Below are 144,179 nucleotides of genomic sequence, written 5' to 3'. Positions count from 1 at the left end.
TTACATAATATATTAAAATACATGTATAATACAATATAAGTTAGCTAGGATATGATTTGTATATATTTGTTAAACATTTCCCGTAGCTAAAAAGATCAAAAATATCCAATCTTGTTTTACCCATAACTTCTTCATTTTAAATCCATTTTGAGTGAATCAAATTGCTATGGTTTTATATTGAACTCTATTTTATGAATCTAAACAGAAAAAGTATAGGTTTATTGTCAGAAATATAAGTTCCAAGTCATTTTTGTAAAGGTAGTCATTTCAGTCGAAAGAACGACGTCTAGATGACCATTTTAGAAAACATACTTCCACTTTGAGTTTAACCTTGATTTTTGGATATAGCTTCATGTTCATATGAAAAATCATTTTCCCAGAAGAAAAACTTTTAAATCAAAGTTTATCATAGTTTTTAGTTATCCAAACCAAAACAGCCCCCGGTTTCACTACGACGGCGTATATCCGATTTTATGGTGTTCATCGTGTTTCCAGGTTTTAAATCATTAAGTTAGCTTATCATATAGATATAGAACATGTGTTTAGTTGATTTTAAAAGTCAAGTTAGAAGGATTAACTTTTGTTTGCGAACAAGTTTAGAATTAACTAAACTATGTTCTAGTGATTACAAGTTTAAACCTTTTTAAGATAGCTTTATATGTATGAATCGAATGATGTTATGAACATCATTACTACCTCAAGTTTTCTGGATAAAACTACTGGAAATGAGAAAAATGGATCTAGCTTCAAAGGATCCTTGGATGGCTTGAAAGTTCTTGAAATAGAATCATGACACGAAAACAGTTCAAGTAAGATTTTTACTCGAAATAAGATTGTTATAGTTGTATAAATTGAATCAAAGTTTGAATATGAATATTACCTTGAATTAGAAAGATAACCTACTATAAATAACAAAGGTTCCTTGATCTTAGATGATTACTTGGAATGGATTAGAAAGCTTGGAAGTAGACTTGCAAACTTGGAAGTATTCTTGATTTTTATGAAACTATACTTATGGAATTTATGAAGAACACTTAGAACTTGAAGATGGAACTTAAGAGAGATCAATTAGATGAATAAAATTGAAGAATGAAAGTGTTTGTAGGTGTTTTTGGTCGTTGGTATATGGATTAGATATAAAGGATATGTAATTTTATTTTCATGTAAATAAGTCATGAATGATTACTCATATTTTTGTAATTTTATGAGATATTTCATGCTAGTTGCCAAGTGATGGGTCCCACATGTGTTAGGTGACTCACATGGGCTATTAAGAGCTGATCATTGGAGTGTATATACCAATAGTACATACATCTAAAAGCTGTGTATTGTACGAGTATGAATACAGGTGCATACGAGTAGAATTGTTGATGAAACTGAACGAGGATGTAATTGTAAGCATTTTTGTTAAGTAGAAGTATTTTGATAAGTATCTTGAAGTCTTTCAAAAATGTATGAATACATATTAAAACACTACATGTATATACATTTTAACTGAGTCGTTAAGTCATCGTTAGTTGTTACGTGTAAATGTTGTTTTGAAACCTTTAGGTTAATGATCTTGTTAAATGTTGTTAACCCATTGTTTATTATATCAAATGAGATGTTAAATTGTTAAATTATCATGATATTATGATATATAATATATCTTAGTATGATATATATACAGTTAAATGTCGTTACAACGATAATCGTTACATATATGTCTCGTTTCGAAATCATTAAGTTAGTAGTCTTATTTTTACATATGTAGTTCATTGTTAATACACTTAATGATATATTTACTTATCATTTAACATAATTAACCAAGTGTATCAATATCTTAATATGATTCATATGTACCTAGTAAGACGTTGTTATAACGATAATCGTTATATATATCGTTTTTGAGTTTCTTAATTTAATAGTCTCATTTTTATGTATATAAATCATTGTTAAAATACCTAATGAGATAGTTACTTACAATAAAATCATGTTAACTATATAGATAACCATATATATGTCATCGTATAGTTTTTACAAGTTTTAACGTTCGTGAATCACCGGTCAACTTGGATGGTCAATTGTCTATATAAAACCTATTTTAATTAATCAAGTCTTAACAAGTTTGATTGCTTAACATGTTGGAAACATTTAGTCATGTAAATATCAATCTCAATTAATATAAATAAACATGGAAAAGTTCGAGTCACTACAGTACCTACCTGTTAAATAAATTTCGTCCCGAAATTTTAAGCTGTTGAAGGTGTTGACGAATCTTCTGGAAATAGATGCGGGTATTTCTTCTTCATCTGATCTTCACGCTCCCAGGTGAACTCGGGTCCCCTACAAGCATTCCATTGAACTTTAACAATCGGTATCTTGTTTTGCTTAAGTCTCTTAACCTCACGATCCATTATTTCGACGGGTTCTTCAATGAACTGAAGTTTTTCATTGATTTGGATTTCGTCTAATGGAATAGTGAGATCTTCTTTAGCAAAACATTTCTTCAAATTCGAGACGTGGAAAGTGTTATGTACAGCCGCGAGTTGTTGAGGTAGCTACAGTTGGTAAGCTACTGGTCCGACACGATCTATAATCTTGAATGGTCCAATGTACCTTGGATTTAGTTTCCCCCATTTACCAAATCGAACAACGCCTTTCCAAGTTGAAACCTTAAGCATGACCATTTCTCCAATTTCAAACTCTATATCTTTTCTTTTAATGTCCGCGTAGCTCTTTTGTCGACTCTGGGCGGTCTTCAATCGTTGTTAAATTTGGATGATTTTCTCGGTAGTTTCTTGTATTATCTCTGGACCCGTAATCTGTCTATCCCCCACTTCATTCCAACAAATCGAAGACCTGCACTTTCTACCATAAACTCAAACGGCGCCATCTCAATACTAGAATGATAACTGTTGTTGTAGGAAAATTTTGCTAACGGTAGGTGTCGATCCCAACTGTTCCCGAAATCAATAACACATGCTCGTAGCATGTCTTCAAGCGTTTGTATTGTCCTTTCGCTCTACCCATCAGTTTGTGGATGATAGACAGTACTCATGTCTAGACGAGTCCCCAATGCTTGTTGCAATGTCTGCCAGAACCTTGAAACAAATCTACCATCCCTATCAGAGATAATAGAGACGGGTATTCCATGTCTGGAGCCAACCTCCTTCAAATACAATCGCGCCAACTTCTCTATTTTGTCATCTTCTCTCATTGACAGGAAGTGTGCTGACTTGGTGAAACGATCAACTATTACCCAAATAGTATCATAACCACTTGCAGTCCTTGGCAATTTAGTAATGAAATCCATGGTAATGTTTTCCCATTTCCATTCCGGGATTTCAGGTTGTTGTAGTAGACCTGATGGTTTCTGATGTTCAGCTTTGACCTTAGAACACGTCACACATTCTCCTACATATTTAGCAATATCAGCTTTCATACCCGGCCACCAAAAGTGTTTCTTGAGATCTTTATACATCTTCCCCGCTCCGGGATGTATTGAATATCTGGTTTTATGTGCTTCTTTAAGTACCATTTCTCTCACATCTCCAAATCTTGGTACCCAAATTCTATCAGCCCTATATCGGGTTCCATCTACCTGAATATTAATATGTTTCCCTGATCCTTTGGGTATCTCATTCTTCAACTTTCCTTCTTTTACAACCCCCTGTTGCGCCTCCTTTATTTGAGTAGTAAGGTTAGTACAAATAATTATATTCATAGCTTTTACCCGTATAGGTTCTCTGTCCTTTCTACTCAAAGCGTCGGCTACCACATTCACCTTCCCCGGGTGGTATCGAATCTCAAAATCATAATCATTCAACAGTTCAATCCACCTGCGTTGTCTCATATTCAGTTGCTTCTGATTAAATATATGTTGGAGACTTTTGTGGTCGGTATATATAATACTTTTGACCCCATATAAATAATGCCTCCAAGTCTTTAATGCAAAAACAACAGCACCCAATTCCAAATCGTGAGTTGTATAATTTTGCTCGTGAATCTTCAATTGTCTAGACGCATAAGCAATCACCTTCGTTCGTTGCATTAATACACAACCGAGACCTTGCTTTGATGCGCACAATAAATCACAAAATCATCATTCCCTTCAGGCAATGACAATATAGGTGCCGTAGTTAGCTTTTTCTTCAATAACTGAAATGCCTTCTCTTGTTCATCCTTCCATTCAAATTTCTTCCCTTTATGCGTTAATGCAGTCAAGGGTTTTACTATTATAGAGAAATCTTGGATGAATCTTCTGTAGTAACCAGCCAATCCTAAAAATTGACGTATATGCTTCGGAGTTTTTGGAGTTTCCCACTTTTCAACGGTTTCGATCTTTGCCGGGTCTACCTGGATACCTTCTTTGTTCACTATGTGACCGAGGAATTGAACTTCTTCCAACCAAAATGCACACTTTGAAAACTTAGCATACATTTTTTCTTTCCTCAATACTTCTAGCACTTTTCTCAAATGTTCTACGTGCTCTTGATCATTCTTTAAGTAAATAAGTATGTCATCGATGAAAACAATGACAAACTTATCAAGATATGGCCCACACACTCGGTTCATAAGGTCCATGAACATAGCTGGTGCGTTAGTCAATCCAAACGGCATAACCATAAACTCGTAATGACCATAACGCGTCCTAAAAGCAGTTTTTGGAATATCATCCTCCTTTACTCGCATTTGATGATATCCAGAATGTAAATCGATTTTCGAATAAACCGACGAGCCTTGTAGTTAATCAAATAAGTCATCAATTCTCGGCAGTGGATAACGGTTTTTGATGGTAAGTTTATTCAACTCTCTGTAGTCAATACATAACCTAAATGTACCATCCTTCTTCTTGACAAATAAAACAGGAGCTCCCCATGGTGATGTGCTTGGTCGAATGAAACCACGTTCTAATAATTCTTGCAGTTGGCTTTGCAGTTCTTTCATCTCGCTGGGTGCGAGTCTGTAAGGAGCACGAGCTATTGGTGCAGCTCCTGGTACAAGATCTATTTGAAATTCAACAGATCGATGTGGAGGTAGTCCCGGTAATTCTTTCAGAAATACATCGGGAAATTCTTTTGCGACGGGAACATCATTGATGCTCTTTTCTTCAGTTTGTACTTTCTCGACGTGTGCTAGAACAGCATAGAAACCTTTTCTTATTAGATTTTGTGCCTTCAAATTACTAATAAGATGTAGCTTCATGTTGCCCTTTTCTCCATACACCATTAAGGGTTCTCCTTCTTCTCGTACAATGCGAATTGCATTTTTATAACATACGATCTCTGCTTTCACCTTCTTCAGCCAGTCCATGCCAACTATTACATCAAAACTCCCTAACTCTAATGGTATCAAATCAATCTTAAATATTTCGCTACCCAGTTTAATTTCTCGATTCCGGCATATATTATCTGCTGAAATTAATTTACCGTTTGCTAATTCGAGTAAAAATTTACTATCCAACGGCGTCAATGGACAACTTAATTTAGCACAAAAATCTCTACTCATATAGCTTCTATCCGCACCTGAATCAAATAAAACGTAAGCAGATTTATTGTCAATAAGAAACATACCCGTAACAAGCTCCGGGTCTTCCTGTGCCTCTGCCGCATTAATATTGAAAACTCTTCCGTGGCCTTGTCCATTCGTGTTCTCCTGGTTCGGGCAATTTCTAATAATGTGGCCCGGTTTTCCACATTTATAACAAACTACATTGGCATAACTTGCTCCGACACTACTTGCTCCGCCATTACTCGTTCCGACACCATTTGTTCCTTTCGTTCTGTTAACCCCTGGTCCATAGACCTCACACTTCGCCGCGCTATGACCATTTCTTTTACACTTGTTGCAAAATTTGGTGCAAAACCCCGAGTGATACTTTTCACAACTTTGGCATAGCTGCTTCTGATTGTTGTTGTTGTTGTTGTTGTTGCGGTTGTTATTGTTGTTGGGATGATTGTTGTAGTTGTTATTGTTGTTATGCCATTTGTTGTAGTTGCGATTGATGTTGCGATTGTTGGGATAGTTGTTGTTATTTTGGTGACTCTTATCACCGTTTTCCTCCCACTTTCTTTTAACTAACTTCACGTTGGCCTCTTCATCCGCCTGTTCTTTAATTCTTCCTTCAATCTGGTTCACTAGTTTGTGAGCCATTCTACATGCCTTTTGTATGGAGGCAGGCTCGTGTGAACTTATATCTTCTTGGATTCTCTCCGGTAACCCTTTCACAAATGCGTCGATCTTCTCTTCCTCATCTTCGAATGCTCTCGGACACAATAGGCACAATTCTGTGAATCGTCTTTCATACGAAGTAATATCGAATCCCCGTGTTCATAACCCTCTAAGTTCTGACCTGAGCTTATTGACCTCGGTTCTGGGACGGTACTTCTCATTCATCAAGTGCTTGAATGCTGACCACGGTAGTGCGTAAGCAGCATCTTGTCCCACTTGCTCTAGATAGGTATTCCACCATGTTAACGCAATACCTGTGAAGGTATGCGTAGCGTACTTTATTTTGTCTCCTTCAGCACACTTACTTATGGCAAACACCGATTCAACTTTCTCGGTCCACCGTTTCAATCCGATTGGTCCTTCGGTCCCATTAAATTCTGAAGGTTTGCAGGTAGTGAATTCCTTGTAGGAGCATCCTAAACGATTTCTTGCGCCGTTAGTTGTATTGCTAGATTCAGAGTTATTGTTGGTATGTAGCGCAGCCTGTACTGCAGCTATGTTTGAAGCAAGAAAGGCACGAAATTCCTCTTCGCTCATATTCAAGGTATGTCGAGTAGTCGGTGCCATTTCCTTCAAAATAGTCAAATGAAACAAGTTAATCATACAGAATATTAAGAGTAGTCAATAGTATCTCGTAGCATAATATGAACTCATTTATAAAAGCTTTTTCTTCATATTAACGTTTTATAAGTTTAAATTCGAGTACTACCTACCCGTTAAGTTTACTACCTACCCGTTAAGTTCATACTTAGTAGCTAATATACAATTCAACTACTACAATTCCATATGAAAAACTGATTATAATAATATATCACATACAAATATTCTTCAAACTTACAACTTCGCTATATTACATATAACATGAAATATAGTACACTATGATACAGGACAATTTTGAAGATAAATCTAGTTAATACGCAAGTTGTTCAGCAAAGGAAATAAAGACACGTAATTCATAAGTCCAGAAACAAGTCATGCATTCTGGTTTTACTAAGACGACTTCCCATCCTTGGTCTTGTGGAAAATAACCGTTATGACCATTAGGTAGGCAGCATGTTGTAATGTCGTCAAAAGGACGAGGGTTTCGTAATGTCCAACAGCCCCGTAATAATCTAAAAACCTTGTTTCTCACCCCAATTACTGAATCCGTCACTTGTGGGAAAGTTTTATTTAAAAGCTGCAATCCGATGTTCTTTTTCTCACTTTGGTAAAAAGCGAACATCACTAACCCGTAAGCATAACATGCTTCTTTATGTTGCATGTTAGAAGCTCTTTCTAATTCACGAAATCCTATGTTGGGATATGTTGAGTCAAAATAGGTTCTTAACCCGTAGCATAAAATTGCATTTGGGTTCCCCGCATTTAACGCTTTAAAGAAAACACGGTGTAACTTAAAGTCTCCCCAATGTGATATACCCCACCTATCAAAGGAAAGCCTTTTATAAACTAAGGCATTTTTGGAAAGTATTTCAAATGTTTTACAAGTTAATTTCGCCATAACTAAATGTGCTGATGAATTCTGATCGACTCTAGACAAGATTTCCTCAATCATATCCTCTGGTAGGTCTTCTAAAATATTCAGTTGTCTACCTTTAACGTCTATTTTGTTTTTATACTGTAAAATAGACAAGGATTAGATTCGTAAAAACAAACAATACAAGTAATTTTTACATAGAACATAAAAGTACAAGCACACTACAATACATTTATTACACAACATGCTCACACCCCTCTAATCTGAATCACTGGTTTCTTCTTCTTCGGACTTGGTTCTTTTTCCTAATCTTCTAGGGATATATGATGTTCCTCTAATACGAGTCGTCATTTTCCACATTGGTTTAGAAAAACCTAGTGGTTTAGAGGTTCCCGAGTTATTGTCACGATATTGAAAATACGGGTGTTGACAGTACATATAAAGTTCATCGGGGTCGGAATCAGATTTCTTTATTTTGATGCCTTTTCCCTTATTATTTTCTTTTGCCTCATTAAATTGGGTCGGGGTAATTTCTATAACATCATCGGAATCCTCATCAGGATCCGATTCATCGGAAAATTGGTAATTTTTCCAATATTTTTATTCCTTAGCGGAAATACCATTGACCATTATTAACATTGGTCCATTGGTTGAGGATTTTCTTTTATTTGACCGGTTTTCTGTGGTTCCTACTATTCCTCCCTCCGGAACCTCTTCTTCTTCCGGTTCCTCTTCTTCCGGTTCCTTTTCTTCCGGTTCCGTTTCCTCTTCTTCCGGTTCTTCGGGAACTTGTGAATCTTGCTAATATATATACGACTCTTCGTTTTTATTAGGTGAGTCAATTTGATTTGTGCTAGAGGTAGACATCTATCACACAAAATCAAATATGTTAAGAGATTAATATATCACATAATATTTACATGTTAATAATATATAGTTTCCAACAAAAATGTTAAGCAATCATTTTTAAAGAAAACACGGTCGAAGTCCAGACTCACTAATGCATCCTAACAAATTCGATAAGACACACTAATGCAAATTTTCTGGTTCTCTAAGACCAACGCTCGGATACCAACTGAAATATCTCGTTCATATTGATTATAAACCTTCCATATTAATTGATTTCGTTGCGAGGTTTTGACCTCTATATGAGACGTTTTTCAAAGACTGCATTCATTTTTAAAAACAACCATAACCTTTATATTATCAATAAAGGTTTTAAAAACATTACGTAGATTATCAAATAATGATAATCTAAAATATACTGTTTACACACGACCATTACATAATGGTTTACAATAGAAATATATTACATCGACATATGTTTCTTGAATGCAGTTTTTACACAATATCATACAAACATGAACTCCAAATCTTGTCCTTATTTTAGTATACAACAGCGAAAGCTCTTAGTATTCACCTGAGAATAAACATGCTTTAAACGTCAACAAAAATGTTGGTGAGTTATAGGTTTAACCTATATATATCAAATCGTAACAATAGACTACAAGATTTCATATTTCAATACACATCCCATACATAGAGATAAAAATCATTCATATGGTGAACACCTGGTAACCGACATTAACAAGATGCATATATAAGAATATCCCCATCATTCCGGGATACCCTTCGGATATGATTTAAATTTCGAGGTACTAAAGCATCCGGTACTTTGGATGGGGTTTGTTAGGCCCAATAGATCTATCTTTAGGATTCACATCAATTAGGGTGTTTGTTCCCTAATTCTTAGATTACCAGACTTAATAAAAAGGGGTATATTCGATTTCGATAATTCAACCATAGAATGTAGTTTCACGTTCTTGTGTCTATTTTGTAAATTATTTATAAAACCTGCATGTATTCTCATTCCAAAAATATTAGATTTTAAAAGTGGAACTATAACTCACTTTCACAGATATTTCCTTCCTCGGAAATAAGACTTGGCCACGGATCAATTCACGAACCTATACAAATATGTACATATATATCAAAGTATGATCAAAATATAATTACAACCATTTTTATTATGTTTTAAAGATTTGAGTGTATTAAGTCAGTTGTCCTCGTTAGTAACCTCCAACTAGTTGTCCGCAGTTAGACGTACAGAAATAAATCGATATATATATTATCTTGAATCAATCCACGACCCAGTGTATACACATCTCAGGCTAGATCACAACTCAAAGTATATATATTTTTGAAATCAACCTCAACCCTGTATAGCTAACTCCAATATTACTGCATATAGAGTGTCTATGGTTGTTCCAAATAATATATATACATGGGTCGATATGATATGTCAAAACATTTGCATACGTGTCTATGGTGTAGTGACCCAAACTTTTCCATGTTTATATATATTAATTGAGATTGATATTTACATGATTAAATGTTTCCAACATGTAAAGCAATCAAACTTGTTAAGACTTGATTAATTGAAATATGTTTCATATAGACAATTGACCACCCAAGTTGACCGGTGATTCACGAACGTTAAAACTTGTAAAAACTATATGATGACATATATATGGATATATATATAGTTAACATGATACTATGATAAGTAAACATATCATTAAGTATATTAACAATGAACTACATATGTAAAAACAAGACTACTAACTTAATGATTTTTAAACGAAACATATATGTAACGATTATCGTTGTAAAGACATTTAATGTATATATATCATATTAAGAGATATTCATACATGATAATATCATGATAATATAATAATTTAAAATCTCATTTGATATTATAAACATTGGGTTAACAACATTTAACAAGATCGTTAACCTAAAGGTTTCAAAACAACACTTACATGTAACGACTAACGATGACTTAAAGACTCAGTTAAAATGTATATACATGTAGTGTTTTAATATGTATTTATACACTTTTGAAAGACTTCAATACACTTATCAAAATACTTCTACTTAACAAAAATTCTTACAATTACATCCTCGTTCAGTTTCATCAACAATTCTACTCGTATGCACCCGTATTCGTACTCGTACAATACACAGCTTTTAGATGTATGTACTATTGGTATATACACTCCAATGATTAGCTCTTAGCAGCCCATGTGAGTCACCTAACACATGTGGGAACCATCATTTGGCAACTAGCATGAAGTATCTCATAAAATTACAAAAATATGAGTAATCATTCATGACTTATTTACATGAAAACAAAATTACATATCCTTTATATCTAATCCATACACCAACGACCAAAAACACCTACAAACACTTTCATTCTTTAATTTTCTTCATCTAATTGATCTCTCTCAAGTTCTATCTTCAAGTTCTAAGTGTTCTTCATAAATTCTACAAGTTCTAGTTACATAAAATCAAGAATACTTTCAAGTTTGCTAGCTCACTTCCAATCTTGTAAGGTGATCATCCAATCTTAAGAAATCTTTGTTTCTTACATTAGGTTATCATTCTAATACAAGGTAATAATCATATTCAAACTTTGGTTCAATTTCTATAACTATAACAATCTTATTTCAAGTGATGATCTTACTTGAACTTGTTTTCGTGTCATGATTCTGCTTCAAGAACTTCGAGCCATCCAAGGATCCGTTGAAGCTAGATCCATTTTTCTCTTTTCCAGTAGGTTTATCCAAGGAACTTAAGGTAGTAATGATGTTCATAACATCATTCGATTCATACATATAAAGCTATCTTATTCGAAGGTTTAAACTTGTAATCACTAGAACATAGTTTAGTTAATTCTAAACTTGTTCGCAAACAAAAGTTAATCCTTCTAACTTGACTTTTAAAATCAACTAAACACATGTTCTATATCTATATGATATGCTAACTTAATGATTTAAAACCTGGAAACACGAAAAACACCGTAAAATCGGATTTACGCCGTCGTAGTAACACCGCGGGCTGTTTTGGGTTAGTTAATTAAAAACTATGATAAACTTTGATTTAAAAGTTGTTATTCTGAGAAAATAATTTTTATTATGAACATGAAACTATATCCAAAAATTATGGTTAAACTCAAAGTGGAAGTATGTTTTCTAAAATGGTCATCTAGACGTCGTTCTTTCGACTGAAATGACTACCTTTACAAAAATGACTTGTAACTTATTTTTCCGACTATAAACCTATACTTTTTCTGTTTATATTCATAAAATAGAGTTCAATATGAAACCATAGCAATTTGATTCACTCAAACGGATTTAAAATGAAGAAGTTATGGGTAAAACAAGATTGGATAATTTTTCTCATTTTAGCTACGTGAAAATTGGTAATAAATCTATTCCAACCATAACTTAATCAACTTGTATTGTATATTATGTAATCTTGAGATACCATAGACACGTATACAATGTTTCGACCTATCATGTCGACACATCTATATATATTTCGGAACAACCATAGACACTCTATATGTGAATGTTGGAGTTAGCTATACAGGGTTGAGGTTGATTCCAAAATATATATAGTTTGAGTTGTGATCAATACTGAGATACGTATACACTGGGTCGTGGATTGATTCAAGATAATATTTATCGATTTATTTCTGTACATCTACCTGTGGACAACTAGTTGTAGGTTACTAACGAGGACAGCTGACTTAATAAACTTAAAACATCAAAATATATTAAAAGTGTTGTAAATATATTTTGAACATACTTTGATATATATGTATATATTGTTATAGGTTGAGTGGCCAAGTCTTACTTCCCGACGAAGTAAAAATCTGTGAAAGTGAGTTATAGTCCCACTTTTAAAATCTAATATTTTTGGGATGAGAATACATGCAGGTTTTATAAATGATTTACAAAATAGACACAAGTACGTGAAACTACATTCTATGGTTGAATTATCGAAATCGAATATGCCCCTTTTTATTAAGTCTGGTAATCTAAGAATTAGGGAACAGACACCCTAATTGACGCGAATCCTAAAGATAGATCTATTGGGCCTAACAAACCCCATCCAAAGTACCGGATGCTTTAGTACTTCGAAATTTATATCATATCCGAAGGGTGTCCCGGAATGATGGGGATATTCTTATATATGCATCTTGTTAATGTCGGTTACCAGGTGTTCACCATATGAATGATTTTTATCTCTATGTATGGGATGTGTATTGAAATATGAAATCTTGTGGTCTATTATTATGATTTGATATATATATATAGGTTAAACCTATAACTCACCAACATTTTTGTTGACGTTTTAAGCATGTTTATTCTCAGGTGATTATTAAGAGCTTCCGCTGTCGCATACTTAAATAAGGACGAGATTTGGAGTCCATGCTTGTATGATATTGTGTAAAAACTGCATTCAAGAAACTTATTTTGTTGTAACATATTTGTATTGTAAACCATTATGTAATGGTCGTGTGTAAACAGGATATTTTAGATTATCATTATTTGATAATCTACTTAAAGCTTTTTAAACCTTTATTTATGAAATAAAGGTTATGGTTTGTTTTAAAAATGAATGCAGTCTTTGAAAAACGTCTCATATAGAGGTCAAAACCTCGCAACGAAATCAATTAATATGGAACGTTTTTAATCAATAAGAACGGGACATTTCAGTTGGTATCCGAGCGTTGGTCTTAGAGAACCAGAAAATTTGCATTAGTGTGTCTTATCGAGTTTGTTAGGATGCATTAGTGAGTCTGGACTTCGACCGTGTTTTCTTTAAAAATGATTGCTTAACATTTTTGTTGGAAACTATATATTATTAACATGTATATATTATGTGATATATTAATCTCTTAACATGTTTGATATTGTGTGATAGATGTCTACCTCTAGCACAAATCCCATTGACTCACCTAATAATAACGAAGAGTCGAATATATATTGGACTGATTCACAAGTTCCCAAGAAGAACCGGAAGAAGAATCAGAACCGGAAGAAGAATCAGAACCGGAAGAAGAATCAGAACCGGAAGAGGAGGAACCGGAGGAGGAAATAGAACCGGTAGGGGAAATAATAAAACGGTTAAGTAAAAGAAAATCCTCAACCAACCGACCAAGGTTAATTATGGTCAATGGTGTTTCCGCCAAGGAAGCAAAATATTGGGAGGATTACCAATTCTCCGATGAATCGGATTCCGACGAGAATTCCGATGATGTTATAGAAATTACCCCAACTGAATTTAAAAAGGCAAAAGAAAATAATAAGGGAAAGGGCATAAAAATAGAGAAATCTAATTCCAACCCCGATGAACTTTATATGTATCGTCAACCCCCGAAGTCCTTAAGTTGTAACAATGACCCGGGAACCTCTAAACCACCAGGTTTTTCTAAACCAATGTGAAAAACGACGGCTCGTATTAGGGGAACATCATATATCCCTAGAAACTTGGCAAAACGAACCAAAATCGAAGAAGAAGAAGAAGCAAGCGAGTCAGAATAAGATAGTTGTATTCGTGTGGTGTAATATATGTAATATAGTATGCTTATGCTTTATGATATATGTAAAAATTGCTTGTATTAATAAGTATTTTTTTTTATGAATCTAACTCTTGTCTATTTTTCAGTATAAAAACACAAAATGGATAGACAACCCAATATTTTAAGAGACCTACCCGGAGACATGATTGATGAAATCTTGTCTAGAGTCGGTCAGAATTATTTGGCACAACTATTTAAGGCGAGATCAGTTTGTAAGACATTCGAAGAACGTTCCAAGAATGCCTTGGTTTATAAAAGGCTTTCGTTCGAAAGATGGGGGATATCACATTGGGAAATCCATAAGTTACGATGTGTTTACTTTGACGCATATATTGCGAGGAACCCAAATGCTATTTTACGCAATGGGTTAAGAAATTATTTTGACTCAATATATCCGAATATTGGACTTCGTGATTTAGAAAAAGCGGCTAACATGCAACATAAAGAAGCATGTTATGCTTACGGATTAGTAATGTTCGCTTCTCACCAAATTGAGAACAAGAACATCGGGCTACAACTATTAAACAAAACGTTCCCACAAGTGACGGAGTCGGTAATTGGGGTAAGAAATGAGGTTTTTAGATTGTTACGGGACTGTTGGACATTACGTAACCCTCGTCCCTTTGACGACGTTACAAAACGATGTCTTATCAACGGCCATAACGGTTATGTTCCACAAGACCAAGGATGGGAAGTAATCCTAGTAAAACCAGAATGCATGACTTGTTTCTGGACGTATGAATTACGTGTCTTTATTGCCTTTGCTGAACGACTTGTGTACTAGCTAGAATTATCTTCACAACCATCTTGTATCAAATTTATTGTGTGCTATATTTCATGCTATATGTAAAATAAGCGGTATTGTAAGTTTGTAAAATATTGTGTAAAAGTTTGAACGCGAAATATTATTATAATCAGTTTTTCATATAGAATTGTAGTAGTTGAATTGTATATTAGCTACTAAGTATGAACTTAACGGGTAGGTACTACCCGAATTTAAACTTATAAAACGCTAATATGAAGAAAAAGCTTTTATAAATGAGTTCATATTATGCTACGAAATACTATTAACTACTCTTAATATTCTGTATGATTAACTTGTTCCATTTGACTATTTTGAAGGAAATGGCACCGACTACTCGACACACTGTGAATATGAATGAAGAGGAATTCCGTACTTTTCTAGCTTCAAACATAGCCGCAGTACAGGCTGCGCTACATACCAACAATAACCTTGGATCTAGCAGTACAGGAAATCGTGTAGGATGCACCTACAAAGAATTCACTGCCTGCAAACCTTTGGAATTTGATGGAACCGAAGGACCGATCGGATTGAAACGGTGGACGTAGAAGGTCGAATCGGTGTTTGCCATAAGTAAGTGTACTGAAGAGGACAAAGTAAAGTACGCTACGCATACCTTCATAGGTTCTGCGTTAACATGGTGGAATACCTATCTAGAGCAAGTGGGACAAGACGATGCGTACGCACTACCGTGGTCAGCATTCAAGCACTTGATGAACGAGAAATACCGTCCCAGAACCGAGGTCAATAAGCTCAAGACAGAACTTAGAGGGTTACGAACCCAAGGATTTGATATTACCACATACGAAAGACGATTCACAGAATTGTGCCTATTGTGTCCGGGAGCATTCGAAGATGAGGAAGAGAAGATCGACGCGTTTGTGAAAGGATTACCAGAAAGAATCCAAGAATTTATAAGTTCACACGAGCCCGCCTCTATACAACAGGCATGTAGAATGGCTCACAAACTAGTGAACCAGATTGAAGAAAGAATTAAAGAACAGACGGCTGAAGAGGCCAATGTGAAGCAAGTCAAAAGAAAGTGGGAGGAAAACGGTGATAAGAATCACCAATACAACAACAACAGCAATTACAACAATAATCGCAACAATTATCCCAACAATCGCAACATCAATCGCAACTACAACAAACGGCCCAACAACAACAACAACAACAACAACAACAGCAACTACAACAATCATCCCAACAACAATAATAACCGCAACAACAACAACAATCAGAAGCAGCTATGCCAAAGGTGTGAAAAGTATCACTCGGGGTTCTGCACCAAATTTTGCAACAAGTGTAAAATAAATGGTTATAGCGCGGTGAAGTGTGTGGTCTACGGACCAGGGGTTAATAGAACGAAAGGAACAAATGGTGTCGGAACGAGTAATGGCGGAGCAAGTAGTGTCGGAGCAAGTTATGCCAATGTAGTTTGTTATAAATGTGGAAAACCGGGCCACATTATTAGAAGTTGCCCGAACCAGGAGAACACGAATGGACAAGGCCGCAGAAGAGTTTTCAATATTAATGCGGCAGAGACACAGGAAGACCCGGAGCTTGTTAAGGGTACGTTTCTTATTGACAATAAATCTGCTTACGTTTTATTTGATTCGGGTGCGGATAGAAGCTATATGAGTAGAGATTTTTGTGCTAAATTAAGTTGTCCATTGACGCCTTTGGATAGTAAATTTTTACTCGAATTAGCAAATGGTAAATTAATTTCAGCAGATAATATATGTCGGAATCGAGAAATTAAACTGGTTAACGAAACATTTAAGATTGATTTGATACCAGTAGAGTTAAGGAGTTTTGATGTGATAATCGGTATGGACTGGTTGAAAGAAGTGAAAGCAGAGATCATTTGTTACAAAAATGCAATTCGCATTATACGAGAAAAAGGAAAACCCTTAATGGTGTACGGAGAAAAGGGCAACACGAAGCTACATCTTATTAGTAATTTGAAGGCACAAAAACTAATAAGAAAAGGTTGCTATGCTGTTCTAGCACACGTCGAGAAAGTACAAACTGAAGAAAAGAGCATCAATGATGTTCCCATTGCAAAAGAATTTCCTGATGTATTTCCAAAAGAATTACCGGGATTACCCCCACATCGATCCGTTGAATTTCAAATAGATCTTGTACCAGGAGCTGCACCAATAGCTCGTGCTCCTTACAGACTTGCACCCAGCGAGATGAAAGAACTGCAAAGCCAATTACAAGAACTTTTAGAGCGTGGTTTCATTCGACCAAGCACATCACCGTGGGGAGCTCCTGTTTTGTTTGTCAAGAAGAAAGATGGTACATTCAGGTTGTGTATCGACTACCGAGAGTTGAACAAACTTACCATCAAGAACCGCTACCCACTACCGAGAATCGACGACTTATTTGATCAACTACAAGGCTCGTCTGTTTATTCAAAGATTGACTTACGTTCCGGGTATCATCAAATGCGGGTGAAAGAAGATGATATTCCAAAGACTGCTTTCAGAACACGTTACGGTCATTACGAGTTTATGGTCATGCCGTTTGGTTTAACTAATGCACCAGCTGTGTTCATGGACCTTATGAACCGAGTGTGTGGACCATACCTTGACAAGTTTGTCATTGTTTTCATTGATGACATACTTATTTACTCAAAGAATGACCAAGAACACTGTGAACATTTGAGAAAGGTGTTAGAAGTATTGAGGAAGGAAGAATTGTACGCTAAGTTTTCAAAGTGTGCATTTTGGTTGGAAGAAGTTCAATTCCTCGGTCACATAGTGAACAAAGAAGGTATTAAGGTGGATCCGGCAAAGATAGAAACTGTTGAAAAGTGGGAAACCCCAAAAACTCCGAAACACATACGCCAGTTTTTAGGACTAGCTGGTTACTACAGAAGGTTCATCCAAGACTTTTCCAGAATAGCAAAACCCTTGACTGCATTAACGCATAAAGGGAAGAAATTTGAATGGAAGGATGAACAAGAGATAGCGTTTCAGTTATTGAAGAAAAGGCTAACTACGGCACCTATATTGTCATTGCCTGAAGGGAATGATGATTTTGTGATTTATTGTGACGCATCAAAGCAAGGTCTCGGTTGTGTATTAATGCAACGAACAAAGGTGATTGCTTATGCGTCTAGACAATTGAAGATTCACGAACAAAATTATACGACGCATGATTTGGAATTAGGCGCGGTTGTTTTTGCATTAAAGACTTGGAGGCACTACTTATATGGGGTCAAAAGTATTATATATACCGACCACAAAAGTCTTCAACACATATTTAATCAGAAACAACTGAATATGAGGCAGCGTAGGTGGATTGAATTGTTGAATGATTATGACTTTGAGATTCGTTACCACCCGGGGAAAGCAAATGTGGTAGCCGATGCCTTGAGCAGGAAGGACAGAGAACCCATTCGAGTAAAATCTATGAATATAATGATTCATAATAACCTTACTACTCAAATAAAGGAGGCGCAACACGGAGTTTTTAAAAAAGGAAATTTAAAGGATGAAATACCCAAAGGATCGGAGAAGCATCTTAATATTCGGGAAGACGGAACCCGGTATAGGGCTGAAAGGATTTGGGTACCAAAATTTGGAGATATGAGAGAAATGGTACTTAGAGAAGCTCATAAAACCAGATACTCAATACATCCTGGAACGGGGAAGATGTACAAGGATCTCAAGAAACATTTTTGGTGGCCGGGTATGAAAGCCGATGTTGCTAAATACGTAGGAGAATGTTTGACGTGTTCTAAGGTCAAAGCTGAGCATCAGAAACCATCAGGTCTACTTCAACAACCCAAAATCCCGGAATGGAAATGGGAAAACATTACCATGGATTTCATCACTAAATTGCCAAGGACTGCAAGTGGTTTTGATACTATTTGGGTAATAGTTGATCGTCTCACCAAATCAGCACACTTCCTGCCAATAAGAGAAGATGACAAGATGGAGAAGTTAGCACGACTGTATTTGAAGGAAGTCGTCTCCAGACATGGAATACCAATCTCTATTATCTCTGATAGGGATGGCAGATTTATTTCAAGATTCTGGCAGACATTACAGCAAGCATTAGGAACTCGTCTAGATATGAGTACTGCCTATCATCCACAAACTGATGGGCAGAGCGAAAGGACGATACAAACGCTTGAAGACATGCTACGAGCATGTGTTATTGATTTCGGAAACAGTTGGGATCGACATCTACCGTTAGCAGAATTTTCCTACAACAACAGCTACCATTCAAGCATTGAGATGGTGCCGTTTGAAGTACTTTATGGTAGAAAGTGCAGGTCTCCGATTTGTTGGAGTGAAGTGGGGGATAGACAGATTACGGGTCCGGAGATTATACAAGAAACTAACGAGAAGATCATCCAAATTCAACAACGGTTGAAAACCGCCCAAAGTCGACAAAAGAGCTACGCTGACATTAAAAGAAAAGATATAGAATTTGAAATTGGAGAGATGGTCATGCTTAAAGTTGCACCTTGGAAAGGCGTTTTTCGATTTGGTAAACGAGGGAAATTAAATCCAAGGTATATTGGACCATTCAAGATTATTGATCGTGTCGGACCAGTAGCTTACCGACTTGAGTTACCTCAACAACTCGCGGCTGTACATAACACTTTCCACGTCTCGAATTTGAAGAAATGTTTTGCTAAAGAAGATCTCACTATTCCGTTAGATGAAATCCAAATCAACGAAAAACTTCAATTCATCGAAGAACCCGTCGAAATAATGGATCGTGAGGTTAAAAGACTTAAGCAAAACAAGATACCAATTGTTAAGGTTCGATAGAATGCTCGTAGAGGACCCGAGTTCACCTGGGAGCGTGAAGATCAGATGAAGAAGAAATACCCGCATCTATTTCCAGAAGATTCGTCAACACCTTCAACAGCTTAAAATTTCGGGACGAAATTTATTTAACGGGTAGGTACTGTAGTGACCCGAACTTTTCCATGTTTATATATATTAATTGAGATTGATATTTACATGATTAAATGTTTCCAACATGTTAAGCAATCAAACTTGTTAAGACTTGATTAATTGAAATATGTTTCATATAGACAATTGACCACCCAAGTTGACCGGTGATTCACGAACGTTAAAACTTGTAAAAACTATATGATGACATATATATGGATATATATATAGTTAACATGATACTATGATAAGTAAACATATCATTAAGTATATTAACAATGAACTACATATGTAAAAACAAGACTACTAACTTAATGATTTTTAAACGAGACATATATGTAACGATTATCGTTGTAAAGACATTTAATGTATATATATCATATTAAGAGATATTCATACATGATAATATAATAATTTAAAATCTCATTTGATATTATAAACATTGGGTTAACAACATTTAACAAGATCGTTAACCTAAAGGTTTCAAAACAACACTTACATGTAACGACTAACGATGACTTAACGACTCAGTTAAAATGTATATACATGTAGTGTTTTAATATGTATTTATACACTTTTGAAAGACTTCAATACACTTATCAAAATACTTCTACTTAACAAAAATTCTTACAATTACATCCTCGTTCAGTTTCATCAACAATTCTACTCGTATGCACCCGTATTCGTACTCGTACAATACACAGCTTTTAGATGTATGTACTATTGGTATATACACTCCAATGATCAGCTCTTAGTAGCCCATGTGAGTCACCTAACACATGTGGGAACCATCATTTGGCAACTAGCATGAAATATCTCATAAAATTACAAAAATATGAGTAATCATTCATGACTTATTTACATGAAAACAAAATTACATATCCTTTATATCTAATCCATACACCAACGACCAAAAACACCTACAAAAACTTTCATTCTTCAATTTTCTTCATCTAATTGATCTCTCTCAAGTTCTATCTTCAAGTTCTATCTTCAAGTTCTAAGTGTTCTTCATAAATTCTACAAGTTCTAGTTACATAAAATCAAGAATACTTTCAAGTTTGCTAGCTCACTTCCAATCTTGTAAGGTGATCATCCAATCTCAAGAAATCTTTGTTTCTTATAGTAGGTTATCATTCTAATACAAGGTAATAATCATATTCAAGTGATGATCTTACTTGAACTTGTTTTCGTGTCATGATTCTGCTTCAAGAACTTCGAGCCATCCAAGGATCCATTGAAGCTAGATCCATTTTTCTCTTTTCCAGTAGGTTTATCCAAGGAACTTAAGGTAGTAATGATGTTCATAACATCATTTGATTTATACATATAAAGCTATCTTATTCGAAGGTTTAAACTTGTAATCACTAGAACATAGTTTAGTTAATTCTAAACTTGTTCGCAAACAAAAGTTAATCCTTCTAACTTGACTTTTAAAATCAACTAAACACATTTTCTATATCTATATGATATGCTAACTTAATGATTTAAAGCCTGGAAACACGAAAAACACCGTAAAATCGGATTTATGCCGTCGTAGTAACACCGCGGGCTGTTTTGGGTTAGTTAATTAAAAACTATGATAAACTTTGATTTAAAAGTTGTTATTCTGAGAAAATAATTTTTATTATGAACATGAAACTATATCCAAAAATTATGGTTAAACTCAAAGTGGAAGTATGTTTTCTAAAATGGTCATCTAGACGTCGTTCTTTCGACTGAAATGACTACCTTTACAAAAATGACTTGTAACTTATTTTTCCGACTATAAACCTATACTTTTTCTGTTTAGATTCATAAAATAGAGTTCAATATGAAACCATAGCAATTTGATTCACTCAAAACGGATTTAAAATGAAGAAGTTATGGGTAAAACAAGATTGGATAATTTTTCTCATTTTAGCTACGTGAAAATTGGTAATAAATCTATTCCAACCATAACTTAATCAACTTGTATTGTATATTATGTAATCTTGAGATACCATAGACACGTATACAATGTTTCGACCTATCATGTCGACACATCTATATATATTTCGGAACAACCATAGACACTCTATATGTGAATGTTGGAGTTAGCTATACAGGGTTGAGGTTGATTCCAAAATATATATAGTTTGAGTTGTGATCAATACTGAGATACGTATACACTGGGTCGTGGATTGATTCAAGATAATATTTATCGATTTATTTCTGTACATCTAACTGTGGACAACTAGTTGTAGGTTACTAACGAGGACAGCTGACTTAATAAACTTAAAACATCAAAATATATTAAAAGTGTTGTAAATATATTTTGAACATACTTTGATATATATGTATATATTGTTATAGGTTCGTGAATCAACCAGTGGCCAAGTCTTACTTCCCGACGAAGTAAAAATCTGTGAAAGTGAGTTATAGTCCCACTTTTAAAATCTAATATTTTTGGGATGAGAATACATGCAGGTTTTATAAATGATTTACAAAATAGACACAAGTACGTGAAACTACATTCTATGGTTGAATTATCGAAATCGAATATGCCCCTTGTTATTAAGTCTGGTAATCTAAGAATTAGGGAACAGACACCCTAATTGACGCGAATCCTAAAGATAGATCTATTGGGCTTAACAAACCCCATCCAAAGTACCGGATGCTTTAGTACTTCGAAATTTATATCATATCCGAAGGGTCTCCCGGAATGATGGGGATATTCTTATATATGCATCTTGTTAATGTCGGTTACCAGGTGTTCACCATATGAATGATTTTTATCTCTATGTATGGGATGTGTATTGAAATATGAAATCTTGTGGTCTATTATTATGATTTGATATATATAGGTTAAACCTATAACTCACCAACATTTTTGTTGACGTTTTAAGCATGTTTATTCTCAGGTGATTATTAAGAGCTTCCGCTGTCGCATACTTAAATAAGGACGAGATTTGGAGTCCATGCTTGTATGATATTGTGTAAAAACTGCATTCAAGAAACTTATTTTGTTGTAACATATTTGTATTGTAAACCATTATGTAATGGTCGTGTGTAAACAGGATATTTTAGATTATCATTATTTGATAATCTACTTAAATCTTTTTAAACCTTTATTTATGAAATAAAGGTTATGGTTTGTTTTAAAAATGAATGCAGTCTTTGAAAAACGTCTCATATAGAGGTCAAAACCTCGCAACGAAATCAATTAATATGGAACGTTTTTAATCAATAAGAACGGGACATTTCATATGGTATCCCAAGATTACATAATATATTAAAATACATGTATAATACAATATAAGTTAGCTAGGATATGATTTGTATAGATTTGTTAAACATTTCCCGTAGCTAAAAAGATCAAAAATATCCAATCTTGTTTTACCCATAACTTCATCATTTTAAATCCGTTTTGAGTGAATCAAATTGCTATGGTTTCATATTGAACTCTATTTTATGAATCTAAACAGAAAAAGTATAGGTTTATAGTTGGAAATATAAGTTACAATTCGTTTTTGTAAAGGTAGTTATTTCAGTCGAAAGAACGACGTCTAGATGACCATTTTAGAAAACATACTTCCACTTTGAGTTTAACCTTGATTTTTGGATATAATTTCATGTTCATATGAAAAATCATTTTTCCAGAAGAATAACTTTTAAATCAAAGTTTATCATAGTTTTTAATTATCCAAACCAAAACAGCCCCCGGTTTCACTACGACGGCGTATATCCGATTTTATGGTGTTCATCGTGTTTCCAGGTTTTAAATCATTAAGTTAGCATATCATATAAATATAGAACATGTGTTTAGTTGATTTTAAAAGTCAAGTTAGAAGGATTAATATTTGTTTGCGAACAAGTTTAGAATTAACTAAACTATGTTCTAGTGATTACAAGTTTAAACCTTCGAATAAGATAGCTTTATATGTATGAATCGAATGATGTTATGAACATCATTACTACCTCAAGTTTTCTGGATAAAACTATTGGAAATGAGAAAAATGGATCTAGCTTCAAAGGATCCTTGGATGGCTTGAAAGTTCTTGAAATAGAATCATGACACGAAAACAGTTCAAGTAAGATTTTCACTCGAAATAAGATTGTTATAGTTGTATAAATTGAATCAAAGTTTGAATATGAATATTACCTTGAATTAGAAATATAACCTACTGTAAATAACAAAGGTTCCTTGATCTTAGATGATTACTTGGAATGGATTAGAAAGCTTGGAAGTAGACTTGCAAACTTGGAAGTATTCTTGATTTTTATGAAACTATACTTATGGAATTTATGAAGAACACTTAGAACTTGAAGATGGAACTTAAGAAAGATCAATTAGATGAAGAAAATTGAAGAATGAAAGTGTTTGTAGGTGTTTTTGGTCGTTGGTATATGGATTAGATATAAAGGATATGTAATTTTGTTTTCATGTAAATATGTCATGAATGATTACTCATATTTTTGTAATTTTATGAGATATTTCATGCTAGTTGCCAAGTGATGGTTCCCACATGTGTTAGGTGACTCACATGGGCTATTAAGAGCTGATCATTGGAGTGTATATACCAATAGTACATACATCTAAAAGCTATGTATTGTACGAGTATGAATACGGGTGCATACGAGTAGAATTGTTGATGAAACTGAACGAGGATGTAATTGTAAGCATTTTTGTTAAGTAGAAGTATTTTGATAAGTGTATTAAAGTCTTTCAAAAATGTATGAATACATATTAAAACACTACATGTATATACATTTTAACTGAGTCGTTAAGTCATTGTTAGTCGTTACATGTAAATGTTGTTTTGAAACCTTTAGGTTAATGATCTTGTTAAATGTTGTTAACCCATTGTTTATTATATCAAATGAGATGTTAAATTGTTACATTATCATGATATTATGATATATAATATATCTTAGTATGATATATATACAGTTAAATGTCGTTACAACGATAATCGTTACATATATGTCTCGTTTCGAAATCATTAAGTTAGTAGTCTTATTTTTACATATGTAGTTCATTGTTAATACACTTAATGATATATTTACTTATCATTTAACATAATTAACCAAGTGTATCAATATCTTAATATGATTCATATGTACCTAGTAAGACGTTGTTATAACGATAATCGTTATATATATCATTTTTGAGTTTCTTAATTTAATAGTCTCATTTTTATGTATATAACTCATTGTTAAAATACCTAATGAGATACTTACTTACAATAAAATCATGTTAACTATATATATAACCATATATATGTCATCGTATAGTTTTTACAAGTTTTAACGTTCGTGAATCACCGGTCAACTTGGGTGGTCAATTGTCTATATAAAACCTATTTTAATTAATCAAGTCTTAACAAGTTTGATTGCTTTACACGTTTGAAACATTTAGTCATGTAAATATCAATCTCAATTAATATATATAAACATGGAAAAGTTCGGGTCACTACATACAGAAGGCAAGTCGAATGGCTCATAAACTCATAAATCAGATTGAGGGAAGAATTAAAGAGCAGGCGGCCAAAGAAGCTAACAAGAAACAACTCAAGAGGAAGTGGGAGGAAAACGGTGACAAGAGTCACCAGAACAACAACAACAACAATAATTACAACCACAATTGCAACAACTATCCCAACAACCGCAACAACAATCGCAGCAATAACCGTAATCCTAATAATAACTACAACAAACATCCCAATAACAACAACAACTACAACAACAATTCCAACAACAATAACAATCTCAACAACAACCTCAATAACAACAACGACAACAAAAACCAAAAATGCCAAAGGTGTGAAGAGTACCACCAGAATAGGTTCTGCACGACATTTTGCATCAAGTGTAAAAGAACTGGCCATGGTGCGAAAAAGTGTGAGGTCTACGGACCAAAGTTTAACAGAACTAAAGGAACAAATAGTGGCGAAACAAGTAAAGCCGCCTTTGTTTGTTATGGATGTGGAAAAACGGGCCACATTAGAAGTAATTACCCGAATCAGGGGAATACTAATGGGCAGGGCCGCGGAAGAGTTTTCAATATTAATACGGCAGAAGCGCAGGAAGACCCGGAGCTTGTTACGGGTACATTTTATATTGATAATAAATCTGCTTATGTTTTATTTGATTCGAGTGCGGATAGAAGCTATATGAGTAGAGATTTTTGTGCTAAGTTAAGTTGCCCATTGACGCCTTTGGATAGTAAATTTTTACTCGAATTCGCAAACGGTAAATTAATTTCAGCAGATAATATATGTCGGGATAGAGAAATTAAACTGGGGGATGAAAAGTTTAAAATTGATTTAATACCAGTCGAGTTAGGGAGTTTTGATGTAATAATTGGCATGGACTGATTGAAAAAGGTGAGAGCAGAGGTCGTTTGTTACAAAAATGCGATTCGCATTATGCGTGAAAAAGGAAAACCTTTAATGGTGTACGGAGAAAAGAACAACGCGAAATTAAATCTTATTAGTAGTTTGAAGGCGTAAAAACTAATAAGAAAGGGTTGTTACGTCATTCTAGCACACATCGAGGAAGTTAAACCTGAAGAAAAGAACATCAGTGATGTTCCCGTCGCAAAAGAATTTTCCGATGTATTTTCGAAAGAATTACCGGGATTACCCCCACATCGATCCGTTAAATTTCAAATAGACCTTGTACCAGGAGCTGCACCAATAGCTCGTACTCCATACAGACTCACACCCAGTGAAATGAAAGAATTACAAAGTCAGTTACAGGAACTTTTAGAGCGTGGTTTCATTCGACCAAGCACATCACCATAGGGAGCTCCTGTTTTGTTTGTCAAGAAGAAAGATGGTACATTCAGGTTGTGTATCGACTACCGAGAGTTGAACAAACTTACCATCAAGAACCGCTACCCACTACCGAGAATCGACGACTTATTGATCAACTACAAGGCTCGTCTTTTTATTCGAAGATCAATTTATGTTCTGGATATCATCAAATGCGGGTGAAGGAGGATGATATTCCAAAGACTGCTTTTAGGACATGTTACGGTCATTACAAGTTTATGGTTATGCCGTTTGGATTGAATAACGCACCAGCTGTGTTCATGGACCTCATGAACCGAGTGTGTGGGCCATATCTTGACAAGTTTGTCATTATTTTCATCGATGACATACTTATTTACTAGAAGAATGATCAAGAGCACGAAGAACAATTGAGAAAAGTGCTAGAGTTGCTGAGAAAAGAAAAATTGTACGCTAAGTTTTCAAAGTGTGCATTTTGGTTGGAAGAAGTTCAAATCTTCGGTCACATAGTGCACAAAGAAGGTATTCAGGTGGATCCAGCAAAGATTGAAACCGTTAAAAATTGGAAAACCCCGAAAACTCCGAAACACATACGCCAGTTTTTAGGACTAGCTGATTACTACAGAAGGTTCATCCAAGACTTTTTCAGAATAGCAAAACCCTCGACTGCATTAACGCATAAAGGGAAGAAATTTGAATGGAAAGATGAACAAGAGAAAGCGTTTCAATTGTTAAAGAAAAAGTTAACTACGGCACCTATATTGTCATTACCTGAAGGGAATGATGATTTTGTGATATATTGTGACGCCTCAAAGCAAGGTCTCGGTTGTGTATTAATGCAACAAACAAAAGTAATTGCTTATGCGTCTAGACAATTGAAGATTCACGAACAGAATTATACGACGCATGATTTAGAATTAGGCGCGGTTTTTTTACATTAAAGACTTGGAGGCACTACTTATATGGGGTCAAAAGTATTATATATACTGACCACAAAAGTCTTCAACACATATTTAATCAGAAACAACTGAATATGAGGCAGCGTAGGTGGATTGAATTGTTGAATGATTATGACTTTGAGATTCGTTACCACCCGGGGAGGGCAAATGTGGTATCCGACGCCTTGAGCAGAAAGGACAGAGAACCTATTCGAGTAAAAGCTATGAATATAATGATTCACACTAACCTTACTACTCAAATAAAGGAGGCGCAACAAGAAGTTTTAAAATCGGGAAACTTAAGGGATGAAATACCCAAAGGATCGGAGAAGCATCTTAATATTCGGGAAGACAGAACCCGGTATAGGGTTGAAAGAATTTGGGTACCAAAATTTGGAGATATGAGAGAAATGGTACTTAGAGAAGCTCATAAAACCAGACACTCAATACATCCTGGAACGGAAAAGATGTACAAGGATCTTAAGAAACATTTTTGGTGGCCAGATATGAAATCTAATGTTGCTAAATACGTAGGGGAATGTTTGACGTGTTCTAAGGTCGAAGCTGAGCATCAGAAACCATCAGGTCTACTTAAACAACCCGCAATCCCGGAATGGAAATAGGAAAACATTACCATGGATTTCATCACTAAATTGCCAAGGACTGCAAGTGGTTTTGATACTATTTGGGTAATAGTTGATCGTCTCACCAAATCAGCACACTTCCTGCCAATAAGAGAAGATGACAAGATGGAGAAGTTAGCACGACTGTATTTGAAGGAAGTCGTCTCCAGACATGGAATACCAATCTCTATTATCTCTGATAGGGATGGCAGATTTATTTCAAGATTCTGGCAGACATTACAGCAAGCATTAGGAACTCGTCTAGACATGAGTACTGCCTATCATCCACAAACTGATAGGCAGAGCAAAAGGACGATACAAACGCTTGAAGACATGCTACGAGCATGTGTTATTGATTTCGGAAACAGTTGGGATCGACATCTACCATTAGCAGAATTTTCCTACAACAACAGCTACCATTCAAGCATTGAGATGGCGCCGTTTGAAGCACTTTATGGTAGAAAGTGCAGGTCTCCGATTTGTTGGACTGAAGTGGGGGATAGACAGGTTACGGGTCCAGAGATAATAAAATAAACTATCGAGAAGATCATCCAAATTCAACAACGGTTGAAAACCGCCCAAAGTCGACAAAAGAGCTACGCTGACATTAAAAGAAAAGATATAGAATTTGAAATTGGAGAAATGGTCATGCTTAAAGTTGCACCTTGGAAAGGCGTTGTTCGATTTGGTAAACGAGGGAAATTAAATCCAAGGTATATTGGACCATTCAAGGTTATTAATCGTGTCTGACCAGTAGCTTACCAACTTGAGTTACCTCAACAACTCGTGGCTGTACATAACACTTTCCACGTCTTGAATTTGAAGAAATGTTTTGCTAAAGAAGATCTCACTATTCCGTTAGACGAAATCCAAATCAACGAAAAACTTCAATTCATCGAAGAACCCGTCGAAATAATGGATCGTGAGGTTAAAAGACTTAAGCAAAACAAGATACCAATTGTTAAGGTTTGATGGAATGCTCGTAGAGGACCCGAGTTCACCTGGGAACGAGAAGATCAGATGAAGAAGAAATACCCACACTTATTTCGAGAAGATACGTCAACACCTCCAGCTGCTTAAAATTTCGGGACGAAATTTATTTAACGGGTTGGTACTGTAGTGACCCGAACTTTTCCATGTTTATATATATTAAATGAAATTGATATTTACATGATTAAGTGTTTCCAACATGTTAAGCAATCAAAATTTTTAAGACTTGATTAATTGAAATAGGTTTCATATAGAAAATTGACCACCCAAGTTGACCGATGATTCACAAACGTTAAAACTTGTAAAAACTATATGATGACATATATATGATTATATATATAATTAACATGATATTATGATAAGTAAGTATCTCATTAGGTACTTTAACAATGAGTTATATACATAAAATTGAGTTTATTGAATTAAGAAACTCGAAACGATATATATAACGATTATCGTTATAACAGCGTCTTACTAATTATATATGAATCATATTAAGATATTGTTACACTATGTTTAATCATGATAAATGATAAGTAAACATGTCATTATGTATATTAACAATGAACTACATATGTAAAAACAAGACTACTAACTTAAGGATTTCGAAACGAGACATATATGTAACGATTATCGTTGTAACGACATTTAAATGTATATATATCATATTAAGATATATTAATATATCATAATATCATGATAATATAATAATTTAACATCTCATTAGATATAATAAACATTGGGTTAACAACATTTAACAAGATCGTTAACTTAAAGGTTTCAAATCAACATTTCATGTAACGACTAACGATGACTTAACGACTCAGTTAAAATGTATATACATGTAGTGTTTTAATATGTATTCATACACTTTTGAAAGACTTCAATACACTTATCAAAATACCTCTACTTAACAAAAATGCTTACAATTACATTCTCGTTCAGTTTCATCAACAATTCTACTCGTATGCACCCGTATTCGTACTCGTACAATACACAGCTTTTAGATGTATGTAATATTGGTATATACACTCCAATGATTAGCTCTTAGCAGCCCATGTGAGTCAACTAACACATGTAGGAACCATCATTTGGCAACTAGCATGAAATATCTCATAAAATTACAAAAATATTAGTAATCATTCATGACTTATTTACAAGTAAACAAAATTACACATCCTTTATATCTAATCCATATACCAACGACCAAAAACACCTACAAACACTTTCATTCTTCAATTTTCTTCATCTAATTGATCTCTCTCAAGTTCTATCTTCAAGTTCTAAGTGTTCTTCACAAATTCTATAAGTTTTAGTTTCATAAAATCAAGAATACTTCCAAGTTTGCTAGCTTACTTCCAATCTTGTAAAGTGATCATCCAACCTCAAGAAATTTATCTTATTTACAGTAAGATATCTTTCTAATACAAGGTAATACTCATATTCAAACTTTGATTCAATTTCTATAACTATAACAATCTTATTTCGAGTGGAAATCTTACTTGAACTTGTTTTCGTGTCATGATTCTGCTTCAAGAACTTTCAACCCATCCAAGGATCCTTTGAAGCTAGATCTATTTTTCTCATTTCCAGTAGGTTTATCCACAAAATCTGAGGTAGTAATGATATTCATAACATCATTCGTGTAACGACCCGACTTTTTCGACTTGCTTTTGTGCTTTGTGTTTTTGCAAAATTGCGTATTTGTGCGTACTGTGCTACTTTATACTCTAGAACCTTTTTATACATGGTTTACTTTCATTTATATGTTGAAACGTGCCTTAGAGTATGTAGGATACTTAACTTGTTCACCGGATGCTTTATGACCGTTAGTGTTACTTAACGTTTCGATTAAACCGCGAACTGCGCGCACGTTTAACTTTTGTCGTAATCGGAATATTATGACTACGAAATATTAATTATTATTTCATAATAATAATTACTTGGGTTTATGGATGCTTAATTATGCGTAGTAATTTAATTATGCTTATTAGTTAGTCTTGTTGGACTTTCTACCTTGTTGGACTTAAGCCCACCCTACTCTAGCTAGTAGCCCCTTTAATTAGCCCAATTATTATTAGCTAGTGATCCAATAATAAGTAAGACAGATGCCCATTTATTAGAGGGAACATGCTAGCATTTATGTCAAGTATTATCCTTAATGTTGCATGGGATCCCAACATAAGCATCAACTTAAGACAACCATTAACCAAAAAGCAACTTTTTGTCCCCCCATGTCCCCCCTCAAATTTTCGGCCACCACCACCATTCCCTCCCTCATTTCCCTATAAATACTAGCCTTATTCATCTCATTTTACACTTGCTCTCATTTGTATTTCACACACACTTATTCTCCTATCTTCTCTCTAGTCTTTCTCACTCTAAAACTTGTAAGTTTTTGATCTTTTCCTCTTCTTTTCTTCATCATTTTCGAACCATCTTCATCATTCTTTAGAAGATCAAGCTTTTTAGCTTTTGATCTTGATTACATCTTGTAGATTCAAACATGGATTTGAATATTTCAAGAACATGGAAGATTCAAGCTTTTTAGCTTTGAATCTTCACCCACTTTGTAGATCTATATTTTCTTACTTTAATCTTGCTATTTTATTATAAAGATTCAAACTTGTGTTTGTAATCTTCATGTAACTTAAAGATCCAAGCTTTATGCTTCAAGATCTTCAAGAACAATCAAGATGCAAGCTTTCTAGCTTGGATATTCATATCTTTTATTGGATCTAAGTTTTATAACTTATGATCTCATTAATTTGTTATAAAGATCAAAACTTGTGTTTATGGTCTTCATGTAACTTAAAGATCTAAGCTTTATGCTTCAAGATCTTCAAGAACACTAAAGGTTCAAGCTTTCTAGCTTTGTGACCTTATAACTTGTGTGAAAGGGATCCAAGCTCTCTAGCTTAGGGTTCCATCACTTTATTTGACTTTGATCATGTTCATACTTGTTTGATTGATGTAAAGTTTGTAACTTTGTTTGTAAATAGGACTTATATTTGTGTTAAGACTAAGGATATGATGTAACATTGGTTCATCATCCATCTAAGACTCTTAAATGAGTTGTGTTATTACTTGGTCTTAACATATTATGTATTGATAGTAGAATCTTGGTCAAAATTGATGCTAAACCATCAACGAGTTGTACACTTGAAGCTACAAGCATCAAGGATGAGAACCGTGATGAACATCAAGCACCAAGAACACCACCGGAGCACTTGTTCACCATTTTACGGGATCTGATTAGTAACCTGGACTACTGGAAAGTTTATTTTCAGTTATTTCAGTTCGATTATATGATTTTTCGTTTAGACCTTGTCTTAATCCGAGTTACGGTTTAGGATTTATGGCCTTCCGAAATTCGTTACACCCTAATAAAGTTGTGCTGAAATTTCTGACCTACTCGCACTTAAACCGTCTCCACGGTCAAACGAAGACAAGTTTGGTTCTGGAAATTGGTCAACACCTAGGGGACTCACATATGGAGCCATAGCCACTGATTACGCGTCATTTCGATTTACGTAGAGGTCGTAACTGCTGACCGAAGTCATCCTATTGTTTCGATCTCTATTCTTGTCAAACTTACTTAGCTTTTATGATGATGAATGATGATGATGATGACACTTAAACTTATTTTATGCACTATTAGAACTTATAAAGACAACCTACTGACCTAGTAACCTTTGATTTAGGTTGATGACCTTTCGGACCGACTTACTACTTGCACATTTTCATTACTGACTTTACCGCTTTTATCACTGTGAGTTATAGCATTCCTTTTTTACTTATACTATTTTTGGGACTGAGAATACATGCGCTTTTTATGTTTTGCTACTTGACACGAGTACTTAAACTTTACATATGTGTGGGTTATACAACGGCATAAAGATTCCCCTTAGCACGGTAACGTTTAACTATTGGTTTTTGAACCGGTAGACGCGAATATTAGATATGGATCCATAGGGTTTGACATCCCCACTCGGGCTAGTCGCGCTAGCATTTAACGGGTGTAATACTTCAAGGACATACGCACTCGCCAGGTGTACTTTCAGGGGGTGATATTTATATTTACGTTAAGTCTAGTTACCATGTGCCTACGGTTATGCATATGCTTTTCATACTGTTTTGAAACATTGAAATCTCGTGGTCAATCTTATATTACTATTAAAACTTAAACTATAGCTCACCAACATTATTGTTGATGTTTTTAAGCATGTTTTCTCAGGTGCTTAGAGGTTTGTTGCTTCCGCTGTTAGACTTGCTGTCATGCTGTTTGGACTTGCTGTTAAGGACCTGCTGTGTTAGATAACCACTGCATAACTTAGAGATGTCTCAATCATGAAACTTTTAATTTGCATTCGCAACTTATGTTATTTGAATAATGGCGTTGTAATGACCTCTGTGTCACGTTATCTTTTGTAAACACTATGTTTTTAGGAATGCAAACTGGTTTTCAAACAGCATGTAGTATTCAACCGTGTAAAGATCCTGTTGTTGGCGAATCGTACACGATGGTTTTGTACGGGACGTCACATTTGGTATCAGAGCCAGGTTGTAGGGAATTAGGTTGCATTAGTGAGTCTTGACCGAGTCGAGTAGGATTCGCTAATAGGACTAATCTATAACTTGCTCATTTACTTGTTTCTGTGAAACTGCTGCATGCTACCGGTAGATATTACTTCATGTTACTGCTTACTACTGCTGCATGTTACTGCCATATGATCTGCTGCATGCTACTGCTTACTCTTACTGCTATGTGAACTCGTTGTATGCTATTGCTTATCGTCGCTACTGCATACTACTATCTGCTTTCGATTGCATGTTACTTCTGTTTAGTACTATTAATATTAACATGCTATATACCGCTGTAGACGATCTAGGTTGCTGTAGTGCCTGATTACGTGTTTGCTTCATGTCTGCTATTCGCTGTACCGACTTGGAGAACTTATCTTTCCCAGTTCAGATGTTTTTCTGAACTACTTTCCCACTCATCTAACCCTAAGGACTAGTATTGTAATCCACCTGTTACTACCATTCCACCGTTCCAGAGATCGAAACATTACTTCATGCAATATAGGAGGAGTACCCCTCGGATTACACACCCACTAAAGTTGATCCTCGGAGGAGGAGGTATTGGAGGATTTGTCGGAGTAACCGCACCCCGAGCTCACTCTAAATGGCCCCATACGATGTGTGAACATTCGAAGGTTGTTCAGTTCCCGTATGATGGCTCGTATCTCGTACGCTTTCATGACCGTCACTTATCTCTTTCGTTCTTCACCACTACTCGACGATCTAACGACACTTCTGGATTTAGGACCCTAACACTCTTAGGCATTGGGGAAGTCGGGAGGACATCTCCTTTCACAAGGTCAGAGTGCCTTCTACTGATGCTTAGCCATACCCAAAGACTTGGGAGTCGCCTCAAGACATATCGTATTACTACTTGCTACACGTACAACTCAACGCGAGACCCAGATTGAATTTCTAGAAAGGAACCTAACGACGTTACCTGAACCCAAACATTTTGAAGAAATTTCAGGACATTTAGGCATTGGTGCATGACCTACGGAACCTACGTACCCACACCGAGAAACTGTGAGATTAATTATGTAGATTTTGTTTTGAGATAGCATAGATAAAGCACCGTTGGATGAAATTGAGTAGAACCGGAAGTGATCACGTTACATTGACCATATGGAGTGATATTGGAATGAACGTACGATTTAGTACAATATAATGACGCCAGGCCAGCGTAATTATATTGAAGTGAATCATACAGAAGTCCCAATTTTACTATATAAGGAATATGAAGTGATTCAGATAAAATCTTGGTAGGAACCACTTGAATATATGCATTATGGTCTATTAGAGGTAGGGAAAGAATAACCACGTAGCCCAGATATTGTATAAGAAGGGCCTTGATTGCAGAAATGATAACCGGAAAATTTGTTATGGATATAAACACTCTGGACACTTAAGGATAAAGTTCTTAAATAGGAAAACTTTGGACTTACTTACTGTAGAGCAATCGTTATCTCAACTATGGAGACTCGCATGGATCCTGATTTTTAGTTAGGGTACGTTTCGTCACGATGTTTTATTGTCTCGGAGTTGTTTAATACTAGAGCGATAGAAACCTTATATCTAAGAACCTTAGTGTTATGACTAATAAGCCATTAACAACCATGAGAGTTAAGTATTCTATAGGACAAACTAATGGTAAGCTGACAGAGATAGAGGAATGATTTAAGATAGTACCTTAAAATTAACAGGTGGGTCATTTGGAGATGACCTGATGTGAACAAAACTTGGAAGTTTAAAGTAGTAGTGGAAAGGATTAGTTACCTACGCACAAGCGGATGTTATTTGAGGATAATGATAGAATTTTTCACGGTAGTATAATAAGATTTGGTTGGAATGAACCTTAAGATTAACCTAATACTCATCAAGTTAGGAAGCCTTGATGAAATAGTTTGAATGGACTGGCTTTCAAGGATGAAAGCGAAAGTTATTTATAGTGAGAAGGTCATTCGTGTACCTCGCGAGAATGGTGAGCCGTTAATAGTTTACGGGGAGAGAAGTAGCCCGAAGCTGAACCTTATTAGTTGCATGATAACAACCCGAAATCCCACAATGGAAATGGGAAGGAATAACAATGGATTTTATCACGAATCTACCGAAAACGGTAGGCGGTTAGGACACTATCTGGGTTATCATTGACCATCTCACCAAATCTGCTCACTTTCTAGCCATTAAAGAAACCGATAAAATGGATAAACTTACACGACGATACATAAAGGAAATTGTATCCCGTCACTTCGGCGATTTAAATTCTATCTTAAGGACTAGCCAGGAATCTTATTTGATACTCATTCTTACGCGACTCTGAATCCTAACTTATTCCGAGAGATTTCTTATTTGATGATAATCACACCATCACCCTTCTTACGTCGATATTAGTCATACCAGTTCGAGATTTTCAAAATCAATGGGTAGTTAATCCCCATTCTCATACTCTCCCTTTCGTAACTCACTTATAAGCAACAAATTTACACTTAAGCATTTTTGGTCGAAAGACTTATGCCCTACTAATAGTCATCAACCACTTTTAAGCTCAATGGTTTTTATTACCTCAAAGATCACCCGAAATTTTCAAAATCTTTTACTCAATCCTCATCAATCCTTTTCCAACTTGTAAACTCCGAAATATGAAAATTTTGTTTGCCAAAAATTTTTCACACACTATTTTACGGTACGATCCTCTCAAAGTCTTATAAAAATAAATTTATTTTATTTGCCATTCGTGCAAATTTTTGAAATCGTATATGTTATATAAAATAAAGTAAATAATTACTTATTTTTTACTAAGACATGTGAAATTTTACTTTCACTTTTACAAACCAAATCTTTCATTCAAAAGATATTTTACTTTGAATGGTACATGTTATACATAACCCTAGTTTACTAAGAACTTCGTTTCTTTTCTTACATTGTCACCTAAAATGATTTCGATAAAATTTTCGTTGCTTATTATATAAAATTTTTCGTTGCTTATTCGTATCCAAGTCCTCGTGAAGACTTTACAACCGTCGAAACCTAGAGATTCATGTGTGTGTGTGTGTGTGATGAGAGCACTTACTACCACGTCATGCAGAGCCTTCAGGCATCCACTAACACTTAAACCATTCAAAATTACTGCGTTACCCAGGAATCTCATTTGTCACACCGGTCGGAGCAATGCTCTTTCTTACGTAACCCTAAGTCCTGACTTATTCCAAGGGATTCTCATTTAGTGATATTAACACCATCAGTACTTCGACTTTAATATTTTCCATAACCCGTTTGGCATTTTTCAAAGTCAAGAAACGATTAACTTCTCATCCTCATGCTCTATCCTTCATACCTCACTTTTTAGCAACGGCTTCGCACGTGAACATTTTTGGGCCAAAGACTTAAGTCCCTGATAATCATCAAAACTACATTTAATTCATTAGTTTTCATTACCTAGTAACATGTCAACCAATGATTCAAAGATTTTCCACTCAATCTTTTTCAAATCGTAACCTCTGAAATACGAAAAACTATGTTTATCAAAAATTTTACACGTTGATTTTACACGTTGCTTATTTGTGCGGTCCTCACGAGATTTATGGACAAATGAGAGTACTAAAAACTTTTCTATCACTTATGCGATTTATAAAATCACATATGAATAAATTTACCCTTACTTATTTTGGGTTAGTACATACTAAGTTATACCTTCAAGATATTTAAAAGGCGCTCCTTTATTGAGTTTTTTTAACTTAAGTCAAATAGTTTGTGCAAAATGGTACACGTTGTACATACTTCTGAATTTACTAAGAACTTCATTCCGTTTATGTTATCACATCAAATGTTTTAAGGTTTTTCAAAACTCCCTTGGTTGATTTTATTGAAGGTTTTCGTATTAGACTACACCATGTATGGATCAAGCTTCTTCTCGAACTCTATTAGGGATAAAGCTTACTATTAAAATCTTTGTTAAAAACTCTTGAGCCACTTTGAGTGGCAGTTTTATAAAATTTGTTAAGAAGTCTTTGCGCTCATGAAATGTTCCTTTTAAGGTTAGACATGGCAAAAACGCGGGCCGATAAATCAAGTTTTCTGGGAAACACTCAGTGGTCACCCTATCGTAGGAAAGGCACTAGGCAGATTTCTACTCTCAATGTTTCACGGCTAAATCGACACACCCTCGTAAATGTCATCTCTATGAATCAGTAGGTTGAGGTACAAGGAATCATTTTTGAGATTCTTTTCACTTAGAGTAAATCGTTCTTTATGACCAAGGGTTCACATTTCCTCTCATCCGCGCATCCCCATAAGTATAAGGATAAATTCAGGAAAAACCGCTCGAAGAGTTTACTCTCGTTCAAATATCACACCTTTCGTGCGATTTTCTTTCGGAAATGTAGTATAAAATACCTTAAGAATCTATGAATCTTGTTACCCTCTTAGAAGGGACTGCTTAAAACGTCTATAACACAGATGTGGTTACTCTACACATTCCTTTCCTTCGTTGGTTGCAACTATATGTTGTTCTAGTTAATGTTAATCCTAACTTCAACATGTAACTGAAAGGATAAAGTTACATTATGGAACTGTGCTTTCATTCCATTCAAGGATAAGAACACATGCATCATGGAAAACTGGGTGATATCTTGAATTGTTCGTTCAGACCGCCCTGAAGACACTATAAATAATTATGGCTGGCATTGTATGTAAGTCTGATTTGTCACTTTTGGCAACAACAAAAAAAAATTCAATTCATTAAATCAAACAAACGTTTCTTAAATATCGGGTTCTTTATACCTATGGTCTCCTTCCGAAATTAAGGGATTAGTAAAATCCGTGGCTAACCCTATCCAGACATCAAATCACATGGTTATGATCACCATGTTTTCCATTCTACCTGTCAACTTGGTATTACGACATAAGCGCTTAATGTTTTAGATGAGTTTGGTAACGTTCATGATGCATTTCATGCATCCAGCTTACCGAAGATGCATGTAGGGCTAAAAACATCATATTTCCTTTTGTGGGTATATATATTCGGATGAAATATTCATGTTAGCAAGAAATGAAATCAACGTGTTGATCTCTTATGAAAAGAGACTTAATTAATGGCATATACCTATTCTTACTTTTATACGCCGAAGTACCTTTCAAGGTAAATAACTCACTTCTAAGCCCACGAGTCTCACAGAACTTTAATACGCTACTTCTTAATTAAGTACGGTACCACTGTTGGTCACTCCTCAAAATTTTGGGACGAAATTTCCATTAACAGGTGGGTAATGTAACGACCCGACTTTTTCGACTTGCTTTTGTGCTTTGTGTTTTCGCGAAACTGCGTATTTGTGCGTACTGTGCTACTTTATACTCTGAAATCTTTTTATACATGGTTTACTTTCATTTATATGTTAAAACGTACCTTAGAGTACGTAGGATACTTAATTTGTTCACCGGATGCTTTATGACCGTTAGTGTCACTTAACGTTTCGATTAAACCGCGAACTGCGCGCACGTTTAACTTTTGTCGTAATCAGAATATTATGACTACGAAATATTAATTATTATTTCATAATAATAATTACTTGGGTTTATGGATGCTTAATTATGCGTAGTAATTTAATTATGCTTACTAGTTAGTCTTCTTGGACTTTCTACCTTGTTGGACTTAAGCCCACCTTACTCTAGCTAGTAGCCCATTTAATTAGCCCAATTATTATTAGCTAGTGACCCAATAATAAGTAAGACAAATTCCCATTTATTAGAGGGAACATGCTAGCATTTATGTCAAGTATTATCCTTAATGTTGCATGGGATCCCAACATAAGCACTAACTTTAGACAACCATTAACCAAAAAGTAACTTTTTGTCCCCCCTTGTCCCCCCTCAAATTTTCGGCCACTACCACCATTCCCTCCCTCATTTCCCTATAAATACTAGCCTTATTCATCTCATTTTACACTTGCTCTCATTTGTATTTCACACACACTTATTCTCCTATCTTCTCTCTAGTCTTTCTCGCTTCAAACTTGTAAGTTTTTGATCTTTTCTTCTTCTTTTCATCATCATTTTCGAACCATCATCATCATTCTTTAGAAGATCAAGCTTTTTAGCTTTTGATCTTGATTACATCTTGTAGATTCAAACATGGATTTGAATCTTTCAAGAACATGGAAGATTCAAGCTTTTTAGCTTTGAATCTTCACCCACTTTGTAGATCTATATTTTCTTATTTTAATCTTGCTATTTTATTATGAAGATTCAAACTTGTGTTTGTAATCTTCATGTAACTTAAAGATCCAAGCTTTATGCTTCAAGATCTTCAAGAACAATCAAGATGCAAGCTTTCTAGCTTGAATCTTCATATATTTTGTTGGATCTAAGTTTTCTAACTTATGATCTCATTAATTTGTTATAAAGATCAAAACTTGTGTTTATGGTCTTCATGTAACTTAAAGATCTAAGCTTTATGCTTCAAGATCTTCAAGAACACTAAAGGTTCAAGCTTTCTAGATTTTTGACCTTATAACTTGTGTGAAAGGGATCCAAGCTCTCTAGCTTAGGGTTCCATCACTTCATTTGACTTAGATAATGTTCATACTTGTTTGATTGATGTAAAGTTTGTAACTTTATTTGTAAATAGGACTTGTATTTGTGTTAAGACTAAGGATATGATGTAACCTTGGTTCATCATCCATCTAAGACTCTTAAATGAGTTGTGTTATTACTTGGTCTTAACATATTGTGTATTGATGGTAGAATCTTGGTCAAAAGTGATGCTAAACCATCAACGAGTTGTACACTTGAAGCTACAAGCATCAAGGATGAGAACCGTGATGAGCACCAAGCACCAAGAACCCTACCGGAGCACTTGTTCACTATTTTTCGAGATCTGTTTAGTAACCTGGGCTACTGAAAAGCTGATTTTCAGTTAGTTCGGTTCGAGTAGATGATTTTCCGTTTAGACCTCGTCTTAATCCGAGTTACAGTTTAGGATTTATGGCCTTCCGAAAGTCGTTACACCCTATTAACGTTGTGCTGAAATTTCTGACCTACTCGCACTTAAACCATCGCCACGGTCAAACGAAGACGAGTTTGGTTCTGGAAATTGGTCAGCACCTAGGGGACTCACATATGGAGCCATATCCACTGATTACGCATCTTTTAGATTTACGTAGAGGTCGTAACTGCTGACCGAAGTCAGCCTATTGTTTCGATCTCTATTCTTGTCAAACTTACTTAGCTTTTATGATGATGAATGATGATGATGATGATGACACTTAAACTTATTTTATGCACTATTAGAACTTATAAATACAACCTACTGACATAGTAACCTTTGATTTAGATTGACGACCTTTCGGACCGACTTATTACTTGCACACTTTCATTACCGACTTTACCGCTTTTATCACTGTGATTTATAGTATTCCTTTTTACTTATACTATTTTTGGGACTGAGAATACATGCCCTTTTTATGTTTTACTACTTGAAACGAGTACTTAAACTTTACATATGTGTGGGTTATACAACGGCATAAAGATTCCCCTTAGTAAGGTAACCCTAAGCTATTAGATAATGTTCATACTTGTTTGATTGATGTAAAGTTTGTAACTTAGATAATGTGTGACTTAGATAGTAAGGTAACCCTATGAAACTTTTAATTTGCATTCGCAAATTATGTTATTTGAATAATGGCGTTGTAATGACCTCTGTGTCACGTTATATTTTGTAACAATATGTTTTTATGAATGCAAACTGGTTTTCAAACAGCATGTAGTATTCAACCGTGTAAAGATCCTGTTGTTGGCGAATCGTACACGATAGTTTTGTACGGGGCGTCACAATTCGATTCATATATATAAAACTACCTTATTCGAAGGTTTAAACTTGAAATCACTAGAACATAGTTTAGTTAATTCTAAACTTGTTCGCAAACAAAAGTTAATCCTTCTAACTTGACTTTTAAAATTAACTAAACACATATTCTATATCTATATGATATGCTAACTTAATGATTTAAAACCTGGAAACACGAAAAACACCGTAAAACCGGACATACGCCGTCGTAGTAACACCGCGGGCTGTTTTGGGTTTGATAATTAAAAACTATGATAAAATTTGATTTAAAAGTTGTTCTTCTGGGAAAATGATTTTTCTTATGAATATGAAACTATATCCAAAAATCATGGTTAAACTCAAAGTGAAAGTATGTTTTTCAAAATGTTCATCAAGACGTCGTCCTTTCGACTGAAATGACTACCTCTTACAAAAATGACTTGTAACTTATATTTCCGAATATAAACCTATACTTTTTATGTTTAGATTCATAAAATAGAGTTCAATATGAAACCATAACAATTTTATTCACTCAAACCGGATTTAAAACGAAGAAGTTATGGGAAAACAAGATTGGATATTTTTTGATTGTTGTAGCTATGGGAAATATTGTAACAATTCTATACAAATCATATCCTAGCTAACTTGTATTGTATTATACATGTATTCTAATATATTATGTAATCTTGGGATACCATAGACACGTATGCAAATGTTTTGACATATCATATCGACCCATCTATATATATTATTTGGAACAACCATAGACACTCTATATGCAGTAATGTTGGAGTTAGCTATACATGGTTGAGGTTGATTTCAAAAATATATAGATACTTTGAGTTGTGATCTAGCCTGAGACGTGTATACACTGGGTCGTGGATTGGGTCGAGATAATATATATCAATTTATTTTCTGTACATATAACTATGGATAACTTGTTGTAGGTTACTAACGAGGACAGCTGACTTAATAAACTTAAAACATTAAAACGTATTGAAAATGTTGTAAATATATTTTGAACATACTTTGATATATATGTGCATATTTGATATAGGTTCGTGAATCGACCAGTGGCCAAGTCTTACTTCCCGACGAAGTAAAAATATGTGAAAGTGAGTTATAGTCCCACTTTTAAAATCTAATATTTTGGGATGAGAATACATGCAAATTTATACATTTTTTATGAAATAGACACAAGTAAATGAAACTACTTTATATGGGTGAATGATCGAAGCCGAATATGCCCCTTTTTAGCTTGGTAGCCTAAGAATTTGGGAACAGACCCCCAAATTGACACGAATCCTAAAGATAGATCTATTGGGCCCAACAAGCCCTATCCTGGAATTTGGAATGCTTTAGTACTTCGAAATTATCATGTCCGATGGGTGTCCCGAAATTATGGGGATATTCTATATGCATCTTGTTAATTTCGGTTACCAGGTGTTCACCGTATGAATGATTTTTATCTCTATGTATGGGATGTATTGAAATATGAAATCTTGTGGTCTATTATTTTGATTGATAAATATATAGGTTAAACCTATAACTCACCAACATTTTTGTTGACGTTTAAATCATGTTTATTCTCAGGTGATTATTAAGAGCTTCCGCTGTTGCATACTAAAATAAGGACAAGATTTGGAGTCCATGCTTGTATGATATTATGTAAAAACTGCATTCAAGAAAATTATTTTTGAGGTAATATATTCTTATTGTAAACCATTATGTAATGGTCGTGTGTAAACGGTATATTTTAGATTATCCTTATTTAATAATCTACGTAATGCTTTTTAAACCTTTATCGATAAAATAAAGGTTATGGTTGTTTTAAAAATGAATGCAGTCTTTGAAAAACGTCTCATATAGAGGTCAAAACCTCGCGACAAAATCAATTAATATGGAATGTTTATAATCAATATGAACGGGACATTTCAGTGATGGCGGAAAAGTAATGATCGGAACCGCAACTGATGTTGTCGGTGATGTCGGTGGAAGTGTTTGAGTTTCTGTGAGGGCGGGTGAGGAATCACTGAGAATATTTATATACGTAGGTTTGTACATACTACTAGTCAGATTTTCCCCTTCTGATGGAGGTTGACTAACAACCAGAGTGGTAGCCGGCGAGGATGGTTTCGGGTAATTTGCCTCCATGATATATGTCTCATGGGACTCTTACAGAGTAGAAGAACTACCTATCGTTTTAGCTCTCGCAGGTAAATTTATATACTCGACTCCTGAAATCATCGATGTATTATGAGGTAACACATCTCCTTCAGTTACAAACTTAACTCCTTGATCTTGAGTTTCAAGATCAAAATGAGAAGCAGTTTAATCTAATGGATCAATTGCTTGGTCCAAAGGATCTGTCTTTCGGAAGTCTGATAAATTTCCCGAAGGAATGTCTTGTTGACTCATTTCTGTAGGATCGAGATAAATCAGACTTCCAGGACCTGTTTGACGTTGATGCTCTACAATGTCTCATGGACGAAGTATGTCTAGAGGACTTCCAGTCGATACGTAGGGTGTCTGTTCAAGATTTTTCGGCTCCTTTACTTTAGAGGAAGACTTCACTTCCTTCGAAGATGTAGAAACATCTTGCACAGTAGGATTTATTCTTAAGTCATGTTTAGAGTGGATGGGCTTACTGGCCTTTTTACCATCCTTGCGTTTAGCTCTCTTGCCTACCTAAGCTTGCGTCTCATTTAGTGTAGGGCTTATTGTTATTATTAGATTTGATACAGAGATCGGTGATGGAGTCCTAGAAGGCTCTAAGTCTTGGTCCGTATAAACAACAGTGTCAGCTTGGTGTAAAATGATAGAAGTCTAAGTCCTAGATCTAGTCATTCAAATTGTTGGTGGAGGCTGAATCAACTCATCAGGTTTGTAACTCATCTTCTTCTTTGATGGTTCGGGAGTGATTCAGTTGCTGATGTGTTGTTTCCACTACCCTCTGGTGTTGACAAGGTAGTTGTAAACCTAGTTGGACTAGGGTCACTGATCCTCACGGGTTGTGATGATCAGGTTACCCTAAGTCTTTTGGGGTTTGCCCTAGGTGTTGTTGCAGCTGATCCGGGTTGGTTACTAGGTACCTCTATAACCTCTTGGGCTGAAACCGCAGATGGTTCAACTTGAGCTTGTTGTACCCAGTTCGGTAGAGGTATACCTACAACTTTAAGGTATGGATCTATTCTAGTATCCATAGGATCAACTATCCTCAACAACCATGCACGTATTGGAGCTGTAAATCTGTTATCAGCAATGTTGGGTGTATTCATTTTCACCTCAGAGAATCTCACCATTCTCAGTCCTGGTATATTGGCATTCCTGCAAGAGGTTGGTGCATCATTTATGAATATACAATAAAACCTTTCACATGGAATGTACTCGTTTTTTGGTTTCTCCACTTGAGCTTGGACCAGATCCCATATCAGCTCTGCATAGTTAGGATTCTCATCCTTGGTAAATGAGTATAATAGCTTCAGCATCGGGATCGTCATGCTATTAGTACCCCTCGTTGTCATCAGCAATCATCTGTTGATGATCGAGAAGATCACGTGTTACCTGTAATGAAGGAACTTTTTTTGGAAGAATCTTAATGGAATATTTGTATCTCTGTTGTATCCAAAGTCAAAGATAGAATTGAGCATTATAGCATTTGATGGGAATGCTGGAGAATTGTTAACAACTGGAAGATTAAGGATGCTCCTGATGTAGCTTTGGTGATAGCTCTCCTTCCCTGAATTCCTCTCAGTAGAAAAGAGAAATGAGCGGGTTCCCCTTGAGGGTTTGCAGCTGATGGTAGAGTTTCCTCAATAAATCTAATAGATTCATGAAGAATCTCCAGATCCTGCTAAGATACACTAACTGTGTAGTTCAAAGCACCCAAGATCAGATGCTCTTCTAGTATGGCCAACCAGTAGTTTCCTAGGATGTTTGTTTCAGAGTTGATAAAGTAATTGTTCGTCATTTGCTGCTTGATAAGAATAGAAGACCACAAGATGTTATGAATAATCAAATGTCTTTATTCTTATTTTCCTTGAACTCTTTTTATTATTGTTCAATTTTACAAGTTTTTATGAATTTTCTAAGTTCTAAAAACCTTTATTCCAAAATATCAATAAGTGTTCATAAATCATGAAATCCATTTATCATTAAACCATTTACTTTTCCTCTTTAGATTCATACCAATATACACAATATTCATGCGTTTAAGATCCAAACAAGTCACATAATGATCATATAAGATTCGGATAAATCAAGATTTTCAAACACACAATCCATAATCAAACAACACTTAGTAATTTTTACATAAAAAGATCTGATTCGGATGAATGAGAATCTGACTTTTGTAAGTCTAATTCGGATACTTTATTACTTTATAACTTCAAATTCATGAACTAGATTCGCATGAAAGTGATTCTAATACACAAGATATGATAAAAGTGTTGCAATCCAACTATTTCATCATATTCGGATATATGAGAATCTCATATATTCAAGTTAAAACAAGTTAGATTCTAACACTTATGAAATAATCAAACTGATGCACTTAATCATGTTAATCTAGATATTTCATCGTCTAATTCAACTTCAGATTCACATATAATCAAGTAATGAATAGATTCGCATGTTTGGTCAAGAACAGATAAGTATACTAGATATAACAAATTCGAATACATAAGAGTCAATCAAAGTTTAATTAAACATGCAATCAAGGTCATTTTTTATATAATATTCACATATCAATCATCAATTTATTTTAGACAAACATTAACAATGTACAAGAATTTGTTCAAGTATACAAATTTGTATACTTATTTCAGATTCGTATAACTCGGAATTAAGCCATTTATGTTATCTGATCATGCAAATATGGATATATTCTGTTTTATTAACCTTTATACGACTCATATCTATTCATTTATATGAAAAACTTGTATAAAAGAAGATTTACCAAAGTTTTGATTTGACATTGGTCATAGATTCGTATGCCTGATGTCAGATTCAGATATATTTAGAATGAGGGAATTTTGAAAATGTAAGACTTTTGACTCTTCTATTTAGAGTCCGAATCTGAGGTTAAAATTGGGCCTATGCGAATCTGTTACCAAATGGGCTTTAAAACCGAATGTTCAGTCCATTAAATCATAAGTTTATCATTATTCATCAAAATTAAGATTGAGAGAATCTGAGTTTTGGAAACATCCGAATCTGAACTGTTTGGCTGTCAGATTCAGATACATGTTAAAATTTAACATTTATTCATATAAAATCAAATCTTTTTGGATTTTAAATCTCTTCCAATTTTTAGGATTTTTCAAAAAGAAATTTGTACTTATTGGTTTTGAACAATGTACAAATTTTTAGTTGATACCAATTGTTGAACGGGTTGCATACTGAGATGTATACAAGCCAAAGTGAATTTTAGCAATTAAACCATAAGTTTTTATGTATTCACTTTTTGAGAACTAATTTTCTTGTCATTTTCTTCCGTTTCTCCCCTCCTAAATGTTATATAAAGTTATGTAAATCACCATTTTGTCCCGTCCAAAGAAAATTTTAACTCCCCATTGAATCAAGATAGATTCAATTGGTTACCTCCCCATAACATAACTATTGAAATTCATATCAAGGGAGATATCATAGATTCCAAAGCTCCCCCTAGAAAGATACTATCTATAGCATTGAAAGATTAGTTGCTCCCCTAGAAAGTATATACTCCCCCTAAACACAAGATCTCAGGATAAAGCACCAAATATATCAATGAAATTAAGAACTGTACTCCACCATGCCTATTTGTTGAATCAAGAACTTTAGCCTAACTTCATCTAAGGGTTTAGTAAACATGTCGGCTAATTGGACTTTTGCAGGCACAAAGTATGACTCTACATCTTCTTTTTCTACATGGTCCTTGATAAAGTGATAACGGATGTCTATGTGTTTGGTCTTAGAATGTTGGACCGGGTTGCCAGTTATGGCAATGGCACTTTGGGAATCACAATAGATTGAGGTCTTAGAAACTTTAAAGCCATAGTCTAATAGTTGAGTTTGCATCCAAAAAACTTGTGAACAACAGTGAGTTGCAGCAATGTACTCAAACTCAGCTGTTGATAATGAAACATAGTTTTGTTTCTTGGATGACCAACCAACTAATATACTTCCCAACATTAGAAATGATTTAGATGTGCTTTTTATATCTACATGACAACCTCCATGATCCGCATTCATGTAATCAGTGAGATTGAAATCAGATCCATGAGGATACCAGATTCCAAGGTTAGGTGTACCTTTAAGGTATTGGAAAATTCTAACCACCACTTTGGAGTGTGATTTCTTAGGGTTTGATTGAAACCAAGCACAGACAGTTACAGCAAGTGTAATGTGTGATCTGCTAGCAGTCAGATACATGAGAGAACCAACCATGCTTCAATAAAGAGTAATATCAAATGGTTCCCCATTTTCATCAGCATTGAGCAAACTCCTCATTGGGGTTGACATTGTTTTCAAATCAGCCATTTTAAAGCGTTTTAGCATATCATTGATGTATTTGGTTTGACTGATAAAAATGCCATTTGGTAATTGTTTGACTTGCAACCTCAAGAAGAAATTGAGCTCATCAAGTATGCTCATTTCGAATTTTTTGGCCATTAGGTCACCAAATTCTTTGCATTGGGCTCGGGACGTGGAACCAAAAATAATATCATCAACATAAATTTGAACTAAAAGGATGTGACTGTGATATTACCGATGAAGAGCGTTGTATCAGTTGTTCCATGAGAGAAGTCATTTTTCAGCAAATATTTTGTCAAGGTCTCGTACCATGCACCCGGTGTTTACTTTAGACCGTACAAAGCTTTCTCCAAGTAGTTGAGGTGATTTAGATGAATAGGATCGACAAAGCCTTCGAGGAGCAGAATAGAAGGATCAGAGGTTCCAGACAATAAACTTCCTCTTGTAGTTAACCATTGAGAAAAGTAGTTTTGACATCCATTTAAAACACCGTAAACTTCTTGTAAGAAACATACGCAAGAATAAGACAAATAGCCTCAATCCTTGCTATCAGAGCAAATGTCTCATCGTAGTCAATACCCTCTTGTTGTTGGTATCCTTTGACCACAAGACGTGCCTTGTTTCAAACCACAACCCAATCAAAATCTTTCTTGTTCTTGAAAATCCACTTAACCCTGATTGGTTGCTAACCCCGTGGTCTTGGAACTAATCGCCATACTTGCAAACGATCAAATTGACCTATTTCTTCTTGCATTGAAATCACCCAGTTTGGATCAAGTAAAACTTGAGCATCGAAGTTGGTTTAATCTTACTTAGAAAGGCAGTATATAAACACAGATTGCGAGTAGCCCTTTGATTTGTAATCGGAGCATTAGCATCACCAATAATAAGATCAATCAGATGACTCATCGGTTGGTCAGTTGAAGAGATTCAGGATCGGTAGAATCAATTGAAACGTCAACCGTTGTTGAAGTTGAGCCATGATCCTGTTGTTCTGAAGCAACAGCTTCTATGAATTCTGATTGAATAACTGAAGAAACAGCTGTAATTGAATCAAGTGATACATCTTGATTCAGTTCAAGATTAACATCTGGAGGTGGGAGAGATGATGAAGAAGTAACATGTGTATCAACTGGTGTTGTATCTTCATCAATGAGACTAGGTTGTGTCTCAATAGAAATTGATTGAGTTGGTGTAACCTGTACGACATGAAGATCTGAGTTCCGTTGAGGAGAGTAAAGTGTATCAAATAAAATATCCAGATCCTTTGTAGTTATCATAGGAACACCCTTCTTCGAGAAAATTGGGTTACGTGCGGAAGAAGTGGAAGCCAGGTTTGGATCGAGTTTGGAACTGAGTTGTTCAAAAGTTATTCCAGATAACTCATCAAAACAAACATTGAGACTTTCCTTTATCGTTTTTGTCCTTTTGTGATAGACACGATAAGCTACTTTATTCGATGAGTAATAGCGAAATATGGCCTAATCTCCATGAGCATCAAACTTTTCGAGGCTGTCAAAGTCATTAAGAACATAACATATACAACCAAATACAAAAAAATATTTAACGTTCGGGCGTCTACCATATAATCACTCGTAATGAGTTTTATCAAATCGTTTTTTAATGATAGAGCAATTTTGGGTATAACATGTAGTGGGAATGGCCTCATCACACATTTTTGGAGGTAGTTTAGAGCAACAAGCATTATTCGTGCTGCCTCACACAACGTACGGTTACGTCGTTCGACTACTCCATTTTGTTGAGGGGTCCCTGCAGCAGAGAACTGGTGTTCAATGCCTTGATCTCTTAAGAAACTATTAAGCAGGTCATTCTTAAATTCCGTCCCATTATCAGTTCGAACTTAACACGTTTGTTAAAAGAGCGTTGAGTTTTCTTAATGAACTCAATGATAATGGTGGTTGTCTCAGATTTAGTCCCCAAAAGAAACATCCATGTATATCAGGTATAGTCATCAACTATGATAAGCACATGTTTTCGGCTGCCGAGGCTAGAAACTCTCATGGGTCCACATAAGTCCATTTGAAAAAAGTTGCAATGACGTTGAAGTACTTGGGACTTTCTTAAGCGAATGATTAGTCCGGATAAGTTTAACCATTGAACATGATGGACACACATGATGCTTATCATAATGAAAACTAGGAATACCATCAACCAAGTCTTTAGAGACTAGTCTATTAATTCCCTTGTAATTTGGGTGTGACATCCGGTAATTCCATAATCACGAATTTTCTTTTGTAGATTTTACAGCCAAACATCCATTACCGTTTGTTGGCGCATCATCTAGGTTAATAGTGTAAAGTGAAGCACTACGTTTACCAACTAAGAGATCGTGTCCTTCGGTGGATTCCACCGCAGATTGAAGACGTTCGAACACAACTTTGAGATTTCCATCACAGAATTGTCATACACTAAACAAGCTATAACCCAGACCTTCAACATATGAGACCCATTTGATCGTTATGCCATTTTTCACATAATCTCTATAACCCATTATCGCTGCAATCTCATCATTTCCAAAAGTAACCGTTCCTAGGAATTTGTCAACAAAGTTCACCAACAGGGATTTATCGCCAGTCATGTGTCGAGAACAACCAGAGTCGATATACCATACACAAACATCGAAACCCTGTAATTGTTAATGTTCCTAGAGTTTAGGTACCCAAAGCTGTTTGGGTCCTCTATGATTAGTAACAGCAGAAAAATTTGGATCACACAAACAAGTAACACGTAATGCATCACTCAATTTAGAATATAAAGCATCATTCAGAAGTACATTACATGAAGCATTAGCATAACCAATCTCAAGTTTTACAGAATTAACAAAAGTCTTAACACACAGATCATTCCAAGAGGATGTCTTGTTCACAGAAGTAAAATGAAACATATGAGATGGTTTCCTAGGTCGACTAGCAAGTTTCTTGGTAACGTTTGCTACAGGCTCTAAGCATGACTTAGGTACCCATATGGACTTGTATTTCAAGTTTGGATTAAAACTTGTGAAACGAAAAACACCTTTGTTAGTTAGACGTCCAAAATTTTCAGTTGACTTGTGAGTTGATTTGTTTTTCAAGATATCCATTTTGATTTTACGTTCTTTTTCATCATACTCACTCAAATTAGGTTTTGGATTCGTGTGTTTTGAAGACTTCACTGGGTTCTTTAAAAGAATTTGTAAGTAACTAGAGGGGGTGAATAGTTACTCAGTGGTTTCTTAACACTTTTCGAAATATTTTGACAATCAAAATATAAGTTTTAAGTATGGAAGCATTTCTGTTTGTTAATACAAGTATGTAAAGAATGTAAGTGCACAAACACAAGAATTTATAGTGGTTCGAGAGGATGTTAACTAATCCTCCTTAATCCACTCCTCGATACACCTTATCGAGAGTTTTCTTCACTAAGTTTCTCCAAACCCGGTAGAGATCCGTTTACATCAATTGATCTTCAATAAGCCACTACTTGTAAACCCTTACGTCCCTTTGAAGAATTCACAAACACCAAATGCTCTTACCACAAGATCCTAATGTTCTAACCTATTGAAATCACAACTACCTTTTAGATCCCTTTAAGAAGATAGCTCATAAGTAAACTTATAGCTAAGCTTACAATCACTCATAGTTCTTCAATAGGTCACACCAACTTTACTTAGATCAAACTTGTCTTTAACTTGGACAAGTATTAATTCCCAATGGAATTAATTAACTTCCTAGATCCCTTTAAGGAAGTTGAATCACTAAGTAAGATGGTGCTTCCTAATATAAGAACTTATTTAACTTCCTTGACCCCCTAAGGAAGTATCTTACAAAGTAAACTTAAAGATACAAATGATAAGCATGAAGTTTACAATGTAATTCTACTTAGTGTAAGTAGAATCTCTTTTTCACTCTTATAATCTCTCCATTGATATGTGCTTGAGGCTTGGGAGATCAGTTGATATGACTTTGAAAGAATGTTAGAAAGAGGTAGTCTTCTAGTTTGGCAAAGAGGTGTATTTATATTCCAAGAAAAACTTGACAGACAAAACTGCGGTCTAAGCACGGTCGACCTTGCGCCTGACCGTGCAACTTCTGTCAGCTTTTCAACATATCCGTTGGAGCTCATTTTTCTTTGAATTGTTGGCTTCTTTATAGAGCCTTCAAAATATGCTAAATACACCTTGAAGTTAGCTCCATTACCACTTTGATATTGGACATATGCATGGAGGTTGACATATGCTAGCTAAAGAGAAAAGTCCAATGTCCTTGACCATTGTCATTGATTTCCTAATAAGGTAAATGCAGATTTTTGTCCCTTGACAAACCACTAGCATCCAAAATTCATTACCCACATCTTTAAACCCTTGTCTTCATCTTTGATGGAAGTATCTTGCCCATTGGAACCTTGTTACAACTCCATTGAACTAGTTTAAGAACACTTTGACTAGTTGTACTAATCAAAAGGATACATCACTACATTCCAAACCTCATACCCATGTCTTCACCAACTTGTCTTTTCTTTGATGGAAGTATTTTGCTCTTTGGAACATTGTTACATCTCAAATGAACTAGTTTGAATCTATTTGGAACTTAATGATCCTTGTTACAACCTTGACTAGCTTGAACTAATTACATTTACATACATACAATGGTACTTAAAACTAATGAGAGATCACCTCTTTAATTGGGACTTTAATGACCATTATTATTATGTTTAAATGACATTATGTAATAGTATAAAAAGATATAACACTTGTGTGTTTAATCTTATTTCAAGTTAAATTATCATTAAGGTGTCATTAGGTGTGATTAATCAAGATTAACATCTTTTGGTTCAAAATTCTTTTGAAAACAAAGAAGGAAACTATTCTAAGTATATTTAGAAAGGTTTTGTAAATTATAGATGCATCGAACTGGTCTAACTCAAAGTGAATAGATTTGGTAACATGAGTAACTACAGTCGATCCACGGTCAGCCGTAAGGTCGACCGTGGATCATATTATCAAAAATCGTTTGAAAATGTTTGTACAGGGCATCCACGGTCAGACCTACGGCCAACCGTTGATCAGCCATGTTTTAATTTTGCCAATTTTATTATTGTGAATTGGTCTTTTGCTAGAGATTGTGTAGGCTTGTGAACTTGTGTTGTTCTATACGTTGTTTAAGCACATAAGACTTGGTGTCATCATCAAAACAAAGTGGTTAATATTTGAATATTATCATTGGATCACTAACCAACATAATTTCCCTCATTTTTTTAGACATTAAAATCGTGGGAATCTTCTTAATTGAATGAGAAGCATTTAGATGATTTATCTTCTGAACAATAAATTGTTTCGAAGATGAATAATTTGAAAATCTTTTCTCCTTTTGAGATCGTAAAGGATTTTTAAGAATAGTAATGAGTTTTGAATTAGATTTAGTTTTACCCTTAACCTTCTTTCGAATCCCACCAGGATATGTAGAAACAGGTTTAGAATCAGGTTCCACATTCTTACGATCTATCTGCTCTTTGTGTATAGTCGGAGAAGCATGTATATGTGTTAGCTTGTCTGAGTAGATCTAACTTGCTCTTTAAGCTCTTAATCTCCAGACATAAATCTTCCATACAAACTAAGACTTCACCATCTCTAAAAGCATAAGTATATTCTACCTTAGGAAGTGGAGGAAATTTATCACACATATCAAGCATTTGTTTAAGAGACTTACATCTAAGTTTCAATTTAATGTTATCTTTCTCAAGTTGATCAACTAGGTGTTGTAAGCTCTTTTCCTTAGGCTTTGTGTCTGTTTCGTCACAAGGTTCTATCTTAGGTTCAGCCTTAGGTTCTACCTTAAGTTTAACCATATGCTCTACCTTTTGATTTAAAGTCGAGTGACCTAGTGATTTTGACTTAGCAAGGTTTAACTTCTTTTCCATATTGTCTAGTTTAGTTAAACTTGTTGCTTATGTCATTTAGTTCATGTGCTAGGTCTTCACCGATGTGAACTTGTGGTTCAGGACATGCAGTAATGGTAGGTAGACTTGGTTTGGATTCAATAACAGGTTGATCAAACACTTATTCTACAGTAATGATAGAACTAGGATTGCCAAAAACTTCATTCTCAAGCATCAAAATATATTTCTCTAGCATAAATGTGGGAATGTAAACTAATCTACGCTTACGCACATAGTCAGCATCTTGCATGTTCTGTTCTAGTTCAACTAATTCTCTCAGAAAATCAGGATATTTTTTCCCATTTTAGCATTAATCTTTTCATACATCAATAAAATTGATAACATTTCTTAGATGTGGGTGTACAAGTATATCATCAATATCAGCATCAGAAGCATGTAGAAATGCTTAGGTAAACCAATTTGAATATAATCACTGTGATACAAACAAGGAAGGGATTTCATTGCACCATCCAACGTCTTTGGATCTTCATAAGCAACCCCCCACTTATCACCAAGAATTGTTTTCGGTCTATTCATAAAGATAGTTTGCTTTGAAATATTCATTTTAATTAAAGCTTTTGATTGCTCAGTTTTGTAATGTATATCTTCATATTTTCCAAGTTGAGCTTTCATTTGAAGAATATCTTTATTGAATAGTGTGATTTCCGATTTCTTTTTAAGTAAGGTGTCTTCCAATTGAATGATTTTCTTGTTTAATTACGAAATCGTGGGTTCGTGTTGTTCTTTTAAATCAGAAAAATCCTTTTCCAGGAATTGAAGTTTTTCCGCAAGACGTTCGGATTTCAATTGATAATCCGTCCTTTCAATTTTATTCGGAAGAATTGTTTTCTTCAATTCTTCCAACTCAATATCCAAAGCACAGAGTTGGGTTCGTAATCGATTAACTTCCGTTTGTGATGATGATAAAGAAGATTTAGTCTCGTTTAGTTTGATTTTCTCTTTTAAAGCTTTGTTTTCAGTTTTCAAACCTTTTACTTCTGTAGTGATTGCGACTAAATTCTTCATCAATGTGTTTTGCATGTTCACAAAATCAGTTGGGATTTCAGCGAATTATACCTCATCATCATCAGATCACTACAAGAAAACTGCGTTCTTAAGACCCTTCGTCTGGGACCCCTGCGAAAAAGTGTCCTAAGCAACTAAAAATTGGGGTGGGGGTGGGGGGTGGGGGGGGTAATTCTTGGGGTCCCATAAGATATATGCAAAAGTAGTGGTGTCCTAAGCTAATAAAGTGGGGTCTTAAGAATAGGACACATAATTTTTGAGTTATATTATTGATACGCTTATAAATCTTTGTCCTAAAAAGCTGTTTAATATGACACACAATTTGTTGGGGTCTTATTTTTTTATAGGACACTTAGAAGTTGAGTTGCATGGTGTCATAAAATCTATATGATAGGACACATAATTTTTTGGTCATATTATTATAGGTGTTCATAGGACGCTTGATATGTTCATATGACACTTTATTTGTGAAGTCTTATTATAATGCAACGTGTTGAGTCACTTTTATAATAAGGTCACAAAAATAGGACGCTTGGGTATTTGAGGTCCTAATTATCATATGACTATATAGGACTCTTAAATTTGTGGTTGCATAAAAATGTACTTAATAGGACACTATCTTGTTGGTGTCTCATAATGATCAACCAACAAGATAATAAGGTCACAAAAATAGGACGCTTGGGTATTTGAGGTCCTAACTATCATATTACTATTAGGACCCTTAAATTTGTAGTTGCATAAAAATGTACTTAATAGGACACTATCTTGTTGGTGTCTCATAATGATCAACCAACAAGATAATAAGGTCACAAAAATAGGACGCTTGGGTATTTAAGGTCCTAACTATCATATGACTATATATAGGACATATTAGGACCCTTACTAAAGTCGTATTATTTCACTTTTGTTACAAAAATGATTATAAGTATTATATAATTTAACTTCCATCAAATATTCAAAAGCATTCATAGCGTAGTGGCTTGTGTGTTATTTACTCAACTGATTGACCTGGGTTCAAATCAATTTTATGTGCTTTTTGTTTCAAAAATTAAAAATGTATAACAGATCGGACTTTCATTGGGCCAGATTTAATGGATTCATTTTTTATTATTGGACTTTCAGCTGAGAATTGTAGTTGGGCCAGATTTAATGGATTCATTTTTTATTATTGGAATTTCAGCTGGGAATTGTAGTTGGGCCAGATTTAATGGATTCATTTTTTAAAACCGTAAACTATTATATTAACTTCATGAGATACAAAACAATATAGGTAACAATTAACATCACTAGACAAACACAGCCAGTTATGTTTACAATCCATTGAGCTAACGTTACATCGATTTAATATCATCTACAAGATGGTCAAACCTTGCATGTATAATATGATCCACCTCTGCCTACACATTTTCCAGTCGCATTTTTCAACTTCTCACTACAAAAAAAGTTTCATTCTTTAATACTTCCATTATCTTTTGACGCCTTAAAATGTAAATAACTTGACATGTTTTTGACACTCATAGGTGTTACCAAGTTTTTGACACTTAACTTTGTCAAAAAAAACACTTTTTGACACTTTAAAGGTGTCCAAAAGTTAATATAACTTCAAATTTTTTGACACCATATATTTTAACACTTCAATTTTTTGATACCATATTTTTTGACACTTTCAATTTTGTGATACTTATAGTTGTCAAGAACATGTCAAAGTTATTCAGGTTTTAAGTGTCAAAAATAATGAAAATGTCAAAAAAAATTAACATTTATTTGTAGTGTCTTTACATCTCTTAACAATTCCTTGAATAAACATGGTTGTCGATCAATAGTTAAAACATAGCCCAAAAAACATGATTGTTTCTTTTGCAGGATAAATAATGAATGTGTAAATTTTTTATGTTTCTTGATGAGCTCCCAAACCAACATTAATGCATAATTGAAATAGGTTACAACAAGATGAACTAATTAAGAAATGTTTGTGATTCTTTCAATGCGTATTCATTGTATATTCAGTTTACATGATTGCAAAGTAACTCACCCAAACAATAGTTAATGATGTATTAAATGATGTTGAATTCACCCAAACATATATGATTGCAGTTAAGAAAATAAAAGAATACGAGTAGTTGAATTCAATTCGGCACTGAATTGAATTCTGCAGTACGTAGACAAAACATAAACAAATAAAACAAATGGAATCCTTCCTTTTATGGTAGTTAAACTTTGGATCAGAATAAAGTGTTCTCCATCATCTCCAAGTATAGAACAAACAAAACAAATGGACTAATGGCCGGTGACAGTTTTAAGCAGCTAGTCAACAACAAACGTTAAAAAGGAATCACCTTTTTGGGTGTTCTTTTTTTTCTGTTAACATAAAGAACATAGATTCGTGCAGATCCATTGATTGGTTCATTTTAAAATGTACTAATTAAAAACTATAATGTGATTATAAACCCCAAGCAAAATGGAAGCAATCCAGATAATACGAAGGAAAAATGGAAGCAAATAAACTGATCATATGATTAATAGAAATTACTACTAATATTTATATTAATTGAGTAAACTTTATACAAAATCTAAAAAATACTAACATAAATCTAGTTATAGGCAAATCGGTATGCAAAAACACCCAACTCATAGGCCCAAAAACACGACATACATTCTGCTATCGCGATTTCAAACCCATGAAATTGTAGAAAATAACCATCGTGGTCGGAGATAGGGCACGGCGTTGCCACGTCATCAAAAGGGTGGCGGTTAAATAACCATAATTGACGCAATAAATCAAAACCCTTTATTCTTACCGCCACCACCAACTCCGACACTGGTGGGAATGTTTCATTCAAAATTTGTAAACCGACATGCTTTGCCTCTATTTGGTGAGAGGCAAACATAATCAAACCATAAACATAAACAGCCTCTTTAAGTTGGCTATTTGAAGCTCGTTTTAAAAAATCAAGCCCTAACTCGGTGTATTTAGCGTCAAAATAACTTATTAAACCCAAGCAAAAAATCGCATTAGGGTTTCCAAAAACCGTACAAAGATTGAAAAGATAAATTAATTTAGGGTTACCTCAAGGTGAGAGTCTCCACCGATCTAAGGAAAGCCTTTTAAATACCAAAGGATCTTTGAAAAGCTTCAAAAAGCTTTTGCAAACCTACTTAAGTATGAACAACTGGTTGGATGAATTCTAACCAACTCGAGATAAAATTTCCACAAGCATATCTTGTGAAAGAGTTTCGAGAATGTTCGCTTGAGTAACTTCCATTTTTTTTAACTAAAAGATAAAAAGGATGAAATTTTTTTGTGTTTGGTGTACTTGAGAGAGAGGTTTCTGTAGATGAAGATGATGAGAAAATATAACACAGAGAAAATATTCAACTTGCTTTCTGCCATTTAAAGTTGATTTTTGGTGATACTGAATCGACGGCTTAACACGTGTGCATTTACTGGTGATTTTATTTAAGTGTAAAATTTCATTCTAATTTTATTTCAGTTAGTATCTATATCTATCTATATTTACGGGTATAAGAAAGTCAATATTTGCCAAATTATGAGATATATCATATATATATTTAAAGCTAATTTTTTGAATTTAAATTTCACGATTTAATCTCTACTAATCTATATCTATCTACACATAACTGAAAAGTGACTCCCAATGTCAATAAATGAGTATCATTAAGCCTTTTAGTAATCAAATAAAAAAAATTAAATTTTAAGACTAATAAGCCTTTTAATTGGTATTTAATTTGTAGAATTCATTCATAAATTAATAAATATCTTTCTATACATAACTTTTTGGGTGTGCATGCTTCATTTAGTTATCTGAGTAAGTCATCATTCACTTCATATTTTATCATAAATTTGAACTTAATGTTGAGTTTTTGATTAGTTTTGTATACATGTTGTGTGATCTATGAGGGTTATATGAGCAATAACTTATTGAAACTCATATCTTTTGTTTCATGAAATCGGGGAGTGTAAATTTGGCTCTAAGTTCTTATGGAAGTAAAACTTGAATTTAATTGGATATATTAATGATCTCTTGATTGATTTGATGGCTAAAAGAATTAAAAATATCCATTAGAAAGAAGAATAAAGCTGTTGTTATAGATCATAAGAAAGAAGTAAAATAGTTTGAACTTTGAAGCTAAAGAGGTTCGATTCACCGCAACATCCCATGTATCCATCCCCCATCTCACTTAGTTGTTTTGCCATTTATGGTTATACTTTCATTTATCACAATTGTTATTTATCACTTATCATTTGTATACCTATGTCACAATGCATTTTCTGTAAACAATAATCCTATATCTGAGTAATGTTAAGGTCCGTTTGCATCGGATTTTGCCAACTAAATGCTATATATCCATGGTAGAAATACATTGTTACTTTTGCAAACACACACGTCAATGCTTGAACAGTAGAGTACTATGTCAAACCACCTCAACTACAAGTACAAAACACGAACCATAACTATTTTCGTGCAACGCACGAGCAATGCACCTAGTCTTAAGTAATTTGGATTGACTTCAATATCTTTCAAACTTTAACAAAAGGTGTTCAAAAACAAGTGTTGGACCTCTCCGAATGCTCTTTGCAAAATTCAAATTACCTATTATGATTGGATCTCAAAAAGATGCAAAGGAAAGGTGATCGATTGGCACAATTGGTGACACAATCCGCAAGTGTTCCTATCGTGATCTTTATGTATGTTATAGATTGCTCGTGATTGTTTAGCTACTCTTGTTTAGGTTACTAACTTAGCATCCTCATAAGGTAATGCTTTCGTGTTCTTAGGTTGCCTAAACATTGGCATACCTCTGTGTATTAAATATTTGATATTAATAATAATAATGTTTGCCTTTAAAAAAAAACTAGATATCAATAAATAAATTGACTAATTAATTAAAAGACCTTAGCTTGATTAACTGTAAACACGTAAATAGAAATAAATTTTAATTCAAAAACGTAAATAAAAATAATACATATATTAACTGTAAACACTTTTGTTACTCCGTATATTTTTATTTTAAAGAAGGCACTTTTGTTTTAGATTTTATCTTTAAAAACATTCAAATTACTTCTATGCACCACAAACTGTGCAATAAATAATTGTACTGTACAACTCAATAATGCATATATTTGGTGGAAAGAGCATTTGTAAATTGTACAGAGTACTTGCAACGGTCTATTTTTTGTTTGACGGATACATTTGCAGTTATATATATATATATATATATATAATAAAAACACACACACTTCACACACGCATCTTCAAAAATGGTGACAATTCCCCCGATGATCGTCTCGTTCGATGTTTATTACAGTAGTGGATTCGACTACGAATCCAAATTTTACGATTACGAACGTGGTCTAAAAATTTCGTTTGAAGACATCGACATTCGAGACGTTTGTTTAGACGAATTGCTTGAATTTTTGAAGAAAAATGTACCGTTTGAACATACAGACGTGTTATATTTTGAAGACGACTGTGTTCCGGAATTGTCCGCTCTCTACCTTCGGACCGAGGAATAATGGAACGGTATAAAAGAAACTCTCCTCCTCCGTTCAAATCCAATTTCTCTGTATTTGGAATTTGATGATGATGATGATGTATCATTTGACTTTAAATAAAGTAGTAATTGTATTAGGACTTTTTAATTATTGTAATTTTTAAGTTTTTAGGACTTGCTAATTATTGTAATTTTTAATTTTTTAGAACTTTTAATAAATTGTACTCCCTAATCGTTTTTTATATTAATTTAAGTGTATTTTTATTTACCCAAAAATAACATCACAAACCATAAAATGGAAGCAATAAACTGATACTACCTATACTATGAAACCATAAAATACTAACATAAAAAAAATAATATTTACTCTTGTAAAAATAAAACATAAAAAAATAATAACATCACTAAACATTATGCATTGTTTGTTGTACAATACAACCTGTTAATGCGTAGAATGAGTGGCTTTAGCCAGAAGCTTGTTGGATACTTACATAACCATCAAAATACAAAAGATACCAAATCTAAATAAATCATTCAACCGGGTCATGAAAAACCTCAGATCGTCGCCGCCGTACCCAATCAGACACCTGTCTTCCGGATCATTGACCCTCATGGTGTTAGCAATGCATTGAGTCACAATTCCATAATCAGACCATAGAGATCATAGTTATTTCTCTCAAAAACAAGCAGATCAGTAAAAAGATTTATCGCTTTCACAGATCTGCTTATTGCCGGAGAGAAAGAACTCTGATGTCTAAGTCACCCAAACATTAGTGAGCCTCTTGAATGTTTTGATTAAAAGATAAATGAGGAAAAAAATGTAGAAAATTGAAATTGTATTTTGTTTGTAGGAGTAGATGATCAGATGATGGGAAATTGAAATGCTGTAACAACAGAGAGGACAGAAAATGCAACTTGCCTTCTGTCCATGTCCTTTTAAATTGGGAGTACGATGATCCTTCCACACTAAATTTGACCCATCCACACCAAATAAACACAAACTTCCTATTGTATCCTTAAACTACTCAAGTAAATTTACCATTTATAAGGGTAAAATAGGCAATTTAGATGATTTTTGGTGTGGCAAATTTGATTTTTGGTATACTCAATCTAATTAACCCTTAGATTAAAATTATTGGTTACAATAAGATGGAAGCAATAAACTGATACTATGAAACCAAAAAAAAAAATTTACATTAAATAAGTAATATTTATTACAAAATCTAAAATAAAACATTAATCTTATAGATATAGATGTCGTCTTGCAAGAAAAGACAACTCAAACGACCAAAAACAAGACATGCATTCCGGTACAGTCCAACACACTTTGAATGGAAGAGTCTAACAATGAACAAAAGAACAGAGAACTTACAGCCAGGATATAATTCTTTCTTTGCATCTTCCAATACTTTGTAAAACTTTTCAGCATTTAAGTTTAGTACAGTCTGCTTTTCAGTTTGTCCGATATCATCATCTTCATCTTCATCTTCAAAAATATGGAAGACGGATTGGGCCAATCCTTGCATATCATCTTCAGCATCCTACATTGGTGTATCATCTGGTTCGAAAATACAGTTGGAATTTTATAACCTTCAAAAAACCCGTCACATAGCAAATGTGTTTTAGCCTGGACCCGATCAACCCGTTTGTGATTACCGCAATGTATGCACGGACAATATATATGACCATATTTTCCCTTTTTAGAAAAAATACGTTCTATAAATTTGTCAAGTCCTTTTTCGTATGCAGGGGAAGATCTACATAAGGACATCCAAGTCGAGTCCATCATAGACCTGTATTCTACAAACACATTTAATTGGACATAAATTAACGTGGTTCAAAATCAAAGATTGTAAGAATTAAGGGGTATTGACAAAGCGTATGAAACAAAAGAAATTAACCTGGTTCAAAATCAAAGATTCAGAATTAAGGGGTATGGACAAAGCGTATGAAACAAGCTGACCTAATTTTTCGATGATTGCAACTTATATCTTCAATTACGTATTAACTGATTAATAATCGATGATTGCAATTAACTTATATCTGCAAACACATCTTCAATAACTGATGATGATTGCAATTAGATATGTACGATGTTATTATAAATTGTTAATAGTAGTAGTAGTAGTAATAATAATAATAATAATAATAATAATAATAATAATAATAATAATAATAATAATAATAATAATAATAATAATAATAATAATAATAATAATAATAATAATAATAATAATAATAATAATAATAATAATGAAATAATGAAATATGATGATTTTGATACATCTAATAAGATCTAATACGAGTATAAGTTTAAGATAAGAATTTAAATAATTAATAAAATATAAAATAACATAAATAATATAAATAATGTAGGTTAAGGTTGTCCAAATAGATCGATATTATGAATTAAAGGTGTAATACTATACGATCGAGCGACTTGGACAATCTTTCATTGACCAGCCTAAACATATAACGGAAGATCTTAAGAGTGTCGTCGTATAATCGATAATCATAAGATCAACTAATGATTCAGGGTTTAGGGTAATTATATATGGTTTATGCATGGTTAGGATTTAAGGTACAGGGTTTATGCATGCATGGTTTAGGTTTTAGGGTTTAGGGTTTAGGGTTTAGGGTTTAATGTTTAGGGTTCATGCATATGGTATAATGTTCAGGGTATATGGTTTAGGGTTTTGGGTAGAGGAGAGGGTTACGTTTATGGTATAGGGTAGGGTTTAGGGTTGGTATATGGTTTATGGTTTAGTGTGTAGGGTTTGGTTTTTGGTTGTGTTCCTACAACTTGGTGGTGTACGGATCATCACCCTTATGGTTTAGGGTATCGGGTAAGGGTATAGGGTTTAGGGTACATGGTTTAGTGTTTATGGTATAGGATTTAGGGTATAGGGCTTAGAGTTTTTGGTTTAGGATTAGGGTTTAGGGTTTATGATTTAATGTTTGGGATTCAGGGTTTAGGGTTTTGGGTTTAAGGTTTAGGGTTTAGGGTTTAAGGTTTACCGTTTAGGGTTTAGGGTTTATGTTTAAGTGTTTATGATTTAATGTTTATGGTTTAGGGTGTAGGGTTTAGGGTTTTGGGTTTTGGGTTTAGGGTATAGGGTTTAGTGTTGAGGGTTTAGTATTAAGTGTTTATGATTTAATGTTTAGGGTTTAGGGTTTAGTGTTTAGGGTTTAGGGTTTAGGGTTTACCGTTTATGGTTTAGAGTTCAGGGTTAAGTGTTTATGATTTAATGTTTATGATTAAGGGTGTAGGGTTTAGGGTATAGGGTTTAGTGTTTAGGGTATAGGATTTAGTGTTTAGGGTTTAGGGTTTATTGTTTAGGGTTTAGGGTTTAGTATTAAGTGTTTATGATTTAATTTTTAGGTTAGGGTTTAGGGTTTAGGGTTAAGTGTTTATGATTTAATGTTTTGGGTTTAGGGTTTAGGGTTTATCGTTTAGGGTTTAGGGTTTAGTATTACATGTTTATGATTTAATGTTTAGGTTAGGGTTTAGGGTTTATGGTTTAGGGTTAAGTGTTTTTGATTTAATGTTTAGGGTTTAGGGTTTATCGTTTAGGGTTTAGGGTTTATCGTTTAGGGTTTAGGGTCAAGTGTTTAGGGTTTAGGGTTTAATGTTTATGGTATAATGTTTATGGTATAATGTTCAGGGTATATGGTTATGGTTTAGGGTTTTGGGTACATGGTTTAGTGTTTATGGTATAGGATTTAGGGTATAGGGTTTAGAGTTTTTGGTTTAGGGTTAGGCTTTAGGGTTTATGATTTAATGTTTGGGGTTCAGGGTTTAGGGTTTAGGGCTTAGGGTTGTAGGGTATAGGGTTTAGGGTTAGGGTTTACCGTTTAGGGTTTAGGGTTCAGGGTTAAGTGTTTATGATTTAATGTTTAGGGTTTAGGGTTTAGGGTGTAGGGTTTAGAGTTTTGGGTTTAGGGTATAGGGTTTAGTGTTTTGGGTTTAGGGTTTATCATTTAGGGTTTAGGATAAAGTGTTTATGATTTAATATTTAGGGTTTAGGGTTAAGTGTTTATGATTTAATGTTTAGGGTTTATCGTTTAGGGTTTAAGGTTTATCGTTTAGGATTTAGGGTCAAGTGTTTAGGGTTTAGGGTTTAGTTTTAGGGTTTAATGCATAGTACGTACATTAAATAGATTAACACATATGCTAAACGATGTTAAATTACGATCCATTATGATATATTTTTTCTAAAAAATACATTTTATGACTGATTAAATTAATTTCGTTTACATTTTTCTATAAAGTTTATAAATTAATTACCAGTAATTGCTAGATAGAGAAGTTATCCTCAATTAATTTTCACCAAAACTTACCCTCTCAAAAGATACCGCCAAATATCACGGATTTCGGACCCAAATGTTGAACCTGATCCAATTTTTTTCATTTAAAAAATTTGGGTAAATTCAAATATCACCTCCTAAATTTTGAGTAAATTCAAATATCGCCTCCAAAATTTGGGAGGTGATCTTTCCACACTAGCATTTGATCCATCTACTCTATAATAATACAAACTTCCTATTTTATCCTTAAACTACTAGGGTAAAAAAGGTAATTTAGATTGTTTTGGTGTGGATGAATTAAAACTAGTGTGTGCACCAAATCAAATTGGGGTTAGTTAAAAGGTTTCTGAACAACTCACGTATCTCTTTTTTCACCAATTCAAAGAACTCCGCTGGTATATCTTTTTTCACAAGAACGCAGTTATCTCTCTTTTTCACGAAAATAGATTATTCGTATTTGATTTTCTTCTATGTTATTAAGGATTCTGTAATTTTAATTGTTCCTAACTACTCTGTATATAAAATTGTTTATAACTCTGTTGCGTTAATTGATATAATTGCTCATTATTGTTCTTTACATTCTTGTAGATTATGGCAATTGAAGGAACCAAAAAGACTTCCCTTAGATCCTCTCAACAGGTTGTGGCTACTGCTACGAGTCAAACAACCAATAATAAAAGTAATAACAAACAACAGTTCGTTGCACCCAATACCATGAGAAAACGAGTTAGTCTTAATTCTCATGTCTCCAAAGAATTATCCTCAAAATCTAAGCTGCAAAAGGGCCATGTAAGTGATACGAGGCCGAGGGTAAATAAAAGTAAAGTTCAACGAGTTAGTGTCAGCCAGGAAGAAGGTATAGGTGCGAGTCTTAAAGATGACGATACGGAGCCCGAGGATGAAGCACAACGACCAACTGAAGAGCACGATGATTACACAAGCTATTTTGAAGATCTTGAAGAGCATCGTCAACAAACTGAACTACAACAAACTGCACTACTACAAACTGAAGAAGGTTTGTGTGTGAATGATACAACGACTTTGAGAGATGAATCAGGTTATTTTTTCTTTTTTCTAATTTGGTTTGTTTATTTGATTTATATTGTTTCTTGTTTAGTATATCAGTTGTAAATCAAGTGCACGTAGTTTGTAGATAATCAAGTTGATAGACCGAGAGGACGGACTCTTATGCGGCAAATTTGGAAACAAAACTAGATCAAATATATCCTACACATGATATCAGTAGATGTATATTTATATCTTAATCACCATAAACCACTTGTGAGGTTTTTATTTCATTTGAAGTATACGTTTAGGTCGGAGATAAAAGAAAATATCTATTAACCATATCTTTAATTTAATTAGTTGTAATTGACACTTATGGTAAGCATTGCATATACTGTGATTGGGCTATAGCATTTCATATATCGAATATCAGAGTAGAATTATAAGTCAACACATTCCTAACTAACCAAATCATCTATTTATAGGATATATTTGATTGTATAGTTGTGTATTATTATGTGATAGTTATCCTTTGTATAGCTCACAAATTAATTGGCAATTTTCCATGTATATCGATGCCATATCCTGTATATATACTGGTCATATTATTGAATAAAATATCAATGATTTACAATCTCTTTTATGCAGGAAAAAACGAAAAAACTTAATGAGAAACTCGGTGATGGTGCAACTGATGCACCTGGACCAGATGTTGTTTTTTCCACGATAATGGGTACAGCTAAAAATGGTACTGCAAAAATGTATGGACTTGGTGTTCGCGCCAATCATTTGTGGGGTGCAAGACCTAGTCGATTAGCTTAACAAAGAAAATGCTCAGCAGATGTCTAAAAATGCAAAACTTGAAGATGAAAATGCAAGGTTAAAAGCCCTAGTGGAGAAGAATAATGGTCCGGGTGTTCAGAATGATGGTTCGCGTGTTCATGATAATGATTCGGGTGTTCAACGTTTACCGATATGTTTCAATTTAATAGCTTACTGTTTTTTCTACCCTTTTAGCGTTCATAAATATTTTTGTGACAACTTAATTTTAGGTCGGAAAGAAAGTTTATATAAAAAGCATTAACTTCGAGAACGTAGCAAGAGGATGGTTGAAGAGCATGGATCCAAGTATGGTTGTTTTGGGGACAGAAATTGGACATGATTGGTGTGAGGTCGAGGTTCAAGTGGCCATAAAAAAAGATGAAACTTTGTTTAGGCCATTTGATCATTTGATATGCATTCAGGACGTCACTGGTACGTCTATTGCTTGGCCTGCTAAGTTAATCGAGGTATGTCCTTGTTATAATTGTAATAATTAAGATTAATTTTTATAATGTGCATCTTTATGCTTATACATGGATGGTTTAATTTGTAGTTGGTACGTGGTGATTGATCAAGATGGATGGTGGCGGCTTGAAGACTTTTTGTGTTTGTAAATGTTGGCCGGTTTATTAATGAATGTTTATGTGTTGGAGACGATTTGTTGATGTATGTGTTGGTGTGTTTGAGACAATGATCCGTTGATGTTAAACATTTTTCTATGGTGATTATATTTTGATTGAAACAATATAATTGTAACTTTAATGTGGTGATCAAAATTATATTTTATATTTAATATTTGCTTTTTAAATTTTAAAAATTTTAAATTATTGTAATTGTAATGAATAATAAATTGATGCAATCAAAAGAAAACTGGATCCGAACAGGGCCCAAAAGGCCCAAATAGATGAAGCAGGCCCGAAAGGTCCAGTAAGCTTAAACGTGGTGACATGCCCAATTAGCATAACCTGGCCCAAAAGGCCCAATTATCTGAACTAGCCTGGAAAGGCCCAATTACCATAACCTGGCCCAAAAAGCCCAATTATCTTAACTGGCATGGAAAGGCCTAATTACCATAAACTGGCTCAAAAGGCCCAATTATCTAAACTGGCCTAGAAAGGCCCAATTACCATAACCTGGCCCAAAATCCAAAATGGGCCCGAATACCCGAACCGGATATTCGAAACTCCTATGACTTGTTAGGACGATTTTTTGTGGTACTAAGTTAACATATAGTTATATTAGGACCCTTTTTTGTGGTACTAAATGTATATTAGGACCCTTATATATTGGTACTAATGTATATTAGGACCCTTATATTGGTACTAATGTAAGTTATCTTCATATTAGGACTCTTTTTCCTTGGTACTAAACTACTATATTTTTATAATACGACCCTTTTTTGAGTACTTACATAATTTATAATTATTTTAGGACGCTTTTATTGGTACTAACATAGTTTCTCATTATATTAGTACACTTTTTTGGGGTCCTAATATGATCTAACATACAAATTTAGGCGTCATAGGACTCTTTTGTGCATCTCAAAGTATTATAAAGTGTCCTAATATGTTACTTGATAGGACCCTTCTGATTTTATTTAAGGGACTCAAACAAAGGTCTCATGAGCATTAGGATCCTTTTTGGTTAATAGGACGGTCGTTGATAGGTCGTGCGATTTGGGTGTCCTATCAGGCAAAGGGTCCTAAGAATGGGCCTTTTAGGACACTTATGGGTGTCCTATAAAGTCAGTTTTCTTGTAGTGGATGTTGAGTAAGAGTTCGCCTTTGCTTCTTTTGCTTTGAAATCGTGATGTAGTAACATTCTTCTTATTTCAGCTCTCCCCTAGTCTCCATAACCATAGCCATCAACATTTTCTTCTTGTAGTAAGCTGCATCCTTCTTCTTTGGTATTTTTTATTAACGGGAGTAATGACCAGCTTTGCTACAATTATAAAACAGTGAATCTTCCTTCTTGGAATCTTTAGAATGTTGAGGTTGAGGTTTTGAGAATTCAGGCTTCTTGTAGTAAGATGAGGAAGATGAATTCTTGCGTTGATTACTTGATTTGTCTTTGAACTTGTACATATTCAAGGCTTTGGTGAACATGACAGCCATCTTAACTCGTTCAAGGTGTGAATCATTAATATTCGAAAGAATGAGTCCTTCAGAATCAGTTGACTCTTCAACAAGCACTTTCTTTGATAAGATTTTGGAAGTAGTGTAAGATTTACTCTTCTTCTTAGCAATGAGAGCAAGTGGATTACTCGGAGTAGACTCTTTCCTTTCAGCTTGAAGTTTAGATACGACTGGCCGATAATGCATCAAGACACCAACAAGCTCATGAATATTCAATTTGTTAATTTCCTTGGTAGATTGAATGATGGTTCCATATGGAAGCCAATCAAAATTGAGCTTTTTAAGAAACTTCATTTTGATCTTATCATGCACCTTAGTAATCTTACACTTTTTCAACTCATTCAAAACACCATTGAAACATTTGTAGGAATCCTTGAGAAGTTCTTTAGGTTCCTACTTGAAATCTTCATAAAGCCCAGTGCCTTATTCAACTTGGTGACATCAGTCATGTCATATCCTTCTTGTTGCCTTTTGATCTCATCCCATATGTCCTTAGCAGAAGTATTGCTAACCACATATTCAAACAAATCATACGGGATGGACTGTATGATGATGTTTTTGGCTTCAATATCACCCTGAGCACGCTCACATCTCTCTCCAGAAAGCTCATAGACTGGTAATGGTAGTCCAGTTTCAGGATGAAATTCATTGACTGATCCATCTCTCAAAGAAGTCTAAATGTACTTTTCCTTCTCACCCTTGTAGTCTATGAATTGAGTGATACGTTGCAGCCACTAGTAATACTTTCCATCAAACAAAACAGTAGGTTTGAAATCGGATCCAATAATCAAAGTATCTTGAGTAGACATCTTAACAGATTCTGATGTAGATTCTAAGGTAGATTCGGATAGTCACAAAAATTCAAGATTCTGAAACAGATTCTCACAGTAAAATGGTTTTACTCCAGATTCGGATTCAGATTTGGATACTGCATATTCGTTTGCATATTCTGATATATCAGGTTCTGATACCAGATTCTGATACAAATTATCATATTCGCACACCAATTCATATAGTGTAAAATTCGCAAACTTACTTAAACCACATAATTAACCAAACTGAAATGCTCAATTTATCAGATTCGGATTCGGATAATGTAGATTCTGATATCTCTGATTCTGATAATAATCACAAACACACTAAGATTCGTATGCTTAACACCTGAATGCTTAACAACTGAATTAGATTTGGTTACGTTTCTGCAAAAGGAAACAAGTTAGTAACAAGTGAAAAACAAAATATGCGAAACAGGATCTGTATCCGAATGTCAACTGTAGCATTTGAAATCCTGCGAATCTAAGTCTGAAAATGTGAGAATTGATCGAAAATATTCTAGAATCACTTGAATAAGCTTCGTATCTCTTAACTGAATGTGATTGAATCACTTATACACCTCAATCATCAACACCTTAACTGAATTTTCAACTTGAAGCATATTCGGTTGAGCATTTATTATACCGAATGTTAATTAAATCACCAAATTATGATCAATTGATGAAATCAAACTGTCAAATTAATGCCTAAACACTAAACGTGCAACATTGAATCCTCTAATCTTCAATAGAACACCGAATCATGCTTGAAAATACCGAATGTAAGAGTTTTAGCCACGAACTCTAAAAAATTACTTTATTCTTCATAATTGTTGTTGTAAAGCTGTTTTACTGATCGAATTACTTTCTATCAAGTATAATGAACCTTCGCTGAGCTTTTCAAACAAATCTGAACATCAGAATATCAGATTCGATGTATGCGAATCTGATTCAATATTGTCGAATGTGATCAATACTTGAAATCTTTGAACTCTGGATCGATCTAGTGATAGAGAATCACTTCCTAGAAGCTCTGATACCAAATGATAGGTCAGATCTTGATGAATATCGAAGATACAAGTAAAAGGATGAGATTCAGATGAACAGTGCTCAGATTCGGTAAGATAGAAATTCGGTAAAAATATATTTCCACAGCTTCTTAAACTCAGTTACAATGAAATGACTATGTTTTAGGATCACTTAGGTTCTATATATGGCCTTCTTCTATAGAAGCTTCTATTTAGCACATTTTACATTGACACTATCTAACTTTAGGGTTCTAACACTAAACCTTTTAGATTATTCAACGCTTGGCTTGATTGCAAAGGTGTTGATGATGTCATTAGAACAACATGGTCTATTTCACACGTAGGCAGGCGGGACTGTACGTTGAGGAATAAACTTAACATTGTCAAATCCGAACTCAAAAAATGATACGATGAGTATCTAGGGGATGTTGATTCTGATATTGATAAACATGCCAAAGCAACCTTTCAATGGAAACTTCAAGCCGAATTAAGGGTTCTCTCGATTCGGGAAATGGATTCTTAGATGAAAGAACTTAAAGTGCAGATTGTAAAGGATAAGATAAAAAGAGACATATTGAAACAAAAAGCAAAAACCAAATGGAAGCTTGAAGGAGATGAAAACACGAAATATTTTCACAACGATGTCAAAAGAAGGACTAATAAGAACTCAATTCGGGGGCTTCTCATTAAGGGAAACTGGACTAATGATCCGAATCTTATAAAGGATGAAACAATACGACATTTATCTAATATTTTTAAAGCTCCTAACAATTGTGATTCCTGCTCTTTTGATCATCTTACAGGTTCTTTTAGCAATGAAGATATTAATTTCCTGGAAGCTACTTTCAGCGAAAACGAATTTGGGAGGCCATTCAGAGTTGCGGGAGTTCAAAAGCACCAGTCCCGATGGTTTCAGCATGAAATTCTTTAAGAAATTGTGGTGCCTCATTAAAGACATATTGATAAAAGCATTCGATTGGTTTCAGCTCGGGATGGAAATATCGCGAGGTTGTAACGCATCATTTACCACGTTAATCCTTAAGAAAAGTAATCTACTTGACCTTAATGATTATAGACTTATTAGCCTCATCGGGAGCTACTACAAAATCGTTTCCAAAGTTTTGTCATCCCTTCTTGCAATGGTCATTCATAAAGTAGTGGATTTTGAGCAAAGTGCATTTGTGCAAGGTCGTTACATATTAGATAGTGTTCGCATTGCTAACGAAACAATTGTTGAATTAAAATGGAATAAAAAGAAGGTTTTCGTCTTTAAAGTAGACTTCGAAAAGTCATTTGACTGCCTTGATTGGAATTTCTTTTCTATAATGCTTAATGTGACGCCCCGTACAAAACCATGGTGTACGATTCGTCAACAACAGGATATTTACACGGTCAGATACTACATGATGTTTGAAAACCAGTTTTACATTCATAAAAAGATAGCGTTTACAAAAGATAATGTGACACAAAGGTCATTACAAAGTCATTATTTGAAAATAACATAAGTTACGAATGCAAGATAAAAGTTCCATGATTGAGACATCTCTAAGTAATGCCGCGGAAATCTAACACAACAGGTCCATAACAGCAAGTCTAAAACACCAAGATAGTAAGTCTAACAGTAGAAGCAACATCGTCTAAGCACCTGAGAAATACACGCTTAAAAGTCAACATGAATGTTGGTGAGCTATAGTTTGTAAACAGTAAAGTAATGTAGACCACGAGTTATCGTATTCAAAATAGTATGAAAAGTTTATGCTTATCCGTGGGCACCCGGTAACTAACTTAACGTAATAGTAATACCCCCTAAAAGTACACTTGGCGAGCGCGTATGTCCTCGAAGTATCAAACACCCGTTAAATGCTAGCGCGACTAGCCCGAGTGGGGATGTCAAACCCTATGGATCCATATCTAACATTCGCGTTCACCAGTTCAAAACCAATGATTAAACGTTACCGTGCTAAGGGGAATATTTATGCCGTTATATAATCCACACATATGTAAAGTTTAAGTTCTCGTGTCAAGTAAGTAAAACATAAAAAGCGCATGTATTCTCAGTCCCAAAAATAGTATAAGTAAAAAGGGAAGCTATAACTCTCAGTGAATAAGCAGTAAAAGTCGATACGAAACGTATGCAGGTAGTAAGTCGGTCCGAAAGGTTGTCAACCTAAGTCAAAGGTCACTAGGTCAGTATGTTGTCGCGTAGGTTAAAAGTGATTAAATTAAGTTTAAGTGTCATCATCATCATCATTCATCATCATAAAAGCTAAGTAAGTTTGACAAGAATAGAGATCGAAACAATAGGCTGACTTCGGTCAGCTGTTACGACCTCTATACAAAATGAAAAGATACGTAGTCAGTGGCTATGACTCTGTATATGAGTCCTCTAACCGCTGACCAATTTTCAGAATCTAACTCGTCTTCGTTTGACCGTGGCGAAGGTTTAAGTACGAGTAGGTCAGAAATTTCAGCACAACGTTACAACGGCGTAGTGACTTTCGGAGGGCTATAAATCCTAAACTGTATATCGAATTAAGATGAGGCCTAAACGAAAAGTCATCTACTCGAAACGAAATAACTGAAAATCAATTTTCCAGAAGTCCAGGTGTGACGACCCGGAGATTTCTGACCAAATTTAAACTTAATTCTTATTTAATTTTGACACGATAAGCAAAGTCTGTACCATTGAGTCTCAAAATTTTGAATTTTTTTTATGAAATCGTTTGACTTCGACCATTTCCGATGATTCACGAACCATTATTTGTAAATAGATAAATATATATAAATAAGTAAATATAAATAATTATGCATAAGAATATTAATAAACTATTATATACAATATACAATATACAATTTGTTAGAAATAAATATGTAAATTAATATAAGATATATTAAAATTTATTATAAAACTGAATATATAAAGTATGTTATATATATATAAGAAATTTCAAAGTTATTTAGTAAACGACGGAAACGCTCATTTGTCATTCAATTGATAGTAAACGAATTAAAAAGGAACTTATATTATTTTAAAATAAACGGTGATCCGAAAATGAGTTCTATAAATTTTAGGCTTATTATAAATGTATTTAGGAACTATTTGTTAAGTTTTAACACTTTTTATATTTTACCCATAAAGGAGAGGGACAGTTGATGTAATTTTTATTTATTAAATTAATGACTAAATTTTATACCATAATGACCAAAATAAATAAATATAGTTAATTTAAAAATATGGGATTTTTCTTGTAAGAACCCAACCCGTTAACCATCCGAAAACGTGCCACAAAAAAAAAAAATTCTGAAACAGTTGATCTGGACGGCGTCCAAAAGCTTGGACGGCGTCCATCTCTTAAGACTGGGACGGCGTCCAGACATCTGGGACGGCGTCCAGATGTACTAAAACATTCTGATCAGTTTTTCGAACTCACGCGGGCGAAAACCCGCTTCCCGACACTTTTAAACCAAAACACTTTCACAATATATTACAATAGTTTAAACTAAGAGTTTTTCACAATAAAAACCGAGTTTTACGACACCGGGCCCACATCGACCCAAAATACCATAAGTGACTATTTCGACCCATTAGTTTATACAAAAACATAGACCGAGCATGGGATTGGGGACACGCTACCCAATCCTAATCAAGTCCAAAAGAAATTCTTCTAAAGCAACTACGCAAGTCCACTAGTCCCCGCGCTTACCCGAGCCACCGCATCCGTGCAATCTATAAAAATATAAACAACGAGAGGGTAAGCTAACGCTTAGTGAATGAGAATATACTACATACATATATATACATAAAATGAAATGCGCATCGCTAACACACAAATACGAGCCACATACCGCAATATAAGCATAACTAAGCAATGTTGTACCTAACGTACCACCAAGTCAAACCGCTAGATTAGTTACAACAATATAAGTAAAAGCGCGTACATAAATGGGTAACCAAACTACAAGGTTAACCCCTTAACCTCAATCATAAGAACATTGGCCGCACAACCCGAGCCTTAGTGAATTCGCAAAACCCGAAATTCACTTCTCTACCAATTCAACAACCGAGGTTGGTCGAACTACCCGATCCTTAATAAATTCGCACAACCCGAAATCCATCACCTCATAAAAAGGATGACCGAACAACCCGAGTCATCATGAATCCGCACTACCCGAGATTCACTTCCCAAATACCAAAACCCACGGTCACGGGATTATAAAATCCACCACATCGGGGTTATCCACATCACAACAATATCAACCCTTCGCCATTGGGGTTATAACATCCACATCACAACCACGTGTGATCACGTACACTCAAAACGTGTACCACGTCAAAGGTGGTCAACCAAAATGCACAACCGTGCCAATTGGACTCATACACAAGTCCATCAATCCACCTATATGTGAAGTGAGCTCTATAGCCGAGAATCACTTCACTCGACCCGCACCCATCCTACACATACATATGCATATAGGATATTAACACTCACCTAGTCATCTTGATGAATGCTTCCAAGTAAACCGTAACGCGCCAAATGGAACGTACCTATTCCATTATCACAAACACAACAACACAATTAGGGTTGACTTACAAACCAACCCAATTGACACCTAGTGCAAATTCGACCCATTTGCACTTCTAAGCACGAAACGCGCCCAAACTAACCAATAATCACTAACACGAGTGAAAATGGTCCTAAAACGCCAATTAAACCCGAACACAAGTGTTAAACACGTGTCATACCCATTTTGACACCAAAACCCTAATTTTGACCCATTTCAAAATTAGTTAGCCAAACTCACCCAAAAGAGTTTCAACACTTCCATAATCACTAAACCTAGTGATTAAACTCAAGATCAAACCCTAATCAAGGCTAAAATGTCAACCAACCCAAAACCCGCCAAGTGACAAGATTAACAAGTCACCATGAACCTACTTCATCATCTAAAAGGGTTTCACAACAATCTACCTCAAAACCCTAACTTGAACATCAAATCTAACAAATGAAATTCGGAGTTTGAGCTTACCAATACCACCACAACGTAGCTAGGAGCGAGATGAACAACTTTAGAACCCGAGCTTTTGCGAGAATCCGACTCCTTCTTTTCCAAATCCACCTTTCTCTCTCTAGAACTTCTCATCTCTCTCTGAATAATGTTGGGAGTGTTTGTGGGGATGAAATATGATCCACAAATGACCAAGGAACCAGCCTTGAAGGCTCCAAACCGGCATCTAAGTGATTTTACCATTTTACCCCTTTTAAAATAATTAAAACAGCTGGCTCGACAGAACGTTTGGACGGCGTCCCAAAATTTGGACGGCGTCCCACCTTTTGTAGCTGGACGACGTCCCCCCTATTGGGACGGCGTCCCACCTTTTGTTTCTGGACGGCGTCCCTCCTATCTGGACGGCGTCCCGACCTACTGCAAAATCAGAAACAAAAACAGGGTGTTACAACTCTCCCCCACTTAGAATCGATCACGTCCTCGTGATCCTCGTCACTTAACCAAACGGACCACACTCCACGGTCCTCAACATAAGTCCCAATCTGACTTTCCTAGGCAACTCTTCCCAAGGAATCACCTTTAACAACTAAAATCGTCTCCCGCGATTTATCAAACCCACTATCCGAGCACTAAAACCATTCTCACTCCCTATCATCAGGAAAACTCAACCAATCTCGGACCGAGATATCAATCCCCTAGCGTATCCTTACCGAGTACAATGCTAAAAGTAACCAAGTCAACCTAAGGTCAACAACACGAAATGATGGAGATCGAACCAAACGAATCCTTACGGATAACACCAATCACTAAACATCCCTTGTAGTGCGCAATACGACCCATACGCAACTACCGTAACATCATAACAAACGGTTAAAACCGATAGTGCCCAAAACGACTATGGCAATGCTAATCCAAAGGTGTACCAAAATCGACAATTCGTCACACCTGTAACAACATGTGAGCGAAGCACGGCTATCGCATCACTAATCCTACAACATGGTCCTTACGATCCCACCATTGGTGCATAAAACAACCAATAAATCAAACCAAACGGTCCTTACGACCCCACCATCGGCGTATAAAACAACCGATAGATCACAACTCAACATGGCCGAAACAACCCGAGCCTGAACACATATGGAGGATGGTCGAAACAACCCGAACCTTAGTGAATTCGCACAACCCGAAATTCACCTACCCAATCCATATATCTCACAACGAAATGACCGCACAACCCGAGTCATCGTGAATACGCGCAACCCGATATTCACTACCTCTGCCACATAGTATAACCGAGGATGGCCGTACAACCCGAGCCTTAGTGAATTCGAACTACCCGACATTCACTACCTCAAACTATGAGTCCAACCAACAGGGACAATCGTACTACCCAAAATATTGTGAATACGAACAACCCGATATTCACGTCCCACAACACAACTCAGGAATGGTACTCGCATTTCTCACCGGTACTCGCATTTCTCGATAATGTTACACCATATCGACATAACACTACTCCCTTGACGAAGTCAGCGGACCCGAAGATCATGCTTCACCAATCAACAACCATGATGAAGTCAGCGGACCCTAAAGGTCATGCTTCACCAATCTCAATACCGGATGAAGTCAGCGGACTCCGAAAGTCATGCTTCACCGATATAACACCTCGCTCATGATGAAGTCAGCGGACCCCGAAAGTCATGCTCCACCAATCACGTACTACCATGATGAAGTCAGCGGACCTCGAAGGTCATGCTTCATCAATCAACGCCCTTTGGCCTCGAACAACGAGTAGCGTAACATCGCGCTCTGCTACGCCATAGTGAATCCTAACGGATACCACTAACCATTGACACACTCGAGCAAGAACCACCTATATCAAACATAGGCACAAAACAATAATTCTCTAGAAGAGAATCCGACACACACCTCCCTTAACCGAAGGATTTCACCTTGCTCACCAAACACGTCCATTATCTCTTAACGAGATTTACCACATTACCACCTTGGTGATAATTCAAATCCAAATCATAAGTACAATTTATCCGAAATTGTACTCTACCACAAACCGACCAAATTTCCGGATCTACCAAAAGCATCATCCGAAATCTCACACTACAACTTCCTCGGGCGGAAGTGCAACTCCCCCACATGGAACTACGTTCCAATGTCACAACTCGTACAACCGTACAATGCTACCAAAGGTAGACTTTACCAACAATTGGGTTCACACGACCCATCACCATTCCTTGCTCCAACCTTGAGCATACGAAGGATTTTAACCTATCCTTAAACACTTCAAACGAGAGGTGTACCACAAATTACACAACTACACTCTCGCAATCATCCAATTGCTATAGCTTGTCAACTTCACCTAGTCACTCATGTACTTAAGGGTTTCATCTCGGTACCCTAAGTACAATGTAACCACAACACAATCGGAGTCGAACAACACGCTAGTAGGTATGAAAGAGGCACCTAATTTCGCGTCACGTAGACTCCTTTACCAACATACATCGAGATTCAAAACACTCGATCTCAAGGGTTCCAACCACCCGACGAACCTCACGGTTCACCAATCTCAACACAAAAGCGTACATGCGCTTATCAACCGAACACCAAAACCCATTTCCATGGTTTGGTAAAAACATTTCCCAAATACTAAGGAGTGCTTGGTTACACCAAGTCTTACGCCCTTCGTCCAAAAATCAATCATTACCATAGGGTACTTCCATTAGGAACGTCACCGTTAACAATAACATGCACAACACAATGCAATAACAAATCCGAACTTAAACGCCACATAAATAAATATTCAAATGACATATTTATTAAAATGAAACGTACCTCAACGTCTCCTTGCGGCATTCGCCGCCAACTCGGGACAATCCGGCTTGCGATGCCCCTCCTTATGACAATAGTAGCACATCCCGCCATCACTTCTCGGCATTTTGCACTCCCACAACTTGTGGCCCCTAATACCACAATTGAAACATCTAGGTGCACGAGAATCCACCGTGCCTTTTCCCACATTACCCGTACTCGCACTTGCACCCTTATTTTTCTTACCCGGGGCGCCGTACGAATCAACCCTCCTCTTACTTGAAGGTTCACACATCTTTGATCGCGTATACGACTCGAAACCTCTAGCCAAGTTGAATAATTCCGCAAACGATTTCGCTTGACCGCGACTAATTTTACTTTTCAAGTCATCATTCATGGTCCGATAGAAATCCCCCATTAACAAACGATCATTCCCCAAATACTCCGGGCAAAAACGAGCCTTCGCCATAAAGGTCATCTTGAGAGTATTCAAATCCATAGATCCTTGCCGCAAATTTCGCAACTCATTACGCAATTCCCACAAATCGGCCGAAGTCCGGAACTCCTCGAAGAATTCCTCCTTAAATTCGTTCCACGATAAGGCCATAAACGTTTCGCCACCGACAAGATCGATCTTACCATCCAACCAATCCCTTGCCCTGCCCTGCAACAGACTAGTAGCGAGTCTCGTCTTTTTCTCGGGAGGGCAATCAATAGTACGAAAACACCCTTCGACATCCGAAATCCAAGTTGTGCTTACCAAAGGATCCGGTTTCTCGTCATACATCGGGGGTTTAGTCCTCATGAAGCTCTTAAGACAACGCTCCATTTCACTACTACCCCAAAATTCGGAATACTTCCTATCCATTTCTTCTCGAAACGCACTCATTTGCTCCGCAACGGCGGCCGCAACTCTAGAGTTAAACTCCTCGTCATTCGTCTCGATCTCGTTTCGCGTCGTCATTCTAAAGAATGCAAAACGATTAGTCCATGAACGTATCAAACAACACGCATAACACCGCCCCATCTTGCTCAACACTCGTCGTACATCACTTGTTAAACACGATTTGCACCCATAATAAGGTTTGCAAGTCCTTATTACGCACACACATCGTATCCCCTCGTTAGTACAACGACCATCTTGCTCGATGATATTCGCAACGCAACATAAACATAAACATAACACAATCGTATATTAATAATATCCACGTATTAATATACACGTTAGTCCACCTATCAATTAAGGCACTAACCAAATTCCCATTCCGACCCGTAATCCTACAAGTCCCGCAACAAATAAGCACACACAAAAGTCTAAGTCTAGGCACCTATCTCAAGTCACCTAAATCCCTTAGACCATGCTTTGATACCACTTGTAACGACCCAACCCGTTAACCATCCGAAAACGTGCCACAAAAAAAAAAATTCTGAAACAGTTGATCTGGACGGCGTCCAAAAGCTTGGACGGCGTCCAGCTCTTAAGACTGGGACGGCGTCCAGACATCTGGGACGGCGTCCAGATGTACTAAAACATTCTGATCAGTTTTTCGAACTCACGCGGGCGAAAACCCGCTTCCCGACACTTTTAAACCAAAACACTTTCACAATATATTACAATAGTTTAAACTAAGAGTTTTTCACAATAAAAACCGAGTTTTACGACACCGGGCCCACATCGACCCAAAATACCATAAGTGACTATTTCGACCCATTAGTTTATACAAAAACATAGACCGAGCATGGGATTGGGGACACGCTACCCAATCCTAATCAAGTCTAAAAGCAAGTCTTCTAAAGCAACTACGCAAGTCCACTAGTCCCCGCTCTTACCCGAGCCACCGCATCCGTGCAATCTATAAAAATGTAAACAACGAGAGGGTAAGCTAACGCTTAGTGAATGAGAATATACTACATACATATATATACATAAAATGAAATGCGCATCGCTAACACACAAATACGAGCCACATACCGCAATATAAGCATAACTAAGCAATGTTGTACCTAACGTACCACCAAGTCAAACCGCTAGATTAGTTACAACAATATAAGTAAAAGCGCGTACATAAATGGGTAACCAAACTACAAGGTTAACCCCTTAACCTCAATCATAAGAACATTGGCCGCACAACCCGAGCCTTAGTGAATTCGCAAAACCCGAAATTCACTTCTCTACCAATTCAACAACCGAGGTTGGTCGAACTACCCGATCCTTAATAAATTCGCACAACCCGAAATCCATCACCTCATAAAAAGGATGACCGAACAACCCGAGTCATCATGAATCCGCACTACCCGAGATTCACTTCCCAAATACCAAAACCCACGGTCACGGGATTATAAAATCCACCACATCGGGGTTATCCACATCACAACAATATCAACCCTTCGCCATTGGGGTTATAACATCCACATCAAAACCACGTGTGATCACGTACACTCAAAACGTGTACCACGTCAAAGGTGGTCAACCAAAACGCACAACCGTGCCAATTGGACTCATACACAAGTCCATCAGTCCACCTATATGTGAAGTGAGCTCTATTGCCGAGAATCACTTCACCCGACCCGCACCCATCCTACACATACATATGCATATAGGATATTAACACTCACCTAGTCGTCTTGATGAATGCTTCCAAGTAAACTGCAACGCGCCAAATGGAAAGTACCTATTCCATTATCACAAACACAACAACACAATTAGGGTTGACTTACAAACCAACCCAATTGACACCTAGTGCAAATTCAACCCATTTGCACTTCTAAGCACGAAACGCGCCCAAACTAACCAATAATCACTAACATGAGTGAAAATGGTCCTAACACGCCAATTAAACCCAAACACAAGTGTTAAACACGTGTCATACCCATTTTTACACCAAAACCCTAATTTTGACCCATTTCAAAATTAGTTAGTCAAACTCACCCAAAAGAGTTTCAACACTTCCATAATCACTAAACCTAGTGATTAAACTCAAGATCAAACCCTAATCAAGGCTAAAACATCAACCAACCCAAAACCCGCCAAGTGACAAGATTAACAAGTCACCATGAACCTACTTCATCATCTAAAAGGGTTTCACAACAATCTAGCTCAAAACCCTAACTTGAACATCAAATCTAACAAATGAAATTCGGAGTTTGAGCTTACCAATACCACCACAACGTAGCTAGGAGCGAGATGAACAACTTTAGAACCCGAGCTTTTGCGAGAATCCGACTCCTTCTTCTCCAAATCCACCTCTCTCTCTCTAGAACTTCTCCTCTCTCTCTAAATAATGTTGGGAGTGTTTGTGGGGATGAAATATGATCCACAAATGACCAAGGGACCAGCCTTGAAGGCTCCAAACCGGCATCTAAGTGATTTTACCATTTTACCCCTTTTAAAATAATTAAAACAGCTGGCTCGACAGACCGTTTGGACGGCGTCCCACCTTTTGTAGCTGGACGGCGTCCCCCCTATCGGGACGGCGTCCCACCTTTTGTTTCTGGACGGCGTCCCTCCTATCTGGACGGCGTCCCGACCTACTGCAAAATCAGAAACAAAAACAGGGTGTTACATTTCTGAACACTTTTATTCGTCGCTGAGTAGACAATGGAGTACGAAATAATAGTCCGCGATGAACTGTCGGCACAATAATGAACTAGTAACTGTGAGGACACACGTTCTTTTTTTTTTTAAATCTTCATTTGATAATATAGGTATTATAATAATAATACTTTATGTTATGCGCATACATCACAAAACACTTTCTGTTTAACATTTCAATCTAAAATTCGATGGCTTACTGTGTTTCAAGTTTAAGTCCATGTTCTCTGCATTATTACTATTCTTTTTTTGACTTATTTATGATATAGTACGATAATAATGATATATGGTAATATATATATATATATATATATATATATATATATATATATATATATATATATATATATATATATATATATATATATATAAATATATATATATATCTAAATATATATTTATATGTATGTATATCTATATATCTTAAATAAATGCTCAACACTTTATCATCTACAACCTTAGCACCATTGCCACCTTCACCGAGAACAACCTTCCATCACCATCACCTTGAACCTTCTCCGGCGACCACCACCACTCACCACCACCTTTTCTTCTTCACCCTCCTTCTTTGTGAGCACACCCAAACAACTAACATCTTCTTCCTCTACTTCTATTATCTGTTTTATATTTAGTGCACCATGAATAATCACTACAACCGTCACATTTTAAACCGTTTACTACTGCTGCAACTGTTCCGTCAACAATCATTATCGAACAACCAATTTTTTTTGTTGAGGCTACTGCGTGACAAAAATCACCGGAACCATAATGTCTGAGCTACTGCTACTTTGCTGTTCCTAATCAGTTTCCAACTCACATACAAGCCTAAAGAAGCTGTTAAAACGAAAATGTTAACGACTTAATTGTTGTGACTATTTGAGCAGCCCCAAGACCACCATGACAACCATAAACAACTCCATTATTGCTGCTGTTACGATCTGGTGTAGCTACGCTTGTTCTTCTATTTCGGTTCCTGTTAAAACAACGAATAGGACGGCGAATTGGTGAAAACAAATGACGATGCCACGATTATCATGAAGAAGATGATGAATAGTTCGTTAATGTGCATGATAATGATGTTGAGGAGAGAATAGGGTGATGATGATCAAAGGATAAAGATGATGATTATGATTGTCACATAAAATAACGAATGACGATGATGGCAATTTTATGATGTTAGAATATGAGGTACTCGATGATGATGTTTCGGATTATGATGATGATGAGAGGAGGATGACAATGATGAGGAAATCGTTGATGATATTATGAGATGGAATATGATAAGCGCTTGCGTAATTTTTTTTTTCTGAATCTGTTGCCGTTCCAAACATTAGGCAAACCACAAATTGATTTTTAGTTGGGGCTTTTAAAATTGTTAAATGGGTTTCTACATATTAACTTGTTGGGCCGTGATCCTAATTGGGCCGGCATTCGTTAACTGAGCTTAGACAAATTGTTGGGCCGAGTTCCCTCATTTTTTGTGGAGGCCGAAGTTAACGGGTTAAGTAGATTAGGTTATAGATTTAAAAGAGAAAAACAGAATGGATTGGATGGTTTGAGTGTTATGTTGATGAGCGGGAGGTCACGGGTTCGAGTCCCGTCTGGAGCATTCTTTTTAGACAAAGCTTTGAGGGTATACACAATTACTTTTATTATTATTATTATTATTATTATTATTATTATTATTATTATTATTATTATTATTATTATTATTATTATTATTATCATTATTATTATTATTATTATTATTATTATGATTGTTAGGGTTATTATTATTGTTATTATTAATGTTATAAAGATTATTATTATTATCACATGTATAAGTATTATAATTATTATCATTAATAACATTAGTATTAACATTATTAGCATTGTTACTAATAAAAATTATTATTGCTACAACTATATTAATATTATTGTCGGTTTTACTACTAATATCATTATAAGTGCTATTATTATTATTATTATTATTATTATTATTATTATTATTATTATTATTATTATTATTATTATTATTATTATTATTATTATTATTATTATTATTATTATGAAAATAATACAAGTTATCATTTTTTCATAACTATTAGTATTATTATTATTATTATTATTATTATTATTATTATTATTATTACTATTATTATTATTATTATTATTAAATAAAAGTATCATTTTTAACAATATCATTTTATTATTAATATTATCATTTTTAATAAAGTTATTATTATTATTATTATTAGTAAATCATTAATATCAAAACTATCATTTTTAGAACAAATAAATATATTGTACATAAAATATACTTATTATATATAATACAATTATATTAATATTTCATATAACTATATATAAATCATATTAACATTACTTATATAACAACTTACATACAACAAATTAAGTATTTTTAATATGATACTAAATATATAGATATTAATAAAACTATATTAATCACTTTAAATACATATACAATATATATATATATATATATATATATATATATATATATATATATATATATATATATATATATATATATATATATACATATATCGTAGAATTTAAGATATAAAATAAAATATATGTTTTAAAAAGGAATCTAGTATAAACCTTATATAACTACAAAATATATAGAAATAATATATATATTAATAAATGAAATTATGATATTTCTATTATATGTTTTAATAGAAATATAAATGGTATAGGTTCGTGAATCTGAGGTCAACCCGTGCATTATTCAGTTCCGTCGTGTGCATATTTTTACTACAAAATATCGTATTGTGAGTTTCATTTAATCCCTTTTACTCTTTACATTTTTGGGACTGAGAATACATGCGCTGTTTTTACAACTGCTTTATTAAATGCTTTTGAAACATATTTTGAACTGCTAATATATGAAATGCTTTTATAAATGTTTGACGAGATAGACACAAACAAAACATTCCTCGAATGAATTATTATGCAGACAGAAGTTCTGCGGATTATTATTGAATTATGTGGACATGATAATTGCCACCATTGAATTATGTGGACATGATAATTGCCACCAATTGAAGTGAATGTTATGTATCGAGAGAATGATTTTATACACAGGTTATGCGTATTAGTTGTGTGTACGAGATATGTGCACGATTATTAAAAATCGCGAGGCAACCTACGGGGGAGAAAAGGATACGAACCTACTCTGCTAAGCATTATGAAATATTATTTTGTACACGAGATAGGTGTACTGTATTTAAATCTTGTGGTCTATCAAAATGATGAATTTTATTGTTTTATGATAAACCTATGAACTCACCAACCTTTTGGTTGACACTTGAAAGCATGTTTATTATCAGGTATGAAAGAAATCTTCCGATGTGCATTTGCTCATATTAGAGATATTACTTGAAGTCATTCACGACATATTTCAAAAGACGTTGCATTCGAGTCGTCGAGTTCATCAAGATTATTATTAATTCAATTATAGTTGGATATATTATGAAATGGTATGCATGCCGTCAACTTTCAATGTAATGAAAGTTTGTCTTTTAAAAACGAATCAAATGTTTGTAAAATGTATTATATAGAGGTCAAATACCTTGCAATGAAATCAACTATTGTGAATCGTTTATAATGCATATGAACGGGTCCTTTCACCAGGAATCAGATCAGATCCCATAAAACAGTAAACAAGTGCTCCGGTGGGGTTCTTGGTGCTTGATGCTCATCACGGTTCTCATCCTTGATGCTTGTAGCTTCAAGTGTACAACTCATTGATGAGTTAGCATCACCTTGAACAAGATTCTACCATAAACACACAATATGTTAAGACCAAGAAAGAACACATCTCATTTAAGAGTCTTAGATGGATGATGAACCAAGGTTACACCATATCCTTAGTCTTAACACAATTACAAGTTCTATTTACAATGAAAGCTACAAACTTTACTTCAATTAAACAAGTATGAACATAATCTAAATCAAATAAAATGATGGAACCCTAAGCTAGAGAGCTTGGATCCTTTTCACACAAGTTATAAGATTACAAAGCTAGAAAGCTTGAACCTTTACAAGATTAATGAGACCATAAGCTATAAAGCTAAGATCTTTAACAAAATAATGAAAGTAATGAGACCATAAGCTAAAAAGCTAAGATCTTTAACATAATAATGAGACCCTAAGCTAAAAAGCTTGGATCTTTAGTGTTCATGAAGATCTTGAAGCATAAAGCTTGGATCTTTAAGATACATGAAGATTACAAACACAAGTTTGAATCTTTATAACAAAATAACAAGATTAAAGCTAAAAGATTTAGATCTACAAAGTTGGTGAAGATTCAAAGTTAGAAAGCTTGAATCTTCCATGTTCTTGAAGGATTCAAATCTATGTTTGAATCTACAAGATGTAATCAAGATCAAAAGCTAAAAAGCTAGACCCATGATGATGATGATGATTTCGTGAGAGAGAGAGGAAGAAGAAGAAGAAAAATCAATACTTACTTTTTAGAGAGAGAAAGAACTAGAGAAAGAATTAGAGAGTAAGTGTGTGTAAATTACAAATGAAAGCAAGTGTAAAATGGATGGAATAAGGTTTGTATTTATAGGTGGTGAGGTAAGGGAGGGGGTGGGTTAGCCGTAGGTTTAGTGGGGGGACAAGGGGAACAACTTTTTGCTTTTTGGTTAATGGTTGTCTAAAGTTGGTGCTTATGTTAGGATCCCATGCAACATTAAGGATAATACTTGACAAAAATGCTAGTATATTCCCTCTAATAAATGGGCATTTGTCTTACTTATTAATGGGTCACTAGTTACTTATAATTGGGCTAATTAAATAGTCCACTAACTAGTGTAGGGTGGGCTAAGGTCCAACAAGGTAGAAAGTCCAACAAGACTAACTAGTGTGCTCTAGTAAATTACTAAGCGTAATTAAGCATCCAAAAACCCAAGTAATTGTTATTATAAAATAACAATTAGTATTTCGTAGTCATAACATTCCGATTATGACAAAAGTTAAACGTGTACGCAGTACGCAGTTCGTTAAAAACGTCAAGTGACACTAACGGTCATAAAGGCTTCCGAGGGTTAAGTTAAGTATCCTACGTACTTAATGATACGTTTTAACATATAAACGAAAGTAATCAACATGTAGGGAGTTCCCAGAGTATAATATAGCTCAGTACGCACAAATACGCAGTTTCATGAAAATACAAAGCACAAAAGCAAGTCGAAAAAGTCGGGTCGTTACATTACCCACCTGTTAATGAAAATTTCGTCCCAAAATTTTAGGCTGAGGTAGACGATAGAGTTGGGAAGAGGTGAGGATACTTCTGCATCATTTGATCCTCTCGTTCCCAAGTAAACTAAGGTCCTCGTTTTGCATTCCATCAGACTCAGACGATCGGAATCTTGTTGCGTTTCAAGGTCTTGACCTCAGGGTCCATAATTTCGATAGGTTCTTCCACGAAATGAAGTTTTTCATCAATCGTAAGCTACTCAAGTGGTATGATGAGTTCTGGTTCCGCAAGACACTTCTTCATATTCGATACATGAAGGTAGGATGAACGGAGCTCAATTGAGTCGGAAGATCCAAATGGTAAGCAACGGGTCCAACACGTTTCAAAACTTCAAAAGGACCAATGTATCGCGGGTTCAACTTTCCACATTTTCCGAAACAGATTACACCTTTCCAAGGTGCTACTTTCAACATAACGCGGTCGTCGATTTGAAATTCGCGATCTCCACGTTTAAGGTCGGCATAGCTCTTCTGACGATCACGGTGTAGTGACCCGAACTTTTCCATGTTTATATATATTAATTGAGATTAATATTTACATGATTAAATGTTTCCAACATGTTAAGCAATCAAACTTGTTAAGACTTGATTAATTGAAATATGTTTCATATAGACAATTGACCACCCAAGTTGACCGGCGATTCACGAACGTTAAAACTTGTAAAAACGACATGATGATATATATATGGATATACATATGGTTAACATGAGATTATGATAAGTAAGTATCTCCATAAGTATATTAACAATGAGTTATATACATATAAACAAGACTACTAACTTAAGGATTTCGAAACGAGACATATATGTAACGATTATCGTTGTAACGACATTTAAATGTATATATATCATATTAAGATATATTAATATATCATAATATCATGATAATATAATAATTTAACATCTCATTAGATATAATAAACAATGGGTTAACAACATTAATTGAGATCGTTAACTTAAAGGTTTCAAAACAACACTTACATGTAACGACTAACGATGACTTAACGACTTAGTTAAAATGTATATACATGTAGTGTATTTAGATGTATTAAAATACTTTTGGAAGACTTCAAGACATATATCAAAACACTCATACTTAACGAAAATGGTTACAGTTACTTTCCCATTCTTTTCTTTCATCAAGAATTCTAGTCGTATTCTTACCCGTATTATACACAGCTTCAAAACGTACTTACTATGGGTATATACCAATAGGAACTAGCATGGGATTCCACTCTTGATTATGTCATGTATGACTAATCAATTTTAACTTCTACCATGAGCTAGTCAACTAACTAGAACTCCTTTTAACCCCACTCACCACTCACCAATTACCACTCATCATTCACTCCATTTCACTTCCAATTCTCTTTCTAATTCTCTCTCAACACACACACACACACTATTATGAACGTATTTTTCCAGTAGTTAATCATCATCTTCATCAAAAATCACTTCAAGAATCAAGCTATAATCATCATAGGAAGAACACTTCAAGAACACTTCAAAAATCCCTTCAAGTTTACTAATTTACTTCCAAGCTTTCTAATCCATTCCAAGTAATCATCTAAGATCAAGAAACCTTTGTTATATATAGTAGGTTATCTTTCTTATTCAAGGTAATATTCATATTCAAACTTTGATTCAATTTCTATAACTATAAACTATATTAATTCGAGTAAAAATCTTACTTGAACTTGTTTTTGTGTCATGATCCTACTTCAAGAACTTTCAAGCCATCCAAGATCCTTTGAAGCTAGATCATTTTTTGTCACTTCCAGTAGGTTTACCTACTAAACTTGAGGTAGTAATGATGTTCATAACATCATTCGATTCATATATATAAAACTATCTTATTCGAAGGTTTAAACTCGTAATCACTAGAACATAGTTTAGTTAATTCTAAACTTGTTCGCAAACAAAAGTTAATCCTACTAACTTGACTTTTAAAATTAACTAAACACATGTTCTATATCTATATGATATGCTAACTTAATGATTTAAAACCTGGAAACACGAAAAACACCGTAAAACCGGATTTACGCCGTCGTAGTAACACCGCGGGCTGTTTTGGGTTAGTTAATTAAAAACTATGATAAACTTTGATTTAAAAGTTGTTATTCTGAGAAAATGATTTTTATTATGAACATGAAACTATATCCAAAAATTATGGTTAAACTCAAAGTGGAAGTATGTTTTCTAAAATGGTCATCTAGACGTCGTTCTTTCGACTGAAATGACTACCTTAACAAAAATGACTTGTAACTTATTTTTCTGTCTATAAACCTATACTTTTTCTGTTTAGATTCATAAAATAGAGTTCAATATGAAACCATAGCAATTTGATTCACTCAAAACGGATTTAAAATGAAGAAGTTATGGGTAAAACAAGATTGGATAATTTTTCTCATTTTAGCTACGTGAAAATTGGTAACAAATCTATTCCAACCATAACTTAATCAATTTGTATTGTATATTATGTAATCTTGAGATACCATAGACACGTATACAATGTTTCGACCTATCATGTCGACACATCTATATATATTTCGGAACAACCATAGACACTCTATATGTGAATGTTGGAGTTAGCTATACAGGGTTGAGGTTGATTCCAAAATATATATAGTTTGAGTTGTGATCAATACTGAGATACGTATACACTGGGTCGTGGATTGATTCAAGATAATATTTATCGATTTATTTCTGTACATCTAACTGTGGACAACTAGTTGTAGGTTACTAACGAGGACAGCTGACTTAATAAACTTAAAACATCAAAATATATTAAAAGTGTTGTAAATATATTTTGAACATACTTTAATATACATGTATATATTGTTATAGGTTCGTGAATCAACAGTGGCCAAGTCTTACTTCTCGACGAAGTAAAAATCTGTGAAAGTGAGTTATAGTCCCACTTTTAAAATCTAATATTTTTGGGATGAGAATACATGCAGGTTTTATAAATGATTTACAAAATAGACACAAGTACATGAAACAACATTCTATGGTTGAATTATCGAAATCGAATATGCCCCTTTTTATTAAGTCTGGTAATCTAAGAATTAGGGAACAGACACCCTAATTGACGCGAATCCTAAAGATAGATCTATTGGGCCTAACAAACCCCATCCAAAGTATCGGATGCTTTAGTACTTTGAAATTTATATCATATCCGAAGGGTGTCCTGGAATGATGGGGATATTCTTATATATGCATCTTGTTAATGTCGGTTACCAGGTGTTCACCATATGAATGATTTTTATCTCTATGTATGGGATGTATATTGAAATATGAAATCTTGTGGTCTATTGTTACAATTTGATATATATAGGTTAAACCTATAACTCACCAACATTTTTGTTGACGTTTAAAGCATGTTTATTCTCAGGTGAATACTAAGAGCTTCCGCTGTTGCATACTAAAATAGGGACAAGATTTGGAGTCCATGTTTGTATGATACTGTGTAAAAACTGCATTCAAGAAACTGATTTCGATGTAACATATTTGTATTGTAAACCATTATGTAATGGTCGTGTGTAAACAGGATATTTTAGATTATCATTATTTGATAATCTACGTAAAGCTTTTTAAACCTTTATTTATGAAATAAAGGTTATGGTTTGTTTTAAAAATGAATGCAGTCTTTGAAAAACGTCTCATATAGAGGTCAAAACCTCGCAACGAAATCAATTAATATGGAACGTTTTTAATCAATAAGAAAGGAACATTTCAGTTGGTATCCGAGCGTTGGTCTTAGAGAACCAGAATTTTGCATTAGTGTGTCTTATCGAGTTTGTTAGGATGCATTAGTGAGTCTGGACTTCGACCGTGTTTACTTGAAAAATGATTGCTTAACAAATTTTGTTGGAAACTATATATTTTTAACATGTGAATATTATGTGATATATTAATCTCTTAACGCGTTTGATATTATGTGATAGATGTCTACCTCTAGAACAAGTCCCATTGACTCACCTAATAATAATGAAGAGTCAAATGTAAATTGGAATGATTCGTGGACTGATTCACAAGTTCCCGAAGAGGAACCGGAAGAAGAGTCGGAACCAGAAGAAGAATCGGAACTGGAAGAAGAATCGGAACCGGATGAAGAACTAGAACCGGTGGGGGAAATAATAAAACGGTTGAGTAAAATAAAATCCTCAACCAACCGACCAAGGTTAATTATGGTCAATGGTGTTTCCGCTAAGGAAGCAAAATATTAGGAGGATTACCAATTCTCCGATGAATCGGATTCTGACGAGAATTCCGATGATGTTATAGAAATTACCCCAACTGAATTTAAAAAGGCAAAAGAAAATAATAAGGGAAAGGGCATAAAAATAGAGAAATCTAATTCCAACCCCGATGAACTTTATATGTATCATCAACCCCCGAAGTCCTTAAGTTGTAACAATGACCCGGGAACCTCTAAACCACCAGGTTTTTCTAAACCAATGTGGAAAACGACGGCTCGTATTAGGGGAACATCATATAACCCTAGAAACTTGGCAAAACGAACCAAAACTGAAGAAGAAGAAACAAGCGAGTCGGAATAAGATAGTTGTATTCGTGTGGCGTAATATATGTAATATAGTGTGCTTATGTTTTATGATATATGTAAAAATTTCTTGTATTAATAAGTATTTTTTTTTATGAATCTAACTCTTGTCTATTTTACAGTATAAAAACACAAAATGGATAGACAACCCAATATTTTAAGAGACCTACCCGGAGACATGATTGATGAAATCTTGTCTAGAGTCGGTCAGAATTCTTCGGCACAACTATTTAAGGCGAGATCAGTTTGTAAGACATTCGAAGAACGTTCCAAGAATGCCTTGGTTTATAAAAGGCTTTCGTTCGAAAGATGGGGGATATCACATTGGGAAATCCATAAGTTACGATGTGTTTACTTTGACGCATATATTGCGGGGAACCCAAATGCTATTTTACGAAATGGGTTAAAAAATTATTTTGACTCAATATATCCGAATATTGGACTTCGTGATTTAGAAAAAGCGGCTAACATGCAACATAAAGAAGCATGTTATGCTTATGGATTAGTAATGTTCACTTCTCACCAAAGTGAGAACAAGAACATCAGCCTACAACTATTAAACAAAACGTTCCCACAAGTGACGGAGTCGGTAATTGGGGTAAGAAATGAGGTTTTTAGATTGTTACGGGACTGTTGGACATTACGTAACCCTCGTCCCTTTGACGACGTTACAACACGCTGTCTTATCAACGGCCATAATGGTTATGTTCCACAAGACCAAGGATGGGAAGTAGTCCTAGTAAAACCAGAATGCATGACTTATTTCTGGACGTATGAATTACGTGTCTTTATTGCCTTTGCTGAACGACTTGTGTACTAGCTAGAATTATCTTCACAACTATCTTATATCAAAGTTATTGTGTGCTATATTTCATGCTTTATGTAAAATAAGCGGTATTGTAAGTTTGTAAAATATTGTATAAAAGTTTGAACGCGAAATATTATTATAATCAGTTTTTCATATAGAATTGTAGTAGTTGAATTGTATATTAGCTACTAAGTATGAACTTAACGGGTAGGTACTACCCGAATTTAAACTTATAAAATGCTAATATGAAGAAAAAGCTTTTATAAATGAGTTCACATTATGCTACGAAATACTATTAACTACTCTTAATATTCTGTATGATTAACTTGTTCCATTTGACTATTTTGAAGGAAATGGCACCGACTACTCGACACACCGTGAATATGAATGAAGAGGAATTCCGTACTTTTCTAGCTTCAAACATAGCCGCAGTACAGGCTGCGCTACATACCAACAATAACCTTGGATATAGCAGTACAGGAAATCGTGTAGGATGCACCTACAAAGAATTCACTGCCTGCAAACCTTTGGAATTTGATGGAACCGAAGGACCGATCGGATTGAAACGGTGGACCGAGAAAGTCGAATCGATGTTTGCCATAAGTAAGTGTACTGAAGAGGACAAAGTAAAGTACGCTATGCATACCTTCACAGGTTCTGCGTTAACATGGTGGAATACCTATCTAGAGCAAGTGGGACAAGACGATGCGTACGCACTACCGTGGTCAGCATTCAAGCACTTGATGAACGAGAAGTACCGTCCCAGAACCGAGGTCAATAAGCTCAAGACAGAACTTAGAGGGTTACGAACCCAAGGATTTGATATTACCACGTACGAAAGACGATTCACAGAATTGTGCCTATTGTGTCCGGGAGCATTCGAAGATGAGGAAGAGAAGATCGACGCGTTTGTGAAAGGATTACCGGAAAGAATCCAAGAAGATATAAGTTCACACGAGCCCGCCTCCATACAACAGGCATGTAGAATGGCTCACAAACTAGTGAACCAGATTGAAGAAAGAATTAAAGAACAGACTGCTGAAGAGGCCAATGTGAAGCAATTCAAAAGAAAGTGGGAGGAAAACGGTGATAAGAATCACCAATACAACAACAACAGCAATTACAACAATAATCGCAACAATTATCCCAACAATCGCAACATCAATCGAAACTACAACAAACGGCCCAACAACAACAACAACAACAACAACAACAACAACAACAACAACAACAACAACAGCAGCAACTACAACAATCATCCCAACAACAATAATAACCGCAACAACAACAACAATCAGAAGCAGCTATGCCAAAGGTGTGAAAAGTATCACTCGGGGTTCTGCACCAAATTTTGCAACAAGTGTAAAAGAAATGGTCATAGCGCGGCAAAGTGTGAGGTCTACGGACCAGGGGTTAATAGAACGAAAGGAATAAATGGTGTCGGAACGAGTAATGGCGGAGCAAGTAGTGTCGGAGCAAGTTATGCCAATGTAGTTTGTTATAAATGTGGAAAACCAGGCCACATTATTAGAAATTGCCCGAACTAGGAGAACACGAATGGACAAGGCCGCGGAAGAGTTTTCAATATTAATGCGGCAGAGGCACAAGAAGACCCGGAGCTTGTTACGGGTACGTTTCTTATTGACAATAAATCTGCTTACGTTTTATTTGATTCGGGTGCGGATAGAAGCTATATGAGTAGAGATTTTTGTGCTGAATTAAGTTGTCCATTGACGCCTTTAGATAGTAAATTTTTACTCGAATTAGCAAATGGTAAATTAATTTCAGCAGATAATATATGTCGGAATCGAGAAATTAAACTGGTTAGCGAAACATTTAAGATTGATTTGATACCAGTAGAGTTAGGGAGTTTTGATGTGATAATCGGTATGGACTGGTTGAAAGAAGTGAAAGCAGAGATCGTTTGTTACAAAAATGCAATTCGCATTATACGAGAAAAAGGAAAACCCTTAATGGTGTACGGAGAAAAGGGCAACACGAAGCTACATCTTATTAGTAATTTGAAGGCACAAAAACTAATAAGAAAAGGTTGCTATGCTGTTCTAGCACACGTCGAGAAAGTAAAAACTGAAGAAAAGAGCATCAATGATGTTCCCATTGCAAAAGAATTTCCCGATGTATTTCCGAAAGAATTACCGGGATTACCCCCACATCGATCCGTTGAATTTCAAATAGATCTTGTACCAGGAGCTGCACCAATAGCTCGTGCTCCTTACAGACTCGCACCCAGTGAGATGAAAGAACTGCAAAGCCAATTACAAGAACTTTTAGAGCGTGGTTTCATTCGACCAAGCACATCACCGTGGGGAGCTCCTGTTTTGTTTGTCAAGAAGAAAGATGGTACATTCAGGTTGTGTATTGACTACCGAGAGTTGAACAAACTTACCATCAAGAACCGCTACCCACTACCGAGAATCGACAACTTATTTGATCAACTACAAGGCTCGTCTGTTTATTCAAAGATTGACTTACGTTCCGGGTATCATCAAATGCGGGTGAAAGAAGATGATATTCCAAAGACTGCTTTCAGAACACGTTACAGTCATTACGAGTTTATGGTCATGCCATTTAGTTTAACTAATGCACCAGCTGTGTTCATGGACCTTATGAACCAAGTGTGTGGACCATACCTTGACAAGTTTGTCATTGTTTTCATTGATGACATACTTATTTACTCAAAGAATGACCAAGAACACGGTGAACATTTGAGAAAGGTGTTAGAAGTATCGAGGAAGGAAGAATTGTACGCTAAGTTTTCAAAGTGTGCATTTTGGTTGGAAGAAGTTCAATTCCTCGGTCACATAGTGAACAAAGAAGGTATTAAGGTGGATCCGGCAAAGATAGAAACTGTTGAAAAGTGGGAAACCCTGAAAACTCCGAAACACATACGCCAGTTTTTAGGACTAGCTGGTTACTACAGAAGGTTCATCCAATACTTTTCCAGAATAGCAAAACCCTTGACTGCATTAACGCATAAAGGGAAGAAATTTGAATGGAATGATGAACAAGAGAAAGCGTTTCAGTTATTGAAGAAAAAGCTAACTACGGCACCTATATTGTCATTGCCTGAAGGGAATGATGATTTTGTGATTTATTGTGACGCATCAAAGCAAGGTCTCGGTTGTGTATTAATGCAACGAATGAAGGTGATTGCTTATGCTTCTAGACAATTGAAGATTCACGAACAAAATTATACGACGCATGATTTGGAATTAGGCGCGGTTGTTTTTGCATTAAAGACTTGGAGGCACTACTTATATGGGGTCAAAAGTATTATATATACCAACCACAAAAGTCTTCAACACATATTTAATCAGAAACAACTGAATATGAGGCACTACTTATATGGGAAAGGCAAATGTTGTAGCCGATGCCTTGAGCAGGAAGGACAGAGAACCTATTCGAGTAAAATCTATGAATATAATGATTCATAATAACCTTACTACTCAAATAAAGGAGGCGCAACAAGGAGTTTTAAAAGAGGGAAATTTAAAGGATGAAATACCCAAGGGATCGGAGAAGCATCTTAATATTCGGGAAGACGGAACCCGGTATAGGGCTGAAAGGATTTGGGTACCAAAATTTGGAGATATGAGAGAAATGGTACTTAGAGAAGCTCATAAAACCAGATACTCAATACATCCTGGAACGGGGAAGATGTACAAGGATCTCAAGAAACATTTTTGGTGGCCGGGTATGAAAGCCGATGTTGCTAAATATGTAGGAGAATGTTTGACGTGTTCTAAGGTCAAAGTTGAGCATCAGAAACCATCAGGTCTACTTCAACAACCCGAAATCCCAGAATGGAAATGGGAAAACATTACCATGGATTTCATCACTAAATTGCCAAGGACTGCAAGTGGTTTTGATACTATTTGGGTAATAGTTGATCGTCTCACCAAATCAGCACACTTCCTGCCAATAAGAGAAGATGACAAGATGGAGAAGTTAGCACGACTGTATTTGAAGGAAGTCGTCTCCAGACATGGACTACCAATCTCTATTATCTCTGATAGGGATGGCAGATTTATTTCAAGATTCTGGCAGACATTACAGCAAGCATTAGGAACTCGTCTAGACATGAGTACTGCCTATCATCCACAAACTGATGGGCAGAGCGAAAGGACAATACAAACGCTTGAAGACATGCTACGAGCATGTGTTATTGATTTCGGAAACAGTTGGGATCGACATCTACCGTTAGCAGAATTTTCCTACAACAACAGCTACCATTCAAGCATTGAGATGGCACCGTTTGAAGCACTTTATGGTAGAAAGTGTAGGTCTCCGATTTGTTGGAGTGAAGTAGGGGATAGATAGATTACGGGTCCGGAGATTATACAAGAAACTACCGAGAAGATCATCCAAATTCAACAACGGTTGAAAACTGCCCAAAGTCGACAAAAGAGCTACGCTGACATTAAAAGAAAAGATATAGAATTTGAAATTGGAGAGATGGTCATGCTTAAAGTTGCACCTTGGAAAGGCTTTGTTCGATTTGGTAAACGAGAGAAATTAAATCCAAGGTATATTGGACCATTCAAGATTATTGATCGTGTCGGACCAATAGCTTACCGACTTGAGTTACCTCAACAACTCGCGGCTGTACATAACACTTTCCACGTCTCAAATTTGAAGAAATGTTTTGCTAAAGAAGATCTCACTATTCCGTTAGATGAAATCCAAATCAACGAAAAACTCCAATTCATCGAAGAACCCGTCGAAATAATGGATCGTGAGGTTAAAAGACTTAAGCAAAACAAGATACCAATTGTTAAGGTTTGATGGAATGCTCGTAGAGGACCCGAGTTCACCTAGGAGCGTGAAGATCAGATGAAGAAGAAATACCCGCATCTATTTCCAGAAGATTCGTCAACACCTTCAACAGCTTAAAATTTCGGGACGAAATTTATTTAACGGGTAGGTACTGTAGTGACCCGAACTTTTCCATGTTTATATATATTAATTGAGATTGATATTTACATAATTAAATGTTTCCAACATGTTAAGCAATCAAACTTGTTAAGACTTGATTAATTGAAATATGTTTCATATAGACAATTGACCACCCAAGTTGACCGGCGATTCACGAACGTTAAAACTTGTAAAAACGACATGACGATATATATATGGATATACATATGGTTAACATGAGATTATGATAAGTAAGTATCTCCATAAGTATATTAACAATGAGTTATATACATATAAACAAGACTACTAACTTAAGGATTTCGAAACGAGACATATATGTAACGATTATCGTTGTAACGACATTTAAATGTATATATATCATATTAAGATATATTAATATATCATAATATCATGATAATATAATAATTTAACATCTCATTAGATATAATAAACAATGGGTTAACAACATTAATTGAGATCGTTAACTTAAAGGTTTCAAAACAACACTTACATGTAACGACTAACGATGACTTAACGACTCAGTTAAAATGTATATACATGTAGTGTATTTAGATGTATTAAAATACTTTTGGAAGACTTCAAGACATATATCAAAACACTCATACTTAACGAAAATGGTTACAGTTACTTTCCCATTCTTTTCTTTCATCAAGAATTCTAGTCGTATCCTTACCCGTATTATACACAGCTTCAAAACGTACTTACTATGGGTATATACTAATAGGAACTAGCATGGGATTCCACTCTTGATTATGTCATGTATGACTAATCAATTTTAACTTCTACCATGAGCTAGTCAACTAACTAGAACTCCTTTTAACCCCACTCACCACTCACCAATTACCACTCATCATTCACTCCATTTCACTTCCAATTCTCTTTCTAATTCTCTCTCAACACACACACACTATTATGAACGTATTTTTCCAGTATTTAATCATCATCTTCATCAAAAATCACTTCAAGAATCAAGCTATAATCATCATAGGAAGAACACTTCAAGAACACTTCAAAAATCCCTTCAAGTTTACTAATTTACTTCCAAGCTTTCTAATCCATTCCAAATAATCATCTAAGATCAAGAAACCTTTGTTATATACAGTAGGTTATCTTTCTTATTCAAGGTAATATTCATATTCAAACTTTGATTCAATTTCTATAAATATAAACTATCTTAATTCGAGTAAAAATCTTACTTGAACTTGTTTTTGTGTCATGATCCTACTTCAAGAACTTTCAAGCCATCCAAGATCCTTTGAAGCTAGATCATTTCTTGTCACTTCCAGTAGGTTTACCTACTAAACTTGAGGTAGTAATGATGTTCATAACATCATTCGATTCATATATATAAAACTATCTTATTCGAAGGTTTAAACTCGTAATCACTAGAACATAGTTTAGTTAATTCTAAACTTGTTCGCAAACAAAAGTTAATCCTTCTAACTTGACTTTTAAAATTAACTAAACACATGTTCTATATCTATATGATATGCTAACTTAATGATTTAAAACCTGGAAACACGAAAAACACCGTAAAACCGGATTTACGCCGTCGTAGTAACACCGCGGGCTGTTTTGGGTTAGTTAATTAAAAACTATGATAAACTTTGATTTAAAATTTGTTATTCTGAGAAAATGATTTTTATTATGAACATGAAACTACATCCAAAAATTATGGTTAAACTCAAAGTGGAAGTATGTTTTCTAAAATGGTCATCTAGACGTCGTTCTTTCGACTGAAATGACTACCTTTACAAAAACGACTTGTAACTTATTTTTACGACTATAAACCTATACTTTTTCTGTTTAGATTCATAAAATAGAGTTCAATATGAAACCATAGCAATTTGATTCACTCAAAACGGATTTAAAATGAAGAAGTTATGGGTAAAACAAGATTGGATAATTTTTCTCATTTTAGCTACGTGAAAATTGGTAACAAATCTATTCCAACCATAACTTAATCAACTTGTATTGTATATTATGTAATCTTGAGATACCATAGACATGTATACAATGTTTCGACCTATCATGTCGACACATCTATATATATTTCGGAACAACCATAGACACTCTATATGTGAATGTTGGAGTTAGCTATACAGGGTTGAGGTTGATTCCAAAATATATATAGTTTGAGTTGTGATCAATACTGAGATACGTATACACTGGGTCGTGGATTGATTCAAGATAATATTTATCGATTTATTTCTGTACATCTAACTGTGGACAACTAGTTGTAGGTTACTAACGAGGACAGCTGACTTAATAAACTTAAAACATCAAAATATATTAAAAGTGTTGTAAATATATTTTGAACATACTTTAATATACATGTATATATTGTTATAGGTTCGTGAATCAACAGTGGCCAAGTCTTACTTCTTGACGAAGTAAAAATCTGTGAAAGTGAGTTATAGTCCCACTTTTAAAATCTAATATTTTTGGAATGAGAATACATGCAGGTTTTATAAATGATTTACAAAATAGACACAAGTACGTGAAACTACATTCTATGGTTGAATTATCGAAATCGAATATGCCCCTTTTTATTAAGTCTGGTAATCTAAGAATTAGGGAACAGACACCCTAATTGACGCGAATCCTAAAGATAGATCTATTGGGCCTAACAAACCCTATCCAAAGTATCGGATGCTTTAGTACTTCGAAATTTATATCATATCCGAAGGGTGTCCCGGAATGATGGGGATATTCTTATATATGCATCTTGTTAATGTCGGTTACCAGGTGTTCACCATATGAATGATTTTTATCTCTATGTATGGGATGTATATTGAAATATGAAATCTTGTGGTCTATTGTTACAATTTGATATATATAGGTTAAACCTATAACTCACCAACATTTTTGTTGACGTTTAAAGCATGTTTATTCTCAGGTGAATACTAAGAGCTTCCGCTGTTGCATACTAAAATAAGGACAAGATTTGGAGTCCATGTTTGTATGATACTGTGTAAAAACTGCATTCAAGAAACTGATTTCAATGTAACATATTTGTATTGTAAACCATTATGTAATGGTCGTGTGTAAACAGGATATTTTAGATTATCATTATTCGATAATCTACGTAAAGCTTTTTAAACCTTTATTTATGAAATAAAGGTTATGGTTTGTTTTAAAAATGAATGCAGTCTTTGAAAAACGTCTCATATAGAGGTCAAAACCTCGCAACGAAATCAATTGATATGGAACGTTTTTAATCAATAAGAACGGGACATTTCACACGGGCTGTCTTGAGCCTCGCTTGAATTTGAACAATCTTTTCCGTTGTCTCATGGACTAACTCGGGTTCGGTGATTTTCTTCTCACCTACTTCGGCCCAAAAAAATAGGAGAACGACACTTGCGGCCATACAACGCTTCGAAAGGTGCTGCATTAATACTCGAATGATAGCTGTTGTTGTAAGAAAATTCGGCTAGCGGAAAATGCTTTTCCCAAGCTTTTCCAAAATTAATAACGCAAGCACGCAACATGTCCTCCAAAGTCTGAATCGTTCGTTCGGTTTGTCCGTCAGTTTGTGGGTGATACGCAGTTCTCATGTCGAGGCGTGTTCCCAAGGTGTAAGATTCGGTTTTCTCAGACATGTGGGATGCCGTCCAAATGGGCGAGACGCCGTCCCGAATCGAAGGGCTGGACGTCGTCCAGGATTCTGGACGCCGTCCAGAATAGCTGGCAGGCCAGCCTTGTTTCTTTTTAGATATTTTAGATGGGCATTTTGGTAATTTCACTTTGTGGACGAATTAAAGGTCCTAGATCAGTTTTGGTGAGCCTCATTACTCCATTTCCATCTACCTTATCATCTTCCATTAAAATCTAGAGAGAGAGAAAGTTTCTAGAGTAAGAGAGCTCAAAACAAGTAAGAAGAAGGTTGAATCAGGTTTTTGTGCAACCTTTAAAGTCGTTCACCTAGTCTCTAGCTACGTGATGATTGTGTTAGTAAGTCTTAACCTTGATTTCTTTACTTTAATTAGTTTAAGGGTTAGGGTTTGGGTTAGTGTTGCACATAAAACCCTTTTGTTAGTGAATTGGGGGTTTGGGGTAAGTTTGGGTCATGAAGACCTAAATGATGATTAACCTAGGGTTTTAAAAGGTTAAATTGTGTAAATGGGTCTTAAAGGTTAAGTAAATCACTTAGTACACTTGTAGTTAATGTAAGTGGGTGTCATTTGGGTTGTGGGTGACCCAAATGGGTGTGCTGACCTTGAAATGGGTCAAATGGGTCTTTGATGACCTAAGTTGTCTTGCAAGTGTGAAAAATGAGTTAACTTTATGATTAAAAGTGTATTAAGACCATAAATGGCTAGAGTAGGGTTTTTGGTGAAGTTGACCCATTATTAGGGTAAGGGTGCAAAATGGGTCGGAAATGCACCTTGAGTCAAAAGACTCTAGAATGTTGAATGAGTTGCTTAACCGACTTGAGTTGTGTTTGATATTGTGCTAAATGTAATAGGTACGTTACATTGAAGTTGCAAGTTCGGTTATCTTTCGCAAAAGACTCTAAGGTGAGTGGAATATCTATATATGTATGTATATGATTTATGTGCCGTATTAATGGTGTCACATAGCCGTTGTGTGACCATAGTTGTGAGGCATAGCCGTTTTTGTCCACATTTGATATTTATACACATAGCCGTGTTTGTGCATATAGTGGCGAGTAATAGCCGTATTTTACTCCCACGTTATTGTAGTATTAATTGTACAAATAGCCGTGTTTCTGTACACGATTGTGAGTAATAGCTGTGTTTTACTCACACGTTGATCAAGTGATGCCATAACCGTTTTTGGAACACTTGGGGGTGATGCCATAGCCGTTTTTGGAACACCTCGGGGGTTAGCATACCATAGCCGTTTTTAGGAGCTAACGGTTGTTATGAACATCGATGACTTGTTTCGCGAAGTCATTCCCTTGCGAAGAACTTGGTTAACCATGGTTTATAGTTGTCGACGTTTAGCATTTAATTATTATTATGAATATTATGGTTTTGATGTTGCTAGTTGTACGAATTGATGATACTAGCTTGTTTATTGAGATGTTATGCGTTTGTATGCGTTATATGATATCGTGGATGCGAGTAGGTAAGTCTTATATGCATGTATATATTTATTCTTCTCACTAAGCGTTAGCTTACCCTCTCGTTGTTTACCTTTTTAGGCTCCGGTATAGACAAAGGCAAAGGTATTCAGTTGGATTAGTGGTCTCCCGCTTGTTTTGATAGGAGATGTTTTGGTTAGCTTTTGGAAGTTCGGACAAGATATGGGTAGTTTAACCCCAAACACCATGCTCTAGTGTCGTTTGGAAATTAAACTTGTATTGGTCGAAACTTGTATTTTTGATTGAAACGCGTAAGACGGGCCGATGTGGGCCCGAGGTTGTAAAACTTGTTTTAATGATGGAAACCTCTTATTTTATTATATTGTGATACGTTGTAAAAAGGTTTTCGATTAAAAGTGTCGGGAAACGGGATTTCCGCTCACGTGAGTTGGACCCGGGGGACATCAGCTTCCAGGCAATCTGGACGCCGTCCAGATATGCTGGACGCCGTCCTGGCCTTAAGAGCTGGATGCCGTCCAAGATCTTGGACGCCGTCCAGATGAGCTGAATCAGGAAAAAAAATTTGTACACGTTTTTGGATTTATGAAGTCGGGGCGTTATAAGTGGTATCAGAGCATGGTCTAAGGGATTTAGACGACTTGAGATAGGTGCCTAGACTTAGACTTTAATGTGTGTGCGCTTTATGCAGGACTTGTAGGACTTTGGGTCGGAACGGGAATTGTTAGTGCTAGGGTTTATGTGAATTAACCTTGCATTAATTGTTTTGTATTGTTTTAGCAATTATCAAGCGAGATAGGCATTGTACTAGCAAGTTAATGTGACGTGCTCGCGTAACAATGATTAGCTACCATTGTTACGGGTTCAAATCGTGTCAAACGAGCGATGTACGATGATTGTTGAGCAAGATGGGATAGTGTAGTATATATGTATATGCATATGTGTTAAGTCCTTTCGTTTCGTTGTTTAACTTACTTCGTTTTATAGAATGAAGATGAGAAATAGGCCCGACACTAATGACGGAAGTACGAGTGAGGACGTCGAACTCACGGCCAAGGTTGAGGCCATCTTTAAGAGGCTAAAGAAGGATTTTCTCAACGATGTTCGAAAGGTTTTACAAGAGTCGATCGATGGACAAGTGACCGAAATGATCAATGATCGAATGAAAGCCGAAATAGAGGAGGCTTTAGAGGCTAGAAACATTTATCCTCGAGGCGAAGGGGGTGAAGGAAATGGTGGGGGTGGAAGGAGGGACTTCCACTACAAAAATTTCAAGGATACTCAACCTTCGATGTTTAATGGGGTGAGGGATCCATTGAAAAGCACTTGTTGGATTTACAATATCAAGGGAGCGTTCCGTACCGCGGAGTGTCCTCCCGAGAAGAAGATGAGGTATGGGTATAGCATGTTGCGCGAAGAGGGCAAGTTGTGGTGGGACGATAAAATCAAATTATATAGTGAAGAGCAATGCATGTGCTTGACATGGGAGGAGTTTAAGAAGGAATTTTTCCAAGAATACCGAACTTCTTTCGATCTTGATAAAATCCGGGACGAGTTGCACCATTTGCGACAAGGTTCAATTGACTTGGTTACTCTCAAGTCTACCTTCTTGGCAAAGACTCGTTTTTGTCCGGAGTATGTAGGTGATGATCACAAGTTGATGCTAGATTTCTACCGTACTTTAAGTGATGAGTTGAAGGGTAAGATTAGCTGGGGTATGGCTAAGTCTTTTGAAGATTTATACGAATTATCTAGGGGTTTTGAGCCGGAGGTTCCAAGAAAGAGTGATTTTGCTTTTTCCAAAAGAAAGTTTGAAGGTTCTATCATTCTAACTTCTCAAGCAAGAAAAACAAGAACAAGAAGGGGTCCGAAAGCGTCGGAAGTGTGAAGAAGGGTGGTTCAAATACTTTTACGCCTACTTGTTATAGTTGTGGGAAGTCAGGTCATTACGCCCGTGATTGTTTGACCAAGTCGGTCACGTGTTTTAACTGTGGAAAGGAGGGACACAAGAGGCTGGAATGTCCCGATTTGAATAAGGATCATGTCAAGAAGTTAGAAAAGGCGGCGGGTACGGCTAGGGGTCGCAACTATTTGATGATGAATGATGAAGCCAAGCAATCCAACGAAGTTGTCTCAGGTACTTTTATGATTAACTCTAATCCGGCACGGATACTTTTTGATAGTGGTGCCAATTTGTCGTTTGTGTCTCCAAAATTCGTGGCTAAACTTAGTAGACCGTTAGCTAAGTTAAGTCGTCCGGTAGAAGTCGAAATAGCGGATGACAAGATGGTGCTAGTGGTTGATGTGTGTAAGAATTGTGATGTTGTGTTTGGTGCCGAAAACTTTAAAATCGACCTCATCCCGATGACTTTGGGCGATTTTGATATCGTTGTTGGTATGGATTGGCTCGATCATAATAGAGCCGATATTGCATGCCATGAGAAATTTATTCGTACGAAAACCCCAAGTGGGGGAGAATTAATTATTCACGGTGATAAACGGAGAAGACTTGTGCCGCTATGCACTTTTGCACGGGCACGTCGTTTCCTTGTTAGTGGTGGCATGGCTTTTGTTACCCATGTTGTTGATACTCGTGATGAGCCACCACCCATTCGTGAAATTCCAGTAGTAAATGAGTTTGAAGACATTTTTTCGGATGAGTTACCGGGTGTTCCGGCGGAAAGACAAGTTGAATTTCGCATTGAGTTGGTTCCGGGAGCTACTCCCATTGCTAAAACTCTTTATCGTTTAGCGCCAACGGAAGTGCAAGAGTTGTTAAATCAAACCCAAGAGTTGCTTGAGAAGAGTTTCATTCGACCGAGTGCTTCGCCATGGGGCGCTCCGGTTTTATTTGTGAAGAAGAAGGATGGAAGTATGCGAATGTGCGTCGATTATCGGGAGTTAAATTAAGTGACGATCAAGAATCGTTATCCATTACCTCGGATTGACGATTTGTTTGACCAACTCCAAGGTGCAACGTATTTCTCTAAAATCGACCTACAGTCTGGCTATTACCAAATGCGGGTCCGTGAGGAATATATTGAGAAAACGGCTTTTCGAACACGTTATGGGCATTTTGAATTTGTGGTAATGCCTTTTGGTCTTACGAATGCACCGGCGGCATTCATGGATCTTATGAACCGAGTGTGCCAACCCATGTTGGACAAGTCGGTAATTGTGTTCATTGACGATATATTAGTCTACTCGAAAAGTATGAACGAACATGAACGTCATTTGCGCGAAGTATTGAAGACGTTATGAAAGGAGAAGTTGTATGCTAAGTTCTCCAAATGTGAATTTTGGTTAAGGGAGGTTCAATTCCTTGGCCACATTGTGAACAAAGACGGTATTCAAGTAGATCCGGGGAAGATAGAGACGGTGAAGAGTTGGAGACAACCAACTACGCCTATGGAGGTCCGAAGTTTTCTCGGATTGGCAGGTTATTATCGTCGGTTTATCCAATACTTTTCTAAGATCGCTTCTTCGTTGACGAAATTGACAAGGAAGAACGCGAGATTTACTTGGGAGGACGAGCAAGAAATTGCTTTTCAATTGCTAAAAGAGAAATTGTGTCAAGCTCCGGTGTTAGTGTTGCCGGAAGGAGTGGAAGACATGACGGTTTATTGTGATGCTTCGTTAAATGGGCTTGGGTGTGTTCTGATGCAAAGGGGTAAAGTCATTGCTTATGCCTCTCGACAATTAAAGGAACACGAGACGAGATATCCGACTCATGATCTTGAGTTGGCGGCGGTTGTGCATGCGTTGAAAATTTGGCGCCATTACTTGTATGGTGTCAAGTGTACGATTTATTCGGATCACAAAAGTTTGAAACACCTCTTTAATCAACGGGATTTGAATTATCGTCAACGTAGGTGGATGGACGTGGTAAAAGACTATGATTGTGAGATACTTTATCATCCGGGCAAGGCGAATGTGGTCGCGGATGCGTTAAGTCGAAAGAGTCATCACCCGGTGTTACGATTGGGATTGTTACGTATGATTATTACTAACGATTTTCTTGAAAAACTTGGTGTGATTCAAATAGAGGCTTACGTTCACAACAAGCATGCGGAATGAATAGTGGGTCAATCATAGTTCATTACTATGGGCTCGTGTGGTTTGTTGTCTTTTCAAGGAAGGGTGTGGGTGCCTAAGATGGGTGATTATCGACAAGTGCTACTTGATGAAGCACATAAGTCAAAGTATTCCATTCATTCGGGCGCGACGAAAATGTATCTTGATTTAAGAAAAGAGTATTGGTGGCCGGGCATGAAACGTGATGTTGTAAAGTATGTCGAGCAATGCGTCACGTGTTTGCAAGTTAAAGCCGAGCACCAAAACCCATATGGTAAGTTGCAACCGTTAGAAAATCCGAAGTGGAAATGGGAGCACATTACCATGGATTTCATCACAAAGTTACCTAAAATGGCAAGAACATTTGATTCGATTTGGGTGATAGTTGACCGATTGACGAAAAGTGCTTTGTTTCTTCCCATTCGAGAAGCGATATCGTCGGAGACCTTAGCTAAATTGTTTATCAAAGAGGTAGTCGCTCGACATGGGGTTCCTATATCTATTATTTCGGATCGAGATACCCGTTTTACATCTCGGTTTTGGGAAAAGTTTCATGACGATATGGGTACACAATTAAAATTTAGCACGGGGTATCATCCTCAAATGGACGATCAAACCGAACGTACGAATCAAACATTAGAGGATATGTTACGGGCGTGTATTATAGATTTCGATGGTAGTTTGGACGAGCACTTACCTTTGGTGGAATTCTTGTACAATAATAGTTAACATACTAGTATCGGAATGCCACTTTATGAGATGCTTTATGGGCGAAGATGTCGAACCCCGATTTGTTGGGGTGAAGTGGGTCAAAGGGAAATCGGGAGTACCGATTTGGTTTTAGAGACGAATAGCAAGATTGATATGATTCGAGATCATTTGAAAAAGGCGCAAGATAGACAAAAGTCGTATGCCGACAAACGGAGACGAACTATTGAGTTTCAAGAAGGTGACATGGTGATGCTTAAGGTTTCGCCATGGAAAGGGATTATTCGGTTTCGAAAGCGGGGAAAGTTAGCTCCTCATTTAAAGTTTTAGATCATGTTGGAGAAGTTTCTTATCGTTTGGAGTTACCCGAAGAGCTTGCGGGGATCCATAATACATTTCATGTTTCCCATCTCCGTAAGTGTCTTGCGGATGATTCTTCTTGGGTGCCTTTAGACGAGATTGAGCTAAACAACAAACTAGAGTATGTTGAGGAGCCGATTGCTATACTTGATGAAAAGGTGAAAAGGTTGAGGAATAAAGAGGTGAGGACTTTTAAAGTCCAATGGTGTCGTAGTATAGGTTCCGAGTTTACTTGAGAGCCCGAAGAGTTTGTTTTGGTTTATCTTCCTGCTTGTCATGCTGCGTAGATTGGTTTATCATTTGATCCTCTCGTTCCCAAGTAAACTCAGGTCCTCGTTTTGCATTCCATCGGACTCGGACGATCGGAATCTTGTTGCATTTCAAGGTCTTGACCTCACGGTCCATAATTTCGATAGGTTCTTCCACGAAATGAAGTTTGTCATCAATCGTAAGCTCCTCAAGTGGTATGACGAGTTCTGGTTCCGCAAGACACTTCTTCATATTCGATACATGAAAGGTAGGATGAACGGAGCTCAATTGAGTCGGAAGATCCAAACGGTAAGCAACGGGTCCAACACGTTCCAAAACTTCAAAAGGACCAATGTATCTCAGGTTCAACTTTCCATATTTTCTGAAACGGATTACACCTTTCCAAGGTGCAACTTTCAACATAACGCGGTCGTCGATTTGAAATTCGCGATCTCCACGTTTAAGGTCGGCATAGCTCTTCTGACGATCACGGGCCGTCTTGAGCCTCGCTTGAATTTGAACAATCTTTTCCGTTGTCTCATGGACTAACTCGGGTCCGTTGATTTGCTTCTCACCTACTTCATCCCAACAAATAGGAGAACGACACTTGCGGGCATACAACGCTTCGAAAGGTGCGGCATTAATACTCGAATGATAGATGTTGTTGTAAGAAAATTCGGCTAGCGGCAAATGCTTTTCCCAAGCTTTTCCGAAATCAATAACGCAAGCACGTAACATATCCTCCAAAGTCTGAATCGTTCGTTCGCTTTGTCCGTCAGTTTGCGGGTGATACGCAGTAAGATCCGGTTTTCTCATACATGTGGGACGCCGTCCAAATGGGCGGGACGCCGTCCCGAATCGAAGGGCTGGACGCCATCCAAGATTCTGGACGCCATCCAAGATTCTGGACGCCGTCCAGAATAGCTGGCAGGCCAGCCTTGTTTCTTTTTAGATATTTTAGATGGGCATTTTGGTAATTTCACTTTGTGGACGAATTAAAGGTCCTGGATCACTTTTAGTGAGCCTCATTACTCCATTTCCATCTACCTTATCATCTTCCATTAAAATCTAGAGAGAGAGAAAGTTTCTAGAGTAAGAGAGCTCAAAACAAGTAAGAAGAAGGTTGAATCGGATTTTTGTGCAAGCTTTAAAGTCGTTCACCTAGTCTCTAGCTATGTGTTGATTGTGTTAGTAAGTCTTAACCTTGATTTCTTTACTTTAATTAGTTTAAGGGTTAGGGTTTGGGTTAGTGTTGCACATAAAACCCTTTTGTTAGTGAATTGGGGGTTTGGGTAAGTCTGGGTCATGAAGACCCAAATGATGATTAACCTAGGGTTTTAAAAGGTTAAATTGTGTAAATGGGTCTTAAAGGTTAAGTAAATCACTTAGTACACTTGTAGTTAATGTAAGTGGGTGTCATTTGGGTTGTGGGTGACCCAAATGGGTGTGTTGACCTTGAAATGGGTCAAATAGGTCTTTGATGACCTAAGTTGTCTTGCAAGTGTGAAAAATGAGTTAACTTTGTGATTAAAAGTGTATTAAGACCATGAATGGCTAGAGTAGGGTTTTTGGTGAAGTTGACCCATTATTAGGGTAAGGGTGCAAAATGGGTCGGAATTGCACATTGAGTCAAAAGACTCTAGAATGTCGAATGAGTCGGTTGACCGACTTGAGTTGTGTTTGATATTGTGCTAAATGTAATAGGTACGTTACATTGAAGTTGCAAGTTCGGTTATCTTTCGCAAAAGACTCTAAGGTGAGTGGAATATCTATATATGTATGTATATGATTTATGTGCCGTATTAATGGTGTCACATAGCCGTTGTGTGACCATAGTTGTGAGGCATAGCCGTTTTTGTCCACATTTGATATTTATGCACATAGCCGTGTTTGTGCATATAGTGGCGAGTAGTTGCCGTATTTTAATCCCACGTTGTTGTAGTATTAATTGTACACATAGCCGTGTTTGTGTACAGATTGTGAGTAATAGCCGTGTTTTACTCACACGTTGATCAAGTGATGCCATAGCCGTTTTTGGAACACTTGGGGGTGATGCCATAGCCGTTTTTGGAACACCTCGGGGGTTAGCATACCATAGCCGTTTCTGGGTGCTAACGGTTGTTATGAACATCGATGACTTGTTTCGCGAAGTCATTCCCTTGCGAAGAACTTGGTTAACCATGGTTTATAGTTGTCGACGTTTAGCATTTAATTATTATTATGAATATTATGCTTTTGATGTTGCTAGTTGTACGAATTGACGATACTAGCTTATTTATTGAGATGTTATGCGTTTGTATGCGTTATATGATATCGTGGATGCGAGTAGGTAAGTCTTATATGCATGTATATATTTATTCTTCTCACTAAGCGTTAGCTTACCCTCTCGTTGTTTACCTTTTTAGGCTCCGGCGTGGACAAAGGCAAGGGTATTCGGTTTTATTAGTGGTCTCCTGCTTGTTTTGATAGGAGATGCTTTTGGTTAGCTTTTGGAAGTTCGGCCAAGATTTGGGTAGTTTAACCCCAAACACCATGCTCTAGTGTCGTTTGGAAATTAAACTTGTATTGGTCGAAACTTGTATTTTTGATTGAAACGCGTAAGATGGGCCGATGTGGGCCCGAGGTTGTAAAACTTGTTTTAATGATGGAAACCTCTTATTTTATTATATTGTGATACGTTGTAAAAAGTTTTCGATTAAAAGTGTCGGGAAGCGGGATTTCCGCTCACGTGAGTTGGACCCGGGGGACAGCAGCTTCCAGGAAATCTGGACGCCATCCAGATATGCTGGACGCCGTCCTGGCCTTAAGAGCTGGACGCCGTCCAAGATCTTGTACACGTTTTTGGATTTATGAAGTCGGGGAGTTACACAAGGCTTCTTACAAAGAACGCCAAAATCTAGAAGCAAAACGGGTATCGCGATCTGAGATAATCGATAAGGGTACATCGTGGCGAGATACAACTTCCTTTATGTATAGCTGCGCTAGTCTTTCCATCGTATCGGTTTCCTTCATGGCTAGGAAGTGAGCAGATTTGGTAAGATGGTCAACGATAACCCAGATGGTATCATAACCTCCTACCGTCTTCGGTAGCTTCGTGATGAAATCCATTGTTATTCCTTCCCACTTCCTTTGCGGGATTTTGGGTTGTTGAAGTAATCCAGACGGCTTCTGATGTTCAGCTTTGATCTTGGAACAAGTCAAACACTTTCCAACATAAGTCGCAACATCCTTCTTCAGGTTCGGCCACCAATATTGACCCTTGGGGTCGTGGTACATTTTACCAGCTCCTGGATGAATTGAATACCTTGACTTGTGGCCTTCATCTAGAATAAGGCCCCGTAAATCTCCATATTTAGGCACCCAAATTCTTCCGGCAAAGTATCGGAGTCCAGTCTCCTTGACCTCAAATCGAGAAACGAGAATGTTTAAGTGCTCTTGAGAAATATTCTCCTCCTTGAGAGCTTCTTCTTGAGCTATGCGGATCTGGTTATTGAGATTCGTCTGAATGGTGATGTTCAAGGCACGAACATGAAGAGGTACTGTTCTCTCCTTTTGGCTCAAGGCATCAGCTACAACATTTGCCCTTCCGGGATGATAACGTAGTTCACAATCATAGTCGTTCAACGTCTCGATCCATCATCGCTGTCTCATATTCAGCTGCTCTTGGTCGAAAATGTGTTGGAGGCTTTTGTGATCGGTGAAGATAGTACTCTTGGTTCCATAAAGATAGTGTCTCCACAGTTTTAGTGGAAAGACAACGACTCCAAGTTCAAGATTGTGCGTTGTGTAATTTCGCTCGTGAATCTTCAGTTGTCGAGAGGCATAAGCAATAACCTTCGTTCTTTGCATCAATACGCAACCAAAACCATTTTTCGAGGTATCACAGTACACAACAAAATCATCACTGCCTTCGGGAAGTGATAAGATAGGTGCAGTGGTTAACTTCTGCTTCAGGGTTTGAAATGCCGACTCTTGCTCGGCTTCCTAAACGAACTTCTTCCCCTTATGATTTAATGCAGTCAAAGGACGTGCAATCAGAGAGAAACCTTCAATGAATCTTCGATAATAACTGGTGAGGCCTAAAAATTGGCGGATATGAGTAGGAGTAGTGGGAGTTTCCCATTTGCTGATAGCTTCGATCTTAGCGGGGTCAACTTTGATACCCTGGTTGCTCACTATATGACCCAGAAATTGGACTTCCTTCAACCAAAACTCACACTTAGAGAATTTGGCATAAAGTTGCTCTTGTCTCAAGAGTTCCAACTGTGACGACCCGGGAATTTCTGACTAAATTTAAACTTAATCTCTATATGATTTTGATACGATAAGCAAAGTCTGTAATGTTGAGTCTCGAAAATTTTGGAACTATGTTGATATATTCATTTGACCTTTGACTATTTTCGAGGATTCACGAACAATTGTTTTGTATATATACGTATATATAAATATAAATATAAGTGTATATATAGTATTTTGAATTAATAAAATACTCTTTAATCAATTAATTAAAAATGTAAAATAATACAGAATCATTAAGTTGTTATTAAAGTGAAGCAATGTATAAATATATATGATTTCTATCATATTGTAATATATATAAATCTTAAATAATAAATATTCAATAAAAGTTATTATATGATAGATTATATGAATAATAAATAAGTAATAATATACATATATATATATACATATATATATATATATATATATATATATATATATATATATATATATATATATATATATATATATATATATATATATATATATATATATATATATATATATATATATATATATATATATATATATATATATATATATATATATATATAATACAGGTTAAAATATAGTTGTTATAATATAACTTTCCGTAACAATAATATTATGATATAAATATGAAATTTGATGTGTTTAATTTGCTATATTATCATTATTATTAGTATTATTCTAAGTATTATTTTGATATTTTTATTATTATTACTTCTATTATTATTAGTATTTGTATTTTATTAGTTTTAATATTATTAACGATATTAATATATTTATATCTGTTTATTAATTAGATTAAACGTAAAAACAATTACAGCATTTACATTGGATTCCATTTCTTTCATAATCAAGTTAATTTTTTTTTCTTTTCTTGTACTTATGCTACACCCGTGAATATATGTCGGACACACTTTCATTATATAATGGAGCTTAGTGATACCAATTAATAAATTCTTCCAATATCATTATCATTTATCTTTTACAATCACATCAGTTGAAGAATTAAACAAAATTACAGATTAAAACAGCTTGATACAATATCTCTCTTCTTCCTCTTGGTTTCAGTCGATCAAGAACACAAACCAAACATCCCTTCTTCGGCACCCTTTATCATATTTACGATCACTATCTCCGACCACAAACTACCACCTTCTACCACCATGAACCACAACATTCGCCTCCCTAAACCGTCACCAAACAGCCACATAAATCTCTATTATATCACCATTGCTATGTACTAATATTTATTTTTTTTTTCGATCGTGTACAACAACAATACCATCGAGCCACCTACTGTGCTGTTACAGTCTCGATCTTTTGCTTCTTTTCATAATCCAATTCCACCACAAGCATAATCATTTTATATTACTAATTTGATGCAATATGCTTCTGCTCGAACAACAGTCTCGGCTGCAACATGTACTCAGCATACTCGATCCAATAGATCATCTAAACACCAAACCATCATCATCAATTGAGTCCAACGACTACTGTTTTCCAGCTTTATGATCACCATTAGAAACCCATTTAACAACTTCTTGCTTCTCTTTGGTTTACAACCAATTAAACCACCATTCTCTCTCTTATCTCTCTCCTCCTCCTTTCTTGAACATCTTCTCTGTAAACCCATCGGACATCACCATTTGATCACCATCTTCCACCCTTGAACCACTACGAGCAACCACCCACTATCGTCCCACACCGCTGCTACGTTTTCTTATTTTATTCCAATCACCACATTCATTTGCACATCACCACTCTTCACCTTGAACACCTGATCACTATCATCCAATACCATCACCAATAACTACTGTCTCTTACTATTTTTCTGTTCGAAATAAAACTAATAACCACAGCCATAAATCATCCTCGTTACTATTGCGGCTACCACTATTTCGCTGTTCAGAAAGCAGCCCTTGCTGCTACTGCTACTGCTATTGCTATGATTGCTCGCGGTACCTGATGCTGTTATTCTTCCTATCACTGTTCGAACAAGTAAAAGATGGAGAAGGTAAACAGTAGAGATGAAAAGAGAAGACTTCGATAGTTGATAAAATGATAGTATAAAGTAGACCCTCTTGCTATATTTAAATCCCCACTATCATTACTTTATGCCTACCTCATGGATATTGTTATAATTTGAACAACCCCATATACAATCATATTAATTAAATGGGTGATAAAGGATACGTAAAAGATTAGGTTAAGGATGTAATAAGTAGTTTAGATAAAAATAATTTAGTTGAATAAGAAGATAATGATACGGGTATAATGATAAATGATGAAGATATTAACGTATGATGATGATGATAAAACTGTGATATAATATATAAGTAATTAAAATGGTAATGATAATAGAAAAACATGGTAGATTAGATGGTTAGGATGTTTGTGATTATCCAAGGGGTCCTGGGTTCGAAACCAGAAGTGTGCATATATTTTTTTTTTCAATTAAAACTGTTCTAAGAGTGTGGGCCTGTTGGGCCGTGATCCTGTAGAGCGCTGGGCCGTGAACTTATTCTGTTGGACTATTTGTGTTACATGGGTTACAACTGGGTCGTGAACCTTCCTTCAGATATTGGGCCGAGTCCTTAGTTTGTTGGGCTGTAGATGAGAACAAAAAAATACGGGTTAAGTATTAAAGGGTCCAAGATTAGATCAGGAAAATAGATATGGCTCGATGGTTTGGGGTGTTGGCATATTAGCGAGAGATCTTGGGTTCGAGTCCCGTCTGGAGCATTTATTTTTACACCAAGCTGTTAAGGGTAAACACTTTTAATTTTTATTTATTTATTATTATTAGTATCATTGTTATTGATTAATATTACTATTAGAATTATTATCAAGTATTATGAATGTCATTTATTATTAGAAATAGCAATTAGTATTATAATTATTATAATTATGATTTATCATTTATTATTATTATGAATATGTAAGTATAACTATGGTTAATATTATTATTGTTAATATTATCATTAGTATTATTATAAAAATTATTATTATTACTATTATTTTTAATATTATAATTATTATCATTTTTACTACTAGTATCATTATTATTATCATAACTATATTATTATTATTATTATTATTATTATTATTATTATTATTATTATTATTATTATTATTATTATTATTATTATTATTATCAATACTATTATTAATATTATTATTATTACAATAAAAATTAATTATAGAAAAATATATTTAACAAAAACTATATTAATATTCTTATAATAAATATTATTTATTCATTTAAAAGCATATAAAATAAATATATTAATTAAGTTATATACAAAACATATACCCTATTAAGATAACAAGTATATAACTAATAATATATAAATTCATTTGATTACGAGTATATGCGTTAATGTAAATATAAATGATATAGGTTCGTGAATACGAGGCCAACCTTACACTTGTTCAATGATGTTATATGTATTTTTACTACAAAATACAGTATGGTGAGTTTCATTTGCCTTTTTACCCTTTATATTTTTGGGCTGAGAATACATGCGCAACTTTTATAACTGTTTTACGAAATAGACACAAGTAATCGAAATTATGTTCTATGGTTGAATGATCGAAACTGAATATGCCCCTTTTTAGTCTGGTAATCTAAGAATTAGGGAACAGACACCATAATTGACGCGAATCCTAAAAATAGATCTATCGGGCCCAACAAGCCCCATCCAAAGTACCGGATGCTTTAGTACTTCGAAATTTATATCATGTCCGAAGGAGGATCCCGGAATGATGGGGATATTCTTATATGTATATTGTGAATGTCGGTTACCAGGTGTTCAATCCATATGAATGATATTTTTGTCTCTATGCATGGGACGTATGTTTATGAGAAATGAAAATATGAAATCTTGTGGTCTATTAAAATTATGAAATGATTATTTATGTTAAACTAATGAACTCACCAACCTTTTGGTTGACACTTTAAAGCATGTTTATTCTCTGGTACGAAAGAAATCTTCCGCTGTGAATTTGCTCATATTAGAGATATTACTTGGAGTCATTCATGATATATTTCAAAAGATGTTGCATTCGAGTCGTTGAGTTCATCAAGATTATTATTAAGTCAATTATATTTGGAAATATTATGAATTGGTATGCATGTATGTCAACTGTCGATGTAAATGAAAGTTTGTCTTTTAAAAACGAATGCAATGTTTGTAAAATGTATCATATAGAGGTCAAGTACCTCGCGATGTAATCAACTGTTGGGAATCATTTTTAATCGATATGGACTTCATCCGGATGGATTAGGACGGGTCCTTTCAGTTGGTATCAGAGCGGTGGTCTTAGCGAACCAGGTCTGCATTAGTTTGTCTAACTGATAAGTCCTTAGGATGCTTTAGTGTGTCTGGACTTCGACCGTGTCTGCATGTCAAAAGTTTTGCTTATCATTACCTGTCGAAAATTACCTACTTATCATCCTTGGGAAATTACCTGCTTACCATTCCTAGTCTAGACACGTTTTACTGCATTGACTGCATGAATAGTGTATAGACAAAATTCATATCTTAGCGTAACTGTTATTGTTACCTTTGCCTGACAGCTTCCGTAGATTCCTCCGTAACTTATGGGATTTTAGTATTATATATGCATATATAAATTATGTATTGTAGGGTACTAATCTACATCCTATAATCTATTTCTTATCGAAAATCCTTCATCTGATCGTACGAGATGAATCCCTCAACCAGTTCGAGTCCCTCAGATTCCGATAGTTATTCCGACATAGATATTCACCTAAACTCCGAAAGTGGTGTCACCAGAATGAATCAACCAATCAGCCATCCCCAATTCATTTGATGGTTTCGTAGTCGACTTAATCAATGGAGACGCGAAAACGGCGATCCTTTCCACCAACCGAATTGCCCTCTTGGCGAAGAACCTGAAGTACTTACCGGCGAACCTGTTCGTAACACCATTTTCTCTCTCATTTCAAGAGTATCTCGCCACGACTATATCACAAGCCAGATTATAAACCTTATAAATTCGCTCGTTCATACCGACAATCATCCCGGAGTAATAAAGTCAATGAGTTTCGCGCCCGAGTTGTAGCCTTGGAAAATATGGTGCAAAATGTACCAGCTTCAACAAAATCAACGTCATCAACTGTACCACCAGCAACAACACATACCACAACAACACACGCCTCAATATCTCATTCTGTACCTCGAGTATAATCATCGTTCTATGTATTGTTCTACATCAATTATATTCGTTCTCCACGGAGATTATCTAATCTCTAAAGTTTTAGGGATTATTCATTCTTGCTCTAATGAAAAAAAAAATCAAACGAGATTAATATCATATTAGCTCATTAAATTCATGATTACATCTGAAGAAAATATATATGTATATATGTTTTCATAAAGATTGTAATTAAAAATTCTTTTGTACAAACTGTTAATGGTGAAAATATTTTAACGGGTAGGTAATACCCGAGGAATATTTAGATTTCACATTAAAAAGTTACATTATACGTTCTTCGAATCTGATTCAACAGTCATTTACCATCCCACTTACATCCACAAATATACGAATTCGTTCACCGCAGAATAATCATTTTTTTATCCAATTTCATATTTGGATTTTGATTTATCAGAATTCAACAAGTGGCATAATGAAGAAAACATTTGACGAAATAAAATTTGTTAGAAACAAACAAATTAACTATAAGAAATTTTGTTAAGAATCCATGCTAACTGTTCCTAGCTAATTGCTCCCAGCTAACTGATTACATGTTATTTATCGCAATTTAATTATCGCAATTTACATTCTCGCAAATTTTATTTGTTTTGTCATTTAATTTCAGTTGTTTACTTTACGCATTTAATTTATCATCATTTAATTTCTGTTATTTATTTTACGCACTAGAAATATCGAAATACGTATACAAGGTTTTGACATATCATATCGACCCATCTATATATATTATTTGGAATAACCATAGACACTCTATATGCAGTAATGCGGGAGTTAGCTATACAGGGTTGAGGTTGATTCTACAATAATATATATACTTTGAGTTGTGATCGAGTCTGAGACGTATACGGGTCACGATACGTATTAATTAATTCAAATATTATATATTAAACTATATATGAATTATTGGACTGTTAACTGTGGACTATCGACTGTGGACTAATAACATTGAACAATTAAATGAATTAAAGTATTGATTATAACATATGAAACTAAACAATTCTTCAAGTTGCCACTTGATTTCATCTTAAATCTCATTTGTATCTCGACGATTAAAATTTGCATTCAAACCTTTCATGATTCTTGAAAACATTTCAATCGAGAAGATGAACCAACCACACTTCATCTACAGAAAGAAAGATTGATGTGTATAGTTATGCACCTGAAAACTCTCGGAACCCGAGTAAACGTTTAACATGTATCTGTGCTAACTTCTTTGGCGTTGTTATTATCGAAAATAACTTTGCAATCCCTTTCCCAAGTAGCTTAATTTGTCACAGCATCAGCAAATCAATTTTGACTTTTTATTCAAATAAACTCTATATTATAACCTTGATATATAAGTTTGCCTTTCATCATCGTTACCGGAGAACCGTTTATATTCCACCACATTAGCAGTAAAATTACCAGCAACTTCAATGAATTTGGACTTTCCGAAAAATCATTATATTCATTGAAACCCCATCTTGTATTCATCTATACCCTGTAACAATAATTGCCTTACCAATTACCGGGAAATCAACAATCAGTATTTCGAATCTCGTAGCATTTCTACATCAATAGTTATATGTATACATATAACAATTATCTCCTAGAATTACAATCTTCAATTCTGAAATTTTGAAAAGGCACCCAGTTTACGAATCGATACTCTGAATGTTGAAAAAGCTGAATGAAGCAGCAGAAACTGTAGGCAACCGTAAACGACTTTAGTCGTCGGAAGTTTGATGATAAAGAATAATATGTTGGAAAAGCTCAGAAACGTTGGAACTGGAAAATGGATAGAGTTAACCATGAAGGAGACCAAGGACAAATACAAGGACCATACCCTATATTCAAAGAATCCAGATAATTCTGGATACGTTGAAATCTTTAGAGAATATCTTGCTCCGAAGTCATGTTAAAATCTTGCAGAAAACCTTTCTCCATCAACCATCGAACTTAGAAATTCCAAAAATATCCTCATCAATATCTTCGATATTTCTGAGGATATTTTCATAAATATTCTCGTCTGAAATTATATACCTCTTCGTGCTTCCTATGTATCATTATATTGGAAACATTCAATAGAAAATTTAGTACCGAAAAGCAGATTATGCGAAACTATGAAGGAAGCCGTGGACAAATCACAAAGAATAAGTTTGACTTCAACGAATCCAAATGATTCAATGCCTGCTAAAGTCTTTAGCGAATATCTTACTCCTTACTCTAAACCCTTGCGGACAATAGTTTCCATCATCCTCTGATCTTAGATATTCCGAGATATTATCATATCTTTCATTATAAATATCCTCGATATTTCTGAATATATTTTCATAACTAATCTTATCTGAAATCATTAATCTCTTCGTGCTATCAGTATTACATCATATAGAAACTGTTAGTTTCTATATTCTGTAAACTTTCGAGCTTAAAATATGAATGTTATTGAAGTAATGTTGGGAACTGATGCATGAGTTATATAATATAATGACACTTGATCAACGTGATTATATTACAGTAAGTCATGCTGAGTTTCTAATTGGAACGTGATGATTCACAGATCATAACGTCATCATGTGCCATGTTACACGACTCTTACATTCTGTCTAAATCTATAAACATATCAAGAACATGTTTTCCTTGATAGTCCTATTTTTCCCTTGAATTCTGGTAATTTGACAAGTCAGATTGTACTATTTCCATTTCCTTTCTAGAACATCAACTGTGTTCATTCCGAAATTTATATATGTGTATTCTGGACCATTACAAGAGATGCCTAACCACAAGAAGAAGAAGAAACGAAGGGACAAAGCTCCGAAATAGAAATTGGAGTATAAATCGCAGAAAATAGGAGGGAGTATTAACTGTGGATGACCGTGTTTATAGGGAACAGAAATAGGAACATTGAAATATAAGGGAGAATATAAAGCTCGATAACAACACATAAATTACAAACTGTGTATATCAATTCTTATCGCCACCTAAAGACACGGGAGAATTAAAAGCACTATAACCCCAAGGGCAAAGTAGAAGTAAGCAGATTCCTCTGGTGGAAGTGGGAAAAGGAGAATGATTGTTACGATAGTAAGGGTGAGGACAAGGATTAGAACTGGATTAAGCATTTTCACAATCTTTTGAATTTGGAAATTAAGTATAGGAATGGTAAAAGATACGAAACGGAAGAAGTTAATTTATAGTGAAATATTTGATAGTGAAATCAAGGCAGATCTCCGTATTTAATTAGAGAATCCTAATTTCCTGATTCGACGAAGAATCAAATCTTTTAGATTTCGAAGATTTTCTTTAAATCCCTTGAATTCCGAAATTCAACAACGTCAAAAGCTAAGACACACCTTATTTTCTAAATTCAACCGTGATTACATCAAAAGTTAAATCTCTACCTCAATCTTTTGTGATAGCTTCACCCGTACTCTTCGAGTAATCGAATTATCTTATCCATATTACTCAACAGTAATAAAACTCTATTTATCAACTCATATTCGTCATGAAAACATTTTTATTGTTAGCCATGACCACCTTACACAAATTTCGGGACGAAATTTCTTTAACGGGTAGGTACTGTGACGACCCGGGAATTTCCGACTAAATTTAAACTTAATCTCTATATGATTTTGATACGATAAGAAAAGTCTGTAATGTTGAGTCTCGAAAATTTTGGAACTATGTTGATATATTCATTTGTCCTTTGACTATTTCCGACGATTCACGAACAATTGTTTTGTATATATACGTATATATAAATATAAATATAAGTGTATATATAGTATTTTGAATTAATAAAATACTCTTTAATCAATTAATTAAAAATGTAAAATAATACAGAATCATTAAGTTGTTATTAAAGTGAAGCAATGTATAAATATATATGATTTCTATCATATTGTAATATATATAAATCTTAAATAATAAATATTCAATAAAAGTTATTATATGATAGATTATATGAATAATAAATAAGTAATACTATATATATATATATATATATATATATATATATATATATATATATATATATATATATATATATATATATATATATATAATACAGGTTAAAATATAGTTGTTATAATATAACTTTCCGTAACAATAATATTATGATATAAATATGAAATTTGATGTATTTAATTTGCTATATTATCATTATTATTAGTATTATTCTAAGTATTATTTTGATATTTTTATTATTATTACTTCTATTATTATTAGTATTTGTATTTTATTAGTTTTAATATTATTAATGATATTAATATATTTATATCTGTTTATTAATTAGATTAAACGTAAAAACAATTATAGCATTTACATTGGATTCCATTTCTTTCATAATCAAGTTAATTTTTTTTTCTTTTCTTGTACATATGCTACGCCCGTGAATATATGTCGAGACACACTTTCATTATATAATGGAGCTTAGTGATACCAATTAATAAATTCTTCCAATATCATTATCATTTATCTTTTACAATCACATCAGTTGAAGAATTAAACAAAATTACAGATTAAAACAGCTCGATACAATATCTCTCTTCTTCCTCTTGGTTTCAGTCGATCAAGAACACAAACCAAACATCCCTTCTTCGGCACCCTTTATCATATTTATGATCACTATCTCCGACCACAAACTACCACCTTCTACCACCGTGAACCACAACATTTGCCACCCTAAACCGTCACCAAACAGCCACATAAATCTCTATTATATCACCGTTGCTATGTACTAATATTTTTTTTTCGATCGTGTACAACAACAATACCATCGAGCCACCTACTGTGCTGTTACAGTCTCGATCTTCTGCTTCTTTTCATAATCCAATTCCACCACAAGAATAATCATTTTATATTACTAATTTGATGCAATATGCTTCTGCTCGAACAACAGTCTCGGCTGCAACATGTACTCAGCATACTCGATCCAACAGATCATCTAAACACCAAACCATCATCATCAATTGAGTCCAATGACTACTGTTTTCTAGCTTTATGATCACCATTAGAACCCCATTTAACAACTTCTTGCTTCTCTTCAGTTTACAACCAATTAAACCACCATTCTCTCTCTTCTCTCTCTCCTCCTCCTTTCTTGAACATCTTCTCTGTAAACCCATCGGACATCACCATTTGATCACCATCTTCCACCCTTGAACCACTACGAGCAACCACCCACTATCGTCCTACACCGCTGCTACGTTTTCTTATTTTATTCCAATCACCACATTCATTTGTGCATCACCACTCTTCACCTTGAACACCTCATCACTACCATCCAATACCATCACCAATAACTACTGTTTAATAATTTAGTCGAATAAGAAGATAATGATACGGGTATAATGATAAATGATGAAGATATTAACGTATGATGATGATGATAAAACTGTGATATAATATATAAGTAATTAAAATGGTAATGATAACAGAAAAACATGGTAGATTAGATGGTTAGGATGTTTGTGATTATCCAAGGGGTCCTGGGTTCGAAACCAGAAGTGTGCATATATTTTTTTTCCAATTAAAACTGTTCTAAGAGTGTGGGCCTGTTGGCCCGTGATCCTGTAGAGCGTTGGGCCGTGAACTTATGCTGTTGGACTATTTGTGTTACATAGGTTACAACTGGGTCGTGAACCTTCCTTCAGATATTGGGCCGAGTCCTTAGTTTGTTGGGCTGTAGATGAGAACAAAAAAATACGGGTTAAGTATTAAAGGGTCCAAGATTAGATCAGGAAAATAGATATGGCTCGATAATTTGGGGTGTTGGCATATTAGCGAGAGATCTTGGGTTCGAGTCCCGTCTGGAGCATTTATTTTTACACCAAGCTGTTAAGGGTAAACACTTTTAATTTTTATTTATTTATTATTATTAGTATCATTGTTATTGATTAATATTACTATTCGAATTATTATCAAGTATTATGAATGTCATTTATTATTAGAAATAGCAATTAGTATTATAATTATTATAATTATGATTTATCATTTATTATTATTATGAATATGTAAGTATAACTATGGTTAATATTATTATTGTTAATATTATCATTAGTATTATTATAAAAATTATTATTATTACTATTATTTTTAATATTATAATTATTATCATTTTTACTACTAGTATCATTATTATTATCATAACTATATTATTATTATTATTATTATTATTATTATTATTATTATTATTATTATTATTATTATTATTATTATTATTATTATTATTATTATTATTATTACTATTATTATTATTATTATTATTATTATTATTATTATTATTATTATTATTATTATTATTATTATCAATACTATTATTAATAATATTATTATTACAATAAAAATTAATTATAGAAAAATATATTTAACAAAAACTATATTAATATTCTTATAATAAATATTATTTATTTATTTAAAAGCATATAAAATAAATATATTAATTAGGTTATATACAAAACATATACCCTATTAAGATAACAAGTATATAACTAATAATATATAAATTCATTCGATTACGAGTATATGCGTTAATGTAAATATAAATGATATAGGTTCGTGAATCCGAGGCCAACCTTACACTTGTTCAATGATGTTATATGTAGTTTTACTACAAAATACAGTATGGTGAGTTTCATTTGCCTTTTTACCCTTTATATTTTTGGGCTGAGAATACATGCGCAACTTTTATAACTGTTTTACGAAATAGACACAAGTAATCGAAATTATGTTCTATGGTTGAATGATCGAAACTGAATATGCCCCTTTTTAGTCTGGTAATCTAAGAATTATGGAACAGACACCCTAATTGACGCGAATCCTAAAGATAGATCTATCGGGCCCAACAAGCCCCATCCAAAGTACCGGATGCTTTAGTACTTCGAAATTTATATCATGTCCGAAGGAGGATCCCAGAATGATGGGGATATTCTTATATGTATATTGTGAATGTCGGTTACCAGGTGTTCAATCCATATGAATGATATTTTTGTCTCTATGCATGGGACGTATGTTTATGAGAAATGGAAATATGAAATCTCGTGGTCTATTAAAATTATGAAATGATTATTTATGTTAAACTAATGAACTCACCAACCTTTTGGTTGACACTTTAAAGCATGTTTATTCTCAGGTACGAAAGAAATCTTCCGCTGTGAATTTGATCATATTAGAGATATTACTTGGAGTTATTCATGATATATTTCAAAAGATGTTGCATTCGAGTCGTTGAGTTCATCAAGATTATTATTAAGTCAATTATATTTAGATATATTATGAAATGGTATGCATGTCTGTCAACTGTCGATGTAAATGAAAGTTTGTCTTTTAAAAACGAATGCAGTGTTTGTAAAATGTATCATATAGAGGTCAAGTACCTCGCGATGTAATCAACTGTTAGGAATCGTTTATAATCGATATGGACTTCGTCCGGATGGATTAGGAAGGGTCCTTTCACCAACACTAGTCGAAGATGTTGTTCATATTCTTCTTCACTTCTGGAATAGATGAGGATATCATCTATGAAGACGATAACAAACTTGTCCAGGTAGGGTTTGCATACTCGATTCATGAGATCCATGAATACAGCAGGTGCTTTGGTTAAACCGAATGGCATCATGAGAAATTCATAATGACCATAACGGGCTCTGAACGCAGTCTTCATCACATCGTTTTCCTTCACCCTCAACTGGTGATATTCTGATCGCAAATCGATCTTAGAGTAAACGCTTGATCCTTGCAGCTGATCGAAAAGATCGTCAATTCTGGGAAGGGGATACCAATTCTTAATCGTCAACTTGTGCAGCTCACGATAATCGATACACATACGGAAATATCTGTCCTTCTTCTTCACAAACAAAACAGGTGCGCCCCAAGGCGATGAAATCGGTTGGATAAATCCACGGTCTAGCAATTCCTGCAGTTGACTCTGCAACTCTTGCAGTTCGAAAGGTGCTAGTCGATAAGGTGCGCGGGCTACAGGTGCAGCTCCTGGTACTAGATCAATCTGGAACTCCACTGATCGCGGTAGCGGTAATCCAGGCAACTCTTCTGGAAAGACATCGGGAAATTCGTTCACAATCCGCACATCATCAACACTCTTCTCCTCGGTTTCTAACTTCTTCACATGTGCTAGATTAGCAAAACGCCCTTTCCTCATGACTTTCTGTGCCTTCATGCAACTAATAAAGTTCCATTTTGGACTTCCTTTCTTTCCGTGTACGATCAATGGCACACCGTCTTCGCGAGGTATACGGATAATCTTTTCTCCACAAACAACTTCTGCTCTTACTTTGGACAACCAGTCCATGCCAACTATTACATCAAAGCTTCCCAATTTGATGGGTATCAAATCAATCTCAAAGTCCACACCGGCTAGGTTTATTATGCCTCCTCGGCCAATTTGGTCAACTTTCTCAAGTTTCCCATTGACTACTTCAACAAGCATACTCTCCTCCAAGGGTACTAATGACCAGTCTATCTTAGAACAAAAATGTCTACATACGTAACTCCTATCGGCACCCGTATCAAATGAGACAGAAGCAAGTAGATTATTGACAGTGAATATACATGTGACCAAATCAGGATCCTCACGGGCATCCCTGGCGTTCATGTTGAAAACTCTCTCACGTGCTGGTCTGGCATCCTTCTTCTTGTTCGGGCACTCATTCTTCAAGTGGCCTTGTTGACCGCACTCAAAACACTTTCTTGGTCCAGTAGGGTTTGTCTTCATAGCTGGGGTGGTAATCTTGCAGTCCCTGCTAATGTGTCCAGTCCTTTTACACTTTTCACAGACCACGTTGCAGTACCCTGTATGATGCTTGTAGCATCTCTTGCACTGCGGAAGACTACCCTTGTAGTTAGGGTTCGAGCTAGGGTTCGGGTTAGGGTTCCTCCATTAGTTGTTTCCCTTGAAACCCTCATGCCTCTTAGCTGGGTTCTGATCAAAGACCTTCCCTTTATTGCTCTCCCACTTATGCTTCTCATAACTAGCTCCTGATTCTGGTTTCGCTTTTTCTGGTTCCTTGCGGACGATCTGGTTCATCAGGGTATGAGCCATGCGCATAGCTTCCGGGACATCTGCTGGTTTCGAAGAGGTAACATTTCCCTGAATGGTCTTGGGAAGTCCCTACAAGTATCGTTCCATTCGCTTAAATTTAGGGGTAACCATCGTGGGGCACATCAAAGCTAACTCTAAATATATTCGGTTATAGCCATCAAGGTCGGTTCCCACAACCTTCAGCTCCTAAAACTCAGCTTCCATTTTTTGAATTTCGGTTCGGGGGCAATACTCCTCGATCATAGCCCCTTTGAATTCCTCCCACGTTGTAGCATAAGCCTCGTCAATTCCTTTAGCCTGAGCAAGCGTGTTCCACCAGGTTAAAGCACCGTACGACAGAGTATAGGAGGCGTACTTAGTTTTGTTCACTTCCGAGCAGTTGCTCACATGGAACACAGCTTCCAACTTCTCAAACCATCTCATCCGTCTAACTGGCCCTTCTGTACCACTGAAATTGTAAGGCTTGCAGCTCTGGAATTCCTTGTAGGTACACCCGTTCTGAACAGCTGGGTTGGCCTGTGGAGCTGGAGCAGGGTTGGCATTCGACATAGCTGTGGCTACTCGAGCAGCAATCATTTCCTCAATCTGTGCCGCTGTGGGTGTTTCACTTGGGACTCTTCCGTTTGCCATTGTTCCTCTGCACAAAAGTTTCAACTTACGTCAAAATTCCCAAAATTCCGCATTCAATAATATTATAGCATAAGGCACCCGGTATAGTACACAACACACAATTAAGTAAAGCAACCAGATACAGTTACCACAAAATCATCATACAGTAGCGTAAATAGAACACCGTACAAAATTTCAAACAACAATAAGTTCTATTCATTAATAAGAAAGTTACATACATCCGCATAAGGTTCGTACAATACATGAGTAAAACATGAAACTACTGACAGAGTTACATAATTAAATCTAATACAATAGCCCTATGGTGAAGGTGGGTAAATGATGTCCATCAGGTGGAACATCTGTTCCTCGAGCACAGTTACCCGAGCACGAAGGATATGCACTTCCCTCGTTAGTTCCTCGATGACGGGGGATGCTGGTGGGGTAGGCGTTGCAGATGGTGCAGATGTAGACGGCACAGTGCGGGTGGTCTTACGCACGAATGGATCTATGGGATACGGTATGACCCTTTTACGGGATGTGACCCTAACCAACTGTCCATGTGCATCCACAAACGGTCTTCCTCCGTTAATCCCTGGGATAATAATACCATCGAAATGATACCGCTTCTTCGGTGGGGTAGAGGGCGGCTGCACGGGCTCCTCCTCAGGGTCCTCCTCAGAATCCTCCTCGGGATCCTCATCACTGGAGTCATCGGATGATGAATCGTCTGAATCATCTGAGGGTGGATGTGCCTGGCCGGTGGTCATAAGTCGATATCTGCCTGGTGGAATCGGCACGACACGTCCATCAGTAAGAGGTCTAGCCCAATGTCCATGCTCGTTACGGAAAGGACCGTCTCCATTTCCCCCCAGGAATTACAGCATCGCCGGAATGGTGCTGTGGCTCCGGGAGTCTAGGGCTGGGTGGTGCTGGAATCTTCTCTGGATCCTCTTCTCCGTCTGAGACGTCCATAAGGTCAAGCATGAGTCCACTGGAAGGTGAATTGCCAGAGTCATCGGAGGGTAGCGGTGACGGGATCTATGAGTCAGCAACAATGGTAGGCGAGGCAACAGTCGTCTCTGAGTCACTCTCGAAGTCAAAGGTCATGGGCAGCATGTCTGTCATTTGAGCAAGGAAAAATAACGTTTTCCATGTCAGTAAGACATATAACAAGCACGTAATTAGGCACTATAGCATCCTAGCAGTACATATCATGGCAATATTAAAAAAGTATCATGCAATCGAAAGCAGATAGTAGCATGCAGCGGTGAAAATAAGCAGTGGCATACAGCAAGTACACATAGTAGTAAAAGTAAGCAGTAGCATGCAGTAAGTTCCGCAGAAACAGTTAAACAAGCAAGTTGTAGATTAGTCCTATTAGCAAATCCTACTTGGCTCGGTCAAGAGTCACTAATGCAACCTAATTCCCTACAACCGATGCTCTGATACCAAATGTGACGCCCCGTACAAAACCATCGTGTATGATTTGTCAACAACAGGATCTTTACACGGTCAGATACTACATGTTGCTTGAAAACCAGTTTTACATTCATAAAAAGATAGCGTTTACAAAAGATAACGTGACACAAAGGTCGTTACAAAGTCATTATTTGAAAATAACATAAGTTACGAATGCAAGATAAAAGTTCCATGATTGAGACATCTCTAAGTAATGTCGCGGAAATCTAACACAGCAGGTCCATAACAGCAAGTCTAAAACACCAAGATAGCAAGTCTAACAGCGGAAGCAACATTGTCTAAGCACCTGAGAAATACACGCTTAAAAGTCAACACGAATGTTGGTGAGCTATAGTTTGTAAACAGTAAAGTAATGTATACCACGAGTTATCGTATTCAAAACAGTATGAAAAGTATATGCTTATCCGTGGGCACCTGGTAACTAACTTAACGTAATAGTAATACCCCCTAAAAGTACACTTGGCGAGCGCATATGTCCTCGAAGTATCAAACACCCGTTAAATGCTAGCGCGACTAGCCCGAGTGGGGATGTCAAACCCTATGGATCCATATCTAACATTCGCGTTCACCGGTTCAAAACCAATGATTAAACGTTACCGTGCTAAGGGGAATGTTTATGCCGCTATATAACCCACACATATGTAAAGTTTAAGTTCTCGTGTCAAGTAAGTAAAACATAAAAAGCGCATGTATTCTCAGTCCCAAAAATAGTATAAGTAAAAAGGGAAGCTATAACTCACAGTGAATAAGCAATAAAAGTCGATACGAAACGTATGCAAGTAGTAAGTCGGTCCGAAAGGTCGTCAACCTAAGTCAAAGGTCACTAGGTCATTATGTTGTCCCAATAGGTTAAAAGTGAATAAATTAAGTTTAAATGTCATCGTCATCATCATTCATCATCATAAAAGCTAAGTAAGTTATCGAAACAATAGGCTGATTTCGGTCAGCTGCTACGACCTCTATACAAAATGAAAAGATGCGTTGTCAGTGGATATGGCTCCGTATGTGAGTCCTCTAACCGCTGAACAATTTTCAGAACCTAACTCGTCTTCGTTTGACCGTGGCGACGGTTTAAGTGCGAGTATGTCAGAAATTTCAGCACAACGTTACAACGGCGTAGTGACTTTCGGAGGGCTATAAATACTAAACCGTATATCGAATTAAGACGAGGCCTAAACGAAAAGTCATCTACTCGAAACGAACTAACTGAAAATAAATTTTCCAGAAGTCCAGGAATCTGATCAGATCCCGAAAAACAGTAAACAAGTGCTCCGGTGGGGTTCTTGGTGCTTGATGCTCATCACGGTTCTCATCCTTGATGCTTGTAGCTTCAAGTGTACAACTCATTGATGTAGTGACCCGAACTTTTCCATGTTTATATATATTAATTGAGATTGATATTTACATGATTAAATGTTTCCAACATGTTAAGCAATCAAACTTGTTAAGACTTGATTAATTGAAATATGTTTCATATAGACAATTTACCACCCGAGTTGACCGGTGATTCACGAACGTTAAAACTTGTAAAAACTATATGATGACATATATATGGATATATATATATATAGTTAACATGATATTATGATAAGTAAACATATCATTAAGTATATTAACAATGAACTACATATGTAAAAACAAGACTACTAACTTAATGATTTTTAAACGAGACATATATGTAACGATTATCGTTGTAAAGACATTTAATGTATATATATCATATTAAGAGATATTCATACATGATAATATCATGATAATATAATAATTTAAAATCTCATTTGATATTATAAACATTGGGTTAACAACATTTAACAAGATCGTTAACCTAAAGGTTTCAAAACAACACTTACATGTAACGACTAACGATGACTTAACGACTCAGTTAAAATGTATATACATGTAGTGTTTTAATATGTATTTATACACTTTTGAAAGTCTTCAATACACTTATCAAAATACTTCTACTTAACAAAAATGCTTACAATTACATCCTCGTTCAGTTTCATCAACAATTCTACTTGTATGCACCCGTATTCGTACTCGTACAATACACAGCTTTTAGATGTATGTACTATTGGTATATACACTCCAATGATCAGCTCTTAGCAGCCCATGTGAGTCACCTAACACATGTGGGAACCATCATTTGGCAACTAGCATGAAATATCTCATAAAATTACAAAAATATGAGTAATCATTCATGACTTATTTACATGAAAACAAAATTACATATCCTTTATATCTAATCCATACACCAACGACCAAAAACACCTACAAACACTTTCATTCTTCAATTTTCTTCATCTAATTGATCTCTCTCAAGGTCTATCTTCAAGTTCTAAGTGTTCTTCATAAATTCTACAAGTTCTAGTTAAATAAAATCAAGAATACTTTCAAGTTTGCTAGCTCACTTCCAATCTTGTAAGGTGATCATCCAACCTCAAGAAATCTTTGTTTCTTACAGTAGGTTATCATTCTAATACAAGGTAATAATCATATTCAAACTTTGGTTCAATTTCTATAACTATAACAATCTTATTTCAAGTGATGATCTTACTTGAACTTGTTTTCGTGTCATGATTCTGCTTCAAGAACTTCGAGCCATCCAAGGATCCGTTGAAGCTAGATCCATTTTTCTCTTTTCCAGTAGGTTTATCCAAGGAACTTAAGGTAGTAATGATGTTCATAACATCATTCGATTCATACATATAAAGCTATCTTATTCGAAGGTTTAAACTTGTAATCACTAGAACATAGTTTAGTTAATTCTAAATTTGTTCGCAAACAAAAGTTAATCCTTCTAACTTGACTTTTAAAATCAACTAAACACATATTCTATATCTATATGATATGCTAAATTAATGATTTAAAACCTGGAAACACGAAAAACACTGTAAAACCGAATTTACGCCGTCGTAGTAACACCGCGGGCTGTTTTGGGTTAGTTAATTAAAAACTATGATAAACTTTGATTTAAAAGTTGTTCTTCTGGGAAAATGATTTTTCTTATGAACATGAAACTATATCCAAAAATCATGGTTAAACTCAAAGTGTAAGTATGTTTTCTAAAATGGTCATCAAGACGTCGTTCTTTCGACTGAAATGACTACCTTTACAAAAATGACTTGTAACTTATATTTTCGACTATAAACCTATACTTTTTCTGTTTAGATTCATAAAATAGAGTTCAATATGAAACCATAGCAATTTGATTCACTCAAAACGAATTTAAAATGAAGAAGTTATGGGTAAAACAAGATTGGATAATTTTTCTCATTTTAGCTACGTGAAAATTGGTAACAAATCTATTTCAACCATAACTTAATCAACTTGTATTGTATATTATGTAATCTTGAGATACTATAGACACGTATACAATGTTTCAACCTATCATGTCGACACATCTATATATATTTTGGAACAACCATAGACACTCTATATGTGAATGTTGGAGTTAGCTATACAGTGTTGAGGTTGATTCCAAAATATATATAGTTTGAGTTGTGATCAATACTGAGATATGTATACACTGGATCGTGGATTGATTCAAGATAATATATATCGATTTATTTCTGTACATCTAACTGTGGACAACTAGTTGTAGGTTACTAACGAGGACAGCTGACTTAATAAACTTAAAACATCAAAATGTATTAAAAGTGTTGTAAATATATTTTGAACATACTTTGATATATATGTACATATTTGTTATAGGTTCGTGAATCGACCAGTGGCCAAGTCTTACTTCCCGACGAAGTAAAAATCTGTGAAAGTGAGTTATAGTCCCACTTTTAAAATCTAATATTTTTGGGATGAGAATACATGCAGGTTTTATAAATGATTTACAAAATAGACACAAGTACGTCAAACTACATTCTATGGTTGAATTATCAAAATCGAATATGCCCCTTTTTATTAAGTCTGGTAATCTAAGAATTAGGGAACAGACACCCTAATTGACGCGAATCCTAAAGATAGATCTATTGGGCCCAACAAGCCCCATCCAAAGTACCGGATGCTTTAGTACTTCAAAATTTATATCATATCCGAAGGGTGTCCCGGAATGATGGGGATATTCTTATATATGCATCTTGTTAATGTCGATTACCAGGTGTTCACCATATGAATAATTTTTATCTCTATGTATGGGATGTATATTGAAATATGAAATCTTGTGGTCTATTGTTACGATTTGATATATATAGGTTAAACCTATAACTCACCAGCATTTTTGTTGACGTTTTAAGCATGTTTATTCTCAGGTGATTATTAAGAGCTTTCACTGTCGCATACTTAAATAAGGACGTGATTTGGAGTCCATGCTTGTATGATATTGTGTAAAAACTGCATTCAAGAAACTTATTTTGTTGTAACATATTTGTATTGTAAACCATTATGTAATGGTCGTGTGTAAACAGGATATTTTAGATTATCATTATTTGATAATCTACGTAAAGCTTTTTAAAACTTTATTGATGAAATAAAGGTTATGGTTTGTTTTAAAATGAATGCAGTCTTTGAAAAATGTCTCATATAGAGGTCAAAACCTCGCAACGAAATCAATTAATATGGAACGTTTTTAATCAATAAGAACGGGACATTTCAGTTGGTATCCGAGCGTTGGTCTTAGAGAACCAGAATTTTGCATTAGTGTGTCTTATCGAGTTTGTTAGGATGCATTAGTGAGTCTGGACTTCGACCGTGTTTACTTGAAAAATGATTGCTTAACAAATTTTGTTGGAAACTATATATTTTTAACATGTGAATATTATGTGATATATTAATCTCTTAATGCGTTTGATATTATGTGATAGATGTCTACCTCTAGAACAGGTCCCATTGACTCACCTAATAATAATGAAGAGTCAAATGTAAATTGGAATGATTCATGGACTGATTCACAAGTTCCCGAAGAGGAACCGGAAGAAGAGTCGGAACCGGAAGAAGAATCGGAACCGGAAGAAGAATCGGAACCGGATGAAGAAATAGAACCGGTGGGGGAAATAATAAAACGGTTAAGTAAAAGAAAATCCTCAACCAACCGACCAAGGTTAATTATGGTCAATGGTGTTTCCGCCAAGGAAGCAAAATATTGGGAGGATTACCAATTCTCCGATGAATCGGATTCCGACGAGAATTCCGATGATGTTATAGAAATTACCCCAACTGAAATCTAATTCCAACCCCAATGAACTTTATATGTATCGTCAACCCCCGAAGTCCTTAAGTTGTAACAATGACCCGGGAACCTCTAAACCACCAGGTTTTTCTAAACCAATGTGGAAAACGACGGCTCGTATTAGGGGAACATCATATATCCCTAGAAACTTGGCAAAACGAATCAAAACCGAAGAAGAAGAAGAAACAAGCGAGTCGGAATAAGATAGTTGTATTCGTGTGGTGTAATATATGTAATATAGTGTGCTTATGCTTTATGATATATGTAAAAATTGCTTGTATTAATAAGTATTTTTTTTTATGAATCTAACTCTTGTCTATTTTACAGTATAAAAACACAAAATGGATAGACAATCCAATATTTTAAGAGACCTACCCGGAGACATGATTGATGAAATCTTGTCTAGAGTCGGTCAGAATTCTTCGGCACAACTATTTAAGGCGAGATCAGTTTGTAAGACATTCGAAGAACGTTCCAAGAATGCCTTGGTTTATAAAAGGCTTTCGTTCGAAAGATGGGGGATATCACATTGGGAAATCCATAAGTTACGATGTGTTTACTTTGACGCATATATTGCGGGGAACCCAAATGCTATTTTACGCAATGGGTTAAGAAATTATTTTGACTCAATATATCCGAATATTGGACTTCGTGATTTAGAAAAAGCGGCTAACATGCAACATAAAGAAGCATGTTATGCTTACGGATTAGTAATGTTCGCTTCTCACCAAAGTGAGAACAAGAACATCGGGCTACAACTATTAAACAAAACGTTCCCACAAGTGACGGAGTCGGTAATTGGGGTAAGAAATGAGGTTTTTAGATTATTACGGGACTGTTGGACATTACGTAACCCTCGTCCCTTTGACGACGTTACAACACGCTGTCTTATCAACGGCCATAACGGTTATGTTCCACAAGACCAAGGATGGGAAGTAATCCTAGTAAAACCAGAATGCATGACTTGTTTCTGGACGTATGAATTACGTGTCTTTATTACCTTTGCTGAACAACTTGTGTACTAGCTAGAATTATCTTCACAACCATCTTGTATCAAATTTATTGTGTGCTATATTTCATGCTATATGTAAAATAAGCGGTATTGTAAGTTTGTAAAATATTGTGTAAAAGTTTGAACGCGAAATATTATTATAATCAGTTTTTCATATAGAATTGTAGTAGTTGAATTGTATATTAGCTACTAAGTATGAACTTAACGGGTAGGTACTACCCGAATTTAAACTTATAAAACGCTAATATGAAGAAAAAGCTTTTATAAATGAGTTCATATTATGCTACGAAATACTATTAACTACTCTTAATATTCTGTATGATTAACTTGTTCCATTTGACTATTTTGAAGGAAATGGCACCGACTACTCGACACACCGTGAATATGAATGAAGAGGAATTCCGTATTTTTCTAGCTGCAGTACAGGCTGCGCTACATACCAACAATAACCTTGGATCTAGCAGTACAGGAAATCGTGTAGGATGCACGTACAAAGAATTCACTGCCTGCAAACCTTTGGAATTTGATGGAACCGAAGGACCGATCGGATTGAAACGGTGGACCGAGAAGGTCGAATCGGTGTTTGCCATAAGTAAGTGTACTGAAGAGGACAAAGTGAAGTACGCTACGCATACCTTCACAGGTTCTGCGTTAACATGGTGGAATACCTATCTAGAGCAAGTGGGACAAGATGATGCGTACGCACTACCGTGGTCAGCATTCAAGCACTTGATGAACGAGAAGTACCGTCCCAGAACCGAGGTCAATAAGCTCAAGACAGAACTTAGAGGGTTACGAACCCAAGGATTTGATATTACCACGTACGAAAGACGATTCACAGAATTGTGCCTATTGTGTCCGGGAGCGTTCGAAGATGAGGAAGAGAAGATCGACGCGTTTGTGAAAGGATTACCGGAAAGAATCCAAGAAGATATAAGTTCACACGAGCCCGCCTCCATACAACAGGTATGTAGAATGGCTCACAAACTAGTGAACCAGATTGAAGAAAGAATTAAAGAACAGACTGCTGAAGAGGCCAATGTGAAGCAAGTCAAAAGAAAGTGGGAGGAAAACGGTGATAAGAATCACCAATACAACAACAACAGCAATTACAACAATAATCGTAACAATTATCCCAACAGTCGCAACATCAATCGCAACTACAACAAACGGCCCAACAAAAACAACAACAACAACAACAACAACAACAACAACAACAACAACAACAACAACAACAACAACAACAACAACAACAACAACAACAACAACAACAACAACAACAACAACAACAACAACAACAACAACAACAACAACAACAACAACAACAACAACAACAACAACAGCAACTACAACAATCATCCCAACAACAATAACAACTGCAACAACAACAACAATCAGAAACAGCTATGCCAAAGGTGTGAAAAGTATCACTCGGGGTTCTACACCAAATTTTGCAACAAGTGTAAAAGAAATGGTCATAGCACGGCGAAGTGTGAGGTCTACGGACCAGGGGTTAACAGAACGAAAGGAACAAATGGTGTCGGAATGAGTAATGGCGGAGCAATTAGTGTCGGAGCAAGTTATGCCAATGTAGTTTGTTATAAATGTGGAAAACCGGGCCACATTATTAGAAATTGCCCGAACCAGGAGAACACGAATGGATAAGGCCGCGGAAGAGTTTTCAATATTAATGCGGCAGAGGCACAGGAAGACCCGGAGCTTGTTACGGGTACGTTTATTATTGACAATAAATCTGCTTACATTTTATTTGATTCGGGTGCGGATATAAGCTATATGAGTAGAGATTTTTGTGCTAAATTAAGTTGTCCATTGACGCCGTTGGATAGTAAATTTTTACTCGAATTAGCAAACGGTAAATTAATTTCAGCAGATAATATATGCCGGAATCGAGAAATTAAACTGGGTAGCGAAATATTTAAGATTGATTTGATACCAGTAGAGTTAGGGAGTTTTGATGTAATAGTTGGCATGGACTGGCTGAAGAAGGTGAAAGCAGAGATCGTATGTTATAAAAATGCAATTCGCATTGTACGAGAAGAAGGAGAACCCTTAATGGTGTACGGAGAAAAGGGCAACATGAAGCTACATCTTATTAGTAATTTGAAGGCACAAAAACTAATAAGAAAAGGTTGCTATGCTGTTCTAGCACACGTCGAGAAAGTACAAACTGAAGAAAAGAGCATCAATGATGTTCCCGTCGTAAAAGAATTTCCCGATGTATTTCCGAAAGAATTACCGGGACTACCTCCACATCGATCTGTTGAATTTCAAATAGATCTTGTACCAGGAGCTGCACCAATAGCTCGTGCTCCTTATAGACTCGCACCCAGCGAGATGAAAGAACTGCAAAGCCAACTGCAAGAACTATTAGAATGTGATTTCATTCGACCAAGCACATCACCATGGGGAGCTCCCGTTTTGTTTGTCAAGAAGAAGGATGGTACATTTAGGTTGTGTATTGACTACAGAGAGTTGAACAAACTTACCATCAAAAACTGTTATCCACTACCGAGAATTGACGACTTATTTAATCAACTACAAGGCTCGTCGATTTATTCGAAGATCGATTTACGTTCCGGGTATTATCAAATGCGGGTGAAAGAAGATGATATTCCAAAGACTGCTTTCAGAACACGTTATGGTCATTACGAGTTTATGGTCATGCCGTTTGGTTTAACTAATGCACCAGCTGTGTTCATGGACCTTATGAACCGAGTGTGTGGACCATACCTTGACAAGTTTGTCATTGTTTTCATTGATGACATACTTATTTACTCAAAGAATGACCAAGAACATGGTGAACATTTGAGAAAGGTGTTAGAAGTATTGAGGAAGGAAGAATTGTACGCTAAGTTTTCAAAGTGTGCATTTTGGTTGGAAGAAGTTCAATTCCTCGGTCACACAGTGAACAAAGAAGGTATTAAGGTGGATCCGGCAAAGATAGAAACTGTTGAAAAGTGGGAAACCCTGAAAACTCCGAAACACATACGCCAGTTTTTAGGACTAGCTGGTTACTACAGAAGGTTCATCCAAGACTTTTCCAGAATAGCAAAACCCTTGACTGCATTAACGCATAAAGGGAAAAAATTTGAATGGAATGATGAACAAGAGAAAGCGTTTCAGTTATTGAAGAAAAAGCTAACTACGGCACCTATATTGTCATTGCCTGAAGGAAATGATGATTTTGTGATTTATTGTGACGCATCAAAGCAAGGTCTCGGTTGTGTATTAATGCAACAAACGAAGGTGATTGCTTATGCGTCTAGATAATTGAAGATTCACGAACAAAATTATATGACGCATGATTTGGAATTAGGCGCGGATGTTTTTGCATTAAATACTTAGAGGCACTACTTATATGGGGTCAAAAGTATTATATATACCGACCACAAAAGTCTTCAACACATATTTAATCAGAAACAACTGAATATGAGGCAGCGTAGGTGGATTGAATTGTTGAATGATTACGACTTTGAGATTCGTTACCACCCGGGGAAGGCAAATGTGGTAGCCGATGCCTTGAGCAGGAAGGACAGAGAACCCATTCGAGTAAAATCTATGAATATAATGATTCATAATAACCTTACTACTCAATTAAAGGAGGCGCAACAAGGAGTTTTAAAAGAGGGAAATTTAAAGGATGAAATACCCAAAGGATCGGAGAAGCATCTTAATATTTGGGAAGACGGAACCCGGTATAGGGCTGAAAGGATTTGGGTACCAAAATTTGGAGATATGAGAGAAATGGTACTTAGAGAAGCTCATAAAACCAGATACTCAATACATCCTGGAACGGGGAAGATGTACAAGGATCTCAAGAAACATTTTTGGTGGCCGGGTATGAAAGCCGATGTTGCTAAATACGTAGGAGAATGTTTGACGTGTTCTAAGGTCAAAGCTGAACATCAGAAACCATCAGGTCTACTACAACAACCTAAAATCCCGGAATGGAAATGGGAAAACATTACCATGGATTTCACTACTAAATTGCCAAGGACTGCAAGTGGTTATGATACTATTTGGGTAATAGTTGATCGTCTCACCAAGTCAGCACACTTCCTGCCAATAAGAGAAGATGACAATATGGAGAAGTTAGCACGACTGTATTTGAAGGAAGTCATCTCCAGACATGGAATACCAATCTCTATTATCTCTGATAGGGATGGCAGATTCATTTCAAGATTCTGGCAGACATTACAGCAAGCATTAGGAACTCGTCTAGACATGAGTACTGCCTATCATCCACAAACTGATGGGCAGAGCGAAAGGACGATACAAACGCTTGAAGACATGCTACGAGCATGTGTTATTGATTTCGGAAACAGTTGGGATCGACATCTACCGTTAGCAGAATTTTCCTACAACAACAGCTATCATTCAAGTATTGAGATGGCGCCATTTGAAGCACTTTATGGTAGAAAGTGCAGGTCTCCAATTTGTTGGAGTGAAGTGGGGGATAGACAGATTACGGGTCCGGAGATAATACAAGAAACTACCGAGAAAATCATCCAAATTCAACAAAGATTGAAAACCGCCCAGAGTCGACAAAAGAGCTACGCGGACAGTAAAAGAAAAGATATAGAGTTTGAAATTGGAGAAATGGTCATGCTTAAGGTTTCACCTTGGAAAGGCGTTGTTCGATTTGGTAAACGGGGGAAACTAAATCCAAGGTACATTGGACCATTCAAGATTATAGATCATGTCGGACCAGTAGCTTACCAACTGGAGCTACCTCAACAACTCGCGGCTGTACATAACACTTTCCACGTCTCAAATTTGAAGAAATTTTTTTCTAAAGAAGATCTCACTATTCCGTTGGACTAAATCCAAATCAATGAAAAACTTCAATTCATTGAAGAACCCGTCGAAATAATGGATCGTGAGGTTAAGAGACTTAGACAAAACAAGATACCGATTGTTAAGGTTCGATGGAATGCTCGTAGAGGACCCGAGTTCACCTGGGAGCGTGAAGATCAGGTGAAGAAGAAATACCCGCATCTATTTCCTGAAGATTCGTCAACACCTTCAACAGCTTAAAATTTCGGGACGAAATTTATTTAACGGGTAGGTACTGTAGTGACCCGAACTTTTCCATGTTTATATATATTAATTGAGATTGATATTTACATGATTAAATGTTTCCAACATGTTAAGCAATCAAACTTGTTAAGACTTGATTAATTGAAATATGTTTCATATAGACAATTGACCACCCGAGTTGACCGGTGATTCACGAACGTTAAAACTTGTAAAAACTATATGATGACATATATATGGATATATATATAGTTAACATGATATTATGATAAGTAAACATATCATTAAGTATATTAACAATGAACTACATATGTAAAAACAAGACTACTAACTTAATGATTTTTAAACGAGACATATATGTAACGATTATCGTTGTAAAGACATTTAATGTATATATATCATATTAAGAGATATTCATACATGATAATATCATGATAATATAATAATTTAAAATCTCATTTGATATTATAAACATTGGGTTAACAACATTTAACAAGATCGTTAACCTAAAGATTTCAAAACAACACTTACATGTAACGACTAACGATGACTTAACGACTCAGTTAAAATGTATATACATGTAGTGTTTTAATATGTATTTATACACTTTTGAAAGACTTCAATACACTTATCAAAATACTTCTACTTAACAAAAATGCTTACAATTACATCCTCGTTCAGTTTCATCAACAATTCTACTTGTATGCACCCGTATTCGTACTCGTACAATACACAGCTTTTAGATGTATGTACTATTGGTATATACACTCCAATGATCAGCTATTAGCAGCCCATGTGAGTCACCTAACACATGTGGGAACCATCATTTGGAAACTAGCATGAAATATCTCATAAAATTACAAAAATATGAGTAATCATTCATGACTTATTTACATGAAAACAAAATTACATATCCTTTATATCTAATCCATACACCAACAACCAAAAACACCTACAAACACTTTCATTCTTCAATTTTCTTCATCTAATTGATCTCTCTCAAGGTCTATCTTCAAGTTCTAAGTGTTCTTCATAAATTCTACAAGTTCTAGTTACATAAAATCAAGAATACTTTCAAGTTTGCTAGCTCACTTCCAATCTTGTAAGGTGATCATCCAACCTCAAGAAATCTTTGTTTCTTATAGTAGGTTATCATTCTAATACAAGGTAATAATCATATTCAAACTTTGGTTCAATTTCTATAACTATAACAATCTTATTTCAAGTGATGATCTTACTTGAACTTGTTTTCGTGTCATGATTCTGCTTCAAGAACTTCGAGCCATCCAAGGATCCGTTGAAGCTAGATCCATTTTTCTATTTTCTAGTAGGTTTATCCAAGGAACTTAAGGTAGTAATGATGTTCATAAGACCATTCGATTCATACATATAAAGCTATCTTATTCGAAGGTTTAAACTTGTAATCACTAGAATATAGTTTAGTTAATTCTAAACTTGTTCGCAAACAAAAGTTAATCCTTCTAACTTGACTTTTAAAATCAACTAAACACATGTTCTATATCTGTATGATATGCTAACTTAATGATTTAAAACATGAAAATACGAAAAACACTGTAAAACCGAATTTACGCCGTCGTAGTAACACCGCGGGCTGTTTTGGGTTAGTTAATTAAAAACTATGATAAACTTTGATTTAAAAGTTGTTCTTCTGGGAAAATGATTTTTCTTATGAACATGAAACTATATCCAAAAATCATGGTTAAACTCAAAGTGTAAGTATGTTTTCTAAAATGGTCATCTAGACGTCGTTCTTTCGACTGAAATGACTACCTTTACAAAAATGACTTGTAACTTATATTTTCGATTATAAACCTATACTTTTTCTGTTTAGATTCATAAAATATAGTTCAATATGAAACCATAGCAATTTGATTCACTCAAAACGGATTTCAAATGAAGAAGGTATGGGTAAAACAAGATTGGATAATTTTTCTCATTTTAGCTACGTGAAAATTGGTAACAAATCTATTCCAACCATAACTTAATCAACTTGTATTGTATATTATGTAATCTTGAGATACCATAGACACATATACAATGTTTCGACCTATCATGTCGACACATCTATATATATTTCGAAACAACCATAGACACTCTATATGTGAATGTTGGAGTTAGCTATACAGGGTTGAGGTTGATTCCAAAATATATATAGTTTGAGTTGTGATCAATACTGAGATATGTATACACTGGGTCGTGGATTGATTCAAGATAATATATATCGATTTATTTCTGTACATATAACTGTGGACAACTAGTTGTAGGTTACTAACGAGGACAGCTGACTTAATAAACTTAAAACATCAAAATGTATTAAAAGTGTTGTAAATATATTTTGAACATACTTTGATATATATGTACATATTTGTTATAGGTTCGTGAATCGACCAGTGGCCAAGTCTTACTTCCCGACGAAGTAAAAATCTGTGAAAGTGAGTTATAGTCCCACTTTTAAAATCTAATATTTTTGGGATGAGAATACATGCAGGTTTTATAAATGATTTACAAAATAGACACAAGTACGTGAAACTACATTCTATGGTTGAATTATCAAAATCGAATGTGCCCCTTTTTATTAAGTCTGGTAATCTAAGAATTAGGGAACAGACACCCTAATTGACGTGAATCCTAAAGATAGATCTATTGGGCCCAACAAGCCCCATCCAAAGTACCGGATGCTTTAGTACTTCGAAATTTATATCATATCCGAAGGGTGTCCCGGAATGATGGGGATATTCTTATATATGCATATTGTTAATGTCGATTACCAGGTGTTCACCATATGAATAATTTTTATCTCTATGTATGGGATGTATATTGAAATATGAAATCTTGTGGTCTATTGTTACGATTTGATATATATAGGTTAAACCTATAACTCACCAACATTTTTGTTGACGTTTTAAGCATGTTTATTCTCAGGTGATTATTAAGAGCTTCCGCTGTCGCATACTTAAATAAGGACGAGATTTGCAGTCCATGCTTGTATGATATTGTGTAAAAACTGCATTCAAGAAACTTATTTTGTTGTAACATATTTGTATTGTAAACCATTATGTAATGGTCGTGTGTAAACAGGATATTTTAGATTATCATTATTTGATAATCTACGTAAAGCTTTTTAAACCTTTATTGATGAAATAAAGGTTATGGTTTGTTTTAAAATGAATGTAGTCTTTGAAAAACGTCTCATATAGAGGTCAAAACCTCGCAACGAAATCAATTAATATGGAACGTTTTTAATCAATAAGAACGGGACATTTCAATTGATGGGTTAGCATCACCTTGACCAAGATTCTACCATCAACACACAATATGTTAAGACCAAGTAAGAACACATCTCATTTAAGAGTCTTAGATGGATGATGAACCAAGGTTACACCATATCCTTAGTCTTAACACAATTACAAGTTCTATTTACAATGAAAGCTACAAACTTTACTTCAATCAAACAAGTATGAACATAATCTAAATCAAATAAAGTGATGAAACTCTAAGCTAGAGAGCTTGGATCCTTTTCACACAAGTTATAAGATTACAAGGCTAGAAAGCTTGAACCTTTACAAGATTAATGAGACCATAAGCTATAAAGCTAAGATCTTTAACAAAATAATGAAAATAGTGACACCATAAGCTAAAAAGCTAAGATCTTTAACATAATAATGAGACCCTAAGCTAAAAAGCCTGGATCTTTAGTGTTCTTGAAGAACTTGAAGCATAAAGCTTGGATCTTTAAGATACATGAAGATTACAAACACAAGTTTGAATCTTTATAACAAAATAACAAGATTAAAGCTAAAAGATTTAGATCTACAAAGTAGGTGAAGATTCAAAGCTAGAAAGCTTGAATCTTCCATGTTCTTGAAGGATTCAAATCTATGTTTGAATCTACAATATGTAATCAAGATCAAAAGCTAAAAAGCTAGACCCATGATGATGATGATGATTTCGTGAGAGAGAGAGGAAGAAGAAGAAGAAAAATCAATACTTACTTTTTAGAGAGAGAAAGAACTAGAGAAAGAATTAGAAAGTAAGTGTGTGTAAATAACAAATGAAAGCAAGTATAAAATGGATGGAATAAGGCTTGTATTTATAGGTGGTGAGGTGAGGGAGGGGGTGGGTTGGCCGTAGGTTT

This window comes from Rutidosis leptorrhynchoides, chromosome 4 (assembly GCF_046630445.1).
Source record: "Rutidosis leptorrhynchoides isolate AG116_Rl617_1_P2 chromosome 4, CSIRO_AGI_Rlap_v1, whole genome shotgun sequence".
NCBI classification, from domain to species: Eukaryota; Viridiplantae; Streptophyta; class Magnoliopsida; order Asterales; family Asteraceae; genus Rutidosis; species Rutidosis leptorrhynchoides.
This window is presented reverse-complemented; position numbering follows the sequence as displayed.